At 49.8% G+C, this 139655-nt stretch overlaps 1 protein-coding gene across 2 annotated transcripts; it reads right to left on the reverse strand.

Annotated features, from left to right (window-relative positions):
* Window positions 1-14918: 14918 nt before the first annotated feature.
* Window positions 14919-80041, reverse strand: DNAH9 (dynein axonemal heavy chain 9). 2 transcript variants are annotated; one of them, XM_068209290.1, is made up of 19 exons: window positions 79731-80041; window positions 77190-77382; window positions 74733-74964; window positions 73129-73251; window positions 71198-71402; window positions 69020-69184; window positions 66292-66432; window positions 63986-64156; window positions 62871-62993; window positions 51731-51924; window positions 47573-47721; window positions 44225-44352; window positions 32428-32655; window positions 30263-30454; window positions 29784-29975; window positions 28862-29032; window positions 26024-26206; window positions 19284-19673; window positions 14919-15317 (listed from the first exon to the last, which is right to left on the reverse strand). In XM_068209290.1, the coding sequence occupies exons 1-19, from the start codon at window positions 79734-79736 to the stop codon at window positions 15090-15092; spliced, it is 3414 nt and encodes a 1137-aa protein (XP_068065391.1). In that variant the 5' UTR covers window positions 79737-80041; the 3' UTR covers window positions 14919-15089. The 2 variants fall into 2 exon arrangements, with proteins under 2 accessions (XP_068065391.1, XP_068065392.1); XM_068209291.1 differs by lacking the exons at window positions 71198-71402; window positions 73129-73251; window positions 74733-74964; window positions 77190-77382; window positions 79731-80041 and adding an exon at window positions 70870-70892.
* Window positions 80042-139655: the final 59614 nt, after the last annotated feature.

Here is a 139655-nt window from a genome sequence, read left to right on the forward strand (position 1 = left end):
TGAGCATCACCTTTCCCACAGCACTGGGTCCTGCGCTGCTGGATAGTCTGAGGGAGAATTTTATTACTGCACAATAAATAAATAATAAAGAAATAATATTTATTATTATTATCCATGATGCTGGATAATCTGAGGGAGAATTTTAACACTGCACAATAAATAAATCTGAGGGAACTGGTGTCAAAGGGCTGCAGCAGAGAGCACCTGGAGGAGCTCAGAGAGGGGTTTCACCCTCTGAAGTGCCACCTCAAGAGGTGTTTGGGCACTCAGGGCAAGGCCACACACACTTTACAACACTGAGCTCAGCAATCCAGCAATAAGAATGAAATTGTCACTGCTAAAAGTTTCAGGAGACGCAAAGAATTTGGGATGAAAAGAGCAACAAAAGAGGGAAATTCTGAGTCAGGCTGGGCTGGGTCCTTTGAAGAGGAGGTGTCCTAATGCCACCAATTCTCTCAGACCTGCAGGAACCAGAGCAGGGCTGCTGGGGTGGATGTGGATGTCCGAGTGGAAAAGCATTCCAGCTCAAAACGGAGTTGGGGAAATGCTTTTCAGTGAGGTTTTTACAAAGCTCAGCATTTTAATTCAAAGTCAGATGCTGAGGTGACAGGGTCACTGCATATAAGCACTTTTAGGGGGTGAAAAGTGGAGGGTATTAAACAGCTCTTTAATCCAGGCTCAGAAGGAACAGCTGCTGAAAGCAGGGGCCAGCTCCACTGCCGTGGAAAAAAACTGTCAAGGAGACACAGAATGGGGGATGTGTGCCTTCAATAAATGCTGGGAGGCTGCCAGCACTGCCTTATTGCCACAGGGATCCTCTGAACAGGAATCCACCTTTCCCCCAGCTGTTTTCCCAGTCAGAACCCACAGCCCAGCCAGTCCTCCAGTGACTTGCAGCTCCCTCCAAACCCGGGGGTGTTTTCTGCCCACGGAGGAGGGATCTGTGCCCACAAGGTGCTTCTGCCTCGGCAGTCACACACTTCAAGGCATTTAATAATGAATGGGGTTTGGAAGAGCTTTCAGGAGCACTTCCACTCCCTGCAGAGCAGAGGGGACGTTGGAAGGAGAGACCTTGGGAAGTGACTCACGCCAGGCACAGAGTGAGTCAGGAGCACTCTGGGGATACGGTGCAGCTCCCCATCCTCTCTCCTTGCCCAAATGCCAGCTAGCAGTTCTCCTGTTCTGCCTCCAGCTTCGGGAAGCACTTTTTTATTTTTATTTATTTGAATATGAGCCTCAGGGCTGCCGACAAAGCTCGGCTGCTGCCAAAAGAGCTTCAGCTCCGCAGTGACCATGGGCTGCTGGGGGACTGAGGGGAGGGCAGGGGACAAACCTCACAGGTGACCTGCAGCGTTCCACAGGGATTTGTCCCCAAGCCTGTGATTTTGGACAGGCAAGAGCACGGAGGCTGTGAAGCTGTGGAAGCCCTCAGGGATCTGCTCTGAGCTCTGCCTGTTGGAGCTGGAGCAGGCACAGCTCTTACCTGCAGCCAGGTGCCTCCCTGGGCACCACAGATGTTCTTCTGCACTGTCACAGGGCACGGCCTGGAGGGGATAACACACCTGACCACGGGCAGCAGGATCTTGCTCCCCACATCCAGGTCCTACCTCACCCCCAGGCACAAGGAGAATTCACAGGAAATTTTGACTTTTGAGCAGGAAGGAGTCCCAATATTCCCTGCTGAAGATTGAAAAAAAGTGGAGATTTTTCCCAGGAAGGATGATACAGGAACAAGCACCCGTAGAACTAATAAACTCTCCCACTCTTAATTATTGAAAGGTATCTCTTTAGTGTAAGTTGTGTCCTTGGTCCAGCATGGTTTCACCCACCACTCTGCTCCCTGGAGCAGCTCCAGAGCACTGCCAGAGCCCCCATCTCATGTGTGCCAGTTCTGCTCCTCTGCAACCCTGGGGGATCCACAGAAACTCTTTACACAGGCTGGGAAACACATGAAGGAGGAGGAGGAGGAAAATCTTAGAGGAGGAATTCTTAACTGGGGAGGGCAGACTGCCTATCCCTTAGCCTGCAGGGCACTGATGTCTCCTGCCACACCCAAAAGCCACTGTGCAAGCCACCCTGCAGGGACCAGTGGCCCAGTCCCCAGACCAGTGCAGGGTCCCAGCTGGTCTCTCCTCTGTCTGGCAGCCTGTACCCACCCACAGCTGGAGCTGGAGCAGCCAAACCAGTCCCTGGTGCTGCAGGAAGGTGGAACCTGTTCACTGGAGGAGAGACAATGTCCCTGTGTGGCAGCAGCTCTCTGGCCACCAAGAGCAGGCACAACTTTCCCGAGCATTTTCCCAGGGAAGGTTGTGAGAAGATCAGAGAAAAGAATGAGAAACAATTCTGATCTCCACTTGTTGGACCTGCTGTTGTGCACATGTGGAATGTGCCACAGAGATTTGGTTACCAAAGGGTGATTTCTTAATTAGACACTGGATGGTGATTGGATTGATTGACCAGTTAGGTCAAAGCTGTATCGGACTGGCTGTAGGGGTTACTGAGTTTCTTAAGAATTATAGAATAATATAGGATAAAATAATATAATAAAGCAATTGATCAGCCTTCTGCAATCATGGAGTCAATGCTAATTATTCCCCAGCTGGGGGCCTGTGGTGACACCCCTGTGCCTGGTCCTGTGTCATGCCGAGCCGCTGACTCTTCCTGCAGAGTGACCTGGTCCCAGTGTCCAGCAGGAGCTGCCACTGAGGCAGGGCTTGGCCCAGGCTGTGAGCTGGAGATCCGAGCTCTGCCTGCAAGCAGAGAGTCCAGAATGATTGCTGCGAGTGATAGCAGAGAGCGCTCGTGCTTATTAGAGACAAATTGCGCTGCCTGCTGTGAGCCAAATAAAGAGGCTTTTACCCAGGCTTTCTTAGAGGCTATGTTTGCACAGAAACATCCCCTCCATGGGGCTGAAGAGCTGCTTTTAGTCTCCGAGGATGGAGTGGGTAAATGAGGACTGCCTGGGAATGGGGGTGGCCATGGGGTGGTCTCCCTGTTGTGCCCCATTGAAGGGAGGTTGGCCTGGGGACATGCAGAGCTGGCTTTAAATCCAGCCAGTCAACCGTGGTGGACAGGCTTCACTCTCGGGGTCTGGGTGTTGGGATGACCCCAAGAGTGTAAAAGTCTTTGTTTCCCAGCCCGTGCAGCCACAGAAGGAGTCTGAATGTGTAGGATCAGCTTCTCAAGGTTGTTTATTTTCCCTTATCTAGAACATTCTCTCTCTGCCCTGCTGAGCTCTGTCCAGCAGGTCGGCCATGGCATTCTGTCTGCCCTCAGGGCGGTGTTCACATTTTATACCCAAAACTCCGTGTGCCATGTTTACAATAACGTGCCAATATCTGTCATTTATGTTGGGTAGTGTGTCTGTACCTTAAACCAACAGAAAAGTGTCACCATCACAGCAAGACATGGAGGGCAAGGAGAAGGAGAAGGAGGTCAGGACACACCCAAATCCCTCCATCTTGTCCCCTGAACCCCATTCTAAAAAGCCCCAAAATTCTGCTTTTTCACCCTGTGTTAATTCAACTACCACACTACTCAAACCCTTGTGGCTTGTCATTCCTCATACAGAGTTGGCCACTTTCCCACAGGCTAAAATGGAAGCCACAGGTGTTTTTGACTTGGTGCCAAGGTCTCCGAGCCCCCTGCCAGGGTCTGGAGGCAGCCAGGGCAGCCAGAGGGATGTCCTGGGCTCCCACTGTGCACCACCAGGGGAGCCTGGCTTGGATTTTGGTTTAATCTCCTGCACTACCACAGCCCCTGAGGCTTTTGAAGTGCTGGAGTCAGGTCACTGCAGCGAGGCCATCACCCATCAGCTCTCCCTGTCCCTCCAGGCTGCTTTCCAGAGCACAGCCAGTTCTGTGCCACCTTTATGCCCAAGCCTGGTGGCAGGAAAACAGCAGATCCTTGCTGTGGGTGAAGAGGGAGAGCCTCCAGCAGCAGCAATCTCTCCATCTCCCCCAGCCAGGCCAGGCTATGTCTGACCTGCTGCCCCCCTTCCTGGCCCAGCTCTGAGCACTGGGGCTGCTAACTCATGGTTTTCACCCACCCCTGCTATGTTTGAAGGTATTTTTCCAAGGCAGCCTGGTAGCAGCTAATTGAGGAGATCAAAGAGTTCAAGAAAGGGATTTAGTCAAATGTTGGATTATCTGATTGTCTTCCACTGCACGTATTTTTCCCAAGGTAAACTCAAGTTAGCACCTGTTGAAGAGCTTATTACTCAGTGTCAGGGCTCTGGTGCATTGGAATTCAAAGGTTTTCTGTGCTGGAATCCAAAGGCTCTCCATGTAAAACAGGACAATTTCTCATTGTCTCTGCTGGCAGCCACCTCCTTTCTCTGTAATTAAATAAACACTACATGGCCAAAACTCGCAGCCACCACACCCAGATGTGTCCCCACATCCAGGTGTGTCCCCAAGCCTGAACAGCCTGCCCTGCTCTCCAGGACACTGTGGCTGCACCTTCCCATCAGCCACAGGTGTGGGCCAGTTTGTTGGGTCTCAGAGCAGGCACTGCCCTCACAGAAGGGCTGTTTGGAACAGAGGAGAGCTAAACCAGCTGGTGAAGGGTTTTGGCAGTGGTACGATGTGGGAATGGTCATATCACCCCTGGAAGTTCAGGCTGGTGCTGCCAGTGATGCCTCAGGTTTTAACTTTTATATTTTTCAGATTCTCTGCTGCTTTAGTGTGTACTTCTGAGTTTCATATTAGGGGATGGTGAGCTCTCTGCACAGAGTAGGGAGACAAAACTCTGTCCTGCAGAACCTGGAGGGTGCTCTGGGGCTGGTGACTGCTCTGCTCCTTGCTCAGCTCCACTGAGGACGGCAGTGACAACCTGCTCTGCAGAGCGGAGGGGTCACAGCACACGGAGCAAACCCAGAGCAACTGTTCCTCAAGGTGGTGAGCACAGCAGGATCCAGTTCACATCTCACACAGGGTTTTTTTCAGTTTCACTTGTGCTCCCTGGTGTTCCTGCAGAGAGGTCTGGCAGGGCTCTGCAGCTGACGCAGCCCTGAGCACAGCTGATCCCGAAGTGCCAGCACTGACCTGGATTTAGGGGTCAGAGCAGCACCGTAACTCACCGTGACTCAGCAGCAAGGAAGCCAACTCTGCTCTGAGATGTTCCCAAAGAGGAGAGGCCCAGGGCAGGGAGGTGACTCCAGCCCCTGGGGACGATGGGCTGAGGCCATCCACACACATTAGAGGGATGATAAAGAGGGAGCGAGTGCAAAATAGAGCCATAAAAATGATTTGAGGGTGGAAGAGAACACTTTGAAGTGAAGGATTTAAAACCTCAACCTGTTTAGCTAATTGAGGAGACACTTGAAAGACAATGTGCTCACAACACAGAGCAGCTTAATGTGGAAAAACACCAAGTTCTGAAAGGCTCCTCAATAAACTGGGAAAAGCAACAGGAGCAGGGGCTGGGAGCTGAAGCCAGGCATATTCAGAGTGGGAAAAAATGTGCAGATCTTTCCCAGGAAGGATGATACAGGAACAAGCACCCGTAGAACTAATAAACTCTCCCATTCTCAATTATTGAAATGTATCTCTTTAGTGTAAGTTGTGTCCTTGGTCCAGCATGGTTTCACCCACCACTCTGCTCCCTGGAGCAGCTCCAGAGCACTGCCAGAGCATCCTCAGCTCCCCAGCAGGTCTTGCAAAGAGAGATGTTTATGCTTCAACTCCAGCTGACCCCACATGCTCCAGGAGTCCCCTCACACGTTGTACTGGGCACGCTTTCCAAGGGGAGGTTGATTTCCTGTGGAATCTAAAATATTGGGTAACCAAGTGCAGCAACGGCCTGGGGAAGCACCAAAATCCTCTCCAGGGCTTTATACGTGGTCTGCAGCCATCTCCTTGCAGCTCTGCACCTCCCAGTGAGCAGAGCTGGACCTGCCAGCCAGCACACATCCCGCTCCTTCCCAGTACAAAGCGGCCTTTAGAAAATCTCTCTGTGGGCTGCCCTTTTCCTCCTGTCTTGCTGATCCACCTCCCTGAAATCCAGGTTCTTCTGCTGCAGGTTCAACCAACAGAACAACTCTCCAGCAAGACTGGAAGCATTTGCTTGCTGGCTTGTTTTAAGATGGATGTGGGCAATGGAATGCCTCAGGCTGTTCTCTTTTCCAGGGAAGAGCCAGCTGCATCTTGATTTCCCAGTGCAACCCTTTTGGTTGCCACAATGTCTTCGAGATCATACATTATTAAAATAACGATGAATATTTCTTATGCATGTACCCGTGTATAACACAAGGGAGAGCTGGAAGGGTTCAGCGTGGGTTTGAGGATGGGGCCACAAGGAATGTTTGGAGGAACCCTTGTGATTGTTATGCTGGGATCAGCTCAAAACAAGGCCATGGATGAACCAGCAAAGGTGATGGCCAGGCTGGGGGGAAGCTCTCACTCACAGCAGTCTCAGCCTATTCTTTAGACACAGCTTAACATTAAACCAGACATTAAATGAACACTGTGTGCCCGTGGAGGGCAGAGACACGGCTCCTGACAATGCACTTCTTCACTTTCATCCTTTGTCAGTGTTCATAGAGGTGTTTTATTGTTATCTGCATCAACTGCTCCATCCTCCTGCCTCCTGGCACTGCTCCCAGATGCAGAGGTCAGCTGCAGTCGAGGAGGTCCCAGCTGGCACTCAAATGTCTCATTAATTTGCAGAGATGCTGCCTGTTGCTGCCCGAGCAGTGGGGCTGACCCTTGGCCCTGTCACGTGCCACAGGTCCCTGTCCCTCCTGTCCCACCTGCCCAGCCTGGCTCAGCAGCAGATGCTGGCCCTGACTCAGCCCAGATGTTCCTACACCAAACAAGCTGGGGACAAATGACTCCCAAGAGAGGACAGAGGAGGAGAGTGGCCTGGATGATGCAAGCAGGGACAGGAGCACGGAGCTGTGGGCAGGCAAAGCTGGCACGTGGGCTCGCTGACCACAAGGCTGAGCTGGCTCCTTTGTGATCTCTGAGTGGAGCCACAACTGCTTCGTCTAGTTAGCCCTGATGCCTTCAGTTTGAGCTTTCATATTTCCCAGGCTCTGCACTGCATTGGAAAATAACTCTGAACTCCACATGCAGTGTCAGCCAGCTCTCCTCACAGCTCAGGCACACACAACAATCCTTGTCCAGCCCCAGAACCAAGGACACCGCTGCAGCTTCAGCCCAAAAAGTGCAAACAGCAGGGAATGGAGGAGAGCAACCTGGGAGGATGGGACTGCATCCCCTGGAACTGGAATTGGGCAATGAACCCCAATGTGGAAATGGACCAGAGCTCATAGAAGTGTGAAACTCGTGACTCTGAGTCCACCTTGGCTCCATCCTGGGTGCAGCCCTGGCTGGGCTCTTGTGCTGCCCAAGGTGTGTCCTTTGAGGCCTTTTCATAAATCCCTGCTTTATTCCTTAACTCTGTGCAGCCTCTGCTCCAGGCAGCCTCTCCAGGCATCAGCCCCAAAATCACCTTCCCTGATCTGTCAGGCAGCCATCCCCACCCATTCCCTCTGCATTTCCCAAAGGAAAGTTTTATTTTCTTTATAGTTTTATATGTTTTATTTATAATTAGCATATGGTGCATTTTGAAATGAAATGCCTCCCCTGGACTACGCCCATTATGAAGTTACTTTTGTCAGCCCAGCCTGGAATTGTACATTTTGTTTGTTTGACAAGACCCAAGTCCTACAATACCTCAAAGTCTGGCAGCAGTTGCTTTTTCTGGTCTTTAATCCAGCATTAGTGGCCTTTCATTCATGTTCTCCTGATCCAATCTGGCCATCCCTTGTGGCCTTTTCACCCGGGGGCTTTGGAAATTCCCAGGGGATCTCTCTGGGAGCCAAGGGCACACCAGCATGGAGCCCAGGAGGTACCAACACCCTTGTCTGGCTGCAGAGGGAGGGATTCATTCCCCCTGTTTTAGGGAACAGAGGTAAACTTCTCCCAGTCTGCAAAGTTCACCTCAGAACTGCCAGACTCTGCTGTCCATCTGTCCAAAGCAGGGATTAGAGCTGAGCACTTGCCATGGTGGGACCTGACCCAGTGGGAAGGATTCCCGGGACTGTAATTTTGCCTGGTACAGGCTCTCTCCCACTGCTCTCAGCTTCCCTTAGCAACTTCCCACATCTTCCAGCTCTGCTTTGTGAAGAATTCTTTTTTTCCCCTTTGCAGTTGTTCTCCATTCAATTTTATTTGCAGTTGCTAACACCATCCACCCTCCAGGCTTTTTTTGTCAGAACTGCCTCTCTGCTTGTGGCTTTTTCATTCCCATCACCTTTCTTTAGAGAATGTTTCACTTTTGTTCATTTTCGTTTCCCCCTCCACAATTTTCTATTCCTAATTATCATTAACTTGGAGAACTTGCTCCTTTTGAAGAACAGATAATTAATTTCCAGGGCTGACGTCTTTCTCCACTGTAATCAGATCCTCATCCTCATTCCCTCGTGCCCTGTGTGCTGCCTTTTTGTGCTGGGAAGAGAGGGCTGATCTCATGAGGCTCTCAGCTCTCAGCTTGTGGCCCCCAGCACGTCTCCTGGCACTGGTGCTCTGATTTATGCAACCAGCCCTGGGAAATGCTCCCTGCGAGGGAGGATCTCACAGGGAAGAGCACAATGGGAGATTATGGGCAGGAGTGGCAGGAGGGGGGTTGGAGCCTCACCATTTTGGTAACAAGAGGAAGGAAAATGCCAACAAGCAGCTCATTTATTGGTGAAGAGTTGATAGATCCCAAGCTCTTGCTGTGATCCAAGCAGGGAGCAGACTAAGGGTGGATTTGATGATCTCAGAGGTCTTTTCCCACCTCTGATTCTATGAGATAAACACTTGAATGGATCCAAAGCAGCCACGGGTGACTTATCCCACTGTCACAGAGCCGGTAAAGGAAGGCACAGAGGGGATGCCCTCAGAAATGAGCCTGGAACCATCACATCCCGAGCCTCAGGGGTCCCCAGCTCCTCCAAAAGCTGAGCTGGGTGCGGGAAGCCTCTTCCTCCTTGGCCCCTCACTCTGCCCAAGGCAGCCCTGGCTCCCCTGGGCCATGGGGGAGCAGGGAGGGTGGCACAGCTGGGACAGGCAGAGCCTCAGGACAGATCGAGGGAACGGCCTCAGGCTGGGCCAGGGCAGGCTCAGGGTGGGCAGCAGCAGGAATTTCCCCATGGAAAGGGCGCTCAGGAATTGGAAATGCCCAGGGAGGTTTGGAGTGCCCATCCCTGGAGGTGCCCAAGGAATTCCTGGAGGTGGCACTCAGAGCTCTGGGCTGGGGAGAAGGTGGGGATGGGGCACAGCTGGGACAGGATGGTCTTTGGGATCTTTTCCAGCCTCAGGCATTCTGTAATTCTGTGATTCTGTGTGATTCTCCTCAAAATGCCCTGAATGTGCCAGGGTCTCTAGTGTTGCTGACCTGGACAAAACTTCCCTCACGGACATGAGCCACTTTTCCTCGTGTGGCTTTCATCAAACCTCCCACACTGCTACAAATATTCTGGATTTTCCAAGGTAGCATTTTCCACAGTGAGGCTGGAGCACTGAACCAGCCCTTCCCAGGAACCAGAGGGGTTCAGGCACTGGGGCTGTCACAGCTGACAGCTCCCTCATTCCAGCTCCCAGTGGATTCTCAGGAACATTGAACCAAAATACCAAATTCAGACTCAGGGTTTCACCCCATGGCTTCTGGCACTAATCAAGATGAATGTTTTAGGAGCTGCCTAGAAGTGAACCCCAAAGTTTTCACACATAAGTGGGTTTCAAGGCCTTTGGACAAAGTATTTCCACCCTCAAATCACCCTCTCCACTGACAGGAGCATCAGCACTCCAATTAGAGGGGCTGCTTAAACTCCATGAACGTCTTGTGCAGCCTAAAAGCTTTTTAAATGAGGCTCACAGCCGTGAACAAGGTAAATACATTTGTAGATTTGTTTGGGCAATTACAGTCATTTAAAAAACAATGCATAATAACAGACATGAATCTAATAAGCCATTGCTAATTAAATGTATTAATGCCACGTTATAAAACGAATGCATCTTGCTGATATGTTGCAGCTCCTTTTGTGCTGTAAACACTCGAGCAGTGACACGGGCAGAATTTGCATCCCTGGGCATTCCCAGTGCCCAGGAACAGCTGCAATTAATTTGCCCCAGTGGAGCCAATCTCCAGGCCACCAGGCTCTCCTTTATGTGCCTACTCCTCATTTTCCTTTGCTCTGTGAGCAACAGTTGCACTGAAATGGAGCTGGTTAACCCCAGAATATGGGACACCACTACAAAGCATTTGTGAAGACTCTACTTTGAACTGTGCTCCTCTGCCAATTATAATTTGCAGCAGGTACAACATTCCCAGGCTGTGGAAAAGCCATTTCTCTGTCCTGGGAGAGTTCAGTCAATTTTACCTGACATTAAGTGTTCAATAGCACAATTTTCCTTCTCTCGCTTTCAACGCTTTGGAAAATGTCACCAAACTGGAGTTAACCAATTGACCACAGACCTTTGGAGGAGTCAGGCCTAAAGGAGCCCCACGGATGCAGAGAAAGGCTGAGAGCCAGGCTGGGGTCCCCTGGGCACCCCAAAACACCGACATGATTGTTTAGAACCTTGTTTGCTCAGCTGGGCCATGCTGGGGGTGCTGAAGGAAGGGCTGGGGTTCAGCAGGTTCGGGGAGATGGGTGAAGGAGTGGGGTCAGGATGGAGGGGCTCTAGGGCAGAGAGCACCCTCAGGGATGGGCCTGGACAATGGCCTGGTGAGATTTGTTCCAGTGGTGGCAAAGTCACTCCCCAGGGTCTCCAATTTTATGTAAAAGGGAGCAGCCACATCTTCCCTGTTATCAAACTGCCCGAAAATCACAGAATCCCAGGATGGGCTGGGTTGGGAGGGACCTTAAAGCCCATCCCATGGCAGGGGCACCTTCCACTGTCCCAGGTGCTCCCAGCCCTGTCCAGCCTGGCCTTGGGCACTGCCAGGGATCCAGGGGCAGTCACAGCTGCTCTGGGCACCCTGTGCCAGGGCCTGCCCACCCTGACAGGGAACAATTCCTAATTCCCAATATCCCATCCATCCCTGGCCTCTAGCAGTGGGAGCCATTCCCTGTGTCCTGTCCCTCCAGCCCTTGTCAATTCTCTCTCTCCATCTTTCTTGTAGCTCCTTCAGGTCCTGCAAGGCCACAGTGAGATCATCCCTGGTCTCTTCTCCAGGTGAACAATCCTAGCCTTTCCTCCCAGCAGAGCTGCTCCATCCCTCTGCTCATCCTGGAGCCTTCTCTGGGCTCTCTCCAGCAGCTCCAGCTCCTGCCTGTGCTGGGATCCTCCACCCCAGGCCAGGAGAGCAGAGGAAGGTGCACATGGCAGTGCCAAGTGGGCATCTGTCTCCAAGAGCTCATGGACAGAAAACCTTGACCTTTGGCTAATGAATCACTCCTAATGAAAAGCCTGTCCAGCTGGATTTAATTGCCTGGTTTGGGCAGATATGGCTGGAAAATCTCACACCTGTCAAGATTTTTTTCCACCCCCTAAAGCATCAAATTATTCACCGTCCTCTTGTAGCATTTTGCAGCCAACTCTTTCCTGTGATGATTTTCAAAGGATGAAGAATGAGCACCCTGGTGACATTTCTAGTATCTATAAATATCTCCCCACTACCCTTCCTGCCCAACTGGTGAATTATGCAGGGAGATATATATAATAAAACAATCAGATCCATTTTGTTGTCAACAGACCATTCTTCTTCAGCTGACAGGAGAACAGCTCAGGCTGTGGCTCTGGAAAGAGCAGGCAGTGCCTGGGGAGTTACTGAGCTTCTCCTTTCCTGGATGTACAGGGGCATCTTGGAGGGCAACACTGAGCAGAGAGAGGCCCTGCTATGCTGGGAAAAGGAGGAAAGGTTTTAAAAGAGAAAAAGAATTAAGTTTAGGACAGGAATACTGTTTAGGACAGCAAAAGTCTCCAGAATGGCAGGAAATCCCACATCCAGAGCACTGAGAATCACATGGAATCACAAACAGCATCACTGATCTGAGCATCAAAGCTCTCAAAGACCATCAAGCCAAGCTCTGCCTGATCCCTTGTCCCCAGCCCAGAGCTCTGAGTGCCACCTCCAGGAATTCCTTGGGCACCTCCAGGGATGGGCACTCCAAACCTCCCTGGGCATTTCCAATTCCTGAGAGCCCTTTCCATGGGGAAATTCCTGCTGCTGCCCACCCTGAGCCTGCCCTGGCCCAGCCTGAGGCCGTTCCCTCTCCTCCTGTCCCTGTTCCCTGGAGCTGAGCCCAACCCCCCCGGCTGTCCCCTCCTGTCAGGAGCTGTGCAGAGCCACAGGGTCCCCTCTGGACTTGAAGATGTCCCAGTGAAGGACTAACCCAGCATGATGGATTATCTGGAGCACAATGAACTTCCTTCTGCTCCTTCTCTTTTGTGTTTAATTCAGCAGTGCTCTGATCATGCATCTCAACCTCCTGCATGCTGAAATACACAGAGAATTTAATGTGCCCAACTTTGCAGAGCTGTGGGAAGTGACCAGTTTACATTTCATATCTAATTGGCAGGTCTTAATTTAAATTGGGAGGGATTTAATTTAATAGCAAAGCTTTCCCCAGCTAACAGACCTCTTCTAGCAGGGACTCATTACGTGGGATACTCTACAGACCCTGTTGCCTCATTTATGGGTTAGAGGCAATTTTAAAAAGCCAGCTTAAGACAGCTCTCTCCCTTCCATTAGATATTTGCAGATGGCTTTTGCTAAGCCATAACTAGCTCCTTCATCATTAACTTTTTGGGGCTGTGCCTTGGGGACAGTGCCTAGCAATTAAAGTTCTTACCAGAGAGTTTTCCCTCCTTACATTCATCCAGAAGTTTGTCGTTCTCTGGGACTGCAAGGACGAGGATTTTGGATGTTGTCATTCCTGCAGGAAGAGCTGCTGTGCTGCTCAGGGCAGGAGAGTTCCTGTGGATCTCCTGCAAAGCCTGAGGGCTTCACCCTCCTGGATGCCTCTCAGTGGGAGCAAAGCTGATCCCCTGGACTGGCAGAGAGTTGAGCACATCTTCTGCCACATGCCACACATAAAACCACTCAGTGTGAGATGAGGCTCTGATAAACCAAACTGCGCTCACAGAAATGCTGTCCTGGTTTAACCCCAGCAGCAGCCAAGCCCCCCACGCCTCCACCTCTCTCCCTCCCAGAGGGTAAAAGTGTGAGGACTCCCAGGCTGAGGTAAAGGCAGTCAGATGGGCAAAGCCAGGAGTGAAAATTCACTTCCCTGTCAAACCATGACAATGGTGCTTCCAGATGCTGCCAGGCATAAGCAGGACAGAGCTCAGGGAGGGACACCAGCACTGCTGCTTCCTGCATTTCCGCCTGTTAGGAGACATCAGTTTCAATGCCACCACGTGAACATTGGAGCAGCACTGGCTGGTGATTCTCCCCCTTCCCCAGCCCCTGAGTCCATTCAGGGCCAGAGCTGGCAAGTGGGGACCTCTCCAGATGAGTGGTGTTTGTTGAGGTGCTCCTTGACTTTGGGGGTTTATCCAGCTGAGAGGGTTTGTAGTGTCCCCACAGGAGAGTCACAGTCCCTGCTGGACACCCAAATCTGCCCGTGAGATTGTACCCTGGCACTGGGTGAGGGTGGGAGGCTTTGGGGGTGCTCATTGGACATTGAGATGCTTGAGCACGTCCAGAGGAGGCAACGAGGCTGGAGAGGGGCTGGGAACACAAACCCTGTGAGGAACGTTTGAAGGAGCTGGGGTTGTTTAGCCTGGAGAAGAGGAGGCTCAGAGGTGACCTCATGGCTCTCCACAACTCCCTGAAGGGAGGCTGTAGACAGGTGGGGTCGGTCTTTTCCACCGGGCAGCACTGACAGAACAAGAGGACACAGCCTCCAGCTATGTCAGGGAAGGTACGGGTTGGATATTAGGAAAAAGTAGAATTTTGGGGATTTTAGAATGGGGTTCAGGGGACAAGATGGAGGGATTTGGGCGTGTCCTGGCCTCCTTCTCCTCCTTGCCCTCCATGTCTTGCTGTGATGGTGACACTTTTCTGCTGGTTTAAGGTACAGACACACTGCACAACATAAATGACAGATATTGGCACGTTATTGTAAACACGGCACACGGAGTTTTTGGTATAAAGTGAACACCGCCCTGAGGGCAGACAGAATGCCATGGCCGACCTGCTGGACAGAGCTCAGCAGGGCAGAGAGAGAATGTGATAGATAAGGGAAAATAAACAACCTTGAGAAGCTGATCCTCCACATTCAGACTCCTTCTTTGGCTGCACGGGCTGGGAAATGAGGACTTTTACAATCTTGGGGACACCTCGACACCCGGACCCCGAGAACCCCTCTGTGCCCTCTGCACCAGGAACACTGCACTCCTCACTGCTCTCCCATTGCGGCTGTAATTAAACCCCAGTGACCCCCACAGGTGTGTTCCTCCCACCCAGCCCCCTGTGCTCTCCTCACCGGCAGTAAACCTGCAGCTTCCAGAGACTATTCCAGGAACAATTACTTTTATTAGTAAGTATCTATCATCATGACATATTTCTCTTAAATCATCCCTGTGCTGTGCTTTCACTATCGATTCCATTAAGCACAGTGGATATTAACACCATTTTCAATGTTGCTAAGATTTACAGGAGTGTTAGCAACACACAGCTTATAACCACAACATCTGCTCACCTCCCAGCTTTCAACATTACACACACACAACATTAAACATGAGGGGAAGGAATAAATTCTGGAGAATTTCACAAGTCACTAGACTATTTAAGCATTTTGGAGAAGGCTACTGATTTTACTGATGGATGATTTTAAAACTACTTTGGATCACGAAGAGAAATAAAAACTAGATTTAAGTTTAGCACTCTCTGGGTGTGGTATATCAGGCTCTGGGCTGGCATCTTGCAGTGCAGCAGTGTAGGAATTACAGGATATTGATTTACAGCAGCCACGTGTGACCCTGCACCCTGCCCACCTCCTGGCAGGCCCTGTTTGGCTCACATCCCCAGGACACAGAGATAACTTGGGAGTCCAGCAGAGAGATGGAACTTGGGTTAATCTCAGCATTTCATTGTTTAAATTGTGTGACATTGTGAGGGATTTGCAGAGCAGGGGCTGTGCTGGTGCCTCAGATCTGCAGCAACAAGGCCACACCAGCGAGCACCCACTTGGACGGCTTTTCCTTCGTTTTGAGGTTAAAAGTCCACACGTAGGTTGGCCCTCTCTGGCGTGTTTTGTACAGAGGACACGGGTACAAGCCCCGGGTGTCCTGCTTCTCATCAGGAATGGCCCTGATGAACACGACAGGCATGGCTGGGGTGAGCTCCTTGAGCCTGGCCTCTGTGATGGTCCCGGCCTGCAGAGAGAAGGAGACAAAGGTCACATCTCCAAGGTGTCCACCAGCTCTCTGATGCACCGGAGCCCTCGTGATCTTTATCCAAGCTGCTCCTGCTGGGGAGGTGCAAACAGCTTCTCCAGGGTCAAGGGGCTGGATGAGCCTCTTTGAGGAAGGAGGTCTAGATCCAAGAGCTCCCTGTCTCACCGCGACCCTCCTCAACACAGATCATCTCGAGGCTCCAGCTGCCTGCACTCCCACCAGATGCTCAAACCATCACATCCCAGCTGGACTTTGTGTGGGAACAGTGTCCCTGGCCCTGTCCAGCCATATTAGCAACAAAGTTTCACTTCTCTTCTCCTGGTTTCTACCGAGGTGCAGCTTGAGGCCATTTCCTCTTGTCTTGTGCCAGGGAACAGGGACAGGACAAGAGGAAAACCTGAGCCAGGGCAGGCTCAGGTTGGACACCAGGAGGAATTTCTTAGCTGAAAGGGTGATTAAACATTGCCCAGGGAGGTTTGGAGTGCCCATCCCTGGAGGTGACACAGGAACACCTGGAGGTGGCACATTGGGGCTGGGGACAAGGTGGGGATTGGGCACAGCTTGGACTCAGTGACCTCGGAGATCTTTTCCAAGCTCAGAGATCCTGGGATTATTCTCATGCATCTCTTTCTCAGAGGAGTCCAGACCAGAATCACCTTGTGGGAGGTGTTGCTGGTGGTGGGAGGGAGAGTGGACACCTGAAACCACTGTGATGGAGAACAGCCCCAAAACAGACTTGTTCCCACTCTCATGATGCAACCAAGAGAATTCGAAATGACTTTTCTGATGGAATATCACCATTAAATATCAAGTCCCATTATTCTCCTCCCAGCAATGCCCTGCCCAGCAGGCTGCCCAATGCAGGAGAGGGAGAGAACCCTGCCAGGGCAAGAAATCAAGTTTGTTTCTCTAATTTGGGTCTCTCTGGCATTTTCTCTCTCTCTTCCTGAAAATAAAATACCCTGCACATCAATCCATTCCCAGGGAAAACTGCCTAATGGAGGCTAGAGAGACCAAATGAAAACAAATAGGGAAATGGAAACAAAACTTTTCAGCACTAAAGAAACTGCCTCCCACTGCAGCTGAGCTTCACATATCATCATTATTCCAAATGCTCTCGGATCAGAGTTGTGGGGTGAGATTCAACCTCTCCAGTAGTTTATTTAGTTCTATAACGAGCGAAGAAAAATCATCCCTCCTGCCACACACCTCGGTTTAATTGTACTAATGCCATCTGTTATGCTCAGCTATGAAAAATCCAACTCTCATTTAGGATTTTGTATTTCCAATGTGCTGAACAAACATTAAATAATTCGTATGATACCTTGCAAAGTAGCTATTTATGAAACATTATTATGCACTCTTCTTAAATTCACACCTTTCATTTCTGAGACTGGGTTTTAATCAGGTCTTTCTCTTTTTTTTTTACTGCTGAGAATACTTCAAATGAAATTTCCAAGAGATATTCTACCTGTTTCTGGGTTAACAAGAGCTGAAATCTTCCTGAGGTACCTCTATGTAAGATATCATTTTGTTATGTCTGGGCTGATTCTCATTTGCATTTTTTATCGCTCTCATCATCAGAAATTAATTCTGCTTTGAAAGCAGTTCTTCCTGACTAGCAGCACAGCACTCGTGGTGCAAAACCACCATTGTGTGCCTGGAGAGCTCAGCCTCAGATCCTAAAGGATCCCTCACTTCTGCCTGTCCCGGGTTGCAAGCAGCCAGCTGAGAGTGGCCATGAGCCAGTGCCACGTGTCACCGGGGCTGAGAGCACCAAGAGCTGTCACAAGCCAGGGGTGGTGACAGATGGGCCCAAACCCAGCCCCTGTGACCCACAGCCCTGCAAGCCCTGCACGGGGAGGGTCCCAGCACAGATTCCTCACACCACAGCCCCTTTGGGGTCAGCTGGCCCAGGGACCCCAGCACAGCCTGGCTGCCAGCAGGGAAGGGGACATGGAGCCAGCAGGGAAAGGGATGCAGAGCCAGCAGGGAAGGGGACATGAGGCAGCAGGGAAGGGGACATGGAGTCAGCAGGGAAGGGGATACAGAGCCAGCAGGGAAGGGGACATGAGGCAGCAGGGAAGGGGACACGGAGTCAGCAGGGAAGGGGACACAGAGCCAGCAGGGAGCATTCCAAAGTGGTCCCTGAGTGATGGGGTCAGTGGCTGCAGCTGGACAAGGGAAATGAAAAAACTCTTCCCTGTGAGTGTGATGAGGCCCTGCCCTGTGGCTGCCCCATGCCTGGAGGTGTCCAGGGCCAGGCTGGATGGGGCCTGGAGCAGCCTGGGACAGTGGAAGATGTCCCTGCCCATGGTGGGGTGGAGTGAGCTGATTTTTAAGGTCCTTTGCAGCCCAAGCCAGTCTGGGATCCTGTGGTTCCATGGCAGAGGCTGTGCTGTGCACAGCTGCCAAAGCTCCATGGAGCACATGTGGTGTGAAGCCCACCCCTGTCCTGGTCCCACCACGCTCCAACCCCCTTGGGCAGGGGCAGGGCACACTCTTGGCATCAAACTCTCTATTGCAGAGAGCAAGAAAGCCAAGAATCAGTCAGCAGCTTGAGATAAAATGTCTCCAAGTACCCCCAGCCACAGCATCCTTCTGACTGTCACTGAGTCCCAGTGACTTTAACAGGGCTGCAGCAAGAGATCATTCGCACCCAAAATAATCTGCTTAGTTTCATTTCATCTAACAGCTGCCTGCTGTTTTGTAATGAATGTTTTATAAATTTAAGACACCCAAGGGCAAACATAAATGTTTAAATAAATAGAAAAATGTGAGTAGCAGAACATAGAAGGACTCTTTCCTTTTTTGGAGGCACAACCTAAATGTGAAATATTCTTTTAAAAGTGGAGGTGTTCCCCAGAGGAATTCTTCTAAACGTGGCCTGCCATTTTTATCAGAGGATTAATTTGGAAGGAGTACACAACCCAAAAGAGCTGTGCACCTGTTTTAAAAGTCCTGCATCCATTAATGCACACTGGTACTCACTGGATTATAGGTAAAAGGAATAGTTCCACTAGGTAGAAATGATATTTCAGTGGGAGCAGCAACTCATAAAAATATCCTTTTCCTTTCTGAAATAAATGGAAGCACGATACCCAGAGATTATGAATGGCTCCTTGAACATAATTTCTCAGTATCTTTCAATCACAAGGTAAATGTAATCAGAAAAACACATTTACTGGTGTTGGGATGATCTCTGAAGACAAATCCCACTGCTGGATGCAATCACCCAGACCAGTTATTGGAGGAGGCAGAGGGGAGAAGCCAAGTATTTCCCAAGGATTTCTGGCTTTGTACCACCAAAACCTCTCACTCTTCACTTCCATCATTGCCTAGAGATGGGTAAAACCCAGACAGAACTCATTTTCTGGTCATAGTGGCAAAGAAAACATAACAGCAGCCACTGGAATGTTCTTAAATGGAGTATTTGATATGCAGGACCGGGAATTTTTAAAAGCTCTCTCTGTTCTGGTGTGTCCACCTGATTTCTGTCAGGTTTTTAGGGCAGCAGAAATCCAGTGTTCCTGTGGCAGGGGCTGGGATCCCCCAAGGGTTGTGTGTGGAGAAGGAAACAGCCAGGGAACTGTGGGGGCAGAGCTGGGAGCTCTGGTCCCTGCTCTGCTGCAGTGAGCAGAGCCCAGAGCACAAGAGCAGAGATCTGACCCATGTGAGATCCTCACTGCCATCTTCCAGCAGAGCCCTTGCCAATGTTCCCAGCTGCCTGTGGCTTCCCAGACCCAATTCAGGCCATTTCCAGAGCAAAAAACAGCCTGGAGCTTTGAACTCCCCATCAAGGAGGGCACAGCTTTCCCTAATTTCCTACCCTTCATGGAAAACCATTGCAGAGAGGGAGATGATTCATGACAAATAAGTGGAGAGTGCTGGATCAGGGCCACACCTGTGGCTTCTCCCTCACCCGCAGAGCCTTGCAGAGCTCACCTGAGCATCCCAGCGTGCTCCCTCCATGAACAGACCATGGACATAGGCCCCCTCACGAGGAGCGCTGGCAAAATCCTCTCTGCTCTTCTTTGTCACGTCACACTGCAGCGTCATCTTGTCCAGGGGCCACTTGTTCTTCCGGGCCGTGGTCTGCATGATGGCCGTCAGGATGGACTGGGGGTTGAAGAACCCTCCGAGCCACAGCGTGGAGGGCAAGGAGAAGTCCCTGGTCCAGGCCTCCAGCTCGCTGATGCGAGCCAGCAGGTCAGCAAACCACGAGCCCAGGCTGGCTGTGGAAGGGTAAGACCTCTTCAGCCAGGACTCGGGCACCGTGCCCAAGAAGAGGGAGTTCTGCAAGGTCTCCATGTCGCTGGTCATGGTCAGTTCCCCCTGGTGAGAAAGGTCACAGTCAGCACTGACCACTGCCCAGCAGAGCCTGCTTGGGAGCAGAGCTGGGCCAGGGCACGAGGAAGAGCACAGAGTCCCACACAGACACTGCTGGCCACGTGCTGTGGGTGACTTCAGGAGTTTGGGGTTTTCCTGCACACTTTCTATTGCATATTCCTGCATCCTGCTGTAAAAATACTGCTGGGAGGAAAAGCTGTGTATAGTGACAGCAGCAGGGGTGTCCCTCGGTTGTCCCAGTGTTATTTCTGTTTTTTCTCATGGACTGGCAGATTTTCAGGGGTGTAAAGCTGTTCTCACTCACTACCAGGGCAGGATACTGGAGTCTCTGATGATCTACTCTAAAACTGTCCAAATATTTGTTGAGTCCTATCCCCCTCCTCTCCTCCATTTCCCCTCACTCCTTCCCTCATTTACTGCTTTGCAGTGCAAGATTTTCTTTTTTGATTTCACATGTTGTCTGCAAATGTAATCACAGCTCCTTCCACAGCAGGGAAGGAGCACAACAAAGTAAGATATGATTCAGCCAAGTGAGATAAAGAGAGAGGTTTGACTTTTCCTTTGTGCAGCAATTAATTAGTTTCAAAGATTTTTAGAAACCTGTATCAGTTCTGCCAGAAGAGCTCAATTCCAGGCCATTCCACTGAAATGCAACGTGAGGGTGGCTGAACACTGGAACAGGTTGTCCACAGAGGCTGTGGAGTCTCCATCCTTGGAAATGTTCAAAACCCACCAGGGCATGGCCCAGAACAACCTGCTCTGCCTGTCTCTGCTTGGGACGGGGCTGGAGTAGACAATGTCCTGACCAACTCTGTGATTCTGGCTCACACAAGCCAAGCAGGATACAAAAAGAAAACCTGCAACCAGCTCAGCTTCCTTGGTATGGAATGGTCTCCACAGTCCAAACCTCTGCAGCTCTGTGCTCAGCTGGAGGAGTACAACACCCCCAGAACTCTGGAGACCCACAGATAATGGCGATCACTGCTCTCAATTATAAGCACTTCCTTTTGTTTCCTTATCACTTTGCCAAAATTTATCTCATTTACAATTTCTCTCTGCCTCGGGCTAAGTGTTTTTGGAAAGATTAACTGAAATCAGTTGAGCCATTGCTGAGAACAAGGGGGAGGGAATTGGGTCAGTCTATTCACATTAAAAGATTCCAACTGTTCTTTCACAGGACTTCAGTGCCTCCAGCCGTGAGGTCAGCAGAGGTGCCCTTTGCTGGGGCCACAAAAATCTGTGAAGCTTTAGCAAAAGTTGAAGTCTTCTTAAAACAGCCCCCGCAGTTGTTTAGCAATGCTTGTCAGAGCCCAGCAGTTCAAGATCTCTGCAGCTTGCTCCCGTACTGACCATGCCCTGTGGGACACACTGACAGCTGATAAAGACCTTTAATATCACCAAATCCAGCCATATAATTGTGACTTGGACAAGGGGTGGCAATTAGATTTAATGTGGGGAAGAATGTGCTGTTTAATATTGGTAGGGGAACCAGGGGATGCAGAGTGTGCAAATGAGCCACAAACAAAATTAACCACAGGAATCTGTAACACAGGGTGCAAACCTCTCCCCAAACCCTGCCACACATCGTGGCAGGGGAGGAGATGGGCTCTGCAGAAAAGGCTCCTCAGAGGGCTGCAGCAGCCTCAGTCCCTGAGCTGGGGTGCAGAGACATCCTGGAGAGCAGATTTCTGGTGGATGGAGAAAATCCTGAGTACAAAGGGTTTAAGATGGGTTTCAAAGCTACAGCAGCAAATAAGGCGAAATGAAAAGCTGGAAGAAGCAGCACTTGCAGTTAACACTAAAATATGAGGAATAACCTCCCAAAATCTCCATCATGATCTCCATCCTCGGGAGAAACTGGACACAAAGAGGAAGCATCAACGGGCTGGGCTGAAGCCATGGCAGGACCATGAAGGAAGAACAAGAAGCCCTGCACTGGCCATGGCAGGACACTGGAACATGAGCATTTTGTGCTCCTGAAAGTGTTTTGACATGGGTAAGAATATGGCAGAATGTGTGCAAGCAGCCAAATTGATTTAAAGACAACCCCACCTCGATCATATATCATGTCTAGTTTTACTTTCAGGAAACAAATGAATTAGCAAATGTAATTCTCAGCAAGGCTTGAGAAAAGCAATTTTTAAAGCCTGCGCACTCAAGCATGCTTTGAGTCTCCTGTGAGGGTTCAAAGCATCTACAGCAGCAATCTCATAGAGTTGTCCAAACAAAATTATGCATAAATTTGCATTTCAGATGCTGAATACTAAAGTGCATCAGAAATTATTCAAGTTACTTTTTAATTTTTTTTCCCAAACGCTGGGAGTAATTTTCATTTAAAGACACTCTTGAAGGAAATCCTAATCAGCCTGCAGCCATTCCCTCAAGATGAGCACACTACAGGCACAAACTGTTTCCTCAGTTCAGGTTATTTTCACTTGATACCAAGCTTGCCGATCAAAATTTGGTCTTTGTTATCTTACAATATATAGTATCCTCATTTTGGAGGCTCATCCTTCACTCAAATTGCAAACCAGAGGATCTGCTTGCAAAAAATGAGGCTGGTACAACATTAACATGCAAGTGCTTCAGCCCAGCCTCTGGTTCCACCCAAGCCAGCCAGAACAAAGGGCTTTGAAATACAACATGCCAGTTATTTCTGATGGCTACCAGTCTATTGCAATTTCTCTTCCTCCTAATGGGATGTCTCCTATTTTTGGACCAAACAATCACTTTCCGCTACCACGACACGATGAATTATTCAAAAATTCAAATTAGGCGTGACATTTCTAAATCGCCTTCCTTTGGCAGATCTTCAGTCAGTTAAAAACAATAAGCCTTGTTTTCTCTGGGTTTTATTTATTCTCTGCTGAGCTCTGTGGGGCCTGGCTTGTAAACTCTCCTCCTCTGAGTGCTGTCAGCGCAGGCCCCCAGCCCCAGAGATGAACGAGCCTTAACAGCTCTTTGATTGTCAGGAAGGGCAATTAAAGCAGGGTTTCCTCAGTGTAAGGCCCAGACTCAAGTGAGGGCAGCACCAGGAAGAGCCACCAGCCCCCACTGGCTGCTCTGTGGTCCCCCAGGTGTGGGAGGTGACATGAGGGACGCTGAGCAGGGTTTTGGGTCATGCACAAGGTCTAATTCAGCTCTGCAGGGACCCACACGTGACCTTTGGCTGCAGACACAAGAACTGGGCTCAAGTTGTGCCAGGGGAAACCTGGTTTGGATATCAGGAAAGCTTTCTTCAGGCAGTGGGCTGTAAAGCACTGGATCAGGCTGTGGTGGAGTCACCAACCACAGGCTGACAGAATATTCCAAGCTGGAAGGGGCCTCAAGGACCATCGAGTCCAACTCTTAAGTAAATGGCCTGTCCAGGGATTGAACACACAGCCTTGGTGGGGTCAGCACCAACTGAGCCCAAGTACCCTGGAAGTGGCCAAAAAACCGTCTGGATGTGGCACCTGAGGCCGTGGTTTAGGGGTGAGCACGGTGGTGCTGCTGGGGTGCTGGTGGGACTTGGTGATCTCAAAGGGCTTCTCCAGCCTTAAGGACTCCATGGTTCTTGGAATTGCCCACTGATGGCCTCTCAGAGCCTTCAGATGTGCCTCTGCAGCAAACACCAGATTTGCCAAACACCAGAAATGCCAAATGCTGCTCTGCTCTGCTGTTCTCCTCCAGTCCCAGCCCCAGGATGTCTCTGCACCCCAGCTCAGGGACTGAGGCTGCTGCAGCCCTCTGAGGAGCCTTTTCTGCAGAGCCCATCTCCTCCCCTGCCACGATGTGTGGCAGGGTTTGGGGAGAGGTTTGCACCCTGTGTTACAGATTCCTGTGGTTAATTTTGTTTGTGGCTCATTTGCACACTCTGCATCCCCTGGTTCCCCTACCAATATTAAACAGCACATTCTTCCCCACATTAAATCTAATTGCCACCCCTTGTCCAAGTCACAATTATATCTTGTTTGGGGCTCTGGGATTGAAACATTAAATCACTTGCGTTTACCTGTCTCAGGAAATGGAATTTTCAATTCCACTGTCTTATGCTAGAAAATAAGAGAAATCTTTTTATGATAATTGACTACATAAATATCAGCTTCTTTCAAAACGGGCTGTACAGCCTGACCCACCACCTGTGTCGGGGATCTCTCTGCTTTAACAAGCCCCAGCAGCAAATGCAGTGCACACACATCTGGAGCTGCTGCGTCCAGGCTGCAGCTGGGGTTTGGGAGCAGCTTGGTGCCTAAACCCCAAGCCAAGCCTGCCCCTCCTCATGCAGGGTGGGCAGATGAAGGTTTCTTTTCCAAGCTGCCCCTGGAAGAGGTTTGAGATGTCATTCCATCTCAGGGCAGGCCGTCCTTGCTCACGCTCAGCTTCTCCTATGAACAGGCCGGGTCCAAGCCCAGACCCTTCAGCCACGCCGTGCACACCAGGGGCGGGAGCTCAGCATCCCCATGAAAAGGGATCAGGACACGATGGAGCAGGGAATGCCCACTTTCTGATGGCCAGGAGATCCCCCAGGGCCCAGCTGTGGCATGAGGGTGAGGCAGGGCAGGCAGCAGGGCAGTGCTGAGGCTTTGTTCTGCCAGCTCCAGGCTGCATTCCTGTGCTGCACTTGTGCCTTCCCAAGGGATGGACAGCAGCTGGCCGTGGGGAAGGGTCCCTGGGGGTGGCAAGGTGGAGGGGGAGTGCTGTTAGAGAGCACCAGGACTGCCAGGCAGCTCCTCACTCCCTGGCAGTGCAGCCTGATCCGTGCTGGCTCATTCCTAAGGGGCAGTCAGAGCCTTTTCTGTTTTGTCCCACTGAGTGCCTGGGGGGGATGCAGGAGGTGACTTCTCCTACCAGTGCATGCAGCATCAACCACAGCCCTCCCTCACACCCCACTGAACCAGAAATTTGCATCCCAACAGGTGTGGCACAGCCAGCAGCCAGGGGGACACACACACCCCTGTCCTGGGCAGAGGCTCCCCTGTCTGGTTCCACACCAGGGTGGGGATCAGCTGCACTGGAGCCCCTTGGACAGGGACTCCCAAGCATGGGGCTCACACCCAGCAAGGCCAACTGTATCTTTTCCAAAACTCTTGTGATTTTAGCCTTTTTCTTTTATAGTTCTGGACATTTTGTGCCTTCACACAAAACCAATCTTTGATGTCAGCTCAGCCTGTGCCTCTGAGATATTTTGTTCCAAGCTCCCCCCACTCCTGGACATTTTATGCAAAGGTGTGATTTTTGGCTCACCTTTAAGTAGGCCATGTGTCAATTTGTGAGTGACCTGCTGTTGCTGTGGCACAATCTGGGATGGCCAGAAGTGCTTGTCCCCTCTTCCCAAAAGCCAAGCACTGCTGTGTGTGCCTGCAGACACTGTGCCACTGCAAATCCACCTGTGAGCCCTGTGGAGCCAGGCTGGCTTTGTAGCCAGCAGCAAATCCTTCTCTGTGACGCCTTTTATTCCCCGAGCAGCACCCTGCAGGATTTTCCAGCTCTCCTACTGATGCCTTAAGATTTCAGCTTTTCTATTTTTCAAATCCTGCAGTGCATTAGTGCACAGCTCTGAACTCCATAGAAAGTGTCGTTAACTGCCTTCACGTTTTGGTCAGACAGAACAATCCCTCTGGGCCTGAGATCCAAGGACACACCACAGGCCCTGAAAAGTGTAAACAAAAGTGAATTGTGGGGGAGCAAACTGGGGGAACATGACTTCATTACCTGAAGCTGTAATTGGAGAATTAACCCCTGATATGCAAATAGACCAAACTTATTTCTGTCTGAAAAACTCATGGCCATTGTGATGCCTTCAGTTTGAGCTTTCATATTTCCCAGGCTCTGCACTGCACGGGGAAATAACTCTGAACTCCACATGAAGTGTCAGCCAGCTCTCCTCACAGCTCAGGCACACACAACAATCCTTGTCCAGCCCCAGAACCAAGGACACCGCTGCAGCTTCAGCCCAAAAAGTGCAAACAGCAGGGAATGGAGGAGAGCAACCTGGGAGGATGGGACTGCATCCCCTGGAGCTGGAATTGGGCAATGAACCCCAATGTGGAAATGGACCAGAGCTCATAAAAGTGTGAAACTCGTGACTCTGAGTCCACCTGGGGTCCATCCTGGGTGCAGCCCTGGCTGGGCTCTTGTGCTGTCTTTTGAGGCCTTTTCATAAATCCCTGCTTTCTTCCTTAACTCTGTCCAGCCTCTGCCCCAGGCAGCCTCTCCAGGCATCAATCATCCATCCTGGGTGCAGCCTCTGCGAGGCTTTGCACCGCCCAAGGTGTTCCTATCGAGTGCCTTTAACAAATACCCACTTTATTCTCTTTTCTGTGTCCCAGGGAGCCTCTCCAGGCCACCAGTACCTTGAGGCCCAGCTCCAGCTCGGCGAGCGAGCGCCGCATTTCGGCAGTGAGGGCGTTCATGCGCTCGCACTCCTGGAGGGCAACCACAGCATAGGGAGTCCTCTCCTCCACCTTGGCCAGCAGCTCTGCCATGTTGAACTCGTCCGTGAGCTTCTCTAACATCTCTTCCAGAAGGGCTTGCACCTGTGCCAGAGGGAGGAGAGAGGGGGATGCTGCTGAGTGATACCCAGGCTCACAGCTGCCTGAGCTGGGAGAACTCCCTCTGCCCTGTCAGTGTCTCCAAAACCATCCCTGTCAGCCCTGGGCACCTTGCAAAGGGCTTGCCCCATCCTATTAAAATCCAAGTGCTGACAGAAGTTTATGTCAGATGAGCGGCTTGCAAAATGATGGTTTTCAAATGTCCCTGTGACATGTGGCAGCCTCTTCTCTTCTTGGCTCTCTTATTTCTCCTGAGGTCACACTCACAAGGAGATGGATGGAGCTGGAGCCTCAGCTGAGCCTCAGGACAACACAGCTTATGAGCTGGTTTTCTCTGGTGTACTGATGGAGAGAGGTGATTATATGAAATTGAATTTTAAGCTGAATTTGGCATTCCGGACTAATGAAGCCACAGAAGAAAAGCATAATGGAACAAAATTATTTTCTGGTCACCACCACAGCTTTCTCAGAGCTCTAAGTACTAAACTCCAATGCAAGAGGACCTTTGTGGTGTCTAAAAAAATTAAATAAACCCCTTTCTGACAATGAGGCATGAAGCTCCTTCTGTCCATGGGATCAGCTGCATTTCCCAGGTTTACTGTGGAAGCTCTCACTCAAAGCTTTGCTTTACTTCTGAGCTGGAACCTGAGCAAGACTTCTCCTTGCTGGGACCTTTTGGGCACACACAATACAGTTAAAATTCTATGATCCCAAGTGCCAAACCTGGCATGCAGGGCCAGTGCCAGCTAGGGCAGGGAAATTTTACAGCCAGGGCCACCAATATTCGTATTTTGGACTCTGTAGTCCGATTCCCTCGCATTGCTGCTCTCCCCAGCCCTCAGCTCCTGTCATCAGTGACCATGTGTGGGCTGTTACTGCAGCCACACAGGTGGCTAAAGCTGGAAAAGCTCCCCAGCAGCACCTCGGGGGCACTACAGAACTAGCTGCTCGTTTGAAATTCCCCTGCAAGTCCCTTTGGCTCTGATTCCTCCACAGCAATTACAGCTTGTTTGCTGTAGGGTGACCTCAGAAGTCTGTGGGAGGAACCGGACTTGTCAGAGCCTCGGGAAAATGACAGGTTCACATTTTCCCTGGAAGCTCCCTAAAGTCACCTCAAACAAACCAGGGCTGGACATCCTTCAGTGGAGGAGTTGAGACAAGGCTTTGCTCACTCCCATCCAAGGACCAAGTGGAAGGGACAGCTTGGATAATGACAGACATCACTTCAGGAAGGAAATGAGCTGTGGGAGCGTGTCCCCAGGCACAAGGCAGGGCACTGAGGTCACAGTCTGCTTGCACTCAGGCAGATTTTATTCCCAGACAGAGCCATGAGGACTTCTGTGCTCCTGTGAGAGTCTTCTTGACTGTCACCAGGAGTTTGCAGGGTGGCCACGACCTGTGACACCACTGCTGGGGCACTCCCTGATCATTTTGCTTCTCTGGGCTGAGGAGTTTATTTGTGTTTCTGTAACAAAAAGAGTGGGAAGGGAGAAGAGGAACTCACATTTGCTATCTCTGAACATCTTGTTTAGCTTTGCTACCCCTGGATTATTCTCATCACCTCAAATTAGAGTATGAACTGAAAAATGACCATGCTGGGCACTTCTAGGAGCCCCTTAGGGGAAGGCAGTCAGTTCCCCAGCTTCACACCAAGCCAAAGGAAACTCGTGTGAAACCACAGCTTTATATGAGCTGCAATTAGCCATTCATTAAATTGCAAATCTTCAAACACAGAGCTGGCACCTTAAGACTGCAGGAGTAAAAACCTGAGCATGTGTTGGCTGATTCCAGATCTTGTCAGGGATGTTTGGGCCATGTTTTAATGAGCTGTGAGTTTCCACAGGGAGGGCTGAGATCAGCCCAGGACACAAAGGAGTAGCAAAGGAGTTCAGCTGGAAATAAGGAATTACAAGGCCCTGGGGAGCTGGTGGGACACGGTGGCAGCAGCAGGAGGAGGGCTGAGCTCTGGGTGGCATGCTGTGGGTGGCAGGCAGTGTGCCAGGGGCCCATTGCTATGCCAGTCACAGGGATTGCTGCTCAGGGGAGGTTTATTTGCAACACCTTCAGAGGATGATAACGAAGGCTCTGCAGTGCACGGGGTAATTAAGAGGCACTGTCCTGTTACTGCCAACACTCAATTACATCCACCAGGGTGATGTTCTGCATAAAACCAGGCTTTAGGCAGGCAAAGGCAGAACACAGAACCATGGACAAGCCTGATGGATGAGACAGGCATCAAACCCCTGAGCACTTTCACCATCTACCCCTGAGCACTCTCACCATCTCCTCCTGGGTGCCCATTCCCCCTGAGCACTCTCACCATCTCCTCCTGGGTGCCCATTCCCCCTGAGCACTCTCACCATCTCCTCCTGGGTGCCCATTCCCCCTGAGCACTCTCACCATCTCCTCCTGGGTGCCCATTCCCACTGAGCACTCTCACCATCTCCTCCTGGGTGCCCATTCCCCCCGAGCACTCTCACCATCTCCTCCTGGGTGCCCATTCCCCCTGAGCACTCTCACCATCTCCTCCTGGGTGCCCATTCCCACTGAGCACTCTCACCATCTCCTCCTGGGTGCCCATTCCCCCTGAGCACTCTCACCATCTCCTCCTGGGTGCCCATTCCCCCTGAGCACTCTCACCATCTCCTCCTGGGTGCCCACAGCTCCTTGGCCCGTGCTGCTGTCCCGGGGCTGCAGCTCCAGCACGGTGCGCAGAAGCCGCTCCGAGCGCTGCGTGAGGAACCCGATCTCGGCGTTGGGGTGGAGGCCGTACAGGTAGGGAGACTCTGGAGGCAGGGCATCGTCTATGTACTGCACAGAGACATGCAGAGCACGTTAGGAACAGCCTAGGGCACATTGTCTGCAGAGCTTCATCCCCCCAAGAGGTCAGCCCGCGCTGATCCAGCTCTGCCTGTGGCTGAAACACCAGGGAAGTGATGGAGGAAGGAGAGTACAAATGTTTACAGAGCTGCTTCTGCTCCTGCTGGGAAAATTCTGTAATTGCTGGAGTTCAGCTTGGCTCCCTGTCTCAGGCTGGACCTTCTCTAGCAATTATCTGCTGTGCATTTCAGCATCAGCATCCTGAAATCTCTTGTGGGAATTGAGCTTCCAGTAGTTAAGTTTATGAACAAAACCAGCCTGATGTGCCTCTCTGTGCTACTGCATTTGTGTACAAAGAGCAGATGAGATCAGTAAGTAGATCAACAAGACCCTTCAGTGATTCTCATCGAAACTGATGATAAAAAGACCTTGAAAGGGCCATTTTAGCAAACAGTATGTGGATGTAATTTTCCAGGAGCCCCACTTAAGTCTCAAGCACCAATACAGTTGCTCTATTCATGCATGAACAGAATGAGCCCATGATGAAGTAGCAAATTACCATTAGACTTGGTTCATCCAGGGGAATGCTGAAACATCCACAGGAACACAACATAATGGGAACTAAGAGGAACAGTGCAGGAACACTGCAGCCCCATTCCTGCCTCCTAAGGCAGATTATGGGGCAGTTAGGGAAGACATTCCATTTACGTGTATAAATAATGCCAGCAAACAAAGAGCTTACCTGGTGATAGCCATTATAATCCATGTTCCCTGGGAGGGGAAATCCAGGAGCAAGGCAGAGCTCTCCCTCCAGCATTTCTGGCTTAACGAACTCTTCCAGGTAGGTTTTGCAGAGCCGCCTGTCCCAGTCATCCGTGATGTGACCTCCGTACATGATCTCACCCACGAGGTAGCGCAGGTCATCGTAGGGGACCTGGGCGTGGAGCAGGGTGGGCTGAACCCAGGCACTGCTCTGCACCCTTTAGGGCTCCCACCTCACCAAACAAACATCAGGCAGGAGTTAAATCCTGCCCCAGGAAAGCTGGGCCACAGCACAGTGCCGCTCCCCACTGAGCGAGTGGCACTGAGGTCTCCCAACTCCTCCCAAAAACACCCCAAACTTTGAAACCCAAAGATGCCAAGGAAATGGCATTTCAGGACAGCTTCAGGCCACTCTGGTGGTCCAAAGTCCCCAGACAGCCCCCCCTGTGGTGTCCCCACCTTCGAGCTGGCCTGCAGGTAGTTGTAGAGCACGTTGACAGAGATGGTGAGGTCCCCGGTGCTGAAGGGGTACGGGCGGTTCCAGCCCTGGGGGCCGAACTTGCGCCGCTCCGCCACCACCGCGTGGAAATAGCACAGGGCAAAGAGGATGCTCCTGAACTCCTTCTCCTGGCTGCACATCTCCAGGGTGTCCTGCAACACAGGACAGCTGCCCTCAGCCTCAGCGACTCCCAGGGAACCCAAACACGGCAGGCTTTAGACAGGGTGAATCACAGAATCAGAGGCCAGGGCTCAGAAACACCCCCAAACCATTAAGTTCAACCTTTGACCAAATACCCCCATGCACAACTAATTGTGAACCGTATTTTTTGAACAATTACAGGGATGTGTCTCCACCACTTCCCTGGGCAGCCTGTTTCAGATCTTAACCAACCTTCCATTGTAGAAATTTTTCCTAACATCCAACCTGAACCTCCCCTGCTGACACTTGTTACCTGGGACAAGAGGCCGATCAAATTGTCCTCCAGTTCATTTTTGTGTTATACACACATGCATTTCAAAGTCAGTGGCTTTGCATTGCAGATTTATTGGCAAACTCTAGCAAATATTTTCTGACTTAACATTTACTGTCCCCAGCTCTGAGTGGCTTTGCACAGGAGCACACACAGGGAAGGAAGGACACGTGCACCCACTCAACGCCCCATCACCTGCATGTGCTCAACATCCCTCACCAGAAAGATGAGGAGGGAGCCACAGAATCACAGAATTTTCTGTTGGAAGGGACCTTAAAGTCCATGCTTTTCCAGCCCCTCTGCCATGGGCAGGGACACTTTCCAATATCCCACGTTGCTCCAAGCCCCGTCCAGCGTTTATCTTAAAAAAATGCCACGTTAGACCTTTAATCCTCTGAGAGCACGACAGAGCTCAGGGTCTGTGCAGAAAAGGGGGAATCCATTACTCTAGAGGGTGCAATACATTGACCAAGTGCACGTGACAATCAAGAACACCCCAAAACCTGTTTTTCCCTGGATTAGGCAGCATTCTAAGCTCCCTTTATCAGCATTGTGATGAAGAACTGCTTCAAATACTTGCAGAACACCTTTCTCATTTCAGGAAACATCCCCAGAACAACCCAGTTCTTTCTCATTTGGCCTCTCTTCAGTTGTCAATTCTTTTTCAGCTACAAAGCAGAACAATATCCCCTGCACAGAATAAAGGGCCTTCTTTGTAGCCTTCAGCTGAAAGCTAAATTTGAACATCTCTTCTGTATAAAGCAGGGAAATGAGGTGTAAAAGGGACCCCACCCACTCGCTTCAGGATTTCTGATAAGAGATGTTTCATAATCCTCCAGCAATTTAGAAAATGCTAATTACTATTGATTGAAATGAGCAGAGGCAGGATGAAAATGTTACTTGGGGTGAAGGCTCTCCCCTCCCTTGTTCTTCAGGGGGTGGGGAGGAAACGTCCCTCACGCTCTGTGGAAGAGGTTTTACAGCAACTTCTGTGAGCCAGAGAGAAGTTTGAGAAGAGGATCCATGTTCACCCCTGAAAGAATTTCCTACCAAGGTCATTGACATAGAAACCAAGAAAGAAAGAAGGATAAATAAGACAAACCTACAACTGCCTATTCCAATGAGCACTTTGCTTGTCTTTCCTGACAAATGAGTAAACTTAGGAGTTTGTAAGAATGTATAAATAGCATGCATGCTGTAATAAAAACAGTTTGAAAATGGAGCATATTGCTTTGGATTGTCTCTAACTCAACTACGACAGGGGCTGCAGCAGCTCCAGCACACCCAACTGTTGCCCTGATTTTTGAAAGTGTTACGTTGTCTTTTATAGTTCTTTTGAAAGTTTTAAAGTTCTCATAAAACTTCTTTAGCCTTCTGGTAATGTTTACATATTTGAGATTCAGAGTTCCCACACAATTTCATGTATAAATAGAATAATTTACATATTTCTCAGTGGGTGGAGAGAAATGATTGATTGATCTTTGGACCAGTGTGGTTGGAGAGGTGGTAATTCCATCCTCCAATCCACGGTCACCTTTAGAATTCTATAAATACCAGATGTTCAAATAAAACTGGCTCTTTTTCTTTTTTTAACTTACCAAACTTCTGTGTACTCATTTCGTGGCCAGTAGCGACACCCAACCGTGCTCCTACCTGGCTGAAGTTGTCCAGGGCCTTGTGCAGGTTGGCGTGCATCCCGGTGGGCGCCTCACTGGTGATTTTGATGGAGTTTTCCAGGATGCCCTGGGGAATGATGTGGCTCTCCGGGCACGGCGCCGGCTCGGCGCTCAGGAACACGCGGAAATCCCGGTGGCTGCCCTCGCTGTGCTGCTCCAGCCTCTTCTCCAGGGAGCTCAGCCACTTGGCCACCAGGTGGATGTTCTGCCAGGGACAAAGGAACAAGGCTTGCTCAGTTTCCCCATCACACCCCCATGTGCTGAGCAGGCACCAAATCCATCCCACTGATGGATGCCCTCTGGAATTTGGGACTTGGCCCAGGGGTGCCTGTGTGCAGCTCCCAGCCCCAAAGAGCCAGGTGCATGAAGAACATTTGAAAATTCAAAATAATCAGTATAAATCAGCAGCAGAGCAGCAAGTCACAGCTGGGCTGGTTGGGCTCTCGGTGCTGGAATTCTCCTAATTTCAGCAATAACAGCTGAGGTTTTTCCTGGGAAGAAAAAATATTTATTTTAAAAATTTATTTTATATATATTTTATTTTAGTATTTGTAAATTTTATTTATATTATTTTATATTTTATTTATTTATTTATTTATTTATTATGAAATTAGGAATTCTCCTAATTTCAGCAATAACAGCTGAGGTTTTTCCTGGGAAGAAAAAATATTTATTTTAAAAATTTATTTTATATATATTTTATTATAGTATTTGTAAATTTTATTTATATTATTTTATATTTTATTTATTTATTTATTTATTTGTTATCTGTTATTCCTGGGGAGCAGAGTTGTTATTCCTGGGGTGCAAAGCTGTTATTCCTGGGAAACAGTTTTTATTCCTGGGGAACAGAGTTATTATTCCTCCCCCCAGCCCCACCAAGCTCAGGTTAGAACATTTGTTCATTTTGATCAGAATTACAGTGAGGACCCTCCATAGCAGTTCCTGGGCAAACAAGTCAAGCAGGTGATTTCACAAAGTCCTTTAACACAAAAAGATTTATTTATCCATGCAACTAATTGGACACATCCCTCAGAAGATTCGGCAGAATTGTGGAGAGATGGTGAAATGGATGAAGTTAAGCCTCAGTTTTTCCCCTGGAGTCCTATATAGCATTATAGTTTCCAGGCAAGAAACCAGCTTTTTTGTTCTATTAGGAATGGGATTTGTGGGCTAAACTACTCTTGTGTTAAAGGCAGGTGTGCAATCCAAACTGCCTGTGTTCACAGGCCCTTGGGATGGTGATTTATCCCACCCCAAGAAAGGACAAGGAACTTGCTAAACCTAAATTAAAAGCAGCCGCCAGAAAGATAAACTGCTCGGAGGTGGCAGAGAAATTACATAAAGGCACCGTATTAGAGGCTGAGAATAAATATATATCACCTATAAATGGGGCCAGAAAGAGCTCTCATGGTTAAATAGCAGAGTAATGGAGATTATTAGGAGTAAAATTACATTCCTCAGAAAGTGGAAGTTTTGTACAAATGAGAAAAACAGAAAAGAGCACAAAAGCCAGCCATAGTAAAGTCAAAAAGAACTACAAGAAGCAATTTTTTTGAAAACGATAAAAGCTAATAAAGAAACCAGGAACCTACCAGAGAGTCTATAAAACTGTAACATGATCAAGGTCTGCAGTGAGTGCCCATGGAAGGCCAGGCCAGCCCAAAGCAGCCCAAATTTGCAGGAATGTTCCCTGCAGAGCCTGGAGAGGCTCTCACTGTTCCAGCCTGGTGTAATCCCTGAAACCCTGAGGCTGGAGATGTCCCTGGAGATCATCCATCCCACCCTCCTGCTCCCAGCAGGGTCACCCAGAGCAGATTTTTAACTGTGTCCAGTTGGGTTTTTGGATATTTGCAAGGCTGAAGTCTCCACAACCTGTCTGGGCAGCGTGTGCCAGTGTTCAACCACACTCACAGTAAAAAAAAAAAAAAAAAAAAAAAAAAAAAAATTAGAAAATAGTATAAGATAGTGAGATGGAATGAAATGAATGTTTAAGGGAAGTTTGTACCTCAATTTTAACCCTTTTCTACTCGCTCTTCCACTCAGCACCACTACGAAGACTTTGACTCCCTCTTCTACCAGGAGGGATTGAAACACACCAATAAACCAAATTTATCCAAATCCCAGCCGTCTCTGAGCCAAACCCCAGCTTTTGGAGGTTAAATAACCCCAGCCTCTCCTCATATAAGAGATGCTTCAACCTCTTAATTGTTGCAAAGACTATGAAACTGAAGCAGCAGATGAGGAGCTGTCCAGAGGGGTCGATGAGGTAAAAAATAAGAAGAGGTCTCTGGGAGCAGATGGGCTCACCCCAAAAGGACCCCACAAGAGGAAGGTGTGCAGCACAGCTCAGGAGGCAGAAGCCAGCCTGGCAGGGGCTCCAGCAGGACATGAGTCACTCCCCAACAGCATCAGTTAGGAAAGAGCAGCAATCTCAAAGCTCCAGCCCATTTTAGAGAGCTCACACATGTGAGGATATCACAGTATGTGCTGGGGTGTGGGTGGAGCTGCTGCTGGTGTCCCCAGGAGCTGCCCCAAGCTGGGTTTGAGCAGTGCTGGTCACCGGAGGGGTCAGTCCCTGCTGAGCAGGGTGGACACGGCCAAGGACCAGGCTGGGGGGACAAGGAGCTGCCCAGCTGTCCCTAGGGATGTCCCAGCCCATGGAATCCTGCTCAGCAGGAGCAGGAGAAGGCGGGAATGGTGGCAGGGAGGGTGTTTGCCTTCCCCAGTCACCACGGGGTGTGACAGAGCCCCTGCCTGCCCAGGGAAATGGGCAAGGAATTCCTCCCTTGGCTTCCTTGCCTGGGCAGCTTTGGCTTTGCCTATTGCAGTGTCTGGCTCTCAAGCCGTGAGGTTCCTCCCTTTTACCCCCACATCCTGCCCCATCCCACCCTGGGCAGTGAGGGAGCAGCAGGTGGGGCTCGGTTTCCACCTGGGGTTAAACACAGCAGCTCATCCCCATGAGCTCCTTCTTGGAGGCTGGAGAGGAGATTTCCCCAGGCACCCCCCACACCAGCAGCAGGCCCTGCGCGGAGCAGGAATTGTCTCTGTGGGGTCCCTGTATCCCCAGGCGTGCATTTTCATCAATACCAGCTCTTTATCTTCCCCAAACCAGTACTGCTGCAGGTAAAAGGAAAGGTCTCACAGGCCACTCACCAGTTAAAACACAGCTAACAGGGGTAAGGAGGCTACTGATGGAGTCTTAACTCCTCACCATATCAAAAAGAGCAAATGATTGGTGAGCTGACAAAATAACTCATAAGACAAAGCCATTTCCAGTCTTGAAAATAAAGCCTGGCAGTGAAGAGCTGCAGGAGGATGCCATCACTCTAAGAGACTGGCAATGACACTGCAGCAGGAGCTCAGTGGTGATAGATGCAAAGTAATGCACTCAGAAAAACAACCCCAGCTACAGATACACACACTGATGGGCTCAAAATTAACTATTATTACTCAGGGAGGAGAGCTCAGAGCCCTCACAGTTATTTCCTGCAAATAACAGTTCAATGCTTAGCAATGCGAGAGCAAAGGAACAGAGAATAAAGCTGCAAATGGGATTTTGCCACTCCATAAATCCATAGTGGGCCTTCGTCTTGTAAACAGCACCCAGCTCCCACTCCTCTTAAATCCTAAAGGATTTAACTCCCACAGAAGGAGACACTCCATCAGTCGGAACTCGGCCATTTGGAGAGAGCAGAGCCTGGGGTGGAGGGAGGGAAGGGTGAACAGAGCAGGCTGCAAGGAAAGTGGAAGTGCATTTTCATGTGACACAGAACTAAACTGCCAATTTACTGCTTCAGGGTGTTTGGGGAGTTGAGAGAATCACAGAGTGGAGCTGAGCTGGAAGTCAGAGAGAAACACAGAATTGTTAATGCTGGGGAAAAAAAAAAAAGCTTTAAAACCAGCAAATCCATCATGCCAGCAGCACCACCACGCTCAGCATGAACCCTCGTCCCCAGGTGCCACAGCCACATGGGTTTGGAACACTTCCAGGGATGGTGATCCCTGCATCCCTGCATCCCCTGCCCTGTTCCAACATCGCTGCCCCCTTCCCTGAGGCTGTGCACGCGCTGCCTCAGGCAGGGGCTGGGCTGGGCTGGCAGTGCCTGGGGCCGGTGCCACAGAGGGACGCCCCGGCGGCTCCCTCATGGGAGCACAGAAACCTCTGCTGGCTTTTCAGGTGCCTCTTGTGAGGTTTCAGGTGGGCTAGGTATGGACAGATCCCAGCTGGGACTGGAGAAGAGGATAAACATTGTGGAAAGGAAAAGCTGAGACGCTTCAGGCTGGGACAGAGTGGTGGCTGCTGGCACTGTTGTCACGATTTGAACCTGCTGGAGGGATGGCCAGCACTCTGAGAGGGACTGAAGGGTGTGAGTCAAGAGAATTGCTGCTTGGGGAAGCCACAGACACTTTGCTGCCTCCAGCTCTGCTGCCCCAAATCTGATTGATGTGCCTGGGAGCAATATTTTTATTTAGAACGGCAGAAATTCAGTCTCCTCACCTGAAATGATTTAGGGTTGTGCTCACATTGCGTGGATGAAATGGAGTTTGGGGTGTAGGGGGAGATGAGAGGAGATGCCAGGGCAAAGGGATTGTTCTGGGGTTGTTTTCTCACAAACAAGGGCTGTGTGAGGAGCAGTAGACAAAATGCAATTACACCTGAGGGCTGCTGCACCACTGCTGGCCTGACGCACTCAGGATTTCAGAATTTCAGGATTTCGGGAGATCAGATCATCCCCAGGGTCCAGACAACCAATTCACTCTACAAACACAAGTCAAACAATCAGGTAGGAGTGCACTGAAACCTGCAACCAAAGTGGTGCCAACTCCACAGAGGTTTAATAAAACTGGGAAAGAGCTCAACAAAATACCAAAAGAAAAATCATGCATTAAGTATCAGTTTAATCATAGTCTGCATATCTGACCTTAAGTGTTTTCATCTCTAATTGGTAGTTTCTTCCCACATCTGCTTTTGCAGTGTTAGATGGCTCAAAAATAATTGCTTTTGCTTGTGTTGACATGACACGAGTGATCATTATTTGTGGGTATCACTGCCTGCTAACAGCTAACTTAGGGAATATTTCCAGTCCAGTGATAATTGAGTGCATTTATATCCTGTCCTTTTGTGATAGAAGGGATAAAAAAGAGGAATAGATGATGCCAAACATGGGCTGGTACTAAGAATTCATAATTCAAATAAATATATCTGCCCAGGCCAGACAGGGATGCTGCAGAAGGGATTCACAGGTGGGAAAGAAACTTTGCAAATTAATTCTCAGCAGACAGGTAACAAAACCTGAAAGAACACATCTAATGAGAACACATGGTCAGAGTAATTGAGAGATGTGCCAGTTATCAATATTGAGAGATGTGCCAGTTATCAATAACGAGCCAGTGTGGGCAATGTGAAACAGCCCCTGCACACTCACCATCCCCACTGACCATCCCCTGCACACTGACCATCCCCACTGACCACCCACACTGACCATCCCCACTGAGCACCCACACTGACCACACTGACCATCCCCTGCACACTGACCATCCCCACTGACCATCCACACTGACCATCCCCACTGACCACCCACACTGAGCATCCCCACTGACCATCCCCTGCACACTGACCATCCCCACTGACCATCCCCTGCACACTCACCATCCCCACTGACCACCCACACTGACCACCCACACTGACCATCCCCACTGACCATCCCCACTGACCACACTGACCATCCCCACTGACCATCCACACTGACCACCCACACTGACCACCCACACTGACCATCCCCACTGACCATCCCCTGCACACTGACCATCCCCACTGAGCATCCCCTGCACACTGAGCATCCCCACTGACCATCCCCACTGAGCATCCCCTGCACACTGACCACCCACACTGACCATCCCCACTGACCATCCCCACTGACCACCCACACTGACCATCCCCACTGACCATCCCCTGCACACTGACCATCCCCACTGAGCATCCCCTGCACACTGACCATCCCCACTGACCATCCCCACTGACCATCCCCTGCACACTGACCATCTCCACTGACCATCCACACTGACCACCCACACTGACCACCCACACTGACCATCCCCACTGACCATCCCCACTGACCACCCACACTGAGCATCTCCTCCACACTGCCCATCCCCTGCACTCTGCCCATGCCCACATCCCTGTGCCATTTCCCCTCCCAGGGCAGGGCTGCAGGCCGAGGGCAGGGCAGGGCAGGGCTGCAGGGGCAGGGCCATGGGAGCCCCAGAGGCTTTCCTCCGGGAGTTCCCTGCTGAGCCCTGTGTTTACACAGGCACAAGGCATCTCACAGTGAGCATTGCCGTGGCAACCATCGGGCATCCACCACATGGACACGGGCAGCACATGCTCCCCTCCCTGTGCTGGCAGCACCCTGCCTGCGTGAAAGTGCCCCTCTCCTTCAGCCCTCCTCACAAATCACTCCTGCAACAGAGAGAGCTGATGTCTGTACAAAGTCTTGTTCTCTGGGAGACCTCTCGGAAAACATTCCCGGTTTTTCCATCCCTGTGCGAGCCAGGCTGCAGAGCTGCAGCCAGCCCAGCACTGCCCGTGCTCACTGCGTGGTGCTGGGGGACCCCAAGGGACAGGGAAGGGCACTGCTGTGCCCAGGGCATGGCATGGGCAGGAGATGCCACCAGCCTGGCCTGGGATGTGGTGTCAGAATCACAGAACCATGGAAAGGTTTGGGTTGGAAGGGACCTGAAAGCTCATCCAATTCGAACTCCTTGTCATGGGCAGGGACAGCTCCCACTGTCCCAGGCTGCTCCCAGCCCTGTCCAGCCTGGCCTTGGGCACTGCCAGGGATCCAGGGGCAGCCACAGCTGCTCTGGGCACCCTGTGCCAGGGCCTGCCCACCCTGCCAGGGAACAATTCCTAATTCCCAATATCCCATCCATCCCTGCCCTCTGGCAGTGGGAGCCATTCCCTGGGTCCTGTCCCTGCATGCCTTGTCCCCAGTCCCTCTCCAGCTCTCCTGGAGCCCCTTCAAGCCACAGTCAGTTCAGGGCACTCCTCAGGCTGAACAACCCCAGCTGTGCCAGCCTTTCCTGCCAGCAGAGCTGCTCCATCCTCTGCTCATCCTGGAGACCCCTCTGGACCTGTGCTCCAGGCAACCCTGCTGGAGCAGAGGGCTTGGGCCAGATGATCTCCAGAGGTCCTCCCAAGCCCAGCCATCCTGGGATTGTGTGATTTATGATACAGCGATGAATCTCACACAGTTTTGCTCCAGGAGCGCACTGTTATTCGATTTAATGCATGAACCTGACTCAGTGAAGCAGCAACCTGGGAAAATGGAAAGATGCTCAAGAATTAAATTAACTTGATCACAAAGAGAGGGAAGTGACATTTTGGCTAATGGGTGAAGACTACAATTAAATTGGGAATATCTAATGTCTGGACTCTTCCCTGCACCAGTGCATCCAAACATGCATTTGAACAAACACTAACAAATTTCCCTGTGTCTTTGCTGTTGAGCTGATCAACCCCATTTGGTGACTGTGGTGGCCACTGCATCAGCAAAAGGCTTCTGAGGGGGACACAGAGCAGACACAGCCTGTGCTGACTCGTAGCTGAGTGCAAAGCTCCTTCCTCCCTGCACAGAGAAAACCAGAAAACCCCTGCAGAGAAACCAGATCCACGGATCGCTGGGCATGGGAGGGTAGAGATCACAGAGTCTCTGGGACTGGAGACACCTCTGGCAGCCCCCAGTCCCAGCCCTCTGCTCAGAGCAGGGCCAGGCAGTGCAGTGGCCCAGGAACATGTCCAGGTGCCTTCTGGATGTGTCCAAGAATGAAAACAACACAAACTCTACAGCCAACCCCATCCACTGTTTGCCCATTCACATGGAAATAAAGATGATATTTACATTGAAATGGAATTTCCTGAATTTCAGGTTGTCCCCATCACCAGACACCAGTGGGAGAGTCTGGTCTTTACTCCCCACCATCCAGGGAGATGGAATCTTCTCTTCTCCAGGCTGAACAATCCCAGCACTGCACAGAGCATCTCTAGCTGTGGGACCCAGCTGTTTCTGCCCCCAGAGCCATGAGGAGCTGGCAGTGAGCTCTGCCTGCACTCCCCAATGGAATGCTCCCCAAAGCCCTCCAAACCTCTGAACTGTTGCTAAGGAGAGCTAGACCCTGCTATCAAATGGGTTTTTGTGGAGCTCAGAGATCAAGCTCAGCTCTTCAGTGCCAATGACAGGAGCAGAGCAGCTGCTGGGCTTGAGCTGGGCTGTTCCTGCAGCCCTCAGGTAACAAAGTCTCCTTCAAAGAGCTGCACTTTTGCCTCAGGGGCTCCTCTCCTGCAGTTGGACCATTTGTATTTGTAGAGAATAATTTTAGCTGTGGCCTTCACTCATCTGTCACCACCCTGTGCCAGAGCTCAGCAAAGCTGAAGCCACCAGACAGGAACAACACTGGTGCTGAAGGGGCAGGGAGCTGCTGGCCAGGCTCTGCCAGGGTCAGGGGAATTATCTTCCCATGGAAATGAAGAACTGGGTGGCTTTCTTCTGTTCTCGCTCATAAAATGAGTCCTTTATGAAAATCTCCATTTTCAGAGTGAGCTGAGAAACTTTCCCCAGGGTGCTTTTGTCTTTATTTTGCCTCTTCTGGTGTCAGAAGGCAGCAGGACTGAAAGGAAGTGGCCCTGGGACAGCCCTTCCCTGCAAGGCAGTGATCCTGCTCCTGTCATCCAACAAAAGCCTCCCAGCTGCCTCCCAAACCTAATTCCCTGACTCGTTAGTGCTCCAGGTATGTGTCTCTCACTGTGCCTGGTCCCAGTCAAGGACCAATGATGAGCCACACGTGTAAAAGCCACCCAGACGACCCCCTCAAGTGTTTGTCCTGGAGGACCTGTGTGTGAGAAGCTCTGCTCCACGTGAGCTGAGCTGTTTGGTCAGGGGATGGCAGCATACAGAATCAAAGCCAACAGTTGCTTTTTGTCTGCTCAGAAACAAATGGGAGGGCTGGGTATAACTGTGCTGTGGGTGGGATACAGCCTTCAAATAATGAGCTTCATTAATCTGGGTAAAATTACCCTGAGATCTGCTCTGGCCGCTCTTTTATTATTAATGCAATGATCCACGAATCCTGTGGCACTTTAGTAAATTGAGTCATCTGTGTCATTCCAGATCTTGGACAAACACTCCCGGAGCTGTTTGTGAGGCATGTGTCACCAAAACCTCGCAGGAAAGATCTTGCCAGATAAACCAAATGGTAAATATGGCTCTGATCCAGCCCTGACTGATGGCAGACCCTGTGTGACCCCTCCTCACTGACTCCCACTGGGATGAGTTTGGGCACTGGTTTTGCCAAAGGTCAGATTTGCAGCCCTGAGAAGGTTCTTTGTCCAACCTTCTACACCCCAGTTTGTCCAGAGGGTGCTTTCATGCCCTGGCAGTCTGCTGACCCTAAAGGAGCTCTGTTAGGCCAGGAGTTCTGTCAATGCAGGGACACACCTTTATCCCCTGAGGCTGCTCTCCCCCTTCCTCACGTTCCCCAGGAGCTGGGAACACGGAGTGAGGGGCAGGCACAGCCTCTGGAGCTGGGCAGCCTGACCAGTCTGGGGGACAGTGGAGTCCTTCTGCCTTGCTGGAACTGGAGCTGCCCCAAAGCCCTGCTGGATGTGCCCAGAGAGCCAAGTGCCACCAAGGCACCTCCAGCTCCTCGTGGGGCCCTCAGTGCTGATTGCTCAGGAGCAAATTGGAAATTTGCTCCAATTTTTTCCAATTGGAATTGGAAACAGAAGCAGAAAGAGCACTGAGAGCTCTGTTGAGCCACCTTTGCTTACATTCCAAGCTAAGCACAGCACAGAACTGGAATATTTGCATGTGTGAAGTGTTATCAGCTCTGTGAGGCAATCCCAGATGTCTGAGTGACCCTGACCAGCAGTGGCACCTGCAGTCCTGTCCCCAGGGCCACTGGGGCTCTGCTAGCCTGCCCCACGCAGCAGAGCACCCTGACCTAACCCAGCTGGATCGAGCTCCTCTCTAAGCTCAGGGAGAACCTGCTGTGGGTCACACCTGGAGAACCAGCCAGCCCAGCTGTGGCAGGCACATTCTTCTCTCTCTCAGGATTTGTTCATAGAGGAGCACAGAGAGAAGAAAGAGAAAACAATTTCTATTTCTGCTCCTTGTTTTTCCCATGTGGAATGCGTTTGGAGAATTGTTCACCTGGGGTGATTGCTTGGTTGGATTCTGGTGAGGATTGTTTGAGCTGATGGCCAATCCAACCCACCTGTGGCTGGACTCTCAGAGAGGGGCACCAGTTGTGAGTGGGTTAGATATGGGAGTTAGAACAAGTAGGTTTGTAGTTTTAGTATTTCCTTTAAATAGTATATTAATGGATTATAGCATAGTTCTAATACAGAAATCATTCAGCCTCCTGAGCTGGAGTCACACATCAGCATTTCTTCCCACGGGGTTCACCTGCATTTTTAATACCCAACCATCAACACTGTTCTGTTATAGGAATGTGATTTCTGCAGCTCTCCTCATTTAATCACAGAATCATAAAACCATGGAATGGTTTGGGCTGGAAGAGACCTTAAATCTCATCCCATTCCACCCCTGCCATGGCAGGGACAGCTCCCACTGTCCCAGGCTGCTCCCAGCCCTGTCCAGCCTGGCCTTGGGCACTTCCAGGGATCCAGGGGCAGCCACAGCTGCTCTGGGCACCTGTGCCAGGGCCTGCCCACCCTCCCAGCGAGGATTTCTTCTGATTTATCCTTCAGTGTCTGCCTTACCTCTTCCTGATTGCTCTGACCACCAGAGAAGATGGGAATGGATGTAATAAAAACCCTTCAGGCCCCCAGTGCTTGTCTGTTAGCTCTGAAGCAGCACATGGAGCCTGGCACTGCTGACAGATCCTTTACAGCAGCACACCAGCATTGTAGAAAATAACTTTTCACTCTGCATTACTGAACGGCTCAAAAAGCTGCGCATTTCCATCTGCACCAGCTCAAAGGCAGATGTCAGGATTGCAGCCCTCTGTATATTAAAAGCTCTAGAGAAGTTCAGCAATGTTTACCTCATAGGGAGCTTGCAAAAAAAAAAAAAAAAAAGAAAGCAAAAATTAAGATCAAAATATCAGGGATATTTAATTTCAATTCATAACCAGGCCTGTGGGCTCAGATCAGGACTCAGAGCTTTGTCTTAATCTAATTTTATGCAAACAATTCAGTGATAATGAAAGTTTATATAATCCACATCAAGGAAATCAGAGGGGTTCCCAAAACCTGTAATGAGAGCTGACATCACCGGGTGCACATCAGCAAAGCCAAACCCTCACTAAATGAGTGGCTCCAGAGAGCACTTGACCGAGACAGAGCTCCCTCCACACCCCAGCAGGCTCCGAGGCATTTTGTGGGGCTGTGATGAGAGCTGGCAGCCCTTCCCTGGTTTGGGATGCCCAGGGGAGCCAGCCCCACTGCAGTTTCCTCCCTGAGAGGCCCCTCCGTGCTCTCTGAGGTGCAGGGGGCAGAGGACAAGTGCAGGGGCTCTCAGAGCAGAGCTCTTCATTCAGTCATGGAGCAAATAAAGGCACAGAGAAGTGTGGAACAGGTTCCTGCACATGCACACCCCACAACCATCTCCAGGAGGAGAAACCCAAACTGACAGAGGCTGATCCCAGGGAGAGGTGGCTGCTTGTGACACACAGGTGACGCCGTGCCCATGTCCCCTCCTGGAGGGGACACCAAGCTGGGAGAAGGGCAGGACTGGCCCACGGCCCCGTACCTGAAGGATGACCCAGTGACCCTCCTTTGCAGCCAGATCCAGAGCTTGCTCAGCCACCACCTCCTGGCCTTGTCCGAGGGAAACGTTGTGGAGGTTCCTGTGGTTGAAGGTGTAGCCCAGCTTCTTCCCTGGCAGGGAACAAGGAGTGAGTTCAGGTACCAAACCCTCACACAGGAGCTGTGACATCACTTCTCTGCTCTCATTCTCTTGGCTCTCACCCACTCCTTCCCAAGTGCTCAAACAGCAGCAGCTTCCCCCAAACTCTTTTAATTACAGTGCAGCATCCACACAAAGGTACCTTACTGCAAAGTGCTTCTTGTTTAAAGGACATTATTCCCCTGCAACCTGGTGTAAAAACACGTTTTACAGTGACAAGAAATGAAAATCTCTTCCTGCTGATTAACCAGGCTTTGAACACCCACACTGGGTGGGGAAAAGCCCCTGCAATGCAGGCTGGTGCGGCAGCTGGGATGAAATCCCTGGGAGCTTCTTCAGGCAAGGCCTCCCAGGTGTCTGGAGCCTGGAGAGCCGTGAGAAACCCTCTGGGTTTGGGAGCCACCCAGACAGATCTCGGTGTCCCTCCAGGGCAGGCTCTCTGATATCCCTCTGCGGTGCTGGGAAGTGGAAATAACAACTGATATTCACTCATCATTCACCCCCTGGCTTGGGGTGGGGCCCTGGTTCTGTGATTTGCCCCATCCCCTCTCGAGGCAGAGGATCTTGGGGGCAGGTGACACCCCTGTCATTCCCTGCCCTGTTGCCCTGATTTTTAAAAGTGTTAAGTTTTCTTTTATAGTTCTTTTGAAAGTTTTGAAGTTCTCATAAAACTTCTTCAGCCTTCTGATAATGTTTAATATTTCTACTGGAGTTCTCACGCACTGTTTATGTAAATAATGATTGTTTTGCATTCTTCTTTGTGGGAGGAGAGAACTGATGGGCTGTTGGTTTGGCCAGTGTGGTTGGAGAGGTGGCAATTCCATCCTCCAATCCACTGCCACTTTTGGAATTCTATATATTGCGAGGTCAGGAATAAAATTGGCTCTTTTTCTCTCTTGAACTCACCAAGCTTCTGTGTGCTCATTTCGTGTCCCACAGAGACACTGCCCTGCTCTGGAGGGAGGATCCAGCTCATCCTATCCCTGCACTGGTCTCTGATGAACCTTCAGCCTCCCCTGGTCTCTCTAGAGCAGCCCAGCAGCTCAGATCACTTCTGTGCTCATGGCTGCACATGTCCTGGCCAGGTTTTGAGTCTGTCCCCCACAGAGAGAGCAGAACCAGCTCTCCCCGCTGTGTACACCTCGGAAGAAAAACACAGTCTGTGCTTCTGGAGGGAAGAGCCCCACAGACATCCCCAGGATGGACTGGGCTCAGCCAGGGAGTCAGGACTCATCCCCACAGCTGCTCCCTGGGATTGCCCACACTTATCTCTGCATGCAGGTTTGCCTTCCTGCAGCTGATGCACCCTGAATTCCCCATTCCTGCCAAAAGCTGGCAAGTTTTAGAGAGAAACAAGGAAAAGATTTGTCTTGCAAGGCTTAGGAACCATCTTGTGGTACAGGACTGGAAACAGATGGCCATAAGGAGAACAAACCCCCAAACTCCAGCCCTCTGCTGAGCCTCACCACAGCTTCCCCTGGGATACAGCTCTCCACACATTTTAGAGTTTCCAGTTCTCTTTCCCACCATCTCTGGCTTGCTGCCAGCTTTGCAAGCTGCTGATCTTCTCCTCTGCCTTCAAGATCCTCTCCTTGCAGAGAGGATGGGGCAAATCAGAGAACCAGGGCAGCACCCCAAGCCAGGGGATGAATAATAAATGAATACCAGTTGTTCTTTCCACTGCAGAGGGGTGCCAGTGAGCCTACCCTGGCAATGCCAGCCCTGCTCCCTCCTTGCTGGCTGCAGAAGGGAGGGGATGGGCACTCACAAACCCCTTCCAGCCCACCAGTGCCTGCTGCAGGGCCCTCCCTGTGATGCCAAGGAAAGGCCCCATGGGTGGGCAGCATCTGCAGGAAGCTGACTTCCATACACAGGAATTATCCCGCACTGTAATAAAACCTAATGAAGGACAGAGAAATATTAATAATGAGCCAAACCCAGCCCCAGCGAGGCACTGGAAGGCCAGTGCAGCTGCTCTGTGGCAATGATTTTATTTCATTACTTCTCTTTTTGCTGCTTCTTGCTGTAACTTTTCTGGCTGGGTAACCCCAGGTGCTCAGCTATGCTTAATTCCAATTAAACCACTCATGGTTTGAATTTAGTGCTTCATTTCCCATACAAGGAAATAACAGGGAGAGACAGGATCACCAAGGTGGCTCCAAAGGGGAGCCAGGGACACCACAGGAGCTTCTTTTGGGGGTGTCCTTTCAATTTCCAGTAATGACACCTGGTTTGGGGGCAGAAAGAGCCTGAAATGCAAAGCTAAGCCCAAGAATTCCCCAGAATGAGCAAAGTTTAACAGCTCTGACAGCTGCTCCTGGCCATGTTGCTAAAGGCTCACTCAAACATTATTTTGGGTGCATTGTCAAGAGGAAAAAAGAATGCACAAGTCATTGGTCTGTGCCAGCCTGGATGATGTTTTGTCCTGTCCAGCCCCAAAGGCATCAGACTCCTCTGCTCCAGAGGGACGTTCAGGCTGAAAATGAGATTTTTTCCAGAGTGAAGCCAAGCCCCAGAGTAAATTCTACACAAGGGCAGCTTTGGAGCACAGCAGTGGCTGCAGCCATTGGGGCACAGAGGCATCAGTGCCTTCTCAAGGGAGGCTTCTCACAGCAGGCCCTTTGCCTTTGGAGCCAGCTGACAGCTCCACAGCTGACCATCCACATGGGAATCAGCTCAGGAAGGACAGCAAGGAAACCTGGAAACTTTGCCATAGAGCAGCAATCTGTGACAGGGAGCTGTTGCTTATTTTTAGTTATCATGAAATCACAGAATAGCAGGTTGGAAGGGACCTCAAGGGTCCTCAGTTCAACCTTTCTTGGCAACAAGCATCTGAGAGCATGTGAGATATCTCTGACGTAAATTACAGGTTGTGCACAAAGGCAGCTCGGAGATCCTTGCACACAGGGATCAGATTCCCCTGAGCCACACTGGGAATCCAGGCAGTGCAGAAAACAGACGAGTTTAAATTAAACTTCAGATGAAAATCCAAAAAACTTTAAGAAAAACAATAAAACCAAACCAAAATCCCGCCGCATCCTCTCACAATTATCTATTTTTAACAAATTACTTCTTTATCTACAAAGAGCTGAGGGAAAAAAAAACCAAACAAAACAGGCATGTCGTGCTAAGATAATAATGCAGCAGATAAATAGCAATGCTGTGCTGTGCCTGGAGACAGGATTGATTTACCATGTTTCTCCACATCCTTCAGAGGGTCCACTCCTGGGGACAGGATAAAAAACATCGGGGTGGCAGGCCCTGATTCCTCAAAGGTCGTTGCAAAATCCAGGGATCTCCCCACCACGTATTTGCTGCCCAGCTTTTCTTCTACAAAGTCTCTGCCAGAGAGAAAAAACTTTTGCCAGTTTTTTCAGAAAATGCAGATTCCCCTTCAAATAATCGATTAATTATGGTGGAATCCCAGAATTGTTAAGGTTTGAGAAGACTCTCAAGGTTAGCAAGTGTGACCATAGTCAAGTGTTCACCATTAAACCGTGTCCTCAAGTGTCCATCCACGGGTCTCTTGAGCACTTCCAGGGCTGGTGCCAGGGTTTGAAAACCCTTCAACTGGAAAAGTTTCCCCTAATATTCACTCTAAACCTTTCCTGGTGCAACTTGAGGCTGTTTTCTCTGCTCCTGTCCCTGTTCCCTGGGAGCAGAGCCCGACCCCCCCAGCTGTCCCCTCCTGTCAGGAGTTGTGCAGAGCCACAAGGTCCCCCTGAGCCTCCTTTTCTCCAGGCTGAGCCCCTTCCCAGCTCCCTCAGCCTCTCCTCACATGACTTGTCCTGCAATTCTTTTTCATTTTGATGATTCAAATGATATAGAAACTGAAATTAGGAAAATGAGCAGGAAGTAACTGTGGGGAGGATCTCTAGGCTGGGCTTCCAGGGCTGTCCCTCAGGAGCAATGCCTGGCACAGGAGACACCAGCTCCTGCCAGACAAAGGGAAGTGTGTCGCACTAGGACACGAAATAACTGACGTATTTGTTGTTTTGTTTCTTTTGAGAGTTTTAAAGTTTTTTCTAAAGTTTTCTATACTTTCTGATATTTACATATTTCTAGTAAATTTTCTCACACTGTTCATATAAACAATGATTGTTTTGTATTCTTTTTTGTGAGTAGAGAGAGTTGATGGACTGTTGGTTTGACCAGTGTGGTTGGAGAGGTGGCAGTTTCACCCTCCAATCCACTGCCACTTTTATTATTGTTTATACAGTGGAGTCAGAAAATAAAGTTTACTTTTTTAGTTCTTTTTCTTTCCTTTTACATCTAGCCTGCTTGTGTGAGTTATTTTGTGTCGTAGTGTGACACATATTCACTTAAGATGCAAAAGAAGGAAAAGAGGAAGTTTTATTTCTGACTTGTAATATATAGAATTTTAAAAGTGACAGTGGATTGGAGGGTGAAATTGCCACGTCTCCAACCACACTGTTTAAACAAATAGCTTATGAATTCTCTTTTCTTACAAAGAAGAATGCAAAACAATCATTATTTACATGAACAGTGCGTGAGAACTCCAGTAGAAATATGTAAACATGAGAAGGCATAGAAAACTTTTAAAGGAACTTTAAAACTTTTAAAAGAACAGGGCGACAAAGTGGGGAGGGAGAGCAGTGGGAGCTGCATCCAGAAGCACAATGCAATCACTGGCTTGATTCTGCCTCAGGAATCTCAGGAGGAAAGAAATGAGTTAAGGTACGAGATACAAGAACCCGCCACGTGCTGTGCAACCCAAGCAGCCTTGCAGAGGAAGCAGCGATCCACAGAAAGTCCAGATGATTTACACAATTGCTTTGATCTGGAAAGCTGAAAGGGAAGAGCTCTAAGAATGTCTGGAGCATGGAGCCTTAGCATGAGAGTGACAAGGGAAAATACAAAGGAGTGAACCAGGAAAGGCTCAGCTCCAAGCAGCTGCTGGAACAGAGCACGGTGCATGGAGAATGTTCTGGCTGGATTCCCCCAGGGTGAGCTCCTGACATCAGTGCTTTACAGAAAGAGAGACACTGAACGCTGATTCAAAGGTAGCAATGTTATATTCAAACCCCAGGAATGCTGCTGGAGCTCAGATGGATTACTCAGGCCTTTTGAAGGCAGGCAAATTCTTTCTAAGAGAGCTGAGAACCTCCTTCAAGGACTGGTGAAAGGCAGTTGGAATAGAAATGCCTAAGGGATTGCAAAAAAAAAAAAAAACCCAAAAAAACAAAACACCAAACAAAACCCACAACCTTTCATATTTTTGGTACCTCTCCTTCAAGTAGATATTTCTGTTGAGGGTCAAGATTTGGTAAATTCCTGCTGGAAAGGCTCAGGTCACAAAATTTAACCGAGCCCATCAGATTTAAGGTCACAACACTCTTATTTGACTTCACATCTCAGCTCTTTGAAACTGCCTTGGGGACTCAGAAACACAAGGTGCTACAAGAAGCTTTTTGCTGATGTTCTTCAATAAGATTGAAGGAGGAAAGAGATTTACAGGGGATAATCCTTTCTCAGGAAATTACAGTTGCTGGTGCACTGCTGGCCCTGAAGCTCTAAGGAGTGAGTCAGGCTTCTCCTGATGACTCCTTAGGCCTAGGGAATGAACCAGACTGGGCAAACATCCCCAGGGATCTGCTAGGAAGAGTGGCTGGAGCACCTAACTTCCCAGGGCCTGTACAGGCTAGAATCATCTTCAATCCCAAAGAAATCCTACACCATCATCGTGGAGCAGGTACACGTGAGGTGGGACACAAAGGGGCTTAGAGCTTTGAACAGCAGCTGGAAATGGGGTTGGGATATTCCAGGGCACCTAAAATCCCCCATGCCACCTGTGGCTGGGCTACAATATTACTCCCAAAATGCACCCATGGACTGGTCAGGGAGAGATGGGAAGGTTTGGACTGGGCACGGTGTCCGTGGTCAGCAGTGAGGTGTTTCATGTTGGCACACTGAGATATTGATAACTGAGTTGTACTTCAAGAAGAGTCCCCAGAGTCCTGGGAAAGGCTCAGTGAACTGTTACTGTTTGCACTTCGAGATAAGAAACAAAACAAAACAATACAAAAACCCATTTAAATACTCCTGTGCAAACAGAAAAACTTGACGTGCCCATACCCTTAAAATATCCAGCCAAGCTTTGGAACTTGGATTCCCTTTTCATAAAAGAAAGACAGGAAAGGGGCTGAAATTTGATGTTCCTGTTATTTCTGAGTAAGAAAGAAATGAATTATAATTGCATAAATGCACCTAAAATTCCAAGAGCTTATTTTACTCAAGCTAAACAATAACAGAAAAAACAGTATTTTCAGCTCAGAGACACATGGAGAACCCATCCATAAGAGTAAGAAATTAGAAAAGATGGATTAGTATCAGTATTATTATAAACTGTAGTATTTATTCTAATAAAATGATAACAGTGACCACAGGGATATTCACTCAGTCTTGTCTGTGTTGTTCTGTGAACCTTGAGGCACAAACAGATGTAATTCATACACTGAGTAAAACACCCTGCTGTGTGCACATCAGGTGGTGCAGGAATATAAACTACTGGAGAAACAGGAGTGTGAGAGACACAGAAATGCCAAAACACTGGCCAGAGAAGGGAAAACCAAGTCTTCAGGGAGTGAAAGACCTTTAGTTTGTCCTGGAACAAGGAGGTTGCTTTTGCATAACTTCAGGAAGTTTAGCCTCGCCCAGTTACCTTCACTACATTATTTACCACTACAACTTTCAGAACCAGCAGCACATAAATTTTGCATTTTACAGAAAAAAAAAAAAAAAAAAAAAAAAAGAGAAAACCTCTATAAGACTTTTCTTTGCTTCTACTCTTATTCTGGTAGAGAATGCCCAAACTGATCTAGTAACTAAAATGGGTGTTCCTGAGCTCAGACTGCAGCAGATGTGTAACACCTGTGTGGTGATGCTCATTTCTGACTTGGCAGGTCTGACCCTCACTCTGGTTGTGGCAGTGAGCTTGGGTCCCACTAGGCAAGAAATTCCACTTAAATCCAATGTGCTGATTGCCTTGCAGAGTTCAGGGATCAATGAATCACACAACGGTTTGGGCTGGAAGGGACCTTAGGGATCATCACATGGGCAGGGACACCTCCCACTGTTCCAGGCTGCTCCCAGCCCTGTCCAGCCTGGCCTTGGGCACTGCCAGGGGTCCAGGGGCAGCCACAGCTGCTCTGGGCGCCCTGTGCTGGTGCCTCCCACCCTCACTGGGTTCATTCAAGACCCCGGATAGGAAACCACGCTGCAGAACTCACATCCTAAAAATGTGCTGGCATTCACAAATCCAAGCACATCCCTGAATTCCTCCGGCTGCCCGTCCAGCCCAGCCCAGCCCAGAGCTGCCCCCAGGCCCACCTGACGGCGCAGGGGACGCGGTCGGGCCGCAGGGCTCGCAGGATGCACAGGCGCTGCAGGGCTGACTTGTTCTTCCAGTCCTGGGGGAACCTCTCCTTCTCAGGACACTCAGACTCAACAAACTTCTTCCACCGCTTTGCAGACCCTTCAATATCCCGATCCAGGTTTCTGAATTCCTCCATGGATGAGAGAGCCTGGAAAAATTCAAGGAAGGTCAGGAAGAACAATCCTATGTGCCTCTGAACCATTTTTCTAACTCTACTGACTCCTTGTGTTTCGCTCCACCAGGGAGCTGGAGTCTGGCAACCGCAGCGAGAAACCCATCAGGACCAGATTTTGTCCATTCTCCTTGGAAGGTTCAGTCCAGGGAAGGATGAAAGATTTTGGCATCAACTAGCACACCCTTTTCATTAGCCAAAAATGGAAGAATTCTCCTCTCCTGTTTGGAGCTTTCATATTTCCAGACTCTGCACTGCACTGGGAAATAACTCTGAACTCCACATGAAGTGTCAGCCAGCTCTCCTCACAGCTCAGGCACACACAACAATCCTTGTCCAGCCCCAGAACCAAGGACACCGCTGCAGCTTCAGCCCAAAAAGTGCAAACAGCAGGGAATGGAGGAGAGCAACCTGGGAGGATGGGACTGCATCCCCTGGAGCTGGAATTGGGCAATGAACCCCAATGTGGAAATGGACCAGAGCTCATAAAAGTGTGAAACTCGTGACTCTGAGTCCACCTTGGCTCCATCCTGGGTGCAGCCCTGGCTGGGCTCTTGTGCTGCCCAAGGTGTGTCCTTTGAGGCCTTTTCATAAATCCCTGCTTTATTCCTTAACCCTGTGCAGCCTCTGCTCCAGGCAGCCTCTCCAGGCATCATTCCCATGCCAAGTTCCCAGGGATCCAGAGAATTCCATGGAGACTGTGAGCAAAGAGTGATTCAACAGCTGTTGTTTCCATGTGTGGATTTGCACAAACAAGGAGGAATGTCAGTGACAGAAGGACTTGCTCCAAATCCAGTGCTGTATCCTGATTTCTGTGAAAAACCAGAAACCAGAGCACTGAACGTTAGAAATTGAAATTCCCAGCAATGATGGCACAGGTTCTGACCTGCCAAACCCTGGTCCTTGCAGCAGTAAACATTTTCAGTGCACCTCTCATGGCTGAGTGAAATATAACAGCAAATGTTGAATTCAGGGAATTCTCAGTGCAAGTGCTCATATAAAACATCTTCTCACTGTTGACTTCTGACGTGATTCACTTAAAATATCACTTCGGGACTTTGGCTGCTGCTGCTTCGAGAAGTCTCTTGGCTGATGTTAACAAGGGAGACTCTGAAAAATTGCTTTTTTCTGACTAAATGACAGATGTGTAATCAGGAATGATGGTCTCCCTCTCTCCCTGAACAACATATTGCAAAATCATGAAAGCTCTAATTGCAAATAAAACCTCTGTATTATATAAATAAACACTAAAATTGTCATTAGTCAACAATGTTAATAGCATTTATTAGGAGTGATGGTATTAATGGGAGATGCTTCTATTTAAAAGCCAGTAGAGTGAAAGGTCTCTCGATCAGTAATCTTTCTGTGAATATTAATTGCTTTTCAATACCCCTGTTGTGAATTTTTCCAAGAAACTTAGTCCAGCACTAAAGGATCCCTGTTCCCAGGCAGGAGTGGTACATTGGGGCAGCAGATGGGAACTGCACATCAACCTGTGCAGGCTATCTATTTTTGTCCACATAATGAAAAGTACTTTTGTCACTTAGAGTTGTCATGGAAATTGAGAAAGACAAAAAATATTGGTCAAAATAGAAAATGATCCAAAGGGCTGGAGGACTGGAGCTCTTGTCTTTGCAGCCCACACTGTGATCACCTCTGGTGGATGGAAACAGGAGGGGCTTTTATATCTCAAAATGAGACTTTTCCAGCAAAACAGGGCTCCCCATACCATGTCAGGGAGAGGATCCACCATCTTCTCAGAGAAAGTGGTTTTTCATTCAGTGAGTCACAGACAAGTTGCTTTATCACTTCGGGTTTCTCTGACAGCTCTGGTCTCAGTGAGAAGCAGCGTTTCTGTGGAGCTGGAGCGTCAGCAGCTCCGTGGGGCTCACACATCCCCAGATGCAGAGCTCTCCCAGGAAACACAGCAAGGATCAGGCACTGCCTGCAGGACAGGAATCCTGGATGCCACCACAGAGCCTGGGAGTGTTCTCCACACACGACCAAGGATCCAAGGGAATGGGGGGATCTTTATGGTGGGGACAGGGAGGAGAGGAAACCCTCAGAATCCAGAGGAGTCCTTGGAGAAGAGAACAGCTCCACAGGGCTGCTGTCACTGCTGCTGCACACGAAGAATCTCCTGCTGCCAGACACAGCACAAGTTCTGGACATTTATTAGAGGGAACACTTGCTCTGATCACTAAAGGCAACTGTTCTAGGAAAGCCATCTGCTCAAACTGGCCTCAAGTTTAGGTGCTGCTTCACAAGATATTATAAAACCTTAAAAAAACCCAAACACATATGTTAACCCCATGTTGTCTTCCCCTCAGTTCTGAAAAAAAACCTCAGTCCTTTAAAAAAAAAAAAGAGATAGTTTTGGCATTTAAAAATATTTCCATAATTAAAACAGCCCTCCTCAGAATCACCTGGATAGAGAACAGCTCTGGCAGGACAAAATCACCTCATTGCTGAGCCCTGTACTGACACAAACAGGGTGAAAATGAAACAGAGCCAGTGAAGGCAGAGCTGTCAGAACACTCCTTACACCCAGTGTGTAACCACCCCCCAGCAGCCACAGGACTGCATTTTAAAAGACAGAAGAAAATCAAAATAAAGGAAGTTGAGGGTTTTCGTAAAAGCTGATATTATCATTTGAGGCTTCAGGTTATATCTGGTTTTTACTTTCAGTTTTTACTAACATATCTTGCTTTTCTTTAAAAAAAACTTGTGCTTCTGCTTTAAAAAATTACGTTCTGTAGGGAACACACTGAACATCAAACATCTCTCTATGAAAATCACACAACCTGACAACACTGGAAAGAAATGATTATTATTCTCCCAGTTTTAATAGTTGGTGAGATGATTAAATCCTGGTGATTAGTCAGGATTGCACTTGCAGAGTTAAGGAGCTGTGGAATTTATGAATTGAGTTACACAGTTTTTAAACAGAGATCCACAGAGGTCCTTGGTGGGCTTGAGGGGTTTGGAGTGGCTCATGGGTGAATTTTGTGGCAGGCTTGGTGACCATGGTGGGATTCAGGAGAAGGTTGGACTCGAGGATCTTGAAGATCTTTTTCAACCTTCACGACCCTACAATTCTGTGATCCCCCAAGCACTTTCTAAAGGTCTTACACTGTCCATGGGAACATTTCAGCTAATATTCATAATTCCTTTCTTTCATTTTCTGCAGCTGGCCCAGGAGTCTTTAGGAGAACCAGCATCCCCACAGCTCCTGGAAAATGACAGCTCCTGGAAGAATGGCAAAGCCAGAGCTGCACCTGGCCTCAATTGATAGATTGGATCATTCAGGAAAAAGACGTACAGGCAGATGAATTGCTCCATTTAAATACTGCTGTTAACTAGAGGAATTAATGTAGCAGATGATGGATTATTTACAATCTCTCCCATCCTAGGTTTTGGGTTGTATTATTCATACACTGAAGGTGTTATTTTCTGTTTAGCTGCCCCACCTGAATAATTTAACTCATAAGAAAAATCTCTACCAAGGTGAAAATAAAGATTTCATGTGGTTTTCCAAGCTTCAATCAACTTTCAACACAAAAATGTTATTTTAACCCTCCTTATTTCTTTCATAAAAGCTGACTGACAAGCTCAAGGCACTGTATGCCCCTGTCTCCCTTCAAACTCCTCCTTGCTGCTTCTACATTTTAATGGGGACAGGAGGTGTGCAGAGCCTCACCATGTCACTGTACAGACCCACCCTGTTTATCTGCAGGGTCCTAGGGCATCACAACATGCAGGGTGGGCACCACAAGCAGTCTGATGAGCGATGGGTTGGATCTCAGCACCTTTCCTCAGAAAATTTCCAGTGAAAAATCATAAACGGGGGAACAATGGCTTCAGCACTCATCTCCTTCCTAGCAGGGCGTTCTTAGAGCCAGCTCCACTTGATGGGAAAGGTCAGTAACAGAAATGAGACTTAGTCACAATCTTTGTATTCTCACTGCTTACAGCCACCCACCATGTTTTCCTCATTTTGCTTGAGATGTTTCCCAGATGGGTTCATGTTGACATTTTCTCTGCATTTTCTAAAAAGGTTGTTCAAGTGGGTTTGAGAACGGGCCTTGCAAAGTCAGGCTCTTCTCCCAAACCATGCTTTCTATCTTTCCTCTTCACTCTTGGATGCCTCTCAGCAACCAGAGGGACACAGCCAGAACCAGAAGCTGGGCATGGGTCCCCGAGGGTGGTACTTGTGTATTTCTGAAAACTTTCCTGGATTTGGTTGTTATAAACCCCAGATGGGCCAATGCACAGCAAAACTGACAGAGAAAATACATCCCATTGTCTGCAAGAATTCAGCTGGAGCAGCTGTTCCAGGTGTCCTCTTGAGAGCTGGAAAGCTCTCAAGGTCCACTGCCTGCTGTGAATATTTCCTGCACATTTCTTCTCTTTACTGACACAGGGAGCCAACTGCTTTTTCCCTTCCAGAGGACACTCTTGGAGAACAGACCTTCCTGGCCTCTCAGCCTTGAGGTCCTCAGACAGAACTTTCCCCCGTTCCCTCTGCTCAGTCTCTTCTCACAGTTGTGTTTTCAGGTGTCTGAGCAAAGGGCAGAGGGTGGCCCCAGGGCTCCTGTTGGGGTACTGGGGTGCACTGATGTTCTGTGCTCACATTGTGGGAATGAAACACAGGCCATGACAGCCTCCAAAAAAAAGACCATCTCATGCTCCCCAACCCAGGGAGAGCTCTGGTTTTTACCCAGAGGTCACTGCCAGTCAGAGTTGAGCTGAGCACTGGGTCTGCAATCTCCACAGCTCCTCATGTGAACCACCAGAGCCAGGGAAAGGAACCAGGGAGAGGGCTCTGTCACACAATGAGGAGCTCCAACATGTCCTTCAGCACTGAATCAGAGAATTGTTTAGGTTAAAAAGGACCTCTAAGATGACCAGGTCCTCAAATGCCACATCCACATGGCTGTTCCCTTTCTTCCTGTCCCTGTTCCCTGGAGCAGAGCCTGACCCCCCCGGGCTGTACCCTCCTGTCAGGGAGTTGAGCAGAGCCAGAAGTTCCCCCTGAACCTCCTTTTCTCCAGGCTGAGCCCCTTCCCCAGCTCCATTCCTTCCCAGGACACGCTCCAGACCCTCCATGTCCTTCCTGTCCTGAGTGTCCCAGAGCTGTCCCCAGCACTGGAGGTGCCCCAGCAGTGCCAGCACAGGGGACGGGCACTGCCCTGGCCCTGCTGCCACAGCCCAGGTGCCACTGGCCTCTTGCCCACCTGGATTCATGTACAGCCTCTGTCTCCAGCACCCCCAGGGCCTTTCCCAGCTTTCCAGCCCCTCTGCCCCAGCCTGGGGTTGGTGTGACCCCAAGGCAGGATGAAGCCATTGCTTCCCTTTCCTCCCATTTAGAGGGTGAAGAGGCTTTTACACTCCAAATGCCCAGCTGACAGCAGGCTTTGTATCAGGGAGGATTGAGAGGGAAAGACAGAGGCTTAGAGCATCCAGAAAAACTCAATTTCCACTCTGCAATCAAACCGACAAAGTGTGTCCTTAAATATTTGATGTGATCACAATCTCTGCCATATTTCAGATAAGCATCAGATCGCTAGCCAGCAGGTTAGAAAAGAAAAGGGGGAAAAAAAGGTAAAACCTTCTCAAGTAGCATTTCTGTGAGACACTGGGAATATTTCTCTGAGACTTGATAGAGAGGACAGAAGAATGTCCTTAGGAAACTTCTAGATGAGAGCAGATAAATGCCCATTGAAGTGTCACAATCAATGTTTTCTATCAAAGATGCTCTAAAAGGCTATACATCTGAAGAACTGAGTTAATGGAAGATATTTAATTAAGACTATGATTTTCTGGCATAATAATAATTCTGGATGTAGGAAGGAAGCTGTGAGCTGCGAGCCTTTCCTGTCTGACCAGCCTGATCAAAGGACGTTGCATATGCACAGAGAGCACAATGTATGCAGCAGATTGTGCCACAATGAATCTTGGAGAAGAATGAAAAATTTCCTCATCTAAAAAGTGCAAGAAGTGAAAGTTGGAAGAGCGATTTTTGTTCTTTTGTCAAAAAAAAAAAAAAAAAAAAAAAAAATCCAGTTTTCTTAGATGCAAAATATATGATTTGGTATTTTATCTCATAAGCCACATACGCAATCTTATCATCTGCATTCTGCAAAATTATAAATATGGAGTTAATATACGACTTTGTCTAGGGCTGTTCTCCTCCTCGAAAGCTGAATTCAGTATTTAGAGCTCATTATTCAACATCACATTTATTAAACAATGCCCTTTCAGTGCCGTTTTCATATCTACATAATGAAAATTCTTCCTCTTCAGAAAAAGATGAGGGAAGTGATTGGGATAAGAAGTAATCCAGGCTGGCCAGGTGTACTCCTGCCGTGCATTAACTCGCTGCACTTATCCCATGGGACACATCTGCATTCAGCGCTGAAGAGGCACTGCAGGAAACATCACAAAGGAAATCAGGCTGGGGAAATGCACATTTCCAGCTCCCAGGAGCCAGCCGAGGCTCCTGGCAACAGCCGGACACGGGGACAGCCACGTGCACCACGGGGAGCCACAGGGCAAGGTGGAGGAGCTGGAGCTGGGAGAACTTGGCATGCTGGGGTCCCAGGGAACAACCCTCACCTCCTGCCTTTGGCCAAAGCAAAATGTTTTGGTTTTGAAGACCACGAGGGCACAGCCAGTGGCTCCATCAGCAGTGGGAGGCTGGAGAACAGCCCAGGGGATGCTTGGGTGGTCTGTGCCAGGCACAGCCAGGGCTCTGCTGCACCCCTTGTGTGGGCAGAAGGTGTGACCGTGCCCTGCGTGAGCTGTGCCTGAGCCACTGATGGGCACAGGGTCTAAAGTCAGGCCTAAACTCACACCCACAGGGCTGCTCCAGAGTAAGGCTGGGTTGGACATGGGCAGAAGGAGTTTCTCCCTGGGTCTCAGAGTCCAGCACAGCGAGGGAAAGGTGCTGCTCCCTCCCTGCTCATCTGCTCCTCAGTCTGTGCCTCCAGCAGGTGGCCAGGGATAGGTCAGGGTGAGTCACACAATTAGCCAGTGTCCTGCTGGCTCACCTTTGGCTTTGGTGAGCTCTGCTGCTCTCAGAAAGTGGCTTGGCACTTCCCAGGGCAGGACACTGCAGGGCTGCCTGTGGCAGGCACATTCTTCTCTCTCTCAGGATTTGTTCATAGAGGAGCACAGAGGAAAGAAAGAGAAAACAATTTCTATTTCTGCTCCTTGTTTTTCCCATGTGGAATGTGTTTGGAGAATTGTTTACCTGGGGTGATTGCTTGGTTGGATTCTGGTGAGGATTGTTTGAGCTGATGGCCAATCCAACCCACCTGTGGCTGCACTCCAGAGAGGGGCACGAGTTGTGAGTGGGTTAGATATGGGAGTTAGAACAAGTAGGTTTGTAGTTTTAGTATCTCCTTTAAATAGTATATTAATGTATTATAGCATAGTTATAGTAAAGAAATCATTCAGCCTTCTGAGCTGGAGTCACACATCAGCATTTCTTCCCACCAGGTTCACCTGCATTCACAATAGCTGCCCAGGGAGGTGAGGTGGCTCTGCTTTGGGAGCTCAGGGGAGTTTCACTGTGTGCAGTCAGGTGCTGCCAGGGCAGCAAACAACTGCTGGCTCATCTTGCTGCTTAATCTGGATACAGCCTGAAAGACCAAGCAAAGACCCTAAAGAAGACCCTAAAACCAAATGATATCATTTCAACATCATGCTCAGAGAAGAGCCATGACAGGAGCTGTCTGTCCTTGCCCTGGGGATAACCAAGAACAGCTAAACAGGGCAGCCTGCCTTCACACAAGCTTCAAAGGACCACAGGGCAATAACTCAGAGATTAATTCAGAGAATACTCAGCCTCCAGAGGACAATCTCTGCATGGATTCTGTGTTCATTCAACCACACAGCGAGAATTCCCAAATGGCATTTGCACCTGGCACATGCAGGAGCAGCACTGTGCCCTAAGGTGTGTTCACACATTTACTGGTGAGGAAACCACCAGCCAAGCCAGGAAACATGGCCAGCCGTGCATGGACACAGAAAATGCTTTCAGAAGTACCAACAGAAATAAAAACTTTCAAGGCAGACTCTGGGAACACAGAGGGGGAGAACAGCACAACAGGCTGCAATAAAGGAAATTGAAAAGAGACAGAAAACCTCATTACAGGAACAAAAGAACACTTTTGCCTTCTCGAGGGATCACTGCTAAGCCCCTGCAAATGAGAGGCCTTAGGCGTGAAATGACCAACTCCACTGAGCACCAAAGCCAGGGACTCAGCAAAGGCACTGCTTTAATTAAATGACAAAATTCTGTGCCCTTCCTGCTCTCCGCTAACGCTCAGTAACCCACAGGCAGGAGTGGCACCGAGGCAATGACTGTGCCCTTTGCTAACATCTCCCCTGCTCCAGAGCCAGGCAAAGCTCCTCCACAGGTGCCATTCCCTCCCACACATCTGACTGATGAACAGAACCAAGCCAAGCTCCAGAGCAGCTTTTCTCAGCCTTTAGCTTGAATTCAATTCCTGTTTCAGCTCTAAAGAAGCACCAAAGAGCCTGAAATGTGCCTATTTTCCCAGGTCTTTCAGCAGATATAATTAAAGCTATTACCTTTCCCTACAAACCACCTCCTTCTGGCCAGGGCCGTGGATTTCTTCATCCAGGAGTGAATACCAAACTTCCCTGGCACACAGGTTACAGCAAAAGGCTCTGTGAAACTTTGTGCTGAACTTGAAAGAAGCTGGAAAACTAAATCATAAATGAGTGTTTCCTAAATGAGATGCTCCAGCACCACGAGCTGCAAACAGCCAAGCAACTGCAAAGGATTATTTGCCTTTATATATTATTAATCAACCCCCAACAATAAATAATAAGTCAAGTCACACAAGGCCAGTTTCATGCCCAGAGCCCTCAACATTTAATGAGGTTTCCTTGGAAGTTAATGTGCCCGAAGTGGGAGGCTCAGAATGGGCCACAAATATCAATATTGATTTCTTTTGGCACTATCTTGGCTAGAACCCCCTGGCAAAAGGAGTCCTTTGGGCTGGAGCATTTGCAATGTTTCTGTGAAAAATCAGCAGAATGCTAGATTTCACTTTGAATTTGAAATATATGATTGGGTTGATTTCTTTACACAATCTGAAGTGTACTTTGTTCAAACTTCGTTGAAAAAACAAGTTATTATAGCATTTAATCTTCTTGATATAAGAAAAGGAGATTTTAGCCTGCTAATGAACTGTGTAGAATCCGTGACTAATTAACCTAATTATAGCAGTCTGTGACAAAATATGATTTTACTAAACCCATGCCTCAAGTAACTAGAATTGCCAAAACCTCAGAGGTTAATAAACCAACAGACATCAACACAAACACTAATAAAAGTTGACACCAACCATATTATTTACAGCAAAATCAATAGTACAGTCATCACAAAAGACAATCTAAAGGGTATTGGGTATCTGATAACGCAGAATTCACTATCAGAAAGTCCTGAAATTCATGAAATTAGTGCAGATTACTGGGCAGTGACTCTTGTGCAGTTCCTGGGGCCATCGAGTGCAGGATGAGGACACCTGAGGTGTGCAGCACACCTGGAAACCTTCCCATGCACAGCAGCACCACAGATTCCACCTCAACCACAAGGCTCCTCCAGTGGGGAAGAGGAAGCTGAGTGGGAAGGGCTCACGGTGAAGTGAAGCACAGAGGGAACAGGAAAGGCCGTTTCAGCCACATGGAGGGGGACTGGCAGCACAGCAGCAGTGACCTCACAAAGAAAACTCACTGCAAACCCAGCAGGTGTATGTTTGGGGAATGTACCACCTGCAGGCATCCTGCAGGAGTCACAGAGACTCACGGAATCATAAAGGTTAGAAAAAGCCTCTAAGATCCCTGTCACAATTGGACACGAAATGAGCACACAGAAGCTTGGTGAGTTCAAGAGAGAAAAAAGAGCCGGTTTTATTTCTGACCTCTCAATAGATAGAATTCCAAAAGTGACAGTGGATTGGAGGATGGAATTGCCACCTCTCCAACCACACTGGCCAAACCAACAGCCCATCAGTTCTCTCCTCCCACAAAGAAGAATGCAAAACAATCATTGTTTAAATGAGCAGTGTGTGAGAACTCCAGTAGAAATATGTAAACATTATCAGAAGGCTGAAGAAGTTTTATGAGAACTTTAAAACTTTCAAAATAACTATAAAAGAAAACTTAACACTTTTAAAAATCAGGGCAAAGATCACCACGTCCAATGAGCACTAACCTGTGTCCTCAGGTCCCACAGAGAAAACATGCTGTAAATAATTCTCATTCTCACATCACCACATGTGCCAGAGACTGATCAGCAACACAGTCAGACAGGAGACACAATCCCAGCTCCAGCAAGGTGGGAATGAACAGGCTCAAGGTGGAGAATGTTTGGATCCTTTTCAGAAAACAAACCCCACCCTGATAAATCAGGTCCAAAGCCAGCACAATTCCCATTTGTTGACAAAGAGGAGCAAGTATGGGATAATTCTCCTCTTTTTGGGGTGCTTTTCCTCCCTTCTCACTCCAAACACGTGGCTGGTGCCAGACCTGCCCATTCCCATGACAGAATTTCCCTGCAGGTCTGGCAGCTGTCACAGCTCCGACCCCAGCACATCCCTGCAGAAATTCCCAATTATTTCCAAACACGGGGGCATCTCCATGTCCTTTACAAGCCACAGCCACAAACCCCTGAGGGTATCTAACAGGGAGAAGCCTAAATCTCAGAGGGAAGAACCATCTTCCTGGGGACACACAAGAGGGCACAGGAAGAGCCCTCAAAATCCGTGTTGGACCTGCAGAAATCTCCATGTCTGTGGCCCCTCAAAGGCAGACCTTTGTTCACCAAATGCCACAAGGACCCTATGAAGGGTTTTTAGAGACCTGGTTTCCTGTGGATCAGATACCTTGATTCCTCCCCAGGAATGGTCAGACAGGAACTCCACAGGGCTCGTGACTCCGGGCTGTGCTGGGTATCTGAGCAGGAAATCCAGTTCTGCTGGGTTGATTTCTTTATTCATCAGAAGTATCTGTAATTCCAAACAAACAAGATCTCTCAGAGCAGCCAGGATCCAGAGCAGCAACAAACTCCAGTAGATTATTTATTCAATTAACGTGCTTGAAAAACGCGTGGCTGAAATGTACAGAGTGCCCTGAGCTGGAGAGGTGTGATGGACACACCTTGTAGGTGCTCTGGGTGTCCCAAAAGAGGACCAGGAATGAGTGTGGAGATTGGCAAGAGGACAGGAAAAAAGTTGGGAAAACTATGTGGTAAAGGCTGAGTTCCATGTGGGTGGAGAGCACCCTGAGGAGAAGGCCCTGGTAACAGAGCCAGATTGGACAAAAAACTAAAAATTATACAAACACATGGACATGGGACAGCAGCTCTGCAGCGAGCACTTCTTTAGGTTCAATGCAAGAGCCCTTCCAGGCCAGTTTGCTTTGCCATTTTCTGCAGGTCCTTCAAGCAGGAATTTCTCAAATAACCTTTGTCAGCATCATTCAAATCCAACCCAGCATCTGTGCCTGCTATTGGCAGGAATAAATCCTGTGAGGAGCAGCTGAGGGAGCTGGGAAGGGGCTCAGCCTGGAGAAAAGGAGGCTCAGGGGGGACCCTGTGGCTCTGCACAGCTCCTGACAGGAGGGGACAGCCGGGGGTGTCGGGCTCTGCTCCAGGGAACAGGGACAGGAGGAGAGGGAACGGCCTCAGGCTGGGCCAGGGCAGGCTCAGGGCGGGCAGCAGCAGGAATTTCCCCATGGAAAGGGCGCTCAGGAATTGGAAATGCCCAGGGAGGTTTGGAGTGCCCATCCCTGGAGGTGTCCCAGGAAGGGCTGGAGGTGGCACTCAGAGCTCTGGGCTGGGGACAGGGTGGGGATCAGGCTGGACTCAGTGGTCTGAGAGGGCTTTTCCAGCCTGAATGATTCTGTGATTCCCAGACAAGACAGTCAAGCCTGGAGCCCCTGCATGGGCTGCTCTGGCAGTGAAGCCTGGCACACAAGGAGCCTGGGGTGGTGCTGGTACCTGGAAGGTGAGCTGGGCACTGAAGGTCAGTTTGTCCCTCTCGAAGAGCCCCCGGGCCGTGTACTGGAACACGGAGAAGGTGATGCTGTCCATGAGGCTCAGCACCCGCCCCGCCAGGTTCTCAGCAGGAGCTGCCCTCTCCATGGCCTTCTGGAACACCACGTGGAACGCCTGGGAGGGGAGACACAGCGGGAAGGGGGAGTGGGAGATGCCCTTTGCACGCCCCTGGGTGCCCCTGAGGTTTCACAGTGATGCCAGCTCAGGGAGCACACAGAGACCGAGCAGCCCCTGGCTCTGCCAGTGGCTGCTCCTCAGGGGCACCTGGCAGTGGTGACATCCCCTGGGACACAGGCAGGGCACAGGGAACTCCCACACAAGGGTACAGGAGATGTTTCTGTGCCCGGTGTGCTCCTGTTGGGATGACACAGCCACTTCCTCTGCAAATGTGGAGCCAGCAGAGAGTGGAGCTCCCAGAGGAAACAGACTCCAGAATGGTTTCCATGGGGAAAAACTCCAACACAAGCACATCCAGTTCCACCCCTGCCATGGACACCTTCCACTGTCCCAAGCTGCTCCAAGCTCCATCCAGCCTGGCCTCAAACATTCCCAGGGATCCAGAGGCAGCCACAGCTGCTCTGGGAATTCCATGGGAATTCCATCCCAGGGAAGAATTCCTGCCCAATATCCCACCCATTCCTGCCCTGTGGCAGTAAGAAACCATTCCCTGTGTCCTGTCCTTCCATCCCTTGTCCCCAGCTCTTCTCCAGCTCTCCTGGAGCCCCTTTAGGCATTGGAAGGGGCTCTGAGGTCTCCATGGAGTTTTCTCCAGCTCATCTGGCCTCATAGAGGGGCTCTTGAATCATATCCATTGCCTCTTCTGGACCTTTCAACCATGTCCGCACCTTTCCTGTGCTGAGGACCCCAGAGCTGGACACTACTGCAGCTGGGGTCTTAGCAGAGTGAAGCAGAGGAGGAAAGCACATCTTCCACTGCACAAATATTTCAACTTGGAGAAGAGCAATTCCTCAAAATAAATAAATAATTAAAAAAAAAAAAGTTTAAAATCCCATGAGTGTTTTACTGTCTGGATCCAGCAAAGGACTGGCTGAGGAGGGCAGGGAGCAGTGGGCTTGAAGCAGTCATTGAAGTCCCCTCAAGGGTGGGTGTCTGCATCGAGAACAACCCTCTTATAGAAGAGGTTAAGGAATATTGCAATGACATTTCTGATCTCAATGAGAAAAGACAAAAAACTTTCATAGTCATCCCAGTTAAAAGCATGAGCAAATTATCAAATGCAGCTGGAAAAAGAAAATTAACAAGAGCATAAACCCCAAGCCCTGCTTAGCAATGCAAAGGCTCCATGTGCTGGGCCCAGCTAAAGGAAATAACCAGGCCAATACACAATGATGGCACTAGCTGGACAAGGCATGACTGTGCTGGCAGCTTTATTTTTAGGGTTCTACAAAGGAAAAATGATGCCTTGACAAATTAAAGTAACACTGATACTGAATGCATTATTAAATAATTGCAGAATGCATTTTCCTGCTTAACGTTTCTTTAAATTGTGTTAAAATATGCTGCACAGCAGCACATAAATCTTTGTGTTCTAATTTATAATGGGCTCCCAGCTGTGTGGCAAGTATTCAAAATCATCCCTGTGCATCTTTACACAATGTTTTATGATCTGTCATCAAAATTTATTAGATAAAAACATTTCCCCCAATAATTTTCCATGTATTTATACACACTGCTAATGTTCACTGGAAAACATAAAACAAACTAACTACGGGAGACGCAGATTAAAGGTGAAACCTCAGGTACCCCCGCATCTATTATGTATGTGAGAGGGATGAATCTTTCAAAAGGCACAAAAGATATTCTGTACATTTTTTCTGATAAAATTACTTCAACAAACGAGTCACAGCTATCAAGAGGAAAAGCTTCTTTGTGGATGAGGCTCAACATTTTGTAGTGTCTCCTCAATTCCTTTTTCCAGGTCACTTGTCAAGGTTAGAAATCATTTGGAAGAAGCTGTAGACCAGGATGCTCGTTTAACCCTCCATCCCCCAAAACACTTTTCTTACACGACAAAAAGAAAAGTTTTCCATTTCACAGAATATTAAAGCTGCAACTTTTTCTAGACAGGGCTTGGAGCAACCTGGAATGGTGGAAGGCGTGGGACAGGACGGGATGGAGCAGGATGGGCTTTAAACCCCTTCCAACCCCAACCTTGTGCGGTTCTGTGACACTGTGACTGCAATTCTGATTTTATGGACCCCACAAGCAGAGGGCAGGAGGGCAGGTACCTTCAGGGAGAACTGGTACATGGGGTGCACGGCGTGCAGCTCGGTCATGGTGAAGTAGAGCATGGCGGCGCGGCAGGCCGCAGGCCTGTACTGCTCCCTGGCCTCGTTAATCCTGCCTTCCGTCACCTTAAACTCCTGCACCTGCAGGGAAACACGGCACCGTTCCTGTCACCACGCCCCTGGGCAGTGCCTGCAGCCCTGGCACAGCGGGCACTTGGGGCAGCAGCTCTCCAGCCGCAGAGAGCAGCAGATAACTTTCCCGGGTATCGTGCTGGGAAAAGATCATAGAAAAGAATGAGAAACAATTCTTAACTTACTACACCTGATATTGTGAACATGTGGAATGTGTTATGCAAATTTGTATACCAAAGGGTGGTTTCTTAATTAACCAATGGTGATGGTGCTCCAGCTAAAGGACCAATCAATTCCACTTGTAGCGAACCAAGATATAGAAAAGAGCAATGGGTTTCTTAATAAAGATTGTTAATCAAGCTTCTGTAATACATGGAGTCTATTATTATTACCTGTCCGGGGGTCCATTTCAACAATAGACACTGGCCACAAAGCCATCAGGCCAAGCCACAAGTGACCACCATGGGACCAGCCCTGCCAGGCTGGAGCTGCCCTCCCCAGCATCTCCCCCTCTGGAACCTTCCATTTAACTGCATTTTCCACCCAGTTGCCCAATCCCCCGTTTTCCTGAGTCCCCTCCAGACTTCTCCCTAGGTTCCCTGCTCTTTGCTAACTGGAATTCATTTTCTCATCAATGAGTTTCTCGTGCTAATTGCCCCCCTCCTGTGCAGGCCATTAACAAGCCTGGGCTGAGCAGCCCCAGGGCTGAGAGCTGCTAATTTGGAGCAGCTCTTTGCTGCCTTTCCTCAGCAGCACCAAACCCCCCTGGGCAGGGCTCTGCAGCTGCTCTGAGGGACATGTGAAAACCTTCTTGGCAGAACCATCACCTCGATCCTGTTCGTTCTTTCATTCCACCTCAGCAGCAAGAAGTGCCATCCCTGAGCCCCCTGGGGTTTATTTTAGTCCCTGGCTGAGGACAGACAGGTCTAACACCATGGTCAGGAGCTGCTGGGACAGTGCTGACCCAGCCAGGCCTGCAAACCATGCAATGGGATCACAGAATCCCAGAATGCTTGGGGTTGGAAGGGACCTTGAAGTTCTTCTCATTCCACTCAGGGACACCTTCCACCATCCCAGGCTGCTCAAAGCCCATCCAGCCTGGCCTTGGACACTTCCAGGGATGGGGAAGCCACAACTTATCTGGGCAATCTGTGCCAAGACCTCCCCACCCTCACAGCCAAGAATTTCTTCCTAACATCTGATCTAAATCTGCCTGATTTCAGCTTGAAGCCCTTCCCCTTGTCCTGTCACTACAAGAAGTCCCTCTCCAGCCCTTCCTAGGCTTCCTGTGGCAGAACAAGCCAGCAGGGCACCCCAGGGAAGCAGAGGATGAGCCTTAATCTGCTGTGGGATCTCTGGGATGAGCCTGTTTGCAGATCCCCACGAGCAGTGCTGGACTCAGGAACGGTTCTGGCAAACTCTGAGTCAGAGCTGGGGCAGACAGATGCTCTTCATCTGCAGAGCAGGGAGGACTTCCAAAGCAAGGAAAATATTGGCTGCACACGTTTCTTTGGGTAGGCAGACCAAAAGGAGAGTGAGGCTTGACTTGAACCTCTAACAGGGCTCTTCCACAGCATTCCAGGTGGGCACAAACTCATAAAATCCAGGCACAAACTCTAAAACTCATGCCCTGTTGGCACTGCTGGCAGTGAGCAGCTGTACAGCACAGCTGGTTTGGAGGGTGAAGAGCTTCCAAAACACCTACTTCAAGGGTGAGATGCCAAGCTTTCCACATCAAAAAATCCCTTCAACATCTCTTCTGGGGGTTCAAGAAACCCCTCCCCAGGGAGCTGAATGCACCTGATGCACCATGAATGGAAAATATTTCTGATTTTTAACATGGAGGGAGGATCACTCAGTGTGTTGGTCACTGGCTGGGAAGAGAGAGGCAGTTCCAGCCTAGGCCAGGCAGAACATGGCTGGGGGAGGGCAAGTGCAGGCTCTGGAGATGGGGGGACTGCAGAGGGAAGCAGCTGAACATCCCCACCAGAGGTCTGGGACAATCCTGGCATGGGAACCACACTTCCCAAGTTCCCTTAATGGCAAGGAAAGACCTCTGGACATTTACCTAAGCCCATACATCCAGCAAGGGCAGCTGTGCTCACACAAATGCTGATTTATACTCTGAGGAATGGAAGGGTATGAAATACCTGAGTTCTTTCAGATTTACTCGAGATCACAAACTCCTCAGACTCCAGTCCCTGGTCAGTACTAAAACTCAGCCTAACGGAGGCAGTGTGATGTATCCAGTCCCTGGTCAGTACTAAAACCCAGCCTAACGGAGGCAGTGTGATGTACCCAGGATTATGCTGGAACAGCTTAAAGCTGCCTTGATACAGTGTGTAAATTTTATTGTCTTTACATCAGGCACCAATGTTTTCTCTTGGTCTTAAATAGGTCATTTAATACTAAAAAAGCTCCAAAGAACTAAATGGCCTGGAGCTCTCCAGAATGGAGAGCATTTACAATTTATACCAATTACTACTCCCTGCTCAGCAGATGAAGCAGAGATGGGCAGAGCAGAGGTTACATTCCACCCAGAAATCCTTAAAGGACCACAGACATGCCTTTCTCCAGGCTATCACTGTCTTTGTACCTTCTCCACAATCTCTGCAGCTGTCCTTTTAGTGGTCTCCAGGTTCTCCACCAATGCTGTGTCTCCCAGGAAATTCCCAGATGCTGTTGACAGCCGAGAGAGCAAGTTGTCCTCCAACGTTTTCAAGGTGATCTTGAATCCATTCTGTTGCTTTGTGAGATCTGACTGCAAATAATAAATCCAGGAAGATTTAGCCATAAAGGCTGTGGTAAAGTAAGGATGAATCAGCTTCACATGGGAACAGGCTTCCCACTGACAATTGCCATAGCCCAGTAGTGCTGATTCCTGCTCTCCTGGGAATGGACAGAGTTCTGGCATCACTCCTTATCCAACAAGCTAGCAGCTCAAAGAAACCTGGAAGAGCACAGAAAGCACCAGGAGAACTGAGCCCTTTTGCTGGAAATGAAGGAAAACACTGGAAATGAATCAGGAAGACAAGACCTTTATCCCCATCTCAAAGACATATCCTGTGTCTTTGGGTAGGCAGACCAAAAGGAGAGTGAGGCTTGACTTGAACCTCTAACAGGGCTCTTCCACAGCATTCCAGGTGGGCACAAACTCATAAAATCCAGGTGCAAACTCTAAAACTCATGCCCTGTTGGCACTGCTGGCAGTGAGCAGCTGTACAGCACAGCTGGTTTGGAGGGTGAAGCACTTCCAAAACCTGGACCTGTCCTGGACTCATTTCTTGGGGTCCAGCCAGCCTGGAGAGTCCCAGCTGCTCCTCACCCCTCCTGCTGAACCTCTGCTCTCACCACTCCAGCCCACCCCAGTCACTCCAGCAAAGGGGAACACGGGGTTAAAGCCTGATGGCAAGACCAGCAGTGAAGCCCTTTGGGTACCAGTGTGAGTACGAGGAGATCTCAGGGCAGAGCCACGGCCTCTCCTGCCCTGCTCCCTTTGCATCCTGGCCTCGGGGTCCCACTGGCACCAGTGGCTTACTGGGTTAGAGCTGGGAAGAGAGAAGCAGTTCCAGCCCGGGCCAGGCAGAACATGAGTGAGCACGTGCAGTGAATTTATTCCCACGCTCAGAAAATATTTAGGATTATTCATATTTGTTACACTGTTAAAGGCGTCGTCAGAAGGGAGGATTTTCTTTATAAAATTGCCTTGAAATTAAAGCCATACTGATGAAGAGAGAAAATATTTTGGCCTGTTACAAAGTGGGAGGAACAGCCAGAAGAGAAAAATATCACTGCCAGCCTCACAATATTTACAGAGAATCCTTTACCAGAAATGCTGAAAATTAAGCAAGATTAATCCTGCTTCCAAAATTAAATCTGTGAAGTCCAGAAAAAAATGGAGGTAATGAGAAACTCAGCTTTCAGCCACAAGAGAAGGCGGAAAATAAAGAGAATTTTTGGGAGAAAAGCCTTGAAAATTAAGTACAACGGTTCTCAAAATACCAAGAAAAGAGAAGGCTGAAGGAAAAAAAAACCCTAAATGTTTGTTATCCAAGGGAAATCTGATTTTGTGAGGAGCTCAGCAATATCTGCAAGCTGGCATGTGAAATGCTGTTTGTTAAAAACAAAATAAAAATTAAAAATACCAATAACAAAAATAAAAATTAAAATAAAAAGTGAGTTATGATAATGATGACTGTAACACTTGCTCCCAGAGACAATTCCCAGGTGCTGACCTTCAGCTCCTTCAGGTCAGGCCTCTCAGTGTAGACCAATAACAACAATACTACTAATAACAACAATATTAATAATTATAATTAAATTATAATTATTTATATAATATATAATTATTTATATTTTATATATAATTATACCTAAATTATAAGTATAATAATGATGCTGATGATGATTTGTGCTTGTTCTCAGAGACAATTCCCAGGTGCTGACCTTCAGCTCCTCCAGGTCAGGTCTCTCAGTGTAGACCAATAACAACAATAACAATATCAATAATTACAATAATTATAAGTGTGATTACAATAATTATAATTACACCTATAATTAAATTATAAGTCTAATAATAATGCTGCTGATGATTTTTGCTTTGTCCCAGTGACAATTCCCAGGTGCTGACCTTCAGCTCCTCCAGGTCAGGCTTCTCAGTGTAGACCAGTAACAACAATACCAATAACAACATCAATAATTACAATAATAATAATTAAAAGTGTAATAACGATGCTGCTGACGATTTGTGCTTGCTCCCAGAGACAATTCCCACCTTCAGCTCCTCCAGGTCAGGTCTCTCCAGGCGCACCACGGCCGCCAGAAGCTGCTCCTCGAGGCCGTCGCGGGTGACAGAGAAGTTGATGAGCGTGCACTGGGCCTGCAGCTCGGGCTGGAAGTGGGGGTTTGCCAGCTTGGTGTGCAGGATCAGACGGAAGGCAGGGTGCAAGGCACACTCCTTGTCCCCAATCTTGATGTACCTGGGATTTCAGCAGAAGGAGCATCAGCCGGGAGCTGTCGCCACAGCACTCGGGGTGGTCTCAGTCAGTGGCAGCACCAGATACTTGGCACTCCTCACAGAAATCATGATTGAATTCATACTGGGCACATTTAAATCAATTCTGATTTAAGGTGAACACCCCAGAGAGTCTCTCCTGAATTTTGGATCCTGTTTAAGGAGGCTCAGATTTTTCCAGTAGCGGCACAGTCAGTCCAATCATGAACTCTCCTGGCCTTGGGCAGAGGCTGATTCTGCCTAAAACTGGAGTTGCAGGGAGAAAAACCCTTTCAGCCTCGAGCTTTTCACTGGTCACAGCTAAAATTACCCAGAGTGTTGGCTCTGAGCAGGCCAGCTCTGCAGCTGCACTGAGCTTGACACATGAAGCCACATGTGGAGAATTGTGGCTGCCACTCCCAGGAGGTGACATCAGCCAGGAAAACCCAGCATCCTCCTGCTCTGCACTTCTGACATGCAGTCTATAGCTCACAGAGACCCCAAGAAACTCCAACATTCTCTGAAGGCAAGTTTAACCCAGCCCAGAAATCCAACCATGCCCTGGGCTGCATCCAAAGGAGTGTGGGCAGCAGGGCCAGGAGGGAATTCTGTCTCTGGGGAGTCCCCACCTGGGACAGTGCCCAGTTCTGGTGTCCCCAGCATCAGCAGGACCAGGAGCTGTTGGAGCAGCTCCAGAGGAGACCTGGAGGTTGACAAAGGGACTGGAGCACCTCCCCTGTGGAGCCAGGCTGGGAGAGCTGGGATTGTCCAGCCTGGAGAGGAGAAGGTTGTGTGGAGACCTCAGAGCCCCTTCCAGGCAGCATCTGCCTGGAGTCTAGGCTTAGGGCCTGGAAACACAAAACCAGGGATTTTCTTTGTGATTTATGACTTAGTTTCCCTTTGTTAGCTAAAACATGATTTCACAGGGAGATTTGAGAGCAGACACACACAAAAGGGGATGCCTGAGTGTTCCACTGGAGGGGGGCTCAGATTTGCCACTCTCCCTGCTGCACCCCCCTCTCAACATCCTCCAAACATTTCAATCCTGCCCTGGGACCAATCCTGCCCCTCCATCCTGCTGCCAAACCCATGCTCAGCCACCCTTCCCAGGATGTTTTCCCCAGCAAACTTTGCAGAGAGCTTCCTTTGCCCACCAGTTTACAACAGCCTGGGATGTTTTAGGCAAGCAGGGAAATAATCCTCAAAGATCTTAAGGGAAAAGAGCTCCCTGGCTGCCTCCCTTGCTGATCTCCTCTCAGCTGGAGGTGACCAGCAGCTGCCATGAGAGCTTGACCTCATTAAGAAACACTTGATGCTGAAATCTGTAGCTGCATTTCTAAACACAGTGCAGTGTTTGCTAAAATTCAAGGCTCTACTTTTACTTCACAACACAGCGGCAGCTATTTTGGTAATAATTTGGTGTCAGAACAGCCAATTACAGACCCCAAGGTCCGTGTACAATGGGAGAATTACAGGTCTCTCTTTTACACGAGGTTTGAATGATGCTGTGAAATGAAATGAGAAATCCAGGGGTATTTCCAAGCCATCCTGTGGCTGAATTACCTGTGATTGCCTGATTAAAAACGCCCTCACTGCTGAAGGCAGGATGTTAATGCTGCTGGATGTGACCACCCACGGTCTGAGGGCAGGATCAGAGAGAACAGCAGCCCCCAGCCCCCCTCCACACGTGTTCCCAAGCCCCCCAAGCTCACCTGCCTTTCTTGATTGTTTCTCGCCCCAGTAACGGCCCCAGCACTGGATCCACGGATTCCTCCAGGTTCTCAATCAAAACCAGGTCTCCAGCAGCCAGGGCTTGTTCCAGTGTGTCCAGATACCTGTTGGAAACAGCGCTGGTGCCTCCTGCAGCAGAGCAGGATGTGACACTGTCAGTGAGCAGGGGACAGAGGGGACCCTCACTGCGGTGGCAGCTACAGGTGGGTGCCAGCATTTGGAGAGAGGAAGAGGGCTACAGTGGTGCCAGTGCCTGGTGCAGAAAGTGGCACTGACAGAGAGAGTCCTGGCTGACCAACAGGGAGAACAAGTCTGTCCCAGGGCAGCCATGAGAAAAGCTGGCACAGCCTGGAGGTATTTTCAGCACAGACTTTGTTTTCTCCAGAGCCCACTGGTGCAGTTCTTCTTAAAGCAAGGATGAAGAGCAGCTTTCAGCTCTGTTCTGCCCAGTTTAGGGTCATGCTTAGGACACCTTCTTTCCTCACAAGGAAATGGAACCCTGTGCCCAGTGCACATGGTGACCGCTCCATATCCAACCCTCTCTTTCTCCAAGAGGTAGGAAGCCCTGGTCATCCTCCTGGATGAAGCTAAACCAGGACATGACACCTACAACGAGCCCCATGGAGGACGTCTCAGCACTACACAGGCCAGAGCACCTGTGGCTGCCCCTGGATCCCTGGAAGTGCCCAAGGCCAGGCTGGACAGGGCTTAGAGCAGCCTGGGGTAGCGTGAGGTGTCCCTGCCCACGGCACGGGTGGAACTGCATGATCTTTAGGGTCCCTTTCAACCCAAGCCAATCTGGGATTCTGTGATACTCAAACTCAGCCTCAGCTCACTCCATCACCAGCTTCAGAGGAGTTTCTATGGTAACTGAGCCAAGCACTAAACAGACCCTTGATTTAATAAGAAATCTGTCATTTTGGTAATGAACAAGCAGATAATGGGAGCAGAGACAGAGGCAGGTTTCCCTCAGTGTGACTGGCTCAGTGCAGCTGAGTGCCCAGTGCTCACCAAACACCCCGCGCAGGCACATCCCACACTCACTGCGTGGCACTCCTCACAGAATCACAGAATAATGAGGTTGGAAGAGACCTCTAAGATCATCAAGTCCAACCTATGCCCTAGCACCTCAACTAGACTATAGCACCAAGTGCCATGTCCAGTCTTTTTCTGAACGCATCCAGAGATGGTGACTCCACCACCTCCCTGGGAGTGGTCCTCCTACTCCTCCTAATCAACCTATTCGGCTATCACCGTACACATTTACCCCAACCACATTTACCCCAGCTGCCCATAAACCTAGCTTAGCCTTCCCCCTCTGGCTTGCCACACTCCTCACAGGCCTGTGAAACCAACCTTCTGCCTCCCTAGGCCGCCTCCTAAGGCTGCCAAAGGCACCCCAACACCACCACTGACCCCAGCCCTGATCCCAACCAAAACAACAAGCCTGCTCACTCGCCCTCTAGCCCTGGGTGTAGCCAGCCTCACAGAAGACCACCTCCTCCTCCAGCTCCTCTCCACAGCTACAACCGCCCTACTCTCAGCAGCGCCAGCAGTCCCTCCTTCCAGGGAATGACGATGTTACCCCTTGTGCCCCGCTGGGATCACGCGGAGCCCTTCTCCATGGGCGCTTTTGATCCATTTGCTGCCCTGCAGCTGGGGGTCCACCAGGAGGGGCCAGCGCTGGCAGCAGCTGAGGATGGCGGCGTTCTCGCTGGACGTGCGGTCGGCCGGCAGGCCCTGGTTCCGCCACGCCGCCACGGCCGCCTCGTCCGCCAGCAGGGACAGCGGCTCCAGGCACGGCGTCACCGGGATTGCTACCTGCCAGGCAAACAGAAAGGCTTCCTGTCAGAGTCCAGGACATCCCTCTGGCTGCCCTGGCTGGCTCCAGACCCTGGCAGGGGGCTCGGAGACCTTGGCACCAAGTCAAAAACACCTGTGGCTTCCATTTTAGCCCGTGGGAAAAGCTGCCAATTTTGTGTGAGGAATTACAAGCCACAAGGGTTTGAGTAGTGTGGTAGTTGAATTAACACAGGGTGGAAAAGTAGAATTTTGGGGCTTTTTTAGAATGGGGTTCAGGGGACAAGATGGAGGGATTTGGGTGTGTCCTGACCTCCTTCTCCTTCTCCTTGCCCTCCATGTGTTGCTGTGATGGTGACACTTTTCTGTTGGTTTAAGGTACAGACACACTGTCCAACATAAATGACAGATATTGGCACGTTACTGTAAACATGGCACACGGAGTTTCTAAGCTGGACAGAGCTCAGCAGGGCAGAGGAAGAATGTTCTAGATAAGGGAAAACAAACAACTTTGAGAAGCCGACTGTACGTATTCCAATTTCTTCTTTGGCTGCACGGGCTGGGAAACAAGGACTTTTACACTCTTGGGGTCATCCCGACACCCAGAGCCCGAGAGCTTCCTGTTCATGCCAGGGAAAGCTGGCTGGGTTAAAAAGCGGTAAGTTGTGTTTATCTGCCTCAGCAGCTGTGGGATCAGGAAGCTTGGGAGGGATTCTGCCGCTCTGCCTTGCTCAGGTGAGAGCTCACCTGCAGAGCTGCCCCAGCCCTGGTGCCCAGCATCAGAAGGGTGTGGAGCTGCTGGAGAGAGCCCAGAGGAGGCCATGGAGATATTCCAGGGTTTGAACCCCTCTGGAGCCCGGCTGGGAGAGCTGGGGGTGCTCACCTGGAGAGGAAAAGGCTCCAGGGAAACCTCAGAGCCCCATCCAGGGCCCGAAGGGGCTCCAGGAGAGCTGGAGAGGGACTGGGGACAAGGGACGGAGGGACAGGACACAGGGAATGGCTTCCCACTGCCAGAGGGTGAGTTAGATGGGATATTGGGAAGGAATTCTTGGCTGTGAGGGTGGGCAGGCCCTGGCACAGGGTGCCCAGAGAGGCTGTGGCTGCCCCTGGATCTCTGGAAGGAGATGTTCAGTGGTCATAGAGGGAGCTCAGACTGTTCAAGGCCAGATTGGACAGGAGCTAGAGGAAGGTGTTCCTGCCGTTGGCAAGGGGGTTGGAAGGAGATGATTTTAAGGTGCCTTCTAGCACAAGGTATTCTGTGATTCCATGATTTATCAGTGCTTTCCCATTCTATGGTGTATTTGCAGTCTGTTTTTTTTTTTTTTCCCAATCCTATTGTACAAACAGTCCCAGTGGTTTTGCTCCCCACAGCCCAGCCCCACTGGCTGGGTCACTCCCTGTCCTGTTCAGCTCCCTGAGCCAGCTTGGACGGACAGAAGCCCCCCTAAGGCTGCTGTTGTGTTACAAACCAGCATCAGCAGCTCCAGAAACACTTCTCTGACAGGGGAGGCCATTTCTGCGTGTGCCAAACAGAGCTACCTGCGCCAGGTATCTGAGCAGAACGGGTCTTTCACTTCATTGGAATTACAGGCACTTCCTTGACATTTCTAAGCACAGTCAGGTCATTTTTGAAACCACATCTTAACTAAGTTTCTGGTTAAGAATTTCAGAATGCAATTTTCCTCTCTCAGCCTAAGGAACTGTCTGCTTTGGTCAGCCCTTTGATTTGGGCATCTCTGGGACCTTATTTAAAAGCTTATTGGCACGATTTGTATGAGGAACCTGTTAAAATTAGTGAAATATTAAACAGGTTTCAAGCACAATGATCTCCATCTGGTGCTAACAGCAAGACATGGGTAAAACCAGCTGAGAGGCATGGCCAGCACGACCAGAGCTCATGTCCAGAACGAAAAAACACCTGGAGTTTTTCCAAGCCTCCTGGAGAGCTGGCAGCGAGCTCTGCCTGCTCCAATTCCTTCTCCATATTCCCCCCCTCCTTCGTGGCCATGGACAAAACTGCAGAGCTGGGCTCTGTGTTTGGGGTTTTCCTGTGTACATGGAGGAACCTCATCGAGCAAGGACACCACATTTTCCCCAGGGAGGAGTACATGGCCACGTCCTGATCCTCGCTCCAGCTTGGTGAGGACACAGCGATGTCCCTCACCTGAGAGATCCCCTGTGGGCACCAGGATTTGTGGCCACATTAATCCCAGAAACAATGGCTTCTCAGAGCGATCAGGACTTACTTTTAGCTGGTGCAAATAGGGCCTCCAGATGCCATCCAGGAGGTCCTGGCGGTATTTCCTGGTGAAGTAGCCCAGGTAGGAGACAAAGGCTGTGACCAGTAGGACATCTCCACACAAGGTGCTCTGCTGCTGTTTGAAGTCCTTCACAGCCTCAGCCCATCTCACATTTTCAGAGGCAAGTCCCCCAACCTGCAAATTCCCAAGTCAAATTGATCATTCATACAATCATGGAATGTGAACCTGACCAAGTCCTGCTTCCAGCAGAATTCCAGCTGCTTCCTGAGGGTCAGAGCCACCTTCACATTCCCAACACAAACTCATTGCCATTTCTATGGCGTTGGTTGTCCTGCAGATACTCCAGATCAAACAGCTCTCCTCCCACCCTCGTGTACCTCCATGACCAGCCAGGATCTCCAAAACCAAGAAGTTATTGGGTTCCCCTCTGACACCCCCACCACAGGCCCAGCTCTGCAGGGCACACCCAGCTCCTGCAGCTGACAGCAGCCCTTGTCCTGGGAATGCTGCACACACAGGCACAGCTCGGGACACAGATTCCAGCCCCCACAGCTGCAGACTTCAGGACCTTCTGACCCAGAGCTTATATCCCTGCGCTTAACAGCCACTGATGGTTTTTGACTTCACGACTGAGCGTAAGCTGCTGTGGATATCAACCCAACTTTTGGCACCTACAGCATCCTGTGGGCAGGAGATCCACAGTTCAGCTGAGCTTTCTGTATAAAAGTACATCCTTTGATGTGCTGCCTGAACTTTTCAATTGCTGAAACATTTGTCCAGTGCAAAACCAGGGAACAATCCTGCTGGCACCAGCTTCTCTGCACCACTCAGAATTCCAAGCCCTCAGCACCCCTGTGCTGTCTTCTTTTCAGGTTGAAGAGCTTTAGCCTCTTCAATAATTCCTCAGACAGAAGCAGCCTTTTGATTTTCCTTGCAATCGTTATCTGCACCGAGTGATGCAATCTTTATTATCCGGTTTCTTTTATTGTTGCTGGCTCTGCACCATTTCCCGTTCTCCTCCAGCCTTTGAGGTGCAGAAGAGAGGGTGTTGGTAATGCTGCACATTCAAGATTTATTTAGAAGGTATTCATAGAGCATTTTCCTGTTTTGTTCTCCCTTCTTTTCCTAATAAACCCTAATATCCGGTTTCAGAAGGGCTTTGGGTTTGGTGAGGGCTTTTTGCTTCTGGGAGCACAGAGCTCACAGCACTCTTAACTCCATCCTTTCATTCCTGAGTGATAACAATCAGCTCAGCATCACTTACAGGGCATGTGAAGCAAAACCTCATTTCTCCAGTGTACTTTACATTACATTTATCCACCTGGTGTTTCATCCCTCCACACTTGGGATCGTTTCTGCAATTCTTTACAGACAGTTGACATCATCGCTGCGGAGCCGTGCGACCTCCTACACACCAGCTCATTTATGATTCATGCGATCACAGAATCACAGACTGCTTTGGGTGGGAAGAGACCTTAAAGGTCATCCAGTGCCACCTCCTGCCATGGCAGGGACACCTCCCACCATCCCAGGCTGCTCCAATCCCCATCCAACCCGGTCTTGGACACTGCCAGGGGTCCAGAGGCAGTCCCACAGCCCCTCTAAGACCAAGAAGTCTTTATTGATCTGATTTTCCTGGTACTTGGAGGTGCTTCCATATTCCTAATTAATTTTTTCAGGTTACTTTTTATCTCCTTCGGTCCTGGAAGTCTTTTCTTCTCCTTTGCTTGGATCACACACTACTGCCACTTTTAATACATTCAAGACACCCCAGGTGTCTCCCACCTCAGATCCTAGAAGTCAGTAGAATTCTTTTTATTTAGCAAGAGGCAAATTAAAAGCTATCCCTTTGGATTACCTTTGGCTCTTTGATAATGACAGAGCGTGAACAACCATCCTTCACACACCTTCTGCACACCAGTCAGGATTTTAGAAGCTTTTCCAAAATGAAGAGCCCTAATCCATTCCCTCTCTTCTCAGATGGAAGTGTTTATGTACTTTGTTGTAGCTTTTCTAGGCTGCCCACAGCCTTCTTAGACAGGGTGACCACGTGTGGGATGTAGGCACTGACAGACCCAATACAATGACGCTTAACTTCTGTTTCCCAAGGTTTTTTCCTACCAATTAGTAACATTCATTTTGTCTTTTTTCCTCCTGTCAAGTGCCACACTGCTGATCCTGAGAACTCTCTGCAACAACTCTGAGAGCTCTTCTGTGAGTGATAATAGTGCAATTAGGCCCTATCCGTGTAACTGCATGATTACAGTTTGTTTTTCCTGCACACGTTATTTAGCATTTGTCATCACTAAATTTCCTCCTCTGCATTAGCACACACCCACTCACAAACACCACTCATCAGCCAGCCTCCCTTTCTGGTGCACAGATCCTGTCCTTTGGATCCTGGAGCATCTTGCTTAGGCCACCTGAAGTTCATGAGATGCCAGTCCAGCACGCTGAGAGCTGGTCTTGCCTCAATTCCCCAGGTTCATCTGTCAATCCAAAGCATCGCTCTCCACGTTCACTTGCATTCTTTATACAGCCTCAGCCGTGTTTGTTTCAAAGTCTGGGAACTCATTTCTACCCCCAGCCACACCAGTGACACCTCCTGAATGTCAAATGAGCTGCACATCAGTGAGGGCTGTCAGGTCCTGTTCCCAGATCAAAGCCAGGATGACACAGGAGATGGTGTGCAGGGCACAGCAGGAAGTTGGGATGCACGCAGTTCCTTGCCTACACTGCAGAAATGATGAATTGTTGACAGTATAAAATCATAGAATTGTTGAGACTGGGAGCTGTTCCCACGTCACGGGGTGGAGAACGGACGTAACCAGCATGGCCTGGGATGTGGTGGCACAGAATCGCAGAATCATGGGATGGATGGGGTTGGAAGGGACCTAAAACCCCACCCAGTGCCACCCCTACCATGGCAGGGACACCTTCCACTGTCCCAGGCTGCTCCCAGCCCTGTCCAGCCTGGCCTTGGGCACTGCTGGGGATCCAGGGGCAGCCCCAGCTGTTCTGGGCACCTGTGCCAGGGCCTGCCCACCCTCCCAGGGAAGGATTCTTTCCATATATCTAAACTAAATTTCCCCTCTGTCAGTCTGAACTCATTCTCCCTTGTCCTGTCACTACAGTTCCTGGTGCAAAATCCCTCTCCAGTTCCTCGTAGCCCCTCTCTAAACACCTTTGTATTCTGACTCAGAGGAGACTGAGGATTTTAGGGATCTTTTCTCTCTAATTCTTGTCATTTCAGACCCTGCAAATCTATGGGTGTGTTCACACCTTTGTTTTTATGATACCATTTTTGACTCACGTCGTTTTGGCCCATCAGTACCTGCTCACACATTTAAGCCCCAAGAAGGAGCTGAGAGTTGTGATGGCAGCAGAACCAGGCACTTTAACAAGCAGAGCTGCCCCAACTCTTCTGGAATACAACAGCACTTTCTGCAGCTGCCTCTCCCGTTTTGATTTTTTTTTTTTTTTTTTTTTTTTGAGAAAGAGAAGACATTCTGCCACAACCTCATGGAAACAACCTCTGTAAAAACATTTTCACTGCTGAAAGTTGCTGCTGTGCAGGAGACATTCCCAAAAACATGAGAGGGTGGAACGTGCTGCGTGCACAGGTTTCAGCCCAGCCCTGGTCCCTCCCCGTGGTGCCACCAGGGCTGCCCTTGCTGGCACTCACCAGGCGGTTGGCGAGGGTGATGGTGCAGGCTGTGGCTTCAGCTTCCTGCTGGCACCTGAGTTTGTCTGACGTGGCCTTCTCAAACCTGGCCGTGAGCTTGCCCAGGTTCTCGTTGAGGCGCTGCGGGTGAAACACAGGAGGAAGTCAGGAACAGCATGGTTTTAGAGCTCAGGGAGGACCTGGAGCTGTGGGAGGAGTCCAAAAGGCCATGAAGGCACTCCATGGGGTGGACCCCTCTGCTCTGGAGACTGAGAGAGCTGGAGGTGTCCAACCTGGAGAGGAGAAGGCTCTGGGGAGAGCTCAGAGCTCCTGCCAGGGCCTGAAGGGGCTCCAGGAGAGCTGGAGAGGGACTGGGGACAAGGCATGCAGGGACAGGACACAGGGAATGGCTCCCACTGCCAGAGGGCAGGGATGGATGGGAGATTGGGAATTGGGAATTGTTCCCTGGAGGGTGGGCAGGCCCTGGCACAGGGTGCCCAGAGCAGCTGTGGCTGCCCCTGGATCCCTGGCAGTGCCCAAGGCCAGGCTGGACAGGGCTTGGAACAGTTGGGGACAGTGGAAGGTGTCCCTGCCATGGCACTGGATGGACTTTGTTATCCTTTCCATCCCAAACCATTCTGGGATCCTGTGATCCTGAGGCAAACCCTTGTCCAGAGCTGGCCAAGTCCAGCCCAGCTCACTCACCCAGGGCTGGAGCAGGAGCCAGCACAGAGCAGGGCTGGGCTGGGCTGTGCCCGTGCTTGGAACTCACACCCTCGGCACAGGCAGAGGCAAAGGACACACAAAATGAATTTATTTGGGGCTTCTGGCTGAGCCCTGATGACGAGTGCTACGGCTGAGCAACGAGCAGGCAGCTGAGGAACCCAAATCTGGTATTTCCTGATGCTACAGCCCTTGGCCTCTGAACAGTCCTTGAGGCTCTGCTGATTCCCCAAGTCATGCTGAAATCCCCAGGGGGCTCCTGGAGTTCTGCCTGAACCCTCTCCAAACCATGCCCTCACACTGTTTCCAGCAAGGAACATAACAACTGAAGGAAATGGTTCTGCTCTGAGAGCTGCCCAAGAGTGTGCCAGGAGCCCCCCGTGAGGTGGGGCCATGTCCTGGGCAGGTCAGGGCTGGAACGGGCAGGAGGAGGCCAAAGCACCTGCAGAAAAAGCTGGAGAGCCCCGTTCTTGGACAGAGCTGTTCACACTCGGATCTAAACCAAACCAACCGCTCCCACAAGCACTTGGAGCATTTCACTTCTGATAAGAAAAGTAATAATTGATTTTATCTGCACCGAATGCAGACTGCTTAAAGCTAAACTGCTTGTAAATCACTTTAACATTGAGCTACACACTAGAAACAAACCCGAAAATGAAAAAGGATTATATTCAAGATGCGTGCAGCTCTCCTGGACACTGGCAAACACAAAGCAGCCTGTCCTTGACCTTCCTTGGAACAATAACACAAAAACTTTCTGTCCCTGTGTGCATGTGGATCTATCAGCCTGCAAAAGCTCATGTATATCATATTCCACTATAAAAGCACGAGCTGATAATCGAGTTTCTGTAGAATATATGCAAATATCTGGTCTGCAGGGCCCCACCGGGGCACACAAATACAGCTGTGGACACACCTTTCACTCCTACCTCCAGCAGCCCCAGGTGCAGAGCACTCATTGCCCAGGCAGGGAAAAAGACAGAAAGTCCTTAATGTTTTGGACAATCAGAATTTTCTCATTGATTAATAAAAATGAGTGTGAGACAGCTTGGGGTCCAGTTGCGAGCAGGTATGAATCAGCAGCCAGCAGTGAAGCTATCCAAGAGATCCCAGATAAGTAAGGATATACCTTCACATCCATCCCACGGTACCCTGCGTCACTCCCCATCTGCAGAGAGGAGAAGGCCCCTAAACCAGGCAGTTCTGTAAGAGCCTGCCAGAGGAGCAGCAGTAATCTCCCAAAAGATTGCAATTTTCTTCAACAAAATCTCACTCCTTTGGGAAAAAAAAAGGAAAAAAAAAAAGCCCAGGCATAAAAAAGCTTTGGAGAAGAGCAGCATAAAGGGACGAATAAAGTTCCCCAGTACTGTATGGCACATCTGAGGTGGGAGAATTAGACACCAAAGCCCTCTAAATCCATCCCTGCTTCAGGTGCCTCCTTTCATCTGCAGCAGGAAGGGGCGAGCGGAGAGTTCTGCGCTGTTCTCGTGTATTTTTAGTTAAAAAGTGTAGTAAGCATTTTAAGAATGATAAGCCCTTGAAAACATCAAGGGAGTGACGTGTTTTCTAACAGGGTGAGGTGCTGGTGGAGGGGGTGAGGGGAGCAGAGGGACCTCACTCACTGGGACCCTGCCCCTGCTGTGGGTCCAGCCCGACAGCCCGGCCAGAGAGGGGATCCCACTCCCAAGGAGAGATCCCAAAACACCCCCAAACCAGGCAGGTTCTGGAGCAGCTGCTTCCCACACCCTGTTCTTAGCAGGTATCATGCTGGGAGGGAGCAGGGAGGAAAGCGGGATAAAGCAGGATGTGTTTTTACATAGAGATAATTTTCTGAAGGAAACTGATAAAGGTCTCACTCTACACTCTGTGGAAATGCACTTTTAATCACGCTGTAATTTCTTCTATTCAGAGATTTTTAAATTTTTTTTTTAAGTAGGAAAAATCCAAATATCATCCAAGATGTGCTGCCAGGGAGCTGTGCCGTGACAAATGAGGCTCCTGCAAGAGCAGTTGTCATCCTGCAAAACCAGGGACTGAGTGTGCAGCCAGCCCAGCTCTGTGCTCCCAGCACTGAATCAGCCTCCAGTTCCCATCCCCTGCCCTGTGCAGCACACTGGGAACACAGTGGTTTGAGGTAATGAGTTTTCTGAGGGCCCAGGAGAAGAGGTAAATTACATTAAAAAAAAATTAGGTGGGAATAACAAGGATTCATATTTAGCCTTTCTCTTTGGGTGCAAGCAAGGCTGCAGAAGAACAGAGGAAACTGAGAAAGCAGCAATATTCTGTCACATGATCACAGAATTCTTTGGGTTGGAAGGGATCTTAAATACCTTTTCCACCCCTGCCATGGCACCTCCCACTGTCCCAGGTGGCTCCAAGCCTTGTCCAGCCTGGCCTTGGGCACTGCCAGGGATCCAGGGGCAGCCACAGCTGCTCTAGGCACCAGTGCCAAGGCCTGCCCACCCTCCCAGGAAACAATTTCTTCCCTTTAATTAACCTAAATTTCATCTCTTTCAGTTTGAAGCCAATCCTGTCCCATGTCCTGTCCCTGCATGCCTTGTCCCCAGTCCCTCTCCAGCTCTCCTGGAGCCCCTTCGGGCCCTGGATGGGGCTCTGAGGTTTCCCTGGAGCCTTCTCCTCTCCAGGTGAGCACCCCCAGCTCTCCCAGCCTGGCTCCAGAGCGGTTCCAGCCCTGAAACATCTCCATGGCCTCCTCTGGGCTCTCTCCAGCAGCTCCACACCCTTCTGATGCTGGGCACCAGGGCTGGGGCAGCTCTGCAGGTGGGCTCTCACCTGAGCACAGGGCCAGAGGGGCAGAATCCCCCTCCCCTCCCTGCTGCCCAGCCCAGCACAGGGCTGGATTTCGGGGCTGCCAGTGCAACAGGAGGGAGAGAAAACCCCGCAACCCCCAAAGCTTTGGATTCCCACCCCTGCTTTAGAACACAAGTACCGAGCAGCAGCTCTGCCAAAGCTGAGGATTCCCCCAGGCAGGGACAAGCAGGACGGGTCCCCCCAAGGTCACTCACGGCGATTTTGGCCTTGACAGTGGCCAGCTTGTCCTGGGCTGCTGCCAGCTCAGCGTTGGCCCTGTCCAGGGCCTGCCTCTTGGGCTGCACCTCGCAGAACACGCGGTGGAAGCGCGCGATGTTCAGCACCCACGAGCACAGCCCGGCTGCTGCCGCCGACTTGGTGGCCACAAACTCGGGGTTGAACTTGGGGTCTTGCAAATAGGGCTGGAGGGCTCTGAGGCAGTTCTCGTGGATGTTCTCCTTGTTGAACTTGATCAAGGAGTCCAGGAAGCTGTCTACCCTTGCCATGGCCACTCTGGCTGCTTTCCAGCTCCTGTCCTTGGGGATCTTCCCTCCCGGGGCCGTCAGCACCATCACGGCCGCCGTGACATTGCTGACAGCAGAAGGAGGTGACCCAAAGGACCTCAGCTCCGTCAGATTGGTCTGAAAAGGGGAAAACAAAGTTGTTAGGTGAAAAATGAATGGGCTTTCTTTTCACTCTGCCACTAATAGAGTCAGGCTCCCAGGCTATCAATCTGATAAATTGGGCTCCTCTGGGCACCAGCGGTGCTGCCTTTAGATCACTGCTCTGCATGTTTGCAGCACACCTGCTCCATTCCCTGCTCCTGACATCCCACCTGGGACCAGCACAGCACGCTGCTCCTCCCCAGGCTCCTGGGGGAGCAGGAGGTTTTATGCTCTCTCAGAAGATTGGGATAAATAACAATGAAACCTATAGAAATAATGCTCAGGCCCTCTAAAACAACCTTCAGAGCTTCTCTTCATGCTGCCTCCTACCCAAGCTGAGATGCCAATGCTGAATCCATCCTCTGATTCCTACATCCTGCAGCCCCCAGGGTTCAGGGAATGCAGCTGCTGAGAAAGCCCAGGCACCCTCACAGGGCAAGCAGCCAAACTGAACTGGAGGAACCAAAAGGGCATTTTTGCCTCCAGCTCCTGACTTCCCACGTTTTCAAACTCACGATCACACTATGCATGAACTGCAGACCAAAACAAATTGCAGGACCACCTCTCAGGCACATCACAGAACCACAGAATTAACCAGGTTGGAAAAGACCTCTGAGATCATCAAGTTCAACCTGTGACCTAACACCCCGGCACTGAGTGCCACATCACATGGGAACCCCTGGAGGACAAACCTTCCAAGGCACAAAAACTCCTCCCAAAACCAATCTCCTGCAATCAGAGCAATGCTTATCTCCTGATCACATGTTTTCCCAGTGGCATCTTCCTTTGGACCAGCTTTGTCTGCTCCTCTCCATGGCAATGAGTGAAGAGGAACATGGTGCAGCCTCGTGGGTGCTCCAGGTTCCACCGGAAACCCCAGAACCACAGAATTAACCAGGTTGGAAAAGACCTTTGAGATCATCAAGTCCAACCTGTGACCAAACACTGCCTTGTCAACTAAACCTTGGCACTCAGTACCACATCCAATCTTTTTTTACACACTTTAGCACCAGCAGGGAGGAAGATGGAGGAGGGACAATACGATGCACAAAACTTGGGCCATCAGCTGACACAGCCCCTCTCCCCCAGCAAGGAAGGAAACCACTGGGAATCCTCACCCTACCTTGTTGAGGGTGTTGAGAGCAGCCTGGGCAGCTGCCAGGGCAGGCTCAGCCTTGGCCAGGTCCTCCTCACAGTCCTTCTGCTTCTGCTCCACCTCCTGGGCGATGAGGGCCACCTTCCGCTCCTCCTCATCAGCCACCGCCTTCTTCCTGCTCACCTTCTCCGTCTCCACCCCCACCACCTGGATCAGCTTGTCAGCATCCTCGTTCTTCTGCTTCAGCTCCACCTCCTGGGCTGCCAGCTTGGCCTTCAGCTCATCCACCTGCAGGGCAGAGATCTGTGGGATCTGGACTGCCCTGCCTGCTCCTCAGTGCCCAGCACAGCCCCACACCCAGTGGGACCCCAGGGCAGGGAGGGCCTGCCCGTCAGCAGAGTCCTGGTGACACCTTCAGTTTGAGCTTTCATATTTCCCAGGCTCTGCACTGCACTGGGAAATAACCCTGAACTCCACATGAAGTGTCAGCCAGCTCTCCTCACAGCTCAGGCACACACAACAATCCTTGTCCAGCCCCAGAACCAAGGACACCGCTGCAGCTTCAGCCCAAAAAGTGCAAACAGCAGGGAATGGAGGAGAGCAACCTGGGAGGATGGGACTGCATCCCCTGGAGCTGGAATTGGGCAATGAACCCCAATGTGGAAATGGACCAGAGCTCATAAAAGTGTGAAACTTGTGACTCTGAGTCCACCTTGAGTGTTCTTCCTAACATCATTTTCACTCCACAAAGATTGCAGTTTGGATCTGCTGACAGGTCCAGAGCTCGGAGGGTCAAGGGGCTTTAAATGTGATGTCAGATGAGCCTGAGAAGGGACATCCCCTTGAGATGGCAGCCAGGAGGCCACCAGCATGGCCGTGGTGGCAACTCCTCACCCCCTGCTCACACACAGGAGCCCTCACCAGCATTTGCACGGGGGCGAGCTCACACAGGCTCTCAGCTGCAGACAGAGAACCTGTTGAAATCCCCATTTCAGTGAATTTAACCAGACTCTGGGCAGACCTCAGAGGCTTTCACTGCCTGATCTCAGGCTCATAAAGGTTCACTTGGAGCTCCTGGGGTACATCTTTCCCCACACAAAAATACTCACAGGAAGGAAAGCCAGCCACTGGTTTTGGCGATACCCATTTGGATACCAGAAGGGAGAGCACAACCTGCAATCCATGAACTGAAGCTGTTGACATTTGGCATTGGCTCCACGTGGAGAGCAGTTTTTCAGGACTCTCCACACGCCCTCCATCCATCACCATCCCCTGCTGCCTGGCTCAGTGGGACTGCTCTCCCCAGGACAAAGGCACAGCTGTAAATCCAGGCTCACATAATCCCTGCGTGTGACAAACCCAGCAGCAGCTCCTTGTTCAGCTCCAAGCCTCTGGGGGCTGCAGGAAATTGAAGTGGGCTCTGCTGATGGCTGATATGGCTGTGACCTTCTGCCCAGAAATCAGCCTCTGTGTGCTGGATACACACACAAACGGCAGCTCCAGGGCTGTACACGGCCAGGACAAAACAAGCAGGGGATTAAAATCCATGGGCACTCAGCAGCACAAAGAGCAGGTGTAAGCTCAGCCCCCGGGGACAGACAATGCCCTGACAAGCAATGGAAGGGAAAATATTTCATCAGGATTGTAAAAAAGCAGGAATGCTGGAGATGGACTGCTTGCAAGGGCCTGCAGTGACAGGACAAGGGCGACGACTTCACACTGAAGGAGGGCAGGGTTAGGTTGGCTATCAGGGAGGAATCCTTCTCTGGGAGGGTGGGCAGGCCCTGGCACAGGGTGCCCAGAGCAGCTGGGGCTGCCCCAGATCCCTGGCAGTGCCCAAGGCCAGGCTGGACAGGGCTGGGAGCAGCCTGGGACAGTGGGAGGTGTCCCTGCCATGGCAGGGGTGGGAAAGGATGATCTTTAAGATCCCTTCCAACCCAAAGAATTCTGTGCTTCTGTGAGAAACCTGTAAGCAACTTCCTGAGTGCAGAACAATCTGATGAGCAATTAGTAATGTGAGGTGGAAAGGGAAAGAGCAAAGCAAATGAGAAATTCAAGGGTAATGTGCTGTGACTTCATCAGGGAAAGGAAAGGAGAAGCCCTTGCCTACCACCAAAACAGCATGAGAAAAATTATTGAAGCGAAGAAAACCTGGAGGGCAGGCTCCCAGAAGTCTCATTTTATCTGATTGTCCCTGCCTAGCTTCAAGAACACAAAATACATCAAAAGGTCAGCGATTAATTGATAGCGGCAGCCAGGCTCAAATCTGGAATCCAGTGATGCAATATTAACCACAGCCATCCTCAGAGTTACTCAGCAATGGGTGCTGACCTCTTGGTGGCACACAGCACTCTGAAAAACAAATGACTCATCCCACACATCTTCCCAATCCATTATCTCCTAACGGGAAGGAGGCTTCAGCTTCCCTGAGTGCTGAGGATGCACTGTCCGCAGGGAGAGGTGGCTGTAAAACATTGCTGGAGGAGCAAAGCTGGTTAACAGCATCAAGGTGTCCAAATCTCCACAGGAAAGTAAAAAAAAAAAAAAAAAAAAAAAAAAAAAAGGAGTCGAGGTAGAGGGGACCACAGTGAAAGGAGGCAGAGAGGTTATTTTGAAATGGGGATAGCAAAGTAAGAAATACCTGCAGCTCCTGATACAACAGCCCCTCGTGCTGAGGCCACTCTGAGCCCACAGAAATACACAAACCTCATCAGCAGCTTGTCATGGGCCCTGGAGAATGCCAGTGATGAGCACCTTTCTCCAGAGCTATGGCACAGCCAGGTGATACCCAGGGATTTCCTTTGATTATTTACTTTGAAAATACCCTCCAGCACATCACTCCCAAGCACAACCCACAGGGGACACACCTGAGTGAGACAGAGGACTCTTCACTTCCTCAGCCCCAAGACCAAGGATTTCCACGGGTGAATGTAAAGTTCAGCCTTTTAAACCCACGTTCAAGATAGAACATGCTGGTTTGATTTCCAATACTGATAAATATCCACACTCTGCTTTCAAATCAACAACAGTTTTGACTATTGCGCACATCTGGTAATTTAGGTGTTTAATTTTAGGCCCCCAGTGCTAATTTTAGACTTGAATTTGACATGTTTTGTCCTCACTGCTCTGCATCTTAATCACCTGCTCAAGGAGGCACCTCTGAGCCCAGCCTCACTGCAACCAGACAACAGCATTGTGCTCTTTCATCCTTCTTGTGATTTGATTTTCCCATCCTTCCCATTGCCTCCAAGTCCCCCACCACTGATTTGTGGCTCATCAGAGAACCCTGCCCACACAGCACCCACTGAAGAGAAGCCTGAAGGATACAGAAGGGTTCCCATGTGTCACAACAGACCCAGGGACTTGTTCTCAAAATATTCATTTCATATTAGCTGCTCACAAAAAAAAATAAACCTAATCCACTTTCTCCACCCCTGGGGAATCCTGAAAATACAGCAGCAGCCCACAGGTCCATCCGAACTATTGCCTGCATGGGTGAGGTGAGGTTGTTGGAAAATATACCAAGTTTAAAATTTTTAATTTTATAATTTCAGTCAGGTTTGTTCGCCTTTGTCCCTGGGGAAGGGAATTTATGTTTCTTTCCAGGGCATTGTTCCACCAGGCAAGGCCTGATGAATTTAACATCTTAACAGAGTGGGACTAGCACAGAAGATACACAAAAGATAATGACCATCAGCTCCAAACATCACCCCTGGCATGGTCTGAGACATCTGGGCTGGGAAAAGAGAAATAAGAATGAGAACCTAATTAGCATCTGAAGGGAAGGACTAAGAACTCCATAACTTGATATCAATGAACATTGAACCAATGAATCTCTTTGGGTTTTGACTGCATAAAGTTTGTGAAAAAACTGGTAAAATTCATGTGCCATAGAATGATTTTCTCTGCACACCCAGGCTATGTGTGGATGAAATAATTTCTGTTGCACATCCTGGCCAGAACCTAATAATGTCTCAATTCTCTGACACTGAACACGTTGTTGGAGGGTTTTTGTTTTTCCTGTAGTTTTGCTGACAAGCTGAGGTTGTGCTGGGCAGTGAGGGCACAGCCTCGTGCCTCTGGTGGGTGCCACCAGTGCTCTCTGCTCCCCCTTCCCTCCAAAGGAGATGCTAAAACCTGCACAGGGGATGTGGCAGTGCCCATCCCTCTGTGTCCTGCTCCGTGGAGGAGGCTGTTTGAAGGGAGATGGAGATATCAGCACTGAGAGCACCAGCCCAGCCCATCCATCACCTCCAGGCAGGCTGCGTCCCCTCGTGCACAACAGATGTGATTGATGCCCCCAGCACTCCCCAGAGCAGCTGTGTGGAAGGGGATGGACCTGCCAGTCCTTCCTTCTCATCAACCCCCCTGCATTCCTCCAGAGCAGCTCCAGGAGAGCCTCATTTGCCACTGGAGAAGCTTTGTGAGCAAACATTTGTAAGAGTTAATAAAATATTAAATGGAGAGCAGAATGGGAGTGTAGCAACAGATGTAGGTGTCACTGCAGAGAGGGTTGGGAAACACCCAGAACAACTTCTAATCACTACCAGAGGAGAGTGCCAGCAGGAGTCTTTAGCTGGGGGATTTGGGGATGACTGATGTGCATTTCAGACATGTATTAGCTTTCCTTAAAGATGGGTAGCATAATGGAAGGAAAAATGAACATCAGCCTCATTTTAACAGCGTGCACTGTTTAGTTTGAAAGAATCTTGCTGAGGTAATTGTAGATTTCCTGGATGCAACTCCAAAAATCACTGACTATCATGTATTTTCTAAGCTGTTTTGTCACCCCAGCTGAACTTTAACCATTAAAAGAGGATGGCAGAGCCAGCTGGATCCCAATCTCATTTTACTTACCGAAATCTTTCAGTTTCCTCCCAAACAGCAGAGACTGGGCACACACCTCTCCATTCTCCTTTCCAGTGCAGAGGATCACTTCTGCTTCTCCAGTAACCCAGCTCAAGCCAGACTAGAGCCAAGATCCAGCCCAAATTTCTTCCCCATAAAGCTCTCCCTTGAGCCAGACAAGAAAAACAAGGAAAACCAACCCCAAGGAGTTCTTACCTGGGCAGAAGTGCTCTTGAGCTTCTCCAGGCCGTTCTCCAGGCGCTCCATTTTTGCCTTTAAGTCCTTGTCCTTTGCCAGCAGCAGGTTCTGGTAGAGTTTGATTTGCTCCAGGAAGGACTTGGGGGTGGTGTAGTTGTAGCGGCGCTCGTTGCTGAGGTACAGCCGGGACACCTCGTTGACACTGATGTGCACGTGGGCCATGAATTTGCTTATTGAATCCTTGACTGAATCCTAAAGGTAAGATGGGAAGGTGAGGAGAAACTGTTTTAGAATAGAAAACTATATATAAACACAGGTCTGTGCTGAATATAAAGGAATGTGGTAACTTTTGATTCTGCTGCAGCACAATCCAGGGTGTAACACCTGAGCTGATCCCTTTTCACTGTTATCTCTAAAATAACTTTGCTGCTCATGTACTTTATACCTCTTTTTTTATATCTTTTTATCTCACACATTATCTTATTCCAAGCAATTTCTCTACAAAATAGCAGCTCTTTTAAGTATAATTTTGGGCTTTTCTCCTGTACAAATGGGAAAAGTGCACACTCCTAAAAAGAAACATTGTAGGCTTTATTCTTCCTAAATCCTGCCTGGAAAAGCTAAATAAACAGAAACGAATCTCTATTCTGGTAGCAGATTGTCATCACTGAGAACTTGACCTATTTTTGCCCTTGAGATTTCCAGAGGCTCAGACACAAGTGGGGAGAGCAGCAGGTTATTTTCCGTGCAGGTTTGGGGCTGCCCTTGTGCTGGCAGAGCCATCCTGTCCCTGGCAGTGCCCAGTGACACCTCAGCAGCTCCCAGTGACACCTCAGCAGCTCCCAGTAAGACATCATCATCTTCCAGTAAGACATTATCATCTTCCAGTAAGACATCATCAGCTCCCAGTGAGACATCCTCAGCAGCTCCCAGTAAGACATCCGCAGCTCCCAGTGACACAGGAGCGTGGTGCCCATGGCTCTGCTGCCGAGGTCCATGGTCCTCTCCAAAAAAATGTGAAGTGTGCCTCAGTGATGGTTTGGTTGAGTTCAAAGCACTTCAGTGCCACCAGCAATGTCCCTCTGGACATCACCAGTGCCACCTGGCTGTGTTGGAGGCCAACCCATGTGGATATTCTCAGTTCAGTCAAAAAGAGAAAGATTTCTGCCAGGCTAAGGCTGGGGAAAAGTACGGGAGGAATGTAAACAATCTATTATCTTGTTTTCCGTTCACATTGTTTACAGATGTGTTCTACCACACTGACCTAAGTCCAGTGTGCCAATCAGGTGAAATGTTTTTACTGCAAGGCCAATGGAATTAATCCTCACAATGCTCTCCATAAAAGAGAGAAGTGCTTTTGAATAAACGCTCATTTTGCCTTCTGAAGATGGAGTCTCTTCATTCCCGTCCCTGCCTCAACAGCGACAAACCCAACCCTCCCTGCGACGGCGTGAGGGACACGGGGCCGCTGCTGGCTGCCGCCAGCCTTGTCCCCAGTGTCCCCAGCAGGAGCTGTGCTGGCTGCTCACCTGCAGGGTGTCCATGTCCCGCAGGAAGCGGAGGCTGACGGACTCCAGGGCCTCCCGGGGCCACGGCTGGAAGCAGTCCATGGTGGTGCAGCTGGCCAGCGCCGGGAAGCGGCGGCTGCGGAGGCGCAGCTTGGGCCCCACGGGGGACAGGCACAGAGCAACCTGCAGAGCAGGAGAAGGCACTGAGGGGCAGGATAAGGAAAGCAGCACCTGCCCTGCAGCCCACCGTGGGCTCCACAACCGTAGAAGCTCTCAGTTCAGTCGAAGAGAGAGCAGAGAGAATTCTCTCAGGCTTCAGCCTGAGAAAGTTAAGAGAAAGAATGTTGCCCTGATTTTTAAAAGTGTTAAGTTTTCTTTTATAGTTCTTTTGAAAGCTTTAAAGTTCTCATAAAACTTCTTTGGCCTTCTGATAATGGTTACATATTTCTACTGGAGTTCTCATGCACTGTTCATGTAAATAATGTTTGTTTTGCATTCTTCTTTGTGGGAGGAGAGAACTGATGGGCTGTTGGTTTGGCCAGTGTGGTTGGAGAGGTGGCAATTCCATCCTCCAATCCACTGCCACTTTTGGAATTCTATATATTGCAAGGTCAGAACTAAAATTGGCTCTTTTTCTCTCTTGAACTCACCAAGCTTCTGTGTGCTCATTTCGTGTCCAATAGCGACAAAAGAATTCAAACAATTATTATCTCTCTTTCTGTCCATGTGTTTGTGCCCATGTAGAATGTGTCCTAGTGATTGTTTACCCAAGGTGATTGCTTGATTAGATTCTGGTGATGATATTTAGAGTTATTGACCAATTGGATCCACAGCTGTGTTGGGATTCTCAATAGAGAGAGTCATGGGTCTCTGAGTTAGTGAGAGCTCTTCCTAGTGTAATATAAGTATAATAGAATATACTCTAAGATAATACAATAAAGCAATTGATCAGCTTTCTACAATCAATGGAATCAATACTAATTATTACCCAGCTGAGGACCTCCAGCAACACATGACCCCTTTGATGCCTTAGGTTTTAGATTTGGTGCTGCTTTAGTGTGCAGTTCTGAGCTTCATTTGAAGTGTTGGTGAGCTCTCTTCACAGGGTAGGGAGCCTGTTGCAATGTATTTGCAGGGGTTAGGCCATAGTGTGCACCAGCCAGCCTGCTTGAAGTTTGTCATCAAAGCCTCAGGAGTTCGTCAAGGCTATTGGAACATAAATTGTGCTAAATTAAGAAAGAAGAGGCTGAGAAACCAAATACCAAGACTGCAAGAACTGGATAACGGAGGACTGTGAAATGCCCGGGCTGTAAGCAATCACATACTCTGAGAAATGCAAGCAGAAAACGAGTGAACAAGACAAAGGCACCAATCAAGAAGTGTGTACTTAGCAGTTTGTAGAATCTATAAATATCTGTATAATGTAAACAATAATTGGCATCTGCTTGATTATATTGGTCAGTTGTTCAGGAGTCCTGGATTCCCACAATAGGAGACAAAACAATTCCTTCTCTATCTGGGGACCAAGGACAAATGATCCAAATCTCAGGCCCAAGAGCATAAACAACGTGGGCCGAAGAGAGAAAAACAAGAAGGATGGGATTTCATAACCTAAAGCTATAATTGGACAATTAATTCCAATATGCAAATGGACCACAGATGGAAACTAAACTTTGTTTATATAAATATGTCTTGAAGAGCTGTTTTTGCCTTGGTTCCCAGAAAAACCAAGATAGGATAGAGGCCTTGTACCCCCTGGGGCTTGGAGCTCTGGAATTTTGACTTTCTGGCTAGGGAAAAGGTAGGGAAAAATACTGGAACTAGCTACTAATACAATAACAGGCTACAAATATGTGTGTAAAGAACACAGAGAATCTATAAAAGGGAAAAGGCAAAAAAATCATTCAGCACCAACCCCTCGTGCTCCATCTCACCTTCAGCTGCCGTCGGACTCGCTCGATGAAAAACCTCCAGCAATTCTCCCTGGAATCCACCAGCCCCCGGCCTCTTACTTCATTCCTCACACTGCTGATGATGTTTTCCACTTGATCATCAGGGAAGAGATCCGGGATTTCCCCTAGGAGAGGAGGGCACGCTTGGGTTTACACCTCAGGATGTTGTTGTAGTCTCAGAGCAAAGGGAAGCTGCTTTTCCCCTCCTCAGGGGCTCAGGGAAGTCCCCTCCTCAGGTGAAACCCCTGCACCACGTTCCCCTGGGCCCCAGAAGCAGCAAAAGGGGCACAGAAGGTCATTCTGCTGAAAAATAAACGTCTGTGAGAACAAACTTCCTTATAAAACACAAGGGAAAGGAAGATAGAAGAATAGAGTGAAAGTACAGAAAATCCATTTTTTTCAGCTGTGAAGTCAAATAAGATTAAAAAAAATTCAAACCCTTAATATGCCATACATATTATAAAATCATTGTTGTTTTGCAAATACATTAATTACATGTAAAGTTTTTGCAGCTGTTCAGGGCCATTTCCAGCAGTGGCCAAATAACTCCCAGACCATCCAAACATTTCACAAGTTACAAATCTTGTAAAAACTTTTATAAGTTAGTAGTTAAGCAGCTGATTGCCAAAAATGCAACCAACCAAAAATTTCTTTAGTGTTTCTTTAATTTATCACACAATCACTTCCTTTCTGGCTTCTGATTTGATGAAAACCATCATTATTGAGCCAGATACTTTCAATACGAGCACTAATTACTTAGGGAAATACACTAATCAGGAAACTGCTCATTCATCAAAAAGATTAAAAGGTGTATTTTGTTCTAGATAATGACAACAAGTGGGACAACTAAGAAAGACAATTTCCATTATCCCAGGCTGCTCCCAGCCCCATCCAGCCTGGCCTTGGACATTTCCAGGGATTCAGGGGCAGCCACAGCTGCTCTGGGCACCTGTGCCAGTGCCTCAGCACCCTCACAGGGAAGGATTGTCTCTGGTCCTGTCCCTCCATCCCTTGTCCCAAGTCCCTCTCCAGCACTCTTGGAACCCCTTTAGGCCCTGGAGGAATCTCTAAGGTCTCCCCAGAACTTCTCTTTTCCAGGCTGAGGAATCTCAGTTCTCCTGAGGTTCAGCCAGCAGAAGTCTGTGCATCTACACCACGGGTAGGAGTTGGTGGGAGCCCCTCCCCACAATCTGCAACAATCCCTGCCCTTGCTCCTGATGACAAAACCACCACAGCTGATTCAGAGGGAAGAGCTTCAGAGCTTGTTTGCTGCTGAAGCCATCTGGCCACCAATTTACAGCCACACATGTCGCCTCTGGAGCTACTCACCAACAGCTGTGCTGCTGATTCCTCACCTCTCCCCATCCCTGGGGGACCTGACCCAGCTGGGACCTTCCCCATCCAACTCACAAACAAGGCAGGCAGTGGCAGGGATCTGCCAGGGAAAATGGGGACATGCCCACTCCAGGTGTCCTCCCATGGTCCTGGTGACACAGCCTGCACCCCCAGGTGCTCGGGAACTGCAGCACACCTGGCACAGGGATGCTCATCCTCACACACCTGTGCCATGTTCTGCAGGGAAGCGAGCATTGGCATGGGCACCGACTGCCCTGCAATAGTTTGGGTGAGCAGCACCTCAAAAACCTGAATGCATCTGGAACAACAACAGGGAAAAGCCTGGAATGGGCTAAGCAGCCAGGTGACACACACTGACAAGGTCACCTTGTGGCTTTGCTTCATCCTCGCAGATGCTCCATTCAAATCTTGTATCCAGAAACAACCTTAATTTCTGAGGTGGATGCACAAGAACCACAGGTGAAACTCCTCACCCTTGGCTCTGCCCCCAGCTGCAACACCCCAACAGACACATCCCTTAACAACTATCTGCAGAATTCCATGCCATATGGAAAAACGGTACAAGACAAGAAGGAAAGACAAGAAGTCTCCCAGCTGATGGAGTGTCCCTCCCCAGGGAGGCCTCGGCACGGCTTTTACTCCAGAGCTCAACCTCATACTTTATTCACTAGGAAATGTAACTTCCAGCACATTTCATCATTGCCCCTTTGTCTATTCCAGATTTCCAGGTGCTGCCAGGAGCAAAACTCCCCAGGAGGGGGGAGAGCAGAGCCTGAGGGCTGTACCTGATGCCAAGAAGTCGTTGACCAGCACCAGGAACTGCTCATCTGCCACCTGCGCGTCGCTCAGCAGGAACACGGAGCCCATGCTCTTCAGCCCGGCCTTCAGGTACAGGTTTGCCAGGTCTGCCTGCAGGTGGGACACCAGGAGGGCTTACATGCTGCAAAGCATGGGCCAGACATAGAAATGGGATCATTCAGAACCTGCTCAGTTGCTGAGAACACCAGCACAGCTCAGGGCTGGCACTCAGGGCTGGCCAGCTCAGGGCACTGCCAGGAGAGCCCAGGTGTGGCTGCAGCCCTGGGCAGACACACTCCAGCAAGGCATTTACTCCTCTCCACAGCAGCCTGGCATCTCTGGGGTGTTCCAGTGTCTCATTTAGGTTAAAAGAGCCCTCTGAGGACATCAGATCCAACTGTTCCCCCAGAGTGGCCAAGGCCACCACCAACCCATGTCCCCAAGTGCCACCTCCACATGGCTTATAAATCCCTCCAGGGGTGGGCATTTCACCACCTCCCTGGGCAGCTGTGTCAGGGCTGGACAGCACTTTCAGTGAAGAAATATTCCCTAATATCCACCCTGAGCCTGCCCTGGCCCAGCCTGAGGCCATTCCCTCTCCTCCCGTCCCTGTTCCCTGGGAGCAGAGCCTGTCCCCCCAGCTGTCCCCTCCTGTCAGGAGTTGTGCAGAGCCACAAGGTCCCACCTGAGCCTCCTTTTATCCAGGCTGAGCCCCTTCCCAGCTCCCTCAGCCTCTCCTGGGGCTCCAGCCCCTTCCCCAGCTCCATTCCTTCCCTGGACACACTCCAGCCCCTCCATGTCCTTCCTGTCCTGAGCTGTCCCCAGCACTGGAGGTGCCCCAGCAGTGCCAGCACAGGGGATGGGCACTGCCCTGGCCCTGCTGCCACCCCAGAGGTGGGTCAGCCCAGGTGGCCTTGATCTCTTGCACACCTGGGCTCACGGCCATCGTCCCCCATTCTCTTTCCCAACACACAACAATCATTCAGGCCAAGCTCTGCTCTTTTTTTCCTTCCCCTCCATTTCAAGTCCCCCACCTTGAGGTCAGGGACACCGTAGCCTTTCCTCAGGGTGATCTGGAAGACCTCCAGGGAGCTGAGGAAGGCAGCCAGGCGGGTCAGGCTCTGCTTCCCAGTGCCTCCCACGCCGACCAGGAGCGCGTTCCCCCGCGGCGCCTCCAGGATGCGGCTGATGCGGCAGCTGCGTCGAGGCATACAAAACCTCTCATTAATAAGAGTATTCTGCTATTTCTCTGCCCACTGCTTTTCAATACATATTTTATTCGCTAGGAAATTGTGTTCTGAGCAGGGTGAAGAATGGCAGTCTCGGAGATATGGCAGCAATCAATGCCCATCTCTGCTGACACCTGTCCAGAGGATGGTGCTGATGAAAACAAACCCCAAAGTTTGGTGGCAATTCAAAATGTGCCCATTTTTTTTCCACCTGCCAAGTCCTGCTGGACAGAACAATGTTTAAGTGTGACTTAACGATGTTAAGTCCCTGGGTGTCTTTGCAGGCAATGCAAGGAGAAAAGGTGTTACACTGACATGCAAAAACTGAGAGCAAAATTCAAGGTTCTGACTCCCCTCCCCAGGAAAGCCCCTCTTCTCCAGGCTTTGGGATTCATGCACAGGTGAGGAGCCCTGCTGAGCATTACAGAACATTCACACCTGGCTGGAATGGCACAAACCTGCCTGAAAACAATCTCTGTTCCTTTTATCCACACCACCACTAGGTAAGAGCGAGATTTTCTCGCTCTTACAATGATCTTTCTGTTATTTCCCAGCTATGCGCACCTGAGAGTCCTGTGGTGAACTCTGTCTGCCTCCCTTTTGTTCTCTTTAAGCAAATGCTGACACCTCCACGTGTTCCCCACTAGGTGAGGGGGGTCCAAAGCATCTCACCTGTGGAACCCTCACCATCCTGGGTCTGAAACACGAGCCCCATTCCTTTATTCAGCTCCCTTCACTATTTTCCTAGATTAATCTAATTATTTTTCATTTAAGACTGTGAGAAACACTGCCCTGCTTTATTACAACTCCGGTATTCTATAATCTATGCACAGACTCTGACTGATTTTTTTATAATTTAATAATTTCTGTGAAATTACTTTCATAAAAGCAATCCAGACTGTGAGGAGAGCTTTAGCATTCCTGCTCAGAATTACCCAGACCAGCTCTGCCCGTGGTCCCTGCCTTGATGTGCTCCCCAGGGCTCCGTGCTGTGACACAGCCCTGGATGAGGTGACTGACAGGTATCCCCCATGGCTCTACACATATTAAGTCATCAAATGTCTTTTTTCCTGCTTTTTTTTTCTCCCAACTGAAAATCTTCAGCAAATTCAAGCTGACATTCAGAAGCTGTTTGAGATGGAAGAAGTTGTGTATTTCAGCCAAATGCAATTTCCAAATGCAGTGAATGAGATTCACTCAGCTCCAGTGAAATTGTGAAGTGGTGCTGGATGCTCAAATCTTGCTTTCCTCATTATTCTCAGTGCCGTGCTTTGCAAATTCCAACTGCAAATCCCGATTTATGTAAAGTGCAAGAGCGGCACAGGGTCAATATTCCTGTTACTATTCTGCAGGCAATGCAAGCAGAAACACTCATGGACAGCAGATTTCAGGGAAAATCTGCCCCAGCCCAGTGGTCAACAACACAGGTTGGGAGCACTTGGAACAGACAAATTTGTGTGTGTGTGTACATATATGTATACATATATATATATATATATATATATATATACATACATACACATGTGTTGCCCTGATTTTTAAAAGTGTTAAGTTTTCTTTTATAGTTCTTTTGAAAGCTTTAAAGTTCTCATAAAACTTCTTCAGCCTTCTGATAATGTTTCCATATTTCTACTGGAGTTTCTCATGCATGTTCATGTAAACAATGATTGTTTTGCATTCTTCTTTGTGGGAGGAGAGAACTGATGGGCTGTTGGTTTGGCCAGTGTGGTTGGAGAGGTGGCAATTCCATCCTCCAATCCACTGCCACTTTTGGAATTCTATCTATTGAGAGGTCAGAAATAAAACTGGCTCATTTTTCTCTCTTGAACTCACCAAGCTTCTGTGTACTCATTTCGTGTCCAATAGCGACACACATACATATATACTTGAATATATATATACACTTGTGTATATATATGTATTTGTATGTATTAATATATTTGTATATTTATATATTTATATTTATATGTATGTATGTAAATGCTACTCCTCTATATATACAGATATATATAACAGGCTGCCAGGTCCAGTGAGAATTGAAACCACCCACCCTGGCTGCAGCAGGTCAAGGGCTTCCTTCCAGCTTAGAGTCCCAAATCTGCACCTCCTGGGCCAAGGTTTCTGAACAAATTCAAGCTCTGATTGCCAGGGCAGCTCCATCTCCTGGAGCCGCCTAAGGCCAGCTCTGCATCCCAGCACCCAGAAGTGACTCTGGCTCTGCTGGGATTCCCCCAGGCTGTGTATGAGAGCTGGAAGTCCCCCCTCAAAGCATGTAAACAGCTTCATAATAATCAGCAGGAGGCTTATTTTCATATAGTCCCACATGTCCAATTTCCAGTTGGAATCCATCTGCACCTCCAGGCATCTCCATGCAAGCAGGTTTTCCAGAGGATCAAAGCAGTTTAAATGCCTCCATCCTTTAAAAGTAGTAGGCTGAATGCACATAATTATACAGAGGAAAATCCCTCTAAGGGCCTGTGCAAATGTGGCTCTAAACCAGCAGTCAGCATCTGGGGAAACCTCACTGCAACCAGTTCTGTCCTGGCTGGCAAGGGAAGACAAAAAAGCACCTGAATGTTGTCACATCTGAGAAATGTTTATGCAGAGTGCAGGACCTGGCACTTGGCCCTGCAGAACTACAAATTATTTGCCTTAGCACATGGATCCATATTCCTACATCCTCCAGGAAACCCCACAAAACCATCTGCACAGACAAATGATGGGGGCAAAAAGGCAGAAAAGCCCCTTACATGTGACTCATGGCATCCTCAAACAGCACCAGGTCCATGGCAGCGTTGACTTCGTTGTAGCTGTCCAAGGCTTCCACGAGGATCTGGTTCAGCTCCTCCCAGCTTGGAACTGGCCTATAGCCAGGTTCCCCGAGGCCTTTGGCAAAATGGCAATAAATATTCATGTGTTTGGCTTTCTCTAAAGTGTCCTCAATGTCCTGTAAAAGAGAAGAAAATAGTAGAGAACAAATACAGGAAAACCCACGGCAGCTCTGAGCCACCTTCCAAGGGAACCACGGTGTTCCAGCCTTTTTGTGTCCACACGGTTGCACCTGCATGTTGGAAAAGGGGAAACAGGCACAGGAGTGAAAGAGAGTGAAAGGAACGTCCCCAGTACTGATTTCCCTTCCAATAAATCCATTCTGTTCCATTCTCATCAGAATTAGACCTCATCAGACCTCCACACTTACATCGTAGCATTTCTTCACTGTCTCCCACTGGATTTTATCAAAAGTGTCCCAGTCCACTTCTTCAACCATCCTATCCCGGTACACCCGGTTTGACTCGTGCAGGTAGAGCTTCACCAGGTCCTGGGGCTGCTTCAGACATTCGGGGGTAGAAAAGAGAAGGCCCTGTGGAGAGCAAAGACAGCCAGGAAACCCAGGCTTGGCCCTGAGGGGCTCCAGCCCAGCACCCAGCAGGCTGAGTCCCCCTCACAGCAACCTGCACCTGAGCAACCCCACACCAAACACCCCAGGGAAGGTGTCCTTTGTTAATCCAAAACTCCCAAAGCTGCTTCTCAGCACAGAAGGGTTTGAGTTGGAAGGGAGCCTAAGGATCATCCCACCCCACCCCTGCCATGGCAGGGACACCTGCCACTGTCCCAGGCTGCTCCCAGCCCTGTCCAGCCTGGCCTTGGGCACTGCCAGGGATCCAGGGGCAGCCCCAGCTGCTCTGGGCACCCTGTGCCAGGGCCTGCCCACCCTCCCAGGGAAGAATTTCTTCCCAAGATCCCATCTAAACCTACTCTTTGTCAGTAGGAAGTAATTCCCCCTTGTCCTCCATCCTTGTCCCCCCATCCCTTGTCCAAAGTCCCTCTCCAGCTCTCTTGGGGCCACTTCAGGCACTGAATGGCCACAGTCAGTTCACTTCAGAGCAATCCTCAGGCTGAACAACCCCAGCTGTCTCAGCCTTTGTTCACAGCAGAGCTGCCCCATCCCTCTGATCATCCTGGTGTCCCTCTGGACTCCCTCCAGCATCTCCAGGTCCTTCCTGGGACGTCCCCTGGTGCTGGGACCCTCGAGCGGGGTGAGGTCTGACAAAGCATCACAGAGGGGTAGAATCACCTCCCTCAACCTGCTGCCCATAGCCCTGGGAATGGCTGTTCCCCACATTCTTCTGAAGGTGTACACTCATTACACCCATTTTAATCCCCCACCCAGCCTCCCCTGTCCGGGCTGGGGTCCTGCTCTCAGCATTTGGGACCCTGCAGAGCCAGGCACCAGCCCAGACACATGGTTCTCCCATCCCAGCCCCATGCCATGGGTGCTTTGTCAAGAAGGAAAAAAGGTTTGGAAATGTTACTGGTGGCTATTTTTTCTTTTAATCAATTAATTCTAATTAGGTGCATTCTGCCTGCAGGAAATATCAGTTGCTGTCTGCTTAGCACAGTATGTTTACCACGAACTCTATTAAAATGCATAAAAGAATTATATTTCAAAGAGGTGTCGCCTATACTAAGCCTATTAACAGCACACAGGGTTTTCAATGGTATGAATTAAACAGACAGCTTTTATTCCTAACATCTAATTATTTATACATTAAATATCAAATGCATTGAAAGCAATGTAAAGCGGGCCCTCTCAGCTCACTGGTCCATGGCTCAGATTGTTTGGGTTTCACATCTGTCATTACAGCTGTCAGATTATTTTATTTATTCCAGAAAAAAAAATAAAATTGGTGAGAAAAGCTGACAACTCAAAGAGAGGAAGGAAAAACACATCAGATCCTAAACTGATTAGAATAGAATTAAAGGTCACTGAATCCCTCTAAAGGGACTGAATCTAAAGAACCCCACACCCCAAAAGCACGAGGGACACGTGGCTGTGGGTCGCTGCATCTGGGATGGAGGTGGGGCCAACATTAAAAGAAACAAACAAAGAAAGAGGATGCAGAATCCCTTGAGAGGAGAATGAGGAGCATTCCTGTCACTGCCCTCTGGCCCAGAGCTGGAATCTGGCAGGATGTTTTTCTGTTACCCCCCAACCCTGGCACATTCAGCAGATCAAATTAAAGCCGCCCACTGAAATGCTGAAATTTCATGAAATTTCATGAAATTTCTGCACCTCCCAAAGCCCAGATTAACTGGAAGGCAGGATTTACCATCACCCACATCTCAGGTCCGAGCTGCTGATGCTCAGCTGAGCACAGTGACAGGCCTGACTCCCTCCTGCCACGGTGGAGTTATTCACTTCTTCGAGGTCCTGGTCCCAGATTTCCCTGTCACTGCTTCAGCTCCTGTCTGATGGCAGGCACTAGGCTCTGAACTTCCACGTCCCCACTTTGTGAAGCAGATGTTAACAAGGACAGTGACAAATGACCAGCTGGGGGTTTAGAACAGGCTACGGTGCTGACCCTCGGTTTGGCTGCTGAGGAATTTATCACATTTTATTAAGCAGCCTGAAACTCTGAAAGGCTCTTTGAGCAGTAACACCAGCTGCCTCAAAGCACGAGACTGCTGGGGAAATCAGAAAAACAAAATCTCACCAAGGATGGAAGACAACATTTCTGGAGCTGAACAACTTTGCTTTGGTACAGTGGCTGGTAATTCAGTTTCAGTGGTAAAATCAAAGCTGGTTTGGATGGATTTATCAGCTCCTTAACTGCCGTCCTGCATGCACAATGCTGAGCACCTGGGAGGACGTGCTCACCAAGCTGCCCTGGCTCTGGCAGAGCAGCTGAACCAGCCGCTGCTGTCCTCTCCTCAGGGCCAGCAGCCCACAGAGTATCCAGCCCCTGCCCCGTGCAGGAAGAGCTTCCCTGTGTGCTGGGTGGTGCCATGGACCCCCACACTTGCACCACTGGGGTGGGGATCACCAAGACAAGCCCAGCTCAGCACACTGACAACAGCCACTCCTCGAAGGGCTGGGGTCAGGAGCACAAAGGTCTCTCCAATTTGTCCTTTTTCCAGCCAGAGGACACTTCATACCCCTCAAAATCTACACCTCCTTCTGGAGCTGTGCATCCCTCCCCATTGGTCAGAGGAGGCTGGAAAGTAGTCATGGTGATGGCTCTGGAATCCACTCAAAACCAATCAGGAGTCCAGGAATGGCCCCAGGTCACCCCCTGAGCTCAGGGGACATTACTGTGTCATTACTGAGTGGGACACTGTGTTTGACTCACCAAAGGCCAGAGGAACCTCAGCTGCCTGTGACAGAGGAAAACTCCAAATGCCACTTACTTGGAAGATATTGCTGCACTTACTTGGAAGATATTGGAGAAGTCTCTGAGGTTGAAAACATAGTGGAACTTGACAGCTGTTGGCAGGAAAGTGGCAGCCACCTTCCGATGCAGCCCCAGGGCCAGGGCAATGAGCTGCTGGGCTGATTTCTGCACAGCCTCTGAGAAGTTCCCACTGGCCAGGTGCTGCACTAAGATGGTGCTGTAGATCCTGGACAAGGAGTCCTGGTCAGGGTTGGAGAGAGCGAAGACAGAGAAGTGACGCTGAGGAAGAGAAAGTGAGAGGTGGAAAGGTCAGAGAGATGGAAACCACCTCCCAGGTCAGTGCCCTTTCTGTGGCTGGACACAGCACTGAACAATCTCATCTGGGCTCCACTTCCCAGGGAAGGCTGGCCCAGAAGATCCTTTGAGGTCCCTTCCAACCTGGGATGCTCTATGATCCCATGACTTGAAGTCCACCAGAACTCTGTCCCCCCTCCAATTTCCCAGCAAAGGACAGGAATTACAGTCACTTCACAGATCCGTGCTGATTCCACTGATTGAGCAACAGCAGGATCTGCCACAGGCTCTCCTGAAGCCTTGAGCCTGAACAACCCACCCAAAACCAGGGCCATGGAGCAGGGCTGTACCTGGAGCCGGGGGTTGATGGTGAAGCTCCCCGCGGTCGGGTTCATGCAGGACACGTACTGCACATTGCTGATCTCCTTCAGGGACAGCCTGCTCCTGTCGTACCTTGGGGCACAGCAAAAGCCACAGATGGTGACCACACATCCCTGACGTGTGATGGTGACACTTTTCTATTGGTTTAAGGTAGAGATTCACAGTCTAACATAGGTGATAGGAATTGGTAATAAATGGTAAACACACTTAGTTTTGAGTATATCATGTGGGAGCCGCCCGAGACTCGAAGCAGAATGATATGGTGGACTTGCCAGGCAGAGTTCAGCAGTCACAGAAAGAATGATATAGATAAGGACAAATAAACAACCTTGAAAGTGCAATCGGACACATTCCAGACTCCTTCTTTGGCTGCAACGGGCTAGGGAGAGGACTTTCACACTGTTGGGGTCCCAACAAGCTGCCCCCAACAGTTCTGGCGTCCCTGGGTGGGTTTGAACCACCAACCTTTTGGTTAATGCCCTAGAGCAAAGGTCCAGCAGCATCATACCAGTGGCCATAGTCCAGGTGCTGCCTGAGCAGGGTGTGGGGCTGCACGGTGCCATAGGCGTCCACCTCGGGCATGTTCAGGTCATCCATGAAGTACACCAGCCTCTTGGTGCCTGGGGGGCCGTAATTCCTGCCAGCCTTTTTGTCCAGAGGCTTCTCCAGCACACCTGGAGGGACAGGAGTGACTGGGATGAGTGCTCAGCCCAGCCCTCTGCAGGCTGCAGGGAGCCCCTGCCCTCCCAGCTCCACCTGCGATGTTTGTGGCTTCTTAGGAAGGAAGAGCATGGAGAGTGTGAAAAATGCATATTTTATGATTGGCTCTTCATAAATATTATATTGAATACTATATGTATTATGGAGGGTAATACTGTATTAATCCTATTGAATAATTATTAATTAGTAATTAATAATTACTAATTATTTTGTAATACTGTATTAATCCTTTTTAAGTAGCGTGTAAAATATAGTTGTAGGTTACAACATAATGGCAAAATAGAAACTCTGTGATGTAAGATATTTTTTTACTAGCTCAAGAAAAGGGATAAGATACTCAAGAAACTCTTCACACAGAGATAACAGCAACAGGAAACCTAAAGAGTTACCGCCTCCTTATCAGCAAAGACAAACATTCTTCTACCTTCTCTCCATCTTTATGGAACCACCAGGATTAAGGGGAAGAAGTTGACAAAAACCAGGAAAATTCTTAATTTCCAAGGAATTTACACATCATGTATGAGATATATGACTATGCAACAGGCTGTTGCTTTTAAGGGTTATTCCTTTATTCACAAGGCATGTTTTTGGCAGCTCAGTGCCCAAAAAGATCCAGACTTCCATAGTTCTTTGCTTTTTATTGTCTCGTAGTGTCCTAATCCTCACTGTTCATGTTTTTATTACTCTAATTTTATTACTATATTTTATAACTATTTTATTACTAATAAACTTTTAAAATTTTAAAAAACAAGTGATTGGTGTTTTTCACAGAGAGAAAACTCATTTGGAAGCTCTGGAAAATTCCCGTTTGTTTTAGGAGAAGGCTGAGGTTATGTGCTGCTCTAGAGTGTAGCATATTGGGAATATTTACAATGCTGGAGTGATATTTAATGCAGATCACCCCACACTGCTGCACAAAATGTTTTATAGGTTATTGATTTCTTTCACTGCAGCCTGAGCAACCTTTACTGCCTCAGGAAGGGGCAAAGCAAACAGCAGCAGCTTTTCTGGGCCCTGGGGTGAATTTCCTGCCAGGGGCTTTCCTGGAGCCCATCCTCACTCCCAGGTGCTCCCAGCCCTCCTGGAGATGGAGGCAGAATTTATTTCACTGACACAGTCTGGGGTTATCACCAGTCCTGTAAGCAGCAGCATGGCAAGGAGCAATCCGCTGTAATTAGGGACAACTGGGAGTTTTGATAAAAATTTTGTGCAAATGCACACTTCAGCCATCCCTTATCAAGGGCAAAAGTTATTAGGGAAAATTTATAGTCTGGGTTTTATTCAGACCTCAAATCTTTTAAAACCCCATTTGTTTCCTGCTTGGGTGGCCTGCAGACAGCCTGGTTACCCACTAAGTATTCAGCTGTTTTCTTGTCACAGACACTTCTGCACAAAGCCATGAATTGTGCTTAGAAAAATGATAGATTTTTCCTCAGTGGAATCTCTCTCCCCCTTCAATAAAACCACAATATTTGAAATTTCTGGTAGCAAGTCAAATTAAGTGTTTCAAATAAGCATTTAATTTAAATTTAATTAGGCCTTAATTAACACATAAAATCAGCCCTTTTCGAGGTTAAACAAGGATGCAGGAGATTCATCATAGTGAAATGCAATTACGGGGGATGAAGTGACATGTTTGTGGAAGTTGCATTTTAATTCAAAGCTTATCGCACAATAATCCTGCAGGGTCCCTGCTCTGGGCTCCTGACACATCCCCATCAGCCCCTCAAACACTCACTGCACACCAGACTTGGCAAGTGTGGCTTCTCTCACCCCGATGGCCAAGGGGCAAAGAATACCCAACCCCCAAAACCAATATTTATTGTCATCTTCTCAAGGCAGATCTGGAGGAGGAAGGTGGGGAATGAGGGCAGGGATAGAGCTGATGGAGGAGCAGAGGTCCATGCAGCAGCACTCCAGAGGTCCGGGCTCCACAGGCAGTGGGATTTGCTCACAATACACCAAAGAAAATCCCCAAACTGTGCTCAGGTTTGGGCAGAGAGAGAGTCTGGCTCCTTTTAACCCCTGTGCACATGGAAATCTGTAACTACAGGTCCACAAAGATTGTTTAACCACATCCCTGTGCTTCCCCTCAAGACTGCAGCTCTGCACCTTAAAAATCTCTGTCCCAACAGGCACCTTGACTAAAAATCCCTGGCTTTCAGGTTGGCTCTTCGTAAAGTAAATAAAAACTAAAATCCCAAAACGCTTTGGATTCACATTTTGCAAATCTAAAGAGGCACCTGCTGGGGAAGAAAAAAAAGCAGCCAACTGACAAACCCCACAAAAAGGGACAAATTAACTAAAAAATGAGCAGTGGGGAAGGATGCCAGGCAGCATAAATCACACTTCCCTGTGATGAAGACGTGCTGGGCTCTGCAGAGGAAGGAAGGGGAAGGCTCAGCCTGAAGCTCAGAGCAACAGGGACACCCTGTACCTGCCCCACAGCTGCACATGCTCACCTGGGCAGGTGGAGAACACCAGGTTCCTCTGCTCAGCCCCTCCCCAGCCCAGGGCACTCCCCACTCCAGGAGGAAAAGGCGAAAGGGAGGTTGCAACCATCACGCTGCCCATGGCTTCCAGACTGGTCAGAAGGGGAGGTTTTACCCTTTTTTTTTTTTTCTTGAAGGACTTCCCTGGGGCAAGAGATTCCTTGGGGGGTCTGAGCCCCCCGGGTCAGCAAGCTCTGTGCCCCTGCTCCATGGGACGAGTTGGGCTGTGGCAGGACAGGAGCACAGCCCCAGGAACCAGCCCTGGCTTCCAGCCTGCACATATCCATTAGCACCATCCTCACTGCTAATTGGGATGCAGTTCCCATCATTGCATCCCGAGGACAGTTTGGATCCTCTCCAAGAAACCCATCTTATTCTTCAATTCCAGCATGTTAGAGACACACTTCAAGTCAGAGACAAGCCATGAAAACTGCAGCAGATTGAAGCCTGGGCTCTGGCACAGCCCTGAACCAGAGGCGTGGGGTTAAGAAGGCAATTCTCAGGTTGGAAAACATCATCTCCACAAAAGCAGGGCTCTGCTTTTGGAAAACATCTGCTTTTGGAAACATTCTCGGGTTGGAAAACATCATCTCCACAAAAGCAGGGCTCTGCTGAGCGGAAAGTTTCACTGTGGGGTTGTGAGTTTGCCCACAACAACACAGGCAACTCACCCATGGGTCTTTCCTTGAGCTTCCCAGTGCACATCCAGCTCCAAACCCCAATGGATGCCCCAGGAATGACACAGGATGTCACAGAATCACATAGAATGTCACAGAATCACACAGAATGTCACAGGATGCCACAGAATGTCACAGAATCAACCCGGCTGGAAAAGACCTTTGAGATCATCGAGTCCAATCTGTCACCTAACACCACCCTGTCAACTAAACCACGGCACTGAGTGCTACATCCCGGCTCCTCTTAAACACCTCCAGGCATGGTGACTCCAGCACCTCCCCGGGCAGCCCAGTCCAATGCCCAACCACCCTTTCAGTGCAGAAATCCCTCCTGATGCCCAACCTAAACCCCTCGGCACGGTTTAAGAGCTTACCTTGCAGCATGGCAGAGGTGGTGTAGTAGTTAAAGGGGACCTTCTTCACCAGGAAGACGTCAGTGTCCAGCGAGCAGAGCGTGTCCCCCAGCAGCACAGACTTGCCCGTGCCAGCAGTGCCCACCAGCAGCACGGGGCGCCGGCGCTGCAGCAGCCTGGTCACGAGGAACCGCAGGCGAACCGTCTCGGCTGTGGGCACCAGGCAGGCCTGGGGGCACAGCAAGCACCTCAGTGTCCCCTGCCCTGCCACTGAGGCTGATGCCTTCAGGTTTTAGCCTCTTACAGAATCTCAGAATCACAGAATAATGAGGTTGGAAGAGACCTGTAAGATCATCAAGTCCAACCTATGCCCCAACACCTCAACTAGACTATAGCACCAAGTGCCATGTCCAGTCTTTTTTTGAACACATCCAGAGATGGTGATTCCACCACCTCCCTGGGAAGACAGTTCCACTTCTGAAAAAACAGAGAAGAGCAACTGGCAGCCACACTTCACTACCTGAGGAACTCTTTTCCTGGCCCAAACATAAACCCATCTCTAGTTACAGCCACCAAGTGTGGATATTCTCAGTTCAGTCAGAGAGAAAAGGAGAAAGATTTCTGCCAGGCTAAGGCTGGGAAAAAGTCTGAGAGGAATGTAAACAATCTATTATCTTGTTTTCCGTTCACATTGTTTATAGATGTGTTCTACCACACTGACCTAAGTCCAGTGTGCCAATCAGGTGAAATGTTTTTACTGCAAGACCAATGGAATGAATGTTCACGACGTTCTCAATAAAAGAGAGAAGTGCTTTTGAATAAACGCTCATTTTGCCTTCTGAAATCCTGCGAGTCATTTCTCCCATCCCTGGCTCAACAGCATCAACCAAGAATGACAACAAGCCATGGTGTCTCAGAGGCTTTGTCCCTGCTCTGTCTCACCACTTCTCTCTGCACCCTGGGCACAGCAGCTCCCTGCCCCTGCTGTAGATCACTCATGTTTGGAAGATTAATGGAGGTTGTGGTGTTACAGCTGAAGCACAGCAAAAAAGATGGGTAATTTAGTTGTATCCAGTGAAGAATTCCATCAGTGCCTGGCCTTTCACTAGACTTCATTGAAACACCCACGTTCAGTCACCAAAACACAGGAACTCCTCCAGCCCAGCAGCCTGCTGGGGTCACCTACCTGCAGGGGCATCTCTGGATCAAACTCAAACTGGGGAATAAGTTTAGACCAAGGCTCAAACTTCTTTGTTTCTGGATCAACGTAAAAGTCAAAGACTGTGCCCTGAGAAGGGAACTTGATTGTCTTGAATTCTGCCACCCACCACTTGCTGAACTCCACTCTGTAGTCCACAAGCTGCAGTACAAAAAGAGGAGAAAATAGACAAATCCAGAGAAATTCATTAGAGATGGAGAATGTTATTTATCCCAGGCCACCAGAGTGGGATTAGTCCTTTAAAATATATTCCACAGCATAACAATCTTATCCTTTTTCCTATTATTAAGTCTAATTTTTCATTTTCTTCATTTTTTCTCATCACTCCTATTTATTCCCCTAAATAATTCATCCTCTGTGTTGATCACTCCTAGTATGACTGAGATTAGACAGATGGATCAATTTGAAAAAGAGAAATACGTGCCTATGACTAAACAGACACTTGATTGATTTTTGGTGCCTACTTCTTCCAACAGACAAGGACACCACATCCATCTCCATCCGTGGCCATGGACAGTCAGAGCATGCATACCAAATCTCTTCCTCATAAATCACACCATCCTGCAAACATGTTGTTGTTTTCTGGCCTCTTTTCAAGCAGGAGCAGCAGGACTGCAGACCCCAGTTCAGCAAAGAATGGGAGAGAGGAAAGCAAGCTCCTGCTTTCCTGCTTTTCTCCCTTCTATCTCTCCATGCATGAAGATTTTCAAGCATCTGAACTTTTTTTTTTTTGGGAGCTGGGGTGACAATTTTTGCTTTAGACACTGAGTCAGGATTTGCAAAATGTGCTTAGTCCCTTCCCTGCCTCAGGTCTCCTCTGTGAAAGTGGGCCAGCCACTGTCTGAACCCTTCCCACGCAGAGCACAGGGACTGCAGCCCTCAGCCCTGGGGAGGAACAGGGGGGGAAGGAGGGGGAAAGTGCTGCTAAAAAGATGTCTGGGAGAGAGCACATGCATCACTGAGCCAGTTTTAGCAGCACAATTTGTTCCTGGGGCATCTCTATTGGGTCTCTCCTCCCCATAGCCACCGCACGGGTTTTTGGGACCAGGTGGGACCATGGACTTCTCAGCCTCCCTCAGGAAACCTGGCTTTGAACTGTGTCCTCTGCAAAGCTCCCCGAGCCACCACACATCAAAAGACCAGAGGATTTGGAAAACACATTATTAGCATCCAAGATTTTGCAGTCTCGTGCTGCCCAGAGAGGCAGAATGACTGTAATCTCCTTTCTCCTGCTGTCACAACTCCTCAGCCTGGCAGCAGAAAAGGGATGTGCAGTGCTGCTAAAAGCTTTCGCACAGTGGTGCCTCGCCCTGCTGGCAGTGCTGGGAGGGGTTTAGCCTTTAAGTGGAGCAGTCCCAGCCCCAGCTCTATTGCCAGAATGGTGTCGAGCTCAAACTGCTTCCTTAACAATAACCCCGTGTGGATTGCTGCTAATTTGAGGGCCTGGAAATGCCAAATCAATCATCTGTTTTTATAGAGGGGCCCCGCTCCCCACCAACAAACACCGAACAGTGGGAAGCCTTCCAGCCTGTTTCTCCTGACATTTCAGCAGCAAAAGGTCACCAGGAAGGGCACCTTCAGCAGGGAGCAATAAACAGCTTTTATATTGGATCGTTTTTCATCAGGCTCCCCCTCGCTCGGACGCCGTGTGCTCGCGCTCTTCTCCCTGACATTTACAGAGCAGAATCCTCCCAGTGGGATGCTGAGCCTGCTCCGAGCTCCTCCTGCCACACACCCAGCTGTGCCAAGGCCCTGCCATGCTCGGGCTAGCTGCTGTGGCACGGGAATGCCACGTCCAAGTGCCACCGACCACGCTCCAGCCAGAGTGAGGGGCTGAAGTTCCTCTGCTGAGGCAGCAGCTGGACAAGGGCCAGCCGCGACCCCAGGCTTGGCGTAAAAGTTATCCTGCACTGACAGAACCAGGGCTGTGGTTTTCCCAGCTGGCACGCAGGGAATGGAGGGTTAAATCCTCCACAAGGACCACGAAAGCCTCGAGGTGATGGCACCAAGGGAGCACCACGCTGGGCTTGGCCATTCTCCAGTGCTCCCCCCTGGATAATGAGACCTTTCCTTAAAGGGATAGTTTAGTTCAGGTTTCCAGGTCAAACAGCATCACTGACACAGCTTTAGGTCTGGGAAAGTAGAAAAAAGTAGGGGGGAAATAAAGGCAATAAAAGGTCTTTTGAATGATGCTGATGTGGCACATCCCTTCTTACCTGGTCCTGGAACATGGAGCCACCAAAGGCCCAGACAGCAGCAAAAACAAAGTAAAGTTCATAAAGCTCCTTGGGACAGTCAGGAGGTGTGTTGTCCTCTGTCAGGAGGCATTCCAGGAGGTAACACAGCATCTGAACCATGCTCTGCTCAGGAATGGGAATAATCTTCTTAAATCTGAGGGATGGAAATGGAAAACATAATTGGGAAATATAACTGGGTGAAGCACCAGGAAAGCAAAGCAGGAATGCTTTGCCAGAATATCAGCATTTTCCTTGTCAGCAGTGAGTGTCTCATTCCCTGGAAGAGCACTGAGGAGAACATCCATCCTCTGCCTGGCCCCGCTGGCACTGGCACACACACGTAATAACAGTAATCAGAAGTTTCAGGCATTTAAAAACTTTGATCCTCTTGAAAGAAGTAAAATGGAGGAGTTGCTGAAGGCGATGATTTCCTGGGAACGCCAGGAGTTCAAAAGCGGTCAAATAGAGGAGTAATAAAATAAAACCTTTCATCTTGCCATTTTACATTCGTTTAAGCTACACTTACAGAATTCCAAACTAATATTGTAGCAGCACTGAAGTCCTCCATAAAGTAATTAGAGCTATTTGAAAGGTTGGTTCTACAATTTCTGAATTAAGCAAGCTCCCAAAATACTCAGCTCGGGGCTGGTGCAGCTAATCCTGGGGATTTCACGGGCTGACAATTGCTCAGCAGAGAGAGCTGGAGATGCTTGATGGGCTTTGCTGCCAACAGCTTTAAAGTTTGGGCACCCACAGAGCAGCTCCCCAGCAAGATTCCCAACTCCCAGTCCCAAGGAGCAAGACTTGCACTCAAGCAGCTCCTCCTGACACCTCCTTGTTGGGGCTGATGGTGCCCAGGTTCAGTTGTTCACTGACATTTCTTTTTTTTAAACCTGCAGGTATGGGGAGCAAGAAGAGGATGGAGACTCACACAATCATAGACTAGATTGGGTTGGAAGGGAACTTTTAAAAATCATCTATTCCAACCCCCTGCCATGGCAGGGACACCTTCCATTGTCCCAAGGCTGCTCCAAGCCCCGTCCAGCCTGGCCTTGGGCACTGCCAGGGATCCAGGGGCAGCCACAGCTGCTCTGGGCACCCTGTGCCAGGGCCTGCCCACCCTCATAGCCAGGAATTTCTTCCTAATGTCTAATCTAAATTTGCCCTCGTTCAGTTTAAAGCCATCACTCCTTGTCCTGTTTTTCCCCGACATTCAGTGTCAGTGTTTGGCCATGGAACACACCCAGGCTGGGTGCTCACACAGAGGGATTCAGCTGTGCTCAGATGTTTTGGGAAAGAAATCCAAGAGAGGACTGCCTCAGGAGCAATCCCACCCTCTCACACAAACATCAGCTTCCTCCTCATCCCCAAGGGGCAGAAGAGATGTGGGGAGAGGATAAAAGATGATCTGCTCTGCATCTTCCACATTTTCTTTCAGCAGTGGTCTGAAATCTGCTCTACTGACCCAAAACTTGTGCAGTGAACTTGGGTCTTGCCTGACACATCAGGAGACTGGAAAGATTTTCCCTTTAGGATCTCCTGGGTTTGATTTCCAAGAGACACAGAACTGATCCCAGCACAGGAACCTTCAAAACAATATCCAAGGAGAACCAGATCAGACCAAACAAGAATGAAGTGTCAGCTTGCCCCTCACCCACAGCTTCCAGGAGCTGAAGACAATGACACTCAGGGCTCCTGGGGACAAGGAGGACACTGGCCAGCCCTGGAGTTGGTCTGGAAAGTGATGAGTGACCACCTGCCCTCGCCAGGGGAACACAAGCGCCCTGCAGTGGTACCTGGTTCTCAGGGTGTCCAGGCAAACGGGCAGGTACTTGTCAAACAGAATGGTCAGGTTGGCCCTCTCCGACTGCACTTCCCGCCGGTCAATCCAGCTGCTCACAGGGGGATTCCAGCCCAGATCTGAGGGGTTGATGTACAGGATCCCTTGAGGTGCAGGAGAAGAGACAAGAGTAAGGACACAGCAGAGGCTCTCCCTTTTCCCACCAGAAAATTTCAGCTACTCTCAAACCTCTGAAAACCTGTCAAATACACCTGGTCCTTTATTGCCTGCCCCCTCCTCCTGCCCCACTGCAGAGAAGAAACATTAACAGTGAAGAGATGTAACTCAGGAAACCAGGACGCCTCTCAGGACCCTGCCCCAGATTTGGAACGTGGTGTTGCCTGAGCCATGTTATTGCTCTGGCCACCAGACACCAGGGGACACCTTCATTCCCTGTTCCCATGCACTGCTCCAAAAGATCAGGAGCTCTGTGGGACAGACACTGCCCTCTCCTCATCAGGCCCACACAGAGCTGTGCAGGAGTGTTCTCTCAGCAGTGCCATGACCCCACAGCAGCACTAGGAACACTCCAAGTACAACCCCAAGATGATGGAGGACCCCGAGTGGGGCTGGGCTCGGCATCCTCAGTGTGTCTGTGAGCTTCAGGAACACTCCCTGCACACCACAGGCAGCTGTGCTCCCAGCCTGGCAGCTTTCAAAGGATCACAGAATCACTGGGTTGGAAGAGACCTCCAAGACAGAGTCCAACCCAGCCCCAGCACCTCAACTAAACCCTGGTACCCAGTGCCACATCCAGGCTTTGTTAAACACATCTGGGGATGGTGACTCCAGGCCATTCCAGAACTTTATCACCCTTTCTGTAAAACACTTTTTCCTAATATCCAACTTGTATTTCCCTTGGCACAGCTTAAGACTGGCCAACAAAAGGCTGCTAACAGCCCCAGGGGCTGAGACAGAGTGAAAATTTCACAGGATAGAAATCCATTTGGATTTGGGTGAAATGTGCCGCTTTGAGCTTGCTAGCATAAGTAAAATATGCTGTTTAGTCTGGTAACTTTTCAGCACTAGCAAAACTGCCCCAGCTGAGGAGAAAGAATGCAAATTTCCAAGCTGAAGAGATAAGAGAGTCTCCTCGAACCTTGAAACAGACAGGGTAGAGTGACTCAGGAGTTCTTTCTGTACTTTCTGATAAAAAACTGGCTACAAGTGTAACTAGCTGTAAGTGTAATGAGAAATCAGCAAAATGAATATGCATGAACCTATTGTGAAATTTTATGCATATGTAAACTAGCGAGAAAGAATAAAAAGGGATCAGGAGTTCTCAGGGGCACGCATGTCCTTTGAAGGGGAACGATCCCCATATCTGTCCAGCACTGTAATAAACATACCGTCCCTGCAAATCTTTATAGGAATTGTAAGGTTTTAAATTTTGTCCATGTTTCAGTGCCACCTGCAGCGAGTGCAGCCCAGGCAGGACCCACCTGCCCGGGACACGGTGGCCGGGGTGGCCGTGCGCAGGTGGCTGATCTCAAACAGCAGCCTCATCGTGGGGTTCAGGGGGATCCTCTCGTTGCTGGCCAGGGTCAGCACCTGCATGTGCAGACAGACAGACAGACAGCCTGAAGCTCTGCCAGGAACAGGAATGAAGAGCGTTTAGCACTTGTCACTGCTGAGCTTGGCTGCCCAGCCCAGCTCCTTGAGGCACAGCAGCAAAGGGCTGCAGCCCCAGCAGTGCCCAGCAGGACAAGGGGGGAATCTGCCCCTCTGCCCCATTGAGGCCAGAGTCTACCTGCAGAGCTGCCCCAGCCCTGGGCCCAGCACAGGCAGGAGCTGGAGGGAGCCCAGAGGAGGCACCAGAACGAGCAGAGGGATGGAGCAGCTCTGTTAGTTCTCAGACAGGCTGAGAAAACTGGGGGTGTTCAGCCTGAAGAAGAATCTGGGGGGATCTTTTGATACCTGAAGGTACCAAGAGAGCAGGAGAGAGACCTTGGATAAGGGCCTGTAGGGACAGGACAAGGGGGAATGGCTTCCCACTGCCAGAGGGCAGGGCTGGATGGGATACTGGGAAGGAATTCGTCCCAGTGAGGGTGGGCAGGCCCTGGCACAGGGTGCCCAGAGCAGCTGTGGCTGCCCCTGGATCCCTGGCAGTGCCCAAGGGACAGGTCTTAAAGCAGCCTGGGACAGTGGGAGGTGTCCCTGCCCATGGCAGGGGCTGAGATGAGCCTTAAGATCCCTTCCAGCCCAAACCATTCTGTGATGCCAGACATGATTTCTGACAGGCATAGAAGGCTCCTTCTCTCTTCCACAACCCAGAATCCAAAGCATTCCCTCAGGGTGGAGAAAAGACACAGAATTATGTCCCTACCTTACTTCTAAAGGGCCTAAAATTATGATCAGGACATTTGCAATGACTCACATGCACGACTCTCCAGAAAAGGGAAATTCCAATGAAAACAAGCTCTAAGTTATTTCCCTCATGCACCATTGCCTTTATGCAATATTGTTTGGTGTGTCTGGAGAAACACAGCTGCATTATTCCAGGAGATGTTATTACAGTCTGCATTTCTCCCAGGCTGAATCACCCCTGACAAGGAATACCCGCTTCTTTACCTTACATCCATTACCTTATTATCATCCATCACAGTGTTCAGAGATTCAATCCACATTGGATCAATATCTCCATCTAGTACCATCCACTTGGGACCATCATGTGAGATGTTGGCCAGCTCTCTCATGATTGATGAAAACAGTCCTGCGAGGGTGACATGAATATGTTGATGAACATTGAAGTTGCCACCTGCTCTAACGTATTGTTCCAGCAACTTCCTAAAAATTATGCTTTCCCCTTAAACATTCATGACTCTTTGCATCTGGACATAAATAATACTATATAATAATATCTGCTTAGAAGAAAAAAAAATTATCAGAGTTATTTTCACTGAGAATGACTGTGGGCCTACATGAGCTTCATTTCCACTGAAAACCATAAGACACAGGAAAAATGAAGAGCAGATGCTCAGAGAAAACAAACTCCACAATCTACACAATGCAGAGAAAACCATCTGAATATGCCTTGAAAATTCTTATATTTGTTTTTTTTTTTTTTTTTTTTCTGTAGCTTGAAGTATATCAGGAAAATCAAGATGCTTTAAACACTGGGTCATTCTCACTGGGTAGTGAGAATGAGGGGAGAACAAGCCCAGATTGACATTGAGTGACAGAACAAAATGTCAGTAAAATCAAGGAGACAGAGAATATACAGAGTCTCAAGGGGAGTAAATAATGAATGCTAAGAAGAGTGAGAAGCTGGGAACAGAGCAGAAGTACTGCAGGGCAAATGAGAGCTCCACAAAACCATCACTCTCCTCCACACGAGGAAATACCTAGGGAAAGGCTGGTCTGCATGAAGGAACATCAGGCAAACATTAAAAAGAGCCTCTCTTCTGGTGAATTGTGACAGGCATGCTTTTTGTTTCTCCAGGACCAGCCATTCCCTCGTGGTGCAGGTCGGGAACCGCCAGTGGCACTGCAGGACTCAAACCAAGCTTGTGCACAGCCAGTGCAGAGCAGCTGAGCCACACAGCTACGAGATGGGGTCAGAGACAAATAACACCTCCCTGGCTCTGCCTGGACTCCATTCCTCACGCTGGACACAGCTTGGCAACCTCTCCAGCACTGTCAGTGCCAGCAGCAGCTCCTGCCTGGGAGCATCACAACCACGGCAGCAGCTGGAGGGAAGTGCCCCTCTCCCAGCCTCGGGCATCCACACCACAGAGGGGTTTTGGGATTTGAAAAAGGAGTTTGGTTCTGCAAATAACACTTTTAGGATTCCCTTGTGAGACCTTTTTCCACCTAACATGTGCAAACTTCCCAGCTGCTGGCAGTGAAATGAGTGACAGGATGAACTTGGGAGGAGGAAAAGGAGGGGCTGATCCATAAGGGGACACATCCTCGCCTGCTAGCTGTGCTGAAAATGGCCTGGCTGCTCTTTGACATCAAGAAACAACATTTTCAGGAATGATTAATGCAGAAAATATCTGCCTTGAGCCATCAGAGAGGAGTCCTGTAAGTTTTCTTGAAACATTAGAGGATTGAGGACACTGGACAGCCACCTGCCAATGTCGCTTCTGCTGTCCAGTGCCACCCACAGTCCCTGATCCACAATCCTCAGTGTGCAGCTCTGTCTGCAGAGGGCTGGCTACATCCCACACTTCCCTCTGTCACTTTGATTTAGAGTCCCCAGTCACAATTAAAAAGGAATTAACCCTGGCAATGGAGCGGAGCAGGGGGCAGGAGGGGTGGTGGCAGGGGGCAGGGAAGGTGGTGGCAGCTCCTCTCCTGGAGACCTCTGGCTGAGGATGATTTATGGAGCTGTCCTCCCCACCTCCCCCTCAGCTCCCACAACAGCCACACAGGGAATCAGAGCTGCCTTTCTGGATTAGTCACAACCCAACGTTTTCACTCTGCATCTCTGTAATCTCTCAGCAGGTCGTAAATGCTCATCTCATCCTCCTCAGGAGCAATCAGGATCAACAGCCTGGCCAACAGCGTGTGCTGGAGATCAGGCAGGGATATTCAGTGGGAAAACACCTCTCAGAGACTGCTGGAAGTGCCCAGCCACAGCAACCTGGCAATGGCCATTTTTCGGGGGCCCCAGTGCTCAGCACAGGGCAGGAGGGAATTCTCTCCCATCAGCAGGCCAGCCCCAAAAAACAACCTGCCCCAGTTAGGAATTGGGAAGTGCTGGTGTTTACATGTGGGAACCCAGGACATCCCTCTGGCTGCCCTGGCTGGCTCCAGACCCTGGCAGGGGGCTTGGAGACCTTGGCACCAAGTCAAAAACACCTGTGGCTTCCATTTTAGCCTGTGGAAAAAGCTGCCAACTCTGTGTGAGGAATTACAAGCCACAAGGGTTTGAGTAGTGTGGTAGTTGAATTAACACAGGGTGAAAAAGTAGAATTTTGGGACTTTTTAGAATGGGGTTCAGGGGACAAAATGGAGGGATTTGGGTGTGTCCTGACCTTCTCCTTCTCCTTGCCCTCCATGTGTTGCTGTGATGGTGACACTTTTCTGTTGGTTTAAGGCACAGACACACTGTCCAACATAAATGACAGATATTGGCACGTTATTGTAAACATGGCACACGGAGTTTTTGGTATAAAGTGAACACCGCCCTGAGGGCAGACAGAATGCCATGGCCAACCTGCTGGACAGAGCTCAGCAGGGCAGAGAGAGAATGTTCTAGATAAGGGAAAATAAACAACCTTGAGAAGCCGACCCTGCGCATTCAGACTCCTTCTTTGGCTGCACGGGCTGGGAGAACAAGGACTTTTACATTCTCGGGGTCAAAATCGAGACAGACACCGAGATTAACAGACATGATGATTATCCTTATGGCAAAAGGATAAATTCCCAAAAAGCTGTGACTCCCTACATGTCCTTCCAACAGCAAACCCTCACACGGCTGGGAGCAGCACCTGGGCTGTGAGACCTGCACACAGACACCCACCGTGCACACATTAAAAATATCCTTTTTATCTCCAAATTCAGCCACGAAAAGATATTTACCATCTCTCCACTCTCTTGTTGCTGGGTTAATGATGCCAAAGAGCTCATCGTTGGTGACTGCTTTGGGGTTGAGGTCTGTCCACACAGCACGGCGCTTCATTCTCTGGTAGGTTTTGTGCAGGGACCTCAGCACCTGAGACTTGCCTGTGCCTGCAGCCCCCACCACGAACACAGAGTGCCGGACACTGAGCAGCTCCTCCAGCTGCACCACCTGGGGAAACACCCCCAGAGCTCAGACAGACACACCAAAGTTCAAAATCTAGGGGAAAGAGTCCCTGTCCATGGCTTAGGGCTGGAATGAGATGTCCTTTAAGGTCCCTTCCAACCCGAACCATTCTGTGAAATTAGCTCTCATTTGGGCTCTTGTATAGAAATTTGTGACCTAGACACACAAAGGGATTTGACCTCGAGTTTGGTCTGACCATTCTAACCATGATGGTGAAATCCTGAGCAGGCAGACAAACCTCCAGCACTGCTCACATGTGACAGCCACCAGCCAAGGAGGCTCTGCACTGCAGGGGCTGCATGTGCACGAGAGTAAGTCTGTAAATCCAGGGAAGAGGCAGAGCTGGATTTAGGAGCAGTCAAACCCAGCACAGCTTACTGTCCTCCATCTAAGTCTGTCTGTAAGGGGAATATTGTGGCTGCCCCATCCCTGGAAGTGTCCAATACAAGGTGGACAGGGCTTGGGAGCACCCTGGGATAGTGGAAGGTGTCCCTGCCCCTGGCAGTGGGTGGAATGAGCTGAGCTTTAAGGTCCCTTCCAACCCAAACCATTCTAGGATTCTGTGATTGTGCAGAGCCCTCTTTGAAGAAGCAAAGGCGGTTGAGAAAACCCAGCTGAGCTAATGATGGTGCAGGCAGAGCAGAATATCCTTTGGCCTTACTTTGAGCACAAAGTTGTCCTCAGGCTGCAGCCGCAGCTCCAGCACAGCCTCCTTCACCATGGCCTCGAAATCCAGGTCGCGCTTCCGAGGCACGTCCAGCGCAGGGAACAGGTCTCCAATCAGCCCCATGAACACTGGCACGTCATCTGTCACGATTTTGGGAATGTTAAAGTCACGGAGGGAGCGCATCAGGACCTGCTCCTCGGGCCGCTCGGGGTCTGCGCGCTTCAGGGAGCCAGCCACCACCAGCACTGACTTGATCGCCCGCAGCCCCCAGTCATAGTGGTCCTACATGAGGGGGAAGAAAGAAGTAAAACCAGGGGTGAGTTTATGCCTAGGCAAGGGTAAAAACCAGCAGTGCCAGCTGCCAGAGCAGGCAGCAATGGAAATGCCGCCAAATTCGTTATTTGTGTCATGGCCAGAGACCTCCACCAGCCTGAGTCTCCATTTCAGAAGGTGAGCTTCCCACCAGGGAGAGCACTAAGGAGTCAAATAATTCAGCTTTTCATGCCATCACATGGGCTCAGAGCTGGCACTAAGTCAGCAGTAGGACTTGCACTCTGGAGACCTAAGCAATTTTTTCCCCTAAACCCTAAAACCTTGGCCTTTGTGCAGGTTAAGCAAGGCCTGCCAGAGCCCTGGATCTGCAGGAGCTACTGAGGTGGAAGGCTTGTTAATCCATTCTGAGGCCTCAGACACCCAAATTTTCCCATCACCAGGTTACCAGGGACATTCGGCCCTGGGGACAGTCCACCAAGAAGGGGCAGGGAGAACACTGCTGGAAAGGAATCCTAAAGAGGCAGGAGAGGAACTCTCAAGCCAACTAGCAACTCCTTCTATTTGTGTTCCACTGAGACTCTGCAGAGCACAGCCCAACAGCCTGACTGCTTTGTGTGGGAGGCCAAAGCTCCCACAGGGCCTCCAGCTGCACAGCACAAAGTTTCTGTGACAAGGCAGAAACCCACCCAAGCTCATGCTGGCACAGCCAAGACCAGGTTTTCCATCTGGAGTCCTGATTCAGCTCACCCCAGCTTTGATCTATGCAGACAATGCCAAGTTAAAATCTGATTAACCAGAGTTTTGCACTGGACGTGACCTTACATGGTCAACACTTGACATGACAGAGAAGTATTTAGTTGGACTAAGAGAGGAACAGTCCTCAAGAACCCCTTGCAGGCAGGAGAATCAATAGGAACTAAGAGACTGGAAAGCCAAGGGTCACTGAATATGGCCCCAATCATGGTGGCATTTGAGGCTTTTGAAAAATCTCCCTCACTAATGCAGTTGGTCAAATGCTTCTGTCCCTGCAGACCCTCCAGGAGAGCCGTTTGAACATGTCATTGCTCTAGTGATCACAAACCAAACCCTCCCTTCTCCCAGCAGCTGCACAAATGCAGTCAGTGACTAAAAGCTGTGAAGCTTCAGGTGTGGAGGTACATGGCAGAGTGTCACATCCCTGATTTTGGGGATCCAGAGCAGGGTGTCACATCTCTGATTTTGGGGATATAGAGCAGAATGTCACATCCCTGATTTGGGGGATCCAGAGCAGGGTGTCACATCTCTGATTTTGGGGATCTAGAGCAGAATGTCACATCCCTGACTTTGGGGGATCTAGAGCAGGGTGTCACATTCCTGATTTTGGGGGATCTAGAGCAGAGTGTCACATCCCTGATTTTGGGGATCCAGAGCACAGCAGAGGGCTCACCTGCTTGGACAGGAGCTCCTTGCAGAGTTGGTAGAGCGTGATGAACTTCCTGGCCAAGGCCCGAGCCTGGAGGAAGCCCTCGGCCACCAACATAATCTCACAGATCAGCTCAAAGTCTGGCACAACCATGGCACAGGGCCTAGGGAGACAGGCAGGAAAGGATTGCAGAGCAAGTGTTGACTACAGAGCTCGAGGGCAGAGGATTTGTATCTTCCAGGTCCTCTCCATTGAGCCACTGGGGACTCTCCCGGTCTGCCCACACTGCCTTTCCCATGGCACAGGACAGAGCTCCCTTGTCCTCCCTGTGCATTCCCTGATCCAGGCTCGGTGCACAAGGCTGAAACCATCTGTGAATCCCCAGTGCGAGTGAATTTCCCAAGAAAATTAAGCCTGGATGTTCCAAAAGAGAATTTCTGCCAGTCTTATTACACAGGTAACAAAACCTGACCTCGACTCACCTGAAGAGAGCTTTTAAATTCTCAGGTAGCTCTGTTCGTCCTGCATAACCAGGGTTCATGGTGATGAAAATCCCGACTGAGGGGACTAAGTTAATGTCTTCTCCAAGAAAATTGAAGGATTTCTTCTTCTCCCGGATGGCATCCTGCACGCTCTTCACCTGGGAACCAAGGCAGTGCTCAGTGCTGGTGTTCAGCTATGAAAAACCCCAGGGAGCACTGCTGCCCTCCCTACACTCGGCTCATGATGACCGGGGATTATCACTGCTCTGGTCTGGGTTTTTACTGACCATAAAAAGCTTTCTATACTTTGGGGGTTAATTTGTGTGTCTCCCATCACAGAGAGAACTCTGACAACTCTCCCAACTCTGACAAAACAGAAAAGGGCTGAAGAGACTGGACAGTCAAACTGAAAAGAGTTTCAAGAGTTAGCTTCATAAGACACTTGGGTGGTCTTTTCTACTTGCCTGATTGCAGCATTGTTCTTCTCATCCCCCACTTTCCAAAGAGAGTGAGTCCATTACAGCCAGACCACCTCAATGCCCACCTTCCATTCCCAGAATTCACAGAATCACTGGGTTGGAAGAGACCTTCAAGACAGAGTCCAACCCAGCCCCAACACCTCAACTAAACCCTGGCACCCACTGCCACATCCAATATTTTTTTAAACACATCCAGGCATGGTGACTCCACCACCTCCCCGGGCAGATCATTCCAGAATTTATCACTCTTTCTGTAAAAAGCGTTTTCCTAAACAGCAAACAAAGCCAGACCCTCCTTCCCCACTTCCCAAGGGAGCAGCTCCTTACAGCCAGCTCACCTCCTCGATAGCACCACTCCATCGAGGGAGGAATCTCTGCCCTCAACTCACCCGTTTGCCACCTTAAAGCAAAGCAATTAAGGGAGTTTCTCAGTGTAAGGACCCACAGCGACAGGAGCTGAATGACTAAGGCAGCCAATTAACCATCACCATGGTTACCCTCTAACAGCAGCAGAGGCGATGATGGAGTGACAGCCCTGCTCGCTCAGACACCACGCTCCAGCCAGGAGCCAGGGAATCATTAGCAGCTGAGTCATATCTGGGCTTCTTTTGTTCAGCTTCCCCTTTTATTTTAAGATCAGCAAAGACGTTTTTCAGTGGCAACTTTAAGCTGGAACCTGATGGAAGGGGAAGGGAAATGGAGAGGGAAGGACACACAAACACCTGTACCTGCCTGGGATTTCTCTGGGACATCACAGGAGGTACAATGATGAGACAAAGAGAGATGAGAGTGAGGAGTTTGTGGAGGGGTTCCGAACAATTCCTTTGACCAAGACATTTACAGAAGTGGAGAAACTTCTGGGCTCTAGACCTTAATTTCTGCAATCCCAAGCCTCAAAGTGAGTCTTGGAAGAATTCAGCACCTCAGCCAAACACTGGGATCCCCAAACCTGCACTGACAGCTGACATTTGGGACCAGAAAAACGTTGATATTTTAGCAACTCATTTTTCAGCACTGAAGTTCCCCAAAACTCAAACACTTCTGTTCTGGCCCTGTGGGAGGGAGGGAGGGAGGAAGGAAGGGAAGGAAGGCTGGCTTTTATTTATCCACAAGCTTTTCTCCACTTACCTGTACAGCAACCACAGAAAGGACCTCAACTGAGATCCTGTTAAATTCATCAAAACAGCCCCAGGCTCCTGTCTGGGAAAGGCCTTTGTAAATATTCCCACAAGACTGAAAAGAAAAAAATAAAATAAAATTACAAGAGTGAAATCACAAACGGAATCAACTCCAGCAAAAAATGGATTTGATTTCCCTGCCTGTTTATTTATAGCAATTTACAGACTATTGTGGGTATTTAGAGAAGTGCACGGGAGCAGCAGGCACAACTCAATTATAATATTTATAGCTCTGCACAGTTTGCCACTTGATTTGCTAATTGCACTCTCTCAACATCTCTGCACTCTGGTTCCATCCAAAGGTCACCTGGGCTGAGTTACTGATGGCCCCACGTCCATGAGAGACCTTAGCTGGATAAAATATGGTCCAAGGCCACCAAACCCACTGCCCCTGATGAGCACTGGGATCAGCCCCAGGACCAGAGCTGGCCTTATCCCAGCAGAGGATCCTGAGAAGCCAGGAGAGCTCTCTCCCCATGCCTGGGACAGGTATCCTGTGGGTCTGGAGAGAGGGAATGGATCAGCACAGCCTTGGTCTCAACTGAACAGGCCAGAACTTGTGAAGAATTTCATGTGGAACCTAACTCCAGAAGGGAAGGGAAAGGTGGAGCAGGGAAGAGAGCACAGCTCAGCTCTCTTCCTCCTCAAGAACATTGTGCAAGTCTCAGAGACAAAAAGGAGGAGAAAAAGCTGTTCAGCAGGAAGGGAAGCAGCAGGGATGAGAGGCGAGGGGATAGATCAGAGCAAGCCCAGCTGGGTAACTCCCACCCTGCAGGTTCCAGGGGCCCTGAGCAGCCCCAGTTTGGGGGGAGCAGCACCTTGTAGTCCATCTGCTCGGAGCAGTTGAAAACGTACACCATGATGCCCAGGGCACGGCCCAAGTCCTTGGTGGTCTCCGTCTTGCCGGTGCCAGCAGGGCCCGCAGGGGCCCCGCTCATGGTCAGGTGCAAGGACTGGGTCAGGGTGATGTAACATCTGCACAGGATGAGGGAAAAAGGGACAGAGACTGAGCTGGGTGCCACAGGTCACTGCAGTGCACTCTGCAGAGCCCCATGCCCACCTTTGGGATAGCTCTGTGTGAGCACGGCCAAGCTGAAAGTCCTGGTGGGCATTAATGACCGCCTCTGCCCTGCTGGGACTTCTCCAGCGTGCCACACAATCAGAAAGGTCGGAAAAGACCTCCAAGATCATCACGTCCAGTCACCAGCACCTTGTTCACGACTAAACCATGTGTGCCAGATCCACGTGGTTTTTGAACAACTTCAGGGATGGTGATTCCACCATTGCCCTGGGCAGCCTGTGCCAGGGTTTGACAACACTTCCAGTGAAGGAATTTCTCCTAATAGCCAATCTGAACATCCCCTGGTGCAATTTGATGCTGTTACCTCTCATCCTGTCCCTTGTTCCCTGGGAGCACAGCCTGACACCCACCTGGCTGACCACTCCTGTCAGGGAGTTGCAGAGAGTGAGAAGGTCCCTCTTGAGCCTCCTTTCCTCCAGGATAGTCCCCCAGCTGCTCCTCAAATCCAAGAGATCCTCATCTCCCACTGGGGTCTGCCCAACCCCTTCACTCCAGACCATGCTTTCTTTGGACTGTCACACTCAGTGACGTTGGGCATGTCCAGGGTAGTGCAAGGAAAGTCAGCTTTTCTGAAAGATCTTCCTCAGCCCAAAGGATCCTGTTCCCCAGCACAGTTAAATACCTGCTCTGATGGCCCAGGAATGATTCCACACAATGCCCCCAGAGCTTCTCCATCGGGCTGATGGTGTATCTCAGGGAGGTACCCACATTTACCCCCTGTAGAAGTCACCATGGACAACAACCTGCAGGGGAGCTTGGCTTAGCTGACTAACACAGGTGACCAGAACCACCTGAGATGCTCAGGGCCACTGCAGCATCACACAGAGTCGAAAAATATGACCAGGGATCCACAGGAGACTTGCACACATCTGTATGGACATCTGGAAGCCAGGTGGGACAACTCAGAGCATCTCATGTCATTGTCTGTGTTCCCACTGAGATGGGGACCCAATGTGTCCTTCAGGACAAGATGAAAGCTCTGGGACTGCCCAGCCCGGCAGGGTGTGGACACCTCGTGCCCAGGCAGGCACTCACCATGAGCATCTTCACCTGGGGGTTGCCTTCTGGGATCTGAGGCACAGACACCCCAGAGGGCAACACCAAAATCCCAAACCAAGGGAGAGTTGCAGCTCTGCCACTGCTGGGATTGCTGGGACATGGGGGAAAACAAGAGGGATGTAGGCATGCCAAGTAAACCCCTCTCTTGTACAGCTGCCTGCCACAGCCCAGCTGTGAGAGGGTTTTCCTGATGCCTTAGGATTTTAGCTTTTATATTTTTCATTTATTTGCAATCCTGCAGTTCTTCAATGCATAACTCTAAACTCCATACACAGTGTCAGTTGCTGCTGTCCCATTTTGGGCAGACACAACAATTCCTCTCCAGACCTGGCAATCAAGGACACCTCACTGCCTCAGCCCCGAGAGATGGAAACAAAAGTGACTTGGGGGGAGCAAACTTGGGGTCAATGACTTAATTACTTGAAGCTGTAATTGGCAGATTAACCCCAAATGTGCAAATGGAGCAAACTCATAAAAGTGTGAAAACCCCTGACCCATGGTCCATTTTGGGTGTAGTCCCAGGGGGCTTCACCTGCCCAAAATGTACCTGAAGGCCCTTCAATAAATATTACCAATTTTTATTCCCTTAATTCTGTCTGGCCTCTGCTTTCAGGTGGCCCCCCAAGGCATCACGCAGGGCCTCACCTGTCGGTCAGGGGGGTGATGACGAGCCGGGGGGTGTTGCCCAGGTACTCGTAGCAGTAGAGGAACTGTGCATCACAGATGTTGGCCCAGCAGTGCCGCTCCTCGTCCGACCAGCGGTGCCGCAGCTGCGCCAGCCACACGAAGGCCTGGCCATTGTCCACCTGCAGAGGGCCACCAGGGAGCGCAGGGGGGATGCCTTCAGGTTTGGCTTTCATATTTTTCAGATTCTGTGCTGCCTAGGTGTGTAGCTCTGAGCTAGTAAGTGTTAGTAAATTCTCTTCACAAGGTAGGGAGACAAAATAATTCCTTTTCCAGCTTGTCCAATGACAGCTGTTACAAGCTCCAGGCCCAAAATGCATAAACAATGGGGAACTGAGGAGAGCAAACAAGGAGGATGGGACTTCATGACATGAAGCTGTAATTGGACAATTAACCCCAATATGGAAGTGGACCAAAACCTATAAAAGTGTGAAAACTCATGACTGGGATCCATCTTCAACCCATCTTGGGTGTAGTCTTGGCCAGGCTCTTGCACTGCCCGAGGTGTATCCTTTAAAGGCCTTTAAATAAATCCCAGTTCAGCCTATCTAGGCATCAGTTCTGGCACCCCAGATGGAACAGAAGGCATCTGGAAAACCCCAGGAGCAGAGGAACACCCAGCTCCTGCCTGCACTCCCAGCCACGGTCCAGAAGGTATCAGAGCCAAAGGCCAGGTTGGACAGGGCTTGGAGCACCCTGAGATGGCAGAAGGTGTCCCTGTCCATGGCAGGGGGTTGGAATGAGAAGAGCTTTAAGGTCCCTTCCACCCCAAACCATTCTGGGAGTATGTGATGGCAGGGCAGCGGTGTGGGAGTGGTGGACAAATCCCAAGGGATTCCCTGTGGGCCCACACCAGAGCAAGAAAGCTACAGAGAAGAAAATCCCAAATGCTTTTTCTTGTGGCCCTGCTGAGGCAGGCAGTGCTCCCAGTGCCTGTCCCTCCACGATCTCCCCTTCAATGCCCAGCATGGCTCACATTGAGCCGGGAACACCGACCTTCTGTGCTATCATCTTGGCCACCACATCGCGTGCGTGCACGTCGATGGTGCAGATGGTCATGATCTTCTGCCTGTCACCCCTGGAGAGCTGCCCCAGCAGCATCGTCACCAGCGTGTTCAGCTGGGCCACCTGCTTCTTGTGGTACTCCTTCATGGCCTTCTCATAGCCTTCCTTCATCCTGGAGAAGGCCATGCCCACCTCAGCTGTCCACCAGATCTGGGTGCAGCAAAGAGCCACCTGGGGAGACAGACTGGCTCAACAGCAGGGCAACAAGGGGGTTTCCTCACATCTGAGAGTGTCTCATCCATGGGGAGGTCAGGGATGAAACATGCCTGACATGATGTAAAGTTTTGTTATACAGGACCACAGCAGGAAGGAGAGCAGAGCACAGAGCTCAGCCTTGGAATCCATCAAGAGATGGCCAGGAGAAAGGAGAACTCACCTGATACCTTAGGTTTTTTTTTCTGTTCTTTGGTGTTCAGCTTTAGATTTATATTAAGTGTTAGTGGGATCTTTTCACAGGGTGGTAGAGACAAAACAATCCCATTCTAGCTGGAGACTCAAGGACAATCTCTTCAAACTTCAGGCCCAAAGCATGAAAAATGTGAAAAAAGGAGGGCGGACAAGCAAGGATGATGAAACTTCATAATTTGAAGCTATTAACTGGACAGTTAACTCCTATATGCAAATGGACTAAAACTTAGAAAAATGGGAGATGTCATGACCAAGCCCTCTTTTGCTTCCATCTTGGATCCATCTAGGCAGAGCCACTGTGGTGACTCAGGACATCCCTCTGGCTGCCCTGGCTGTCTCCAGACCCTGGCAGGGGGCTCGGAGACCTTGGCACCAAGTCAAAAACACCTGTGGCTTCCATTTTAGCCTGTGGAAAAAGCTGCCAACTTGGTATGAGGAATGACAAGCCACAAGGGTTTGAGTAGTGTGGTAGTTGAATTAACACAGGGTGAAAAAGTAGAATTTTGGGGCTTTTAAGAATGGGGTTCAAGGGAACATGATGGAGAGATTTGGGCGTGTCCTGACCTTCTTCTCTTTCTCCTTGCCCTCCATGTCTTGCTGTGATGGTGACACTTTTCTGTTGGTTTAAGGTACAGACACACTGTCCAACATAAATGACAGATATTGGCACGTTATTGTAAACATGGCACACGGAGTTTTTGGTATAAAATGTGAACACCGCCCTGAGGGCAGACAGAATGCCATGGCCGACCTGCTGGACAGAGCTCAGCAGGGCAGAGAGAGAATGTTCAGGATAAGGGAAAATAAACAACCTTGAGAAGCTGATCCTACACATTCAGACTCCTCCTTTCTCTGCACGGGCTGGGAAACAAAGACTTTTACAATCTTGGGGTCACCTCGACACCCAGACCCCGAGAAACCATGACTGTGGCTCCGGTACTGCCAGGGCATGGCCTTTGAAAGGCACTTCAATAAATATCCACTTTATTCCTCTTAGCTCCATCTAGCCTCTGTTCCAGCTCCTTAAGGCATCACACCCTTCCTCTCCCCCCTGGACAGCACAGCCAGAACCATTCCCATCCACAGACCCCTCTGGGAGCAGGGCAGGGCAGGGGCCGTACCTGGGCAGGGTGGTCAAAGAGCCACTGGTCCCTGGGCTTGTCCTCGTAGGCCGCCACAGCTGTGCTCATCCCATCCCTCACCGTGGCCCTCATGGTGTCCAGCAGGCGGCCGAGCCACACCTCGACCTGCAGAAGGGGTTAAATCCCAGGAACACTCCTGCTTCTCATCCCTGGGTAATGAGGGATGGTCCCAGGAACACACCTGCCAGCCCTCATCCCTCAGCAAAGAGGGGGACAAGCAGCTCAGCTCTCCAGCCAAACAAGCCCCAGGCCTCCTCCAGATAGGGGGACTCAGCCATTTCTGCTCCTGCAGGATCAGCATTTCCTTCCAGACACCAAGGGAGGTTTTTGTGGAAACCCAGCTAGAGGAGGAACCACACTGAACTCCTCTGAGGAGCAATTGAGCTCAGTGTGTTCCAGCTCCAGGCCATGGCAGAGTCACCTGTGGGACTGGAGCACAATCTGCTAGCGGCAAGAGAAAGCTGGGAACACAATTCCTGCTGAATTTAGTATTTCACAGGCAAAGTCCTCACTGAGAGGAGAGCTTAAATGCCAAGTGCCATCACTGGGGAGCTCAGAGCTGGAATTACCTACTTTAACTTCCTATAATAGTCCATGGAGAAAAGTGCAGCTACAGGGACAGAAAAGCTGTAAAAGAGCAGTAATTTGAGTCTTAAATTTTGTACTTCAACACGTCCTATGAAATAAGGAAGATTTGGAAAACAGGGGGAAAACCCTTTTCTTTCCAAAGGTATCCGTGCAGAAGTACTATGGGATAATTTAATCTGTTTTCAGTCTGCATCCCCTCCCAGCTGGAAGGGTAAGAGTAACCTTCAAAACATCTTTCAGGAATTAAAATTAAAAAGCCCAGTAAAGAATAGGCCACAGCCCTTCCTCACACCATGGGCTGTGAGGACCCATCCAGAGCAGGACTAGAGCTGTGGTGTAAACAAGGATGAAGTTCCATACCACCTCTTCCAGCTTTTCTCACTGTCATAGTTGGACGTGGAAGTGAGTTTTCTCAGGAAGTTGGGGTCAAACCAACCAGTGGTCAGGTTTGGATATTGACACTTAGAGTGACCACTGAAGGCATTGGACACGCCTCTGAGAACACAGGGGGTAAAAAGCAAAGAACTCCCAAAATCCAAAATTGTGCCTCACTGTCTTAGGGTAAATATTAAGTAGGGAGAAGAAGGATGTTTTAGAAAGTTTTCATCCTGAATTCTATGTGTTCCTTTTATTGTATTTATAAGATAATAAAATTTTCTCCTTTGTTTTTAAGCTCAAACCTGCTCTACTCCATTCCTAATCACATCTCACAACACTCATTTGGGAAAGGTGCATTTTCATAAGAGCACTGACATTGCGCCAGTGTCAAACCATAACACTCATGCAGGCAGTGCAGTGAAACTCTACGAGATCTTGGCCAGGGATTCCCACCCGAGGGGGGTGGGAGCAGGTTCCACCAGGCAGCTTGGACAGACAAGGTGTCCCCTCTCACCTGCCCGCTGCAGTCACAGGGTGCACTGAACTGGACGTATTCCTCCTCTCTGCTGTACATTCCCAGGCCAACCTTGGTTGTCTTCTGCTCAGAGTCCACCTGGAATTTCAGCCTGGCCAAATTGTCAAAGAGTTTGGAAAGGTGACGCTGCACCTGCCAAAGGGATTGTGTAAATGAAGTGAGGGGGACAGGGACAGGACCAGGACAGGCAGGGCAGAGAGTAGCAGAGGTGTGACAGCCACAGTCCTGCTCACAGAGATTGACCTGGACATCTTGGCAGCAACACATCCTCTAACCCACAGCCAGGATGCTGCCAACACGAGCCTCTTCCTGTCTTGAGGAGCTGGATTTGAAGATCCTGGTGGGTCCCCTCCAGCTCAGGCTATCCTATAATCCATCCTATGGCTTGTTTGCCTAGTTCTCACTCCCTGTCCCACAGAGGATTCCAACCCCTCCTCAGGAGCTGTCCCACAGGTGCTCAAATCCGTTTCTTACCTGGCTGAATCCCAGGAGGTGCCTAGTGGATCAAGAAGCAACGGACACTCAGCTTCCCCACCAGGACAAGGACACATCCTTTCAAATCTTACATAAACCATGAACTCCTGTTTCTCACCTGCAAGTGGGCAGGCTCAGCAACCCCCACTGTCCACTCCCAGCCCCTGGCCACTCTACAGGGCCTCGGCTGTGCTCCAGCACTCGACACAATTCTGCCACCAGAGCCCAGAATGCACCTGAACCTGCACCAGTTCAATACCCAGTTCAAGTGGATAATATCATTGTCTATTTAATCCTCCTTTAGGAATTACCAGGCTTTGAAAGTACAGTGGAAAGGCTGAGAGCATATCCCTGTGTGATCCTGCCTGACATTTACTTTGATTTTACTGCAAATAGTTTTGAATAACAGAAAGCACCAGGAATTTCTCCTTACTCCGTGGAGCATTTCAACACAGCAGCTTTTCTCTGCTTCCTGTGTTCTCTTTCTCTCTCTCCATTTTAAGCATCAATCAGCTGTGTATTTATGACACTCTGTGGGTTGAAATCACCCAGCAGCAGCAAACAGATCCAGGCAGAGTTAAAGGTTAGTGGCAACAAGAGCATTTCCAAGCCTGCCCCATTCACATGCTGACACAGATGCTGGAAAGGAGGAAAAACTTCAGGAGGTTGAGATTACTCACTACTAAAAGGAGGAATAAGGAACTGATTCCTTACCCACCAGGCTCCATTTGCTGTGAGCATGTTGATTTGGTTCACACACCAACCCTCAGGATTAGTGATGCCTCCCAGACCAGGCTGGGCAGGGCATGGCATCGCCAGGCTAAGGGGCTGAGGTTCCCTGACAGCAGCTGCACATGGAAAAGCACCTGCAGGACTGGGTCCTCTGAACTCTGCCCAGAGGGGACAGAAGGTTCTGATCCCTGGCAATGGGGGGAAGGGGACTGGGAAGCCATTTCTTACAACAGGAGGGTCACTGCCAGCTCCTCCTTGGGATGATCCAGAAATCCTGCCAAGCCAGCAGGACGAATAGTGTATTTGGGGGCATTTAGGAGGAGGAATGGTGTATTTGGGGGAGTTTAGGAGGAGGAATGGTGTATTTGAGGGGATTCCCCACATCTGGCATTCTGACTCCATCCCAAAAACCGCAGTGCAGGGTCAGACACCACCTGGCCACAGCCACTGCCTGACCACCAGCTGCTCACCTCCTGCAGCCTCTGCTCCTCCCTGCCCTGCCATCAGGACCTCCCAAAGGCTTTGCAGGGGGAAGAAAAAGGCAATTTCCTGGAAATTGCCTCTTCTGCCTAAAAAAATCAGCCCTCTACAAGCCACCAGTGCTCAACCCTACACACTGGAATGCCCAGCCTGGGGCTCTTTGTTTGGTGGTATCCCAGGCTGGGATCCGAGGTCAGCAACAAGTTTAGGATGAGATCCTTGAGAAAGTAATTTTCCTGCAACCTCACTGTATCCCAGCAGGAGCAAAGCCACTGTTTTCATGGCACAAAACCCACGGAGGTGCTCTCTGAACCTGCCATGAGCATCCCCAGGGCTAGATCAGACAACACCCAGGGCAGGGCTGCCTGTCAGTGATGGCAGGTGGAGATCACCTGTGAAGGAGTTGTTAATCCACGTAGGGTGGGAGAAAATCACTCCAGAAAGGACACTAAGGAGAGTCTCAGACAACTCCTTCCACTGTGACACTCCTGACAGCTGGAAAATGCAAAGGTGGTGCAGCACAAGCCTTACCAGATGTGGGTTGGTGCCATTGGAAAGAATATCCAGTAAATCTGCAGAAGAAATGAAGTAAAATCTGGGGAAAGCCAACCTTTTCATGTCCAAATATTCAGACAAAGCCTTCTCACACAGAGACAACCTGGGGAGACAAAGCAGAGGCCAGGGCAGGTGGGTAAATACCCTGCCATGCTTCGTGCTGCCCTTTTCAGGCAGGTTCTTCCCACCATGGGGAAATGCCAGGCACGAGCTGAGCCTGCAGGCTGCTCCTGCCCACAGCCCTGAATAGATCCACAAAGCACAAGGGAACTCACAGCTCACTCTCTACTCCAGGGGTCAAGCACCCAAGTGTCGGGGCAGCCTCATGAAAAAGCAGAAGCCCAAGTGGAAGAAGAGGTTGGAAAGGTTTGCAGTCTGACCCACAGCTTTAGACAAGCTCGTAGCTGCCACAGGTGGTGGCATCCACTGGGATGAACATTTCCAGAACTGCTTTTATTCTAATGAGCCACATTTTAAAGTCTGATTCCAACCAGCTCAGCTTTTTGTGTTTGCAAAGCATGAAAGGAAAGTTGTTTTCTCCGATCTAAAATGAATCTTGCAGTGTTCACATGCTAAACTGCTGCTGAGCTTACAAAGTTCCTAAATAACATTCTCTGTGAGGAACATTGGCCTTGTTCGATTGAAAATAAAATCAAATTTTTCTTTGAAATGGAGAGCTGCTACTGACACAACAGCTTAGCATGGACTTTGAAGTGGTTTTCAGGCAGATTCATATGTTAAGTGAGAAGTGTCTCCATGCCAGGGCACTCAGGTCTGTCTCAGAGAGCTGTGTTATGCCTCGTGTCAAGGGTACACAGGGACAGTTTTGTGAATTAAATGGGCTCAGCTCTGCTGCAAGCATCACAGAATTCCAGAAGGGTTTGGATTGGAAAAGGGACCTTAAAGCCCACCCAGTGCCACCCCTGCCATGGCAGGGACACCTTCCATTGTCCCAAGGCTGCTCCAAGCCCTGTCCAGCCTGGCCTTGGGCACTTCCAGGGATCCAGGGGCAGCCACAGCTGCTCTGGGCACCCTGTGCCAGGGCAGCCCACCCTCACTGGGTGATGGGTTACAAATACAGAAGCTTGATAAAGATCAGAAAAGCTGGAGATTTGTGACTGCAGAGGAAGCAGAGCCTCACAAAAAGCCTCAGAGCACAGGTTCAACCAACTTCTCATGGCTGATTCCAGTCTCTGACAAAATCCTGGGACTGGTGCTCTACCTACCTACTCTGGATGTCCTCCAGTTGCTGAGACAGACCCGGTTTATTGGTGGCTTCAACAACATTTGGGGTTTTCTGAACTTCATAGGCCAGTTCTTTAAAATCCACATCAATGCCTTCAAAACGTTTGGAGTCCTACAAAGGGACACAAAGGTCACAGCAACGCTCTCTTGGTGTGCTGAGAGATCCCATCCTCTGAGAGCTGTCTTTGGGGTGAGGGGAAGGTTCCTCCCTCACCAGTGAAAGGCTTCTTCCTCCTCAGCATGGCTGTGAGCCTGGAATAACACTGGGAGCTGGGCTGGAGGCACCCTGAGGAGCTCCCCAGAGCAGGAGCAGGAGAAGAGCTGCTCTCCCCCAGCACCAGAGTGGAAGGACAGGGAGGGAAAGCTGCCAAAGCTGCCTGGGCCAGCTCTGTTTGATGATTTGCAGTGTCTGAGTAATGATCTCGGTCCTCTCCCCTCCGAAGGAAGAGGGAACACACCTGCAGCACGGCAGGAAGGCAGCAGCTCTCACCCAGCGCCCAGGAGCTCTGTGTTCACCATGCAGTGCTACAAGGGAGAAGATCAGCCCCTCAGCACGGCTCAAGCACAGCCTGGGGTACAAAAACATCCTGGGGGAACAACCCCAGCACTGAGGGAGCCTCCAGAGGAGCGAGGCAGCAGGAGAACAGCCCTGCTTTGGGAAATTTGGCACTACAGACAACCCCATTTAATAATGAAGCCTCTTCTTCAACCCTTTCCAAGCAGGAAATATGGGATCTGGGGGCTCCTACCTGGGGCAGCTGTGCCCGGATGTCTTCTGAGCCTATGAAAATGCTCTCCAGGTGAGACCACGTGCGCTGCACCTCGAACCAGAGGGAGATGACGGAGTCGGCGGTGGAGAGCTTCCTCTGCCAGGCAGACACCTCCTCCAGGAAGAAAGCAATGTATTTGGATGACATTAAATTCTGCAGCTGCACCTGGTTGTCTTCTAGAGTTTCAACGAGCTCCTCATCTGACTTCAGCAAGGGGGTGTGGGTGCGGGGGTGAGGCTCATACTGAAACTCCCTGGAGCTCCAAGTCGTCCTCAGCTCCTTCAGCACCTTCTCCATGCTCATTTCTCGCACTGCTTTGTCCACAATGCCATGGACGTCCCCCTCAAATTCATGCAGGTTGAGCTTGAGGAGGTCAGCCAGGGTGGTGTCTGAGTCCATCGCAAACCTCACGCCCGTCACCTGCATCAGCTGGTTCCAGTGCCTCTCCCTGATGGCAGGATTTTGAAGTTCTGCCACAGCCTTCAGGGCTGTCAGCATGTTCTTCACCTTGCTGTCCAGTCCACTGAAAGCATGCCACGCCCTCACTTCCTTATCCAAACTCCGAATCTCTCTTGCAAACTTCTTGCACTCCAGTTCCATGTTCTCCACGTTAATATTCACCCATTTGGTGGTCTGCCAGTCTTCGAGGCTGGTGTTCACCAGGGAGATCATGTCCCAGAGCTCTTTGAGAAGACACAGCTCCTTCCTGCACTGCTTCAGTTGTTTATACTCTGGCACCATGACTTCAAACAGACCAGCTGATTCATAAATCGAGGTCATGGCTGTCTCCATCTCTTTAATCTCCATGTGCTTTGCATCCAGCAGTTGATAAGGCTTTTCGGCGTCAAACCTAGAAATAAGCGTTTATTTTTCATAAGTGACACTGTAACAACTTCTAAAGGAGCAATAAAACAAGCAGAGCCACAGGAGAGATGAAAGGTCTCTACTACACCCTGATGGCTGAGCCACTGGCACTGCTGACACCACCCAAGCCCAGCCTCTTCCCAGGGACACAACACTGCAGGCACAGCAGGGAGGAGATCTGTGCACCACCAGGACATGCAGGTGATGCCTTAAGATTTCAGCTTTTCTATTTTTCAGATCCTGCAGTGCATTAGTGCACAGCTCTGAACTCCATAGAAAGTGTCGTTAACTGCCTTCACGTTTTGGTCAGACAGAACAATCCCTCTGGGCCTGAGATCCAAGGACACACCACAGGCCCTGAAAAGTGTAAACAAAAGTGAATTGTGGGGGAGCAAACTGGGGGAACATGACTTCATTACCTGAAGCTATAATTGGAGAATTAACCCCTGATATGCAAATAAACCAAACTTGCATCTGTGTAAAAAAAACTGGTGACCATTGTCCATCCTGGGCGTAGCCTCTGTGAGGCTTTGACTACCCAGGGTGAATCTATTAAAAAATGACTGGACATGGCACTGGGTGCCATAGTCTAGTTGAGGTGTTAGGGCATAGGTTGGACTTGATGATCTTAGAAGTCTCTTCCAACCTTATTATTCTGTGATTCTATTGAAGTCTTTAAATAAATACCCACTTTAACTCTGTCTAGCCTCTGCTCTAGGTAGCCACTCCAGGGCATCACAGGGATGAGCTCTTTCCTCTCCAGGCTCGTGTGATGCTGGAACACCTGTACCTGAAGGGAGCTTCCCTCCCGAAGCGCTCCCTGAGCTGCAGCTGCTGGGCGTCGAAGGCGGCGCAGCTCTGGCGCAGGGCTGTCACCTCGGCGGCCTGCAGCGGGGCCACCTGCTGCTTCACGGCCTGAGCCAGCTTCTTCACCTGGCTCCACTTCTCCGGCAGCTCCTGCGGGCACAATGGCACTGCTGGCAGGCAGGATGGGGTCTGCGGGGTGGGATCTGCTCACGGATAACCACGGAACGGGAAAAGCGACACATGCCGCGGCTAGAACTGCAAGGGAGGGTGGTTGGGATGGCCCAGGTCGTGCCTGCGGGGGGTTTAGCTTGGATATGAGGAGAAAAGTTCACAGGAAAGATTGTAAAGCATCAGAAGAGGCTGCCCAGGGCAGGGGTGGAGTCACCATCCCTGGAAGTGTTCAAAAACCCTGTGAATGTGGCACCTGGGGACGTGGTTTAGTGGGGAGCACGGTGGTGGTGCTGTGTGGATGGTGAGATTTTATCATCTTAAAGGTCTTTTCCAACCTTGACAACTGCATGATTGCCAAGGGCTCTGCTGTCCCCAGGTTCCCTCCTCTCCATGTGCTGTGCAAGCCCACAGGAAAGACTGGGTTTCTCTCCATCCCAGCCCACACTCCTGAGGAGATTAATGGAGACCCACCATGGAAAGAAGGGAAACAGCTGCAGGCAGCTCTGAGGCAGCAGGGATGGCCAGGGCAGGGCCAGCCCCTCCTGAGGGGTCCCTTCCTGGTGTTTTTCATCACAGTCTCAGCAGAAATCGCTGTCCATGACCACACACAGAGCTGCTTCCTTCTCTTCCTACCAAGCAGCAGCTCCAGCCCATCCATCTCCACGGAGGGAGAGGAGCCTAGAGGAACTTCTGCTTTTCCCACTCCATACAGGAGGGAATGAATCGTTCACACACAAGTGTGGCTGTCACTCGCCAGAAAGAACAATTCTTTGGCTGTCTCCTGCATCGGGATGGCTGCTCCACAGCCTCATTTCTTCTTCTATCAGGAAAGTAAATCGGTTATTTGAAGGTATTTGCACAAACAGGAACACACCAGCAGCTCCCAGGCAGTGGGATTTAGTGGAGCTGGGTTCCCCACAGGACTGGGCTTTATGGTGGATGAAGACACAGCTGGCAGGGCTTGTCTCTGTCCCCCAACCATCTCTTACAACCTTCATCTCATGGTCTGTTTTGCAGAAAGGAAAGGAATTCCTAAAAAACCGACTCATGAGAGCCAGATGTGGAAAGATGCCAAGATATTTTCATAACCTGCTGCCAGGGATGCCCTCTGGGTAAAGAAGATCTGGTGGTCTTAACCCAGAGGAGGACTGAAGTCCTGTGGGAAGGCAGCTCCTCTACCAACATTATCCTTCCCATCTCCATAGCTGCCAAGAACCAGCTTATTTAAAAACAATTATAATTCAACCTAATTAACAGATGGATTTGAAAATGCATTAATTTTTTTTTTCAAGAGTAATCGCTGGGAGTTGGAGCAGGCAATTCCATGTTTTTCACACATAACAAAAGGCTTAATCTCTGCTTTAAAAGAAAAAATCTCAACATTTAGAGCTACCAAGGCACATCCTGCAATAGCAAAACGCTGCCCAATGAGGCCCTCTAATGACAGGGAGCAGGGCCTTGAATATCTGGGATGCTCCTGCACTCCTGCTCCCTTTGCCTTCTGCTCCTGGGCAAACTGCTGTGCCCACCACAAGCCCTCACCTACCTCCAGCTGCTGGTGGACTTCCTCGGGCAGCTGCTGCTCATAGGCCCTCAGCAGCTCAATGGTTTCCTTCAGGGGCTCAAACATGGCATCAGTGGCACTGTGACGTTCCTTCACAGCCAGCAGGTGACCCATGACCTCCACCAAGCCACCATAGTCACCTTTCTCCACCTTTCTGCTCAAACCTTTCTCAGCAGTTTGGATGAACTCGTCCAGGTCAGCCAGGCTGCAGGGCACAAAGCAGGGAAGGAAGCACAGGATGAGGGCAGCTCCTCTGGAATGAATATCCAGCCTCAGAACTGGAATTCCTGCTCAAAGGTGTCCCTGGATGTGGTACAGCTTCCTTCAAGGAACAGAAAGACAGCTTGGGACTTCTCAAGTTGGAGTCAGAGTGCC

The sequence above is a fragment of the Anomalospiza imberbis genome, chromosome 19 (genome assembly GCF_031753505.1).
Source record: "Anomalospiza imberbis isolate Cuckoo-Finch-1a 21T00152 chromosome 19, ASM3175350v1, whole genome shotgun sequence".
In the NCBI taxonomy this organism is placed as follows: Eukaryota; Metazoa; Chordata; class Aves; order Passeriformes; family Viduidae; genus Anomalospiza; species Anomalospiza imberbis.

What these genes read in the sequence shown, in the direction of transcription:
- DNAH9 (XM_068209290.1), bottom strand. An exon ending in CTGACCTGGAGGAGCTGAAG is followed by an intron (nt 69,185 to 71,197) that starts GTGGGAATTGTC and finishes TATTATTTGCAG; the next exon opens with TCAGATCTCACAAAGCAACA. An exon ending in AGCTGGAGCTGGGCCTCAAG is followed by an intron (nt 19,674 to 26,023) that starts GTACTGGTGGCC and finishes CTTTCTCACCAG; the next exon opens with GGGGAACTGACCATGACCAG.